At 59.4% G+C, this 132,564-nt stretch overlaps 10 protein-coding genes across 14 annotated transcripts; 5 read left to right on the top strand and 5 right to left on the bottom strand.

Moving 5' to 3' along the window:
- Nucleotides 1-6,647: 6,647 nt before the first annotated feature.
- Nucleotides 6,648-7,624, top strand: ID1 (inhibitor of DNA binding 1). The gene is made up of 2 exons (XM_054392060.1): nt 6,648-6,968; nt 7,369-7,624. The coding sequence occupies exons 1-2, from the start codon at nt 6,648-6,650 to the stop codon at nt 7,408-7,410; spliced, it is 363 nt and encodes a 120-aa protein (XP_054248035.1). The 3' UTR covers nt 7,411-7,624.
- A 3,399-nt stretch (nt 7,625-11,023) lies between these two features.
- LOC128975102 (lipopolysaccharide-binding protein-like) lies at nt 11,024-15,040 on the top strand. Its single transcript, XM_054391897.1, has 15 exons — nt 11,024-11,183; nt 11,356-11,470; nt 11,571-11,699; nt 11,794-11,949; nt 12,069-12,132; nt 12,257-12,317; nt 12,492-12,583; nt 12,684-12,902; nt 13,009-13,068; nt 13,791-13,958; nt 14,173-14,240; nt 14,512-14,554; nt 14,692-14,755; nt 14,844-14,920; nt 14,999-15,040. Exons 1-15 carry the CDS (start codon nt 11,024-11,026, stop codon nt 15,038-15,040), a joined length of 1,518 nt encoding a protein of 505 aa, XP_054247872.1.
- A 2,917-nt stretch (nt 15,041-17,957) lies between these two features.
- Nucleotides 17,958-42,031, bottom strand: BCL2L1 (BCL2 like 1). Of its 5 annotated transcripts, none has more exons than XM_054392013.1 (3): nt 41,987-42,031; nt 40,546-41,211; nt 17,958-18,193 (listed from the first exon to the last, which is right to left on the bottom strand). In XM_054392013.1, the coding sequence occupies exons 2-3, from the start codon at nt 41,098-41,100 to the stop codon at nt 18,056-18,058; spliced, it is 693 nt and encodes a 230-aa protein (XP_054247988.1). In that variant the 5' UTR covers nt 41,101-41,211; nt 41,987-42,031; the 3' UTR covers nt 17,958-18,055. The 5 variants fall into 5 exon arrangements, with proteins under 5 accessions (XP_054247988.1, XP_054247989.1, XP_054247987.1 ...); XM_054392014.1 differs by lacking the exon at nt 41,987-42,031 and adding an exon at nt 41,834-41,861; XM_054392012.1 differs by lacking the exon at nt 41,987-42,031 and adding an exon at nt 41,478-41,519.
- Nucleotides 42,032-50,260: 8,229 nt separating this feature from the next.
- On the top strand, nt 50,261-62,322 carry TPX2 (TPX2 microtubule nucleation factor). The gene is made up of 17 exons (XM_054391818.1): nt 50,261-50,363; nt 50,630-50,749; nt 51,589-51,712; nt 52,204-52,332; nt 52,824-52,868; nt 53,140-53,262; nt 54,537-54,670; nt 55,386-55,543; nt 56,324-56,495; nt 56,616-56,754; nt 57,310-57,526; nt 57,739-57,837; nt 58,554-58,730; nt 58,882-59,028; nt 59,897-60,008; nt 60,669-60,856; nt 62,010-62,322. The coding sequence occupies exons 1-17, from the start codon at nt 50,261-50,263 to the stop codon at nt 62,118-62,120; spliced, it is 2,298 nt and encodes a 765-aa protein (XP_054247793.1). The 3' UTR covers nt 62,121-62,322.
- An 11,404-nt stretch (nt 62,323-73,726) lies between these two features.
- MYLK2 (myosin light chain kinase 2) lies at nt 73,727-80,996 on the top strand. Its single transcript, XM_054391896.1, has 11 exons — nt 73,727-75,129; nt 75,210-75,454; nt 76,459-76,564; nt 76,797-76,890; nt 77,014-77,123; nt 78,119-78,260; nt 79,129-79,199; nt 79,413-79,541; nt 79,817-79,969; nt 80,352-80,484; nt 80,916-80,996. The coding sequence occupies exons 1-11, from the start codon at nt 73,727-73,729 to the stop codon at nt 80,994-80,996; spliced, it is 2,667 nt and encodes an 888-aa protein (XP_054247871.1).
- A 5,206-nt stretch (nt 80,997-86,202) lies between these two features.
- On the bottom strand, nt 86,203-87,546 carry FOXS1 (forkhead box S1). The gene has a single exon (XM_054391815.1). It carries the CDS (start codon nt 87,544-87,546, stop codon nt 86,203-86,205), a length of 1,344 nt encoding a protein of 447 aa, XP_054247790.1.
- A 1,158-nt stretch (nt 87,547-88,704) lies between these two features.
- LOC128975024 (interferon regulatory factor 4-like) lies at nt 88,705-91,665 on the bottom strand. Its single transcript, XM_054391816.1, has 8 exons — nt 91,474-91,665; nt 90,694-90,883; nt 90,421-90,509; nt 90,113-90,215; nt 89,733-89,834; nt 89,244-89,636; nt 88,971-89,089; nt 88,705-88,845 (listed from the first exon to the last, which is right to left on the bottom strand). Exons 1-8 carry the CDS (start codon nt 91,645-91,647, stop codon nt 88,705-88,707), a joined length of 1,311 nt encoding a protein of 436 aa, XP_054247791.1. The 5' UTR covers nt 91,648-91,665.
- Nucleotides 91,666-95,496: 3,831 nt separating this feature from the next.
- Nucleotides 95,497-101,136, bottom strand: DUSP15 (dual specificity phosphatase 15). The gene is made up of 7 exons (XM_054391817.1): nt 101,116-101,136; nt 99,558-99,591; nt 98,119-98,201; nt 97,653-97,702; nt 96,930-97,004; nt 95,975-96,146; nt 95,497-95,809 (listed from the first exon to the last, which is right to left on the bottom strand). The coding sequence occupies exons 1-7, from the start codon at nt 101,134-101,136 to the stop codon at nt 95,597-95,599; spliced, it is 648 nt and encodes a 215-aa protein (XP_054247792.1). The 3' UTR covers nt 95,497-95,596.
- Nucleotides 101,137-113,541: 12,405 nt separating this feature from the next.
- On the bottom strand, nt 113,542-115,283 carry PDRG1 (p53 and DNA damage regulated 1). Its single transcript, XM_054392023.1, has 5 exons — nt 115,200-115,283; nt 115,022-115,097; nt 114,864-114,938; nt 114,218-114,298; nt 113,542-113,910 (listed from the first exon to the last, which is right to left on the bottom strand). Exons 1-5 carry the CDS (start codon nt 115,281-115,283, stop codon nt 113,828-113,830), a joined length of 399 nt encoding a protein of 132 aa, XP_054247998.1. The 3' UTR covers nt 113,542-113,827.
- Nucleotides 115,284-120,235: 4,952 nt separating this feature from the next.
- Nucleotides 120,236-129,207, top strand: XKR7 (XK related 7). The gene is made up of 3 exons (XM_054391987.1): nt 120,236-120,702; nt 126,610-126,809; nt 128,246-129,207. The coding sequence occupies exons 1-3, from the start codon at nt 120,236-120,238 to the stop codon at nt 129,205-129,207; spliced, it is 1,629 nt and encodes a 542-aa protein (XP_054247962.1).
- Nucleotides 129,208-132,564: the final 3,357 nt, after the last annotated feature.

Genomic DNA, 132,564 nt, shown 5'->3' with positions numbered 1-132,564 from the left:
GGGAGGGGGGGGCAGACACAGGCCGGTTTTTAAATTTTGTATTGTGCATTTGCTTTCTCTCATATTAAACCATCTCAAAAGAAGGAGGCACTGGGCTGGCAGTGCCAGGGCTGTTCCCCCCGAGTCCTGGCCAGCACTGGATCACCACTTTCCCCTAGAATCACAAAAATCATTTTGGTTGGAAAAGACTTTTCAGATCATTCTCTAGCTCCCATCACATCCCTCAGCACCACATCTCTGCCCCTTTTGTGGGATTCTTTCCAATACCTCCAGGGATGGGGATTCAGCCACCTCCCCAGGGAGCCTGTGCCGGGCTTTGAGAACCTTTTCAGTGATGAAATTTCTCCTCCTGTCCAACCTAAACCTCCCCTGGGGCAATTTGAGGCCATTCCATCTTATCCTGTCTTTTGTTCCTTGGGAGAAGAATGGGAGGGAAGGAGCTGAGTGACCCTAAAGCCAACCCCAGATTGGGTGATGGCAGCAGGGCTGTTCCCACCCTTACAGCCTAGACCCTCATGCTGGGACAGGCAGGGGAGACTAGGACAGGCAGGGAAAACCAGTACAGGAAGGGAACTGGGACAGCACAGGAACCAGTGCAGGGAGGAGACTGGGAGAGCACAGGGACCAGTGCAGGCAGGGGTTGGGACAGGCAGGGGACACCAATGCAAGCCAGAGACTGGGACAGGCAGGGGACACCAAGGCAGGCAGGGGTTGGGACAGGCAGGGGACACCAAGGCAGGCAGGGGTTGGGACAGGCAGGGGACACCAATGCAGGCAGGGGTTGGGACAGGCAGGGGACACCAATGCAAGCCAGAGACTGGGACAGGCAGGGGACACCAAGGCAGGCAGGGGTTGGGACAGGCAGGGGACACCAATGCAGGCAGTTGGGGCTGGAGCAGCTGCAGGCAGAGACATCTCCAGCAGCCACCTCTGCTCCCACTGGTGCCAGGTGTCCTATGTCCTCCCTTCCCACCTTCAGGACAGGCATGTGGAGGATCGTGCACCCCTCTGGCCGTGCCCACTGCCAGGGTAAGCAGAAGAGTTTGCAGCCCTGGCAGCCCGGCCACAAAAGCCGCATTGACGCCTCCTTGGAGCACTAAAACTGGCGCCTGGTGTTCTGCCATCTCCTGACCCTTCCAGCCTCCTGCAGATGTTTTCTATGACTTGCAGCTCCCTTTCCAGCAGCACCCCCCCCTCCCCCTCCCGCTCAGCAAAAACAAGAGAGGCCACTTTAATTCCAATTAAATGCCTCCAGCTAAGCAAACAGAGTGCAGCGGGGCTCGGGCACGGCGCGGCCGCCGCGGAGTCGCTGAGTCTAGACTCCAGATGTGGTTTCAGCAGCCTCCAGTGGCCCCTGCAAAACGGTGCTGGTCTTGCCACGGTGACAGGGCCCTGCTCACCGCCACCGTGTGACCGGTGTGGGCCTGGCACCGGGTCTGGCACAGGGTCCTGACAGGCTTTGCATCCTCCCCGGTTTTGAGTGCTGAGAGCTTGATGCAGCCATGACCTTGCACCCACCTCTGTGTGGCCTCTCGAGTGTGCAGGAGCAGGCTGGGGCTTGCATATGGTGGCACTGGCACATGGTGGCACCAGTACATGGTACCCCCAGCATATGGTGGCACTGGCACACGGTACCTCCAGCACATGGTACCCCAAGCATGTAGTACCCTCCGCACCAGCACATGATGACACTGGCACATAGTACCCCCAGCACTGGCACACAGGCATTGGCACCATAGTACCCCCAGCACATGGTGGCACCAGCACATGGTGGCAATGGCACCATAGGACTCCCAGCAGATGGTGGCACTGGCACATGGTGGCAGCAGCACATAGTACCCCTGGCAGCAGCGTTGCCCTCCCTGCTGCCCCATGGAACACAGGGCAGCTGTTGCTGGCCCTGCGTGCAGAGGGAGCAGGCAGCGAGCCAGGAGCGCTCCTGGGGCTGCAGGGAGCGGAAGGCCTTGGGAAGGGGCCAGGAGGGTCGCCCCTCAGCCTGCCCTGCCGGGAGGAAGGAAGCACTGCAGGCCCTGCGAGGAGCTGCTGGCGCCGAGGTGGCTCCGGCTCTGCTCGGCCGTTGCTGCACCTGGGCCCTGTGGCACCTCTGCTGCCAGCATCGCCATGGCCACAAGGCTCCTCTCTGTCTGGGTTCACCATGGAGCCACCTTCCCTCACCTCGGGGTCCCTCCAGCTCAGGGGGGCTGTGGAAACCTGAAGGCTCTGGCGTGAAACTTCCATCCACAGAGCTGAGCTCATGCAGGGGTTTGTGGTGTCCCTGCCCTGCCCCCCACCAACCACGGCCCCTCGGGGCAGCAGTGTCGGTGCCCACTGCTTCCATGAGCACCTTCCACTCACGCCAAGCTCCTGCCAGGGATTGCAGCAGGGTGGACTGAGCTGGAGGTGTGCAGTGGGCACCCCTGGGAGCGAATGCCAGGCAGTGGAGTGGTGGTTTCATGGGTGGAGAGTGCTGGTGCCTGGTGTGGGGGATGCAGCAGGGCTGCTTGTCCCCAGAGCCCTGCAAAGCCACCACCACCACCATGGCTACCACCACCCCATGGCTGGGGGGTACAGCTGCTGGGATGGGTGCTGGGTGCTGCAGCTCCCAGTATGGAGGGACAGGGATGTCCAGCTGGGGTGAGGGTACCAGGGTTCTGTGGGGTGGTGGGAGCCAGCAGAGAGCCAAGGTCCTATGGGGTGGTAGGTGCTGGAAGTGGGACCTGAGGTCCTACAGGATCGTGGATGCTGGTGGTGAGAGCTGGGGTCCTGCTGGGTGCTGATGGTGAGAGCTGGGGTCCTGCTGGGAGTTGGGTGCTGGTGGTGAGAGCTGGGGTCCTGCAGGGTGCTGATGGTGAGAGCTGGGGTCCTGCAGGGGGTTGGTGGTGAGAGCTGGGGTCCTGCAGGGAGCTGGGGGCTGATGGTGAGAGCTGGGGTCCTGCAAGGTGCTGGTGGTGAGAGCTGGGGTCCTGCAGGGTGTTGGTGGTGAGAGCTGGGGTCCTGCAGGGAGCTGGTGGTGAGAGCTGGGGTCCTGCAGGGTGTTGGTGGTGAGAGCTGGGGTCCTGCAGGGAGCTGGGGGCTGTTGGTGAGAGCTGGTGTCCTGCAAGCTGCTGGTGGTGAGATCTAGGGTCCTGCAGGGAGCTGGTGGTGAGAGCTGGGGTCCTGCAGGGTGTTGGTGGTGAGAGCTGGGGTCCTGCAAGGTGCTGTTGGTGAGAGCTGGGGTCCTGCAGGGTGTTGGTGGTGAGAGCTGGGGTCCTGCAGGGAGCTGGGGGCTGTTGGTGAGAACCATGAGTCCTGCAGGGCAGGGGGTGCAGGCGGTGGGAACCAGGGCTCTGCAGGGTGATGGGTGCTGGTGATGGCGCCCGGCCGGCGGCTGCAGACTCGGGGAGGAAGCAAAAGGGAGCCCCAGCCCCAAGCCCCGGCCAGGAGGGGCAGGAAGCTGGAATAAATCCCAGGAAGGGCTGCCTGGCTCCAGCTGGTCTGGGCTGCAGCGGATGGAGCTGGGAAGGGGAAGGGAGAAGGCGGGAGGGGATCGTGCTGGGGCTTTCTCAGGGCTCGGCCCCACTCCAGCTGTGCAGTCACATCTGCAGCCCTGGCTCTGCACCATCCAGGGCCGAGGTGTGCATGTCCCCAGGGAACATCCGCAGATGGGGTCATGGCGTGAGGGGTCCTGCATGGAGCCCGACCCCAGGGCAGCAGCAGCCCGGTTTTGGGGGTTCCATGCATTGGGGATCCTCCCAGCCTGATCCGGGGTGTCCAGGCTGCAGTTCCTCTCTGGATGCTGCCGGCCCTGGGTTCTACTGCAGATGGGTGCAGCTGGGTGCTGCAGGGAGCTGGGTGCTGCTGGGGCTGGTGATGCCAAGGCTGGGTGCTTCCCAGGCTGGGTGCTGTGGGGCTGGACGATTCCAGGGCTGGGTGCCAACCCAAGGCTGGATTCTGCTGGGCTGGGTGCTGCTGGGGCTGCGTTCTGTCAGAGCTGGGTGCTGCAGGGGGGGCAGGGAGGGTACTGTCAGGGCTCTGTTCTGTCAGAGCTGGGCACTGCCAAAGCTGGGGCACTGTCCAGCCACCATCCCCATTCCCATCACAGCACAAGCAGCCCCCGGCGGCCCCTCACCAGCCTGGCGTGGCCGTGCCCTGTGTGGTCCCAGCGGAGTGGGGGTGGGGGGGATGGCCGGGGGGCTTTGATGTCCTCGGCTGCCGGGCAACCCCAGCTCAGTGCAAAGCAGCCACCCCCCTGGCCGAGCTGAGCGCCCCCTCCCCGCCCCCCGCCAGCGCCATATGGCCCCGGCCGCTGTTACCGCGCCGCGCGCCCGGTTCCCAGAATTGAGATGGAAATGAAGCGATCTGTCTTGCCGGACACCGCGGCCGCTGCCCAGCCTGGTGTGCTGGGACACAGCCCAGCTGCGGCCACGGCAGCGTCCCAGGGCCACACTGCCAGCCCCTGACACGCAGAGGGCTGAGGTGAGGGTTTCTGGGGACACAGAACTGGAGAATCACAAAATGGTTGTGGTTGGAAGAGTTCTTTAAGATCATGGAGTCCAACCTTCATCCCAGCACTGCCAGGGCACCACCAAACGATGGCCCTCAGAACCACAGCTCCAGGGCTTTCAAACCCCTCCAGGGATGGGGACTCCACCACTGCCCTGGGTGGCCTGGGCCAGGCCTTGACAACCCTCAAGGGCAAGAAATTGTTCCTCATGTCCAACCTAAACCTCCCCTGGGACAACCTGAGGCCATTTCCACTTATTCCTTGGGAGAAGAGACGAACCCCCACCTGGCTCCAGCCTCCTTTCAGGGAGTTGCAGAGAGCCTCAGTCTCCTTTTCTCCAGCCTCCTCTCCAGAATAACCAGCCCCATTTCCTTCAGCTGCTCCTCCCCAGCCCTGTTCTCCTGACCCTTCCCCAGCTTCACTGCCCTTCCCTTGACCCACTCCAACACCTCTATGTCCTTCTTGGAATGAAAGCCCCAAAACTGAACCCAGGATTTGAGGTGCAGCCTCCCCAGTCTCCCCTCAGCCTCCTTTCCTCAACACCCCCAGTTCCCAGAGCAGCCTTGGGGTGTCTGTGCCACGTGTGTCCTGGCACCCACCGTGTGGCAGGCAAGCTCATCCTGGTGCCCATGTCACCCGGGGTGGCCCGGGTGCTGGGGGGCGATGGGCAGTGTGCCCATTGGGGTGTGGGGGCCAGCTCATGGTGGCCGTGGGGTATTGTTGGCGGCACAGCTGGCGACACCGGGCCGGCCAGCAGCGCTGAATGACATTCCTGTGCACAATGTCCCCAGCCTCCCCGCCGCGGCACGGCCACCGCTGCCAGATGGGGGCTAATTAGCAGCTTTGAGAGCCACGGTGGGAACCGGGCAGCGCCAGGCCCTCTGGCGAGCCCTGAATGGAGGAGGTGACCCCGGCGTCGTGCCCACCCTGGGAACCGCCACCGCAGTGGGATGGGGGACACAAGGGGGTGGGACAGAGGGATGGAAGGGCAGAGAGACACAGGAATGGGGGAACGGAGGGACAGAGGGATGGAGAGACAGAGGGATGGAAGGGCAGAGAGACACAGGAATGGGGGAACGGAGGGACAGAGGGATGGGGGGTAGAGAGGAACAGGGTATGGAGGAACAGAAGGATGGAGAGATGGCGTGACAGAGGGATGCAGCTCTCCCCATCCAGGCTGGCAGGGTTAAAGTCCATCTGCAGTCTCCAGGATTGCTGCCGACCCGGAGAGGAGGAGGATGGGGGAGGCCTTTGGCTCCCTGGGTTTGTGCATGTCCTCACCTGTGTGCGGGCACACGTGTGTGCATGGCTCCACGTGTACCCATGCCCTCACATCCATGTGCCTGCTCTCAGTGGGGATGTCTGTCTCCGTGTCCCCGTGGGAGGCCCGGTGCTCCCCCGTATCACCGTATCCCCATGAGCGTCCCAGTGCTCCCTGTGTGCCTATATTGCTGTGGGAATCTCTGTGCCTCCGTATCCCCATGAGGGGTCCCAGTGCCCCCCCGTGCGCCTGTGTGTAATGTCGGTACTCCCCTGGCCGCGCGGAGCTCCCAGTGCCCCCGGTGCCCCCGGTACCCGGGCTGGGTTGCAGGTGTGTCGTATCACCCCCTCAGCCCCGCCCCCGTCGCCATGGGCACCGCCCGCGCGGCGCCGCGCTGACAGCGCGCGGGGTTTATGAATGGGTGACGTCACAGGCCTGGCGTCTGCAGGTCTGAGCCGCCGGAGAGCAGGGAGGGGGCGGGGGGGCAGCGGGAGGCCGAGGGGACTGCACTGAGGGGGAGTAACCGGGAGGCCTACGGGGAGAAAGTATAGGGCGAGCGGAGCTGCGAGGACCCCGCCACCGGATCCTCCGTTAATGTCGGAGTAGTGTCGGGGCAGACGCTGCCCACGACCCCACCACATCCCCCGGTGCGTCCCCCCCACCAAACTCATCTGCCCTCTCCCCGCCGCTGCCCCTTTAAGGCGCTGACCGCCCGGAGCGGTCGAGTGGAGTGGGCGGGGCCGGCCCCACCCCTGCGGTGCCGCCATTGGCAGCGGCCCTTCCGCTGGCCCCGCCCCCCCGCCGGCGGCGCCCTATAATTGGTGCGGCGGGGCGCGTGCTGCGCTGTTCGGTCGCAGGGTCCTACTGCTGCTTGTCTCTCCCTTGCCGCTCTCTTCCCTCACCATGAAGGTTGCCGCCGCCGCTTCTTCGCCGTTACCTGCGGGTCCCGGTGGTTCGTTGAAGGCGGTGAGACCCGGGGAGGCTGCTCGTTGTGGGCCGGGCCCAGGAGTGTCCCCAGGAGCGGCGGAGCAGGCGGCTGCCGCGCTGCTGTACGACATGAAAGGCTGCTACTCGCGGCTGCGGGCGCTGGTGCCGACGCTGCCACGGCACGGGAGGGTCTCCAAAGTGGAGTTGCTGCAACACGTCATTGACTACATTTGGGACCTCCAGCTGGCTCTGCAGCGCGGGCCGTCCCGTCCCGTCCCCGCCAGTGACAACCCTGAGGTGAGTGTGGACCCCCGATACCGGCCTGTTCTTCTCCTGCCGCGCTGCACCGGATTCCCTTCTGCTCTGCACCGCGCTGTCCCCTTCCCGGGGCGTCCCTCCTGCCCCCTTCCATCTCCGGGATGCCCCCGAGGTGGGTGTGAATCTTTCGGCACCGACCACGTCCCGCTCTCACGCCGGCTTCCCCGGACTCCCCCCTCCCCGGCTCCTTCCTGCCTCTTTTAAATCCCCGAGACCCTGTCGAGGTGGGTGTAGACCCCTGTCACCAGCCCGGTCTGGTTCTCCGTCGGGCTGCACCGTGCCCCTCCGCTCCGCACCGAGCTGTCCTTTCCCCGAGGGTGTTCCTTCTTCCATCCCCAGGATCCACTCTGACCAGCCGTTTTCCTTCTGTTTTTTGCAGGCTCCGTGCATCTCGGCTGCTGACCGGATCCTGTGCCGCTGAGACTACTCCGGACCCTTCACCAACAGCCCCAGGACCCCCGGAGCACTGCGGCTTTTCTGTATCCCGGGACCCCCGGGGCACAGCTGGGGCCGGCAGCTCTTCCCTGCCTGGGAGAAGCTGCCGGGGAGCCGCGGGCCGTATCCTTCTCAGATTTCTGAGAGCATTCCCCGTATTGTATATTACAATGATGCTGCCGAATATTGTTCTACAATAGCTGGAGTTTTGTTATTAAACAAGCCCTGATGACCAGCACGGCTCCAATTCCTACCTCCGGGGGGGGCTTTGGGATGGGCTAAGCCCTGGGGACCTTCCTCCAGGAAGCATGAAACTGGAGGAGGGAGCTTGTCTGGACTGCTACAGGCTGTGTGGGTTTACTGTGGGATACTGGGCTTGCATCCCTGTAGTGGTGCCAAGGAGGGAGTGTTCCACAGGTTGGTCCCAGTTGCCCCTGCCAGTGTCCTGTTGTGTTGGGGGGCAAGGTGTGCTGGGTTGTGCAGGTGGCTTGTCACAGCACTGTGTCCCCAGAGAGTCCTGTACTTCTCTCTGGGGCTCAGACCAAGCATATGAGGGGAAGATGGTTTGCACCCCGATTTCTGTAGCATGGGGATGTGTCCTACCTGGGCAGTCACTTGGATGGGACAATGACAAGGAATAGGTAGTACTGAGAGCCTTGTGCCCAGATGGAGTGTGTGGGGATCCTGGCCAGTGGTGACTTTTACCTCTGTGGGCTTGTCTTTGCCCCATTCCTCAGCACAGCTACCTATACCACATGGGGTTCTTGGGGCTCCCACTGTCACCCCTGTGTTAGGGTTGAGGCTTGGGGTGCAGGCAGCTGTGGGGTGAGGGTGATGCCCTTGGGGCTGGTTGTGCTCTGCTGCCCTGAGCAAGAGCAGATGTGAGCTCCGGGGTGGTGCCCCAAGGGAAAGTTGGTGTAAGCCCTGGCATGCCCCGTGCTGTGGTTTGAGCTCACCCCCTGCCAGTGGGGCCAGGGCTGGAGAAGCTTTTTGGGTGGAGGAAATTGCATCAGAGGTTGTGCAATTCATGTGGTCTTGGGGTGCCCCAGGCAGCAGCTGACCTGAGCATGTCCCCAGGGACGCAGTGCCTCCCACAGCACATGTTCATGAGCCTGGTGAGGGCAAACTGGGGGGTGGGAGGGGTCCTGCTGCCCCAGCCACTGGGAATCCTTCCTGTCCTGCAGGGGCTGTAAGGGGTTGGGCAGCCCTGGCTGTGGGGTGTGTCCCTTGGCACAAGCGTTTGCTTGTTTGTTGGCACAGTCACAGCTCGTGTGTGTGTCCGTGCCCATGTGTGCCCACTCGTGGCTTCCCAGCCCAGCAGCTCCCCCTGGCAGAGTGCTGAGAATGGGCAGGTGACTTGGGGAACCAGGACGTGGCCTTGTTCTGGCTGTGACACAGCAGCAGGGGACATCTGGGGGGTCTGTAGGCTCCAGACGTCTATGCATGGATGAAGGTGTCCCACCAGCCCTGGCGGTGCATCTGCCATTGAATCAGTCGCCTCCATCACCCCCTGGTCTCCTCTATTATCCCCACCGGTGTCCCTTCCATCACCCCCTGGTGTCCTTCATTGCCGCGGCAGCTGCCGGCTCCCTCCCGGTCCCGGAGCACGACACTGCCGGTGCCGTGGGTCCCTCTCCCGGTGCCTGCTCGCACTGCATGGACCAGCCTGAACCGCGACCCTGAAGGAGCTCTGCGTGCCCTGGGCACAGGAACAGAGCCTGAGGGCTATTCTGGGGCTGGGAGTGGTAGGGAGGGTCCTGGGGTTCTTCCTTCTTCCCGGTGCAGCAGCCATAGCTGTGCCATGCTTCCAAGTGCCACCCTTGCCTGGTTGTTGCCAAGAGATGTGGAAACTCCAGCTGGAGCTATGGGAAAAGGGGCTCCCTGTGGGTGCCAAGGTGTCCTCAGGTCTCTGCCCTGACTCCCTGCTTGGGCTCCCTGGGTGCCAAAGTGTGTCCCCAAGGCTCTGACCTGTTCCCCTGCCCAAGCCCCGTGTGCCCTGTGGCTGAGCCCTTGTGGTACAGCCCTGGCTACCATCCATCAGGGCATGAGGACGTGATGTGGCATTGCCCCAGGGCCTGGCACTGCCAGGACAGTGGGTAAGCAGGGGAAGGTGTTGTGTGGAGCTGGCCCAGGCGGGGGAGCAGGGCTGGCAGCACCTGGCACGTGCTGGGATGCTCTGGGGAGCCCCAGCAGGGCCCAGCCCTGCGGTCATCTGTGCCCCATCAGCTCTCTCGTGTTTTCCTGGGACCTGATTCATCCCGGAAGGGATTAGGGATCCGGGAGCCAAGTGACATCCTGGTCCGACCAGCCTGGCCACCCTGGGGTGGACAGTGGTGACAAGAGCCAGTCCCTGCTGCTCACTGCTACTGACAGCCCTGGGGACATGGAGGAGATGGCACCCACGGCAGGACCCACAGCTCCCATGGCACAGGGCACTGCTGGCCACGGTGAGGTTTGCTGCAGGGGATGGTGGGGCTGTGGTGGGCACAGGGATGGGGGGCAGGGCTGGCCTTGGGGACACTGGTGGCACTTGGGGTCCCTGGAAAGGGGGCAGCCAGTTGTGAGGAGTCTGTAAGGTCCATTGCATGGGGCTGTGGTCCCTGCAGAGAGGCTGGCTGTGGGCACTGTGTCCCCTCCTTGTGCTGGAATGGGGCCCTGCCTGCCCTGCAAGGGTCCCCAGTGCTGTCCTCAGGCTGGATCCAGGTGGGCAGCTGGATGTCTGGCAGCCACAGCCTATGTCACCACCCAGATGGAGACGTCAACCCACTGGGGACAGTCCCAGTGGCAGTGGGGTTGGGAACATGGGTTGGTCTTCCCCTGCAGCTGGTGCTTTCTTGGGGGGACTGCACAGTTCTGCTCCTGTTCTGACCATCCTGACCTTCCTGTCACCTCATGGCCCTTGGGGCTGCCACTGTGTCCTGGCCATCCTGACCCCCACCGAGGTTCAGGTGGACCCACCCAGGGTCTCCAGAGCCCTTCCCAAAGAGGGGGCAGCTGCTGCTCCCTGGGAGAAGTGGGTCAAGCCCTGTCCTTGCTGTGCAGTCCCTGCCCTGGGACTGACTCATGTGACCCCCAACTCCTCTGTCACCCCCAGGATGGGCACAACCAAAGCCTCTTGGGACCCTGGCTCCTCTCTCATCCCCAGGATGGGTACAGCCAAAGCCTCTTGGGACTCTGGCTTCTCTGTCACCCTCAGCATGGGCACAGCCAAAGCCCTCTGAGGTCCTGGCCCAGCTGGCTCCCTGCTTGTCCCCACATCCAGCCACATGTCCCTGCATGCCAGCCACATTCACCCCCTGGGGAGCCCTGGCCGATGCCCCCAGCTCCCTGAGCCCCCCAGGCAGGGTGCAGTGGTGAGGTGGCATGCGTGGGAACCTGCCTTCCTCTGCTCCCACGATGGCCACGAGTGGGGAAGGCCAGGGGAAGTGGCTTCCCCTTTGAGTCACCCCTTGGGCAAGGCTGGGCTTTCTGTGGCAGGGGCACCGGGGTGGCCCTGGCGTGTGCACAGGGCACTGATGTCACCCCCGGGCTCCCTGTGCCCAATATAAGCCCTGGTGCAGGTGGATGGGGTGCCCATGGTGCCCAGGCATCTCACAGCCATGCCCACTGTGCCAGCCTCCAGGTGCCAACACCGTCCCCAGGGCACACAACCGACGACATGGCTCTGCCTCTTGCTGCTCCTCCTGACTGCCTGTGTGCCCACCGCTGGCACCAACCCTGGCATCAAGGCCTGGCTGACCCGCAGGGCACTGGAATTCGGTGAGTTTTGCAACCCCCAACCATCCCCTGGGGAACTGGGCAGGGGGTGACGGGGGACGATGCCCAGACTGCCAGGGCTGCGGAGTGGAGGGGTGTCCTGGACCTGACTGCTTGCCCCACTGGCACCCCAACCCCTCCCTGGTGCCCGCCTGTGAATCCTGGCTCTGCCCAGGTCGGCGTTTCGGGCTGGAGCTGGTGCAGTCGCTGCTGCAGAAGGAGCATGAGCTGAACCTGACCGGCTCCCACCGCCTCCCGCTGCTGGGGACGCTCTCCTATGATGTGCCCCGGTAAGGTCCCTCCCCATCGCCCATCGCCGCCCCCAGCGCTGCCCCCAGCCCTGCCTTGTGCCAGGCGCAGCCCTGAGCCCAGGCAGCCTGTGCCCTGCAGGATCCACATCCAGGAGCTGCAGCTGAACGACTCCACCTTGGACTTCGTCGAGGACGTGGGGGTGAAGCTGGAGGTGCAGCACGGCCGCGTCCGCCTCAGCGCCGACTGGGGAGCCCGGCTGGGTGCCATGTGAGTCCTCACCCGCAGCGGGCACCGGGACGGGCACACAGGTGCCTCAGGGTGGCTTGAGGCCGTCCCCCGTGCTCAAGCACTCTGTCTCCAGCCAGGACAAGGGCTCCGTGGAGCTGCTCGTTAGTGACCTGGCCATGGTGACCGTGCTGGGGGTGGGTGACGACGGTGATGGCCGCCCCAGGGTGTGGAGTGCCAGCTGCGATGCCCAGGGCACCGACCTGAACATGCAGTTTCGCCATGGGTACAGGTGATGCCAGGACCCCTATTCCCCTCCTGTCTCTGGCACATGGGGACTCTCTGGTGCCCCTGGCCAGGAGAGGCTGTGAGGCACCCCAGGGTGACAAGAGGACCCTGCTGTGCCCACAGCTGGCTCTACAACCTGCTGGCACCGCTGGTGCAGAGAACCCTGCGGCAGGAGCTGAACAAGAAGGTGAGTGCTTGGTCCCTGTGCCATGGGGTGTGGAGGTTTTCTCTGTCCCCTCACCATGGCAGGCTCAGGGAGCAGCTTGGGGACCCCCACCCCCGGGTTTGCTGATGCACTGCTCTGCTTCCAGCTCTGCTCTGAGCTCCACAGAGGTGTCCACAGGCTGGAGGCTGCCCTGAAGCACATGAGTGGTGGGTGAGGAGACCCTGGGGGCCAGGGTTGGGGCAGGAGGGGACAGTATAGGGTAGTCCAGGGAGGTCTGCAGGACCCTGCTGTGGGGGGGTGGGGGGGTCTGTCCCCTCAAATCAGGGCTGCAGGAGGGGCTGGTGCTCCAACTGCCCCCAACCACCTCTGTGTCCCCACAGTGTCCACCCAGCTGGACCCTTTTGCTGTCCTTGACTACTCCCTGCTGGGACCACCGACCATCAGGGCAGAGCACGGGGACGTCGCCCTCAAGGTAAAGTCATCCTGGGCATCCCTGGGCTGGCTCTGGCAAGGTACAGGGCACAGGGGTGCCTGACTGAGCCTTGTGTCCATCTGTCTGTCTGTCTCTGCAGGGGGAGTTCTTCACGGTGGGCAAGTTCCAGTGGAGATCATCCTTGTCCCTGCCCGTGTCCCTGCCCCTGCCTGTGTCCCTGCCCATGGCCTTGCCCACAGCTGGGGCCATGGCACAGGAGCCCATGCTGCTGCTGGCTGTTACTGAGCATGTGGCCAACTCTGCCACCTTCACCTACTTCATGGCTGGGGCCCTGCGCAGGAGGATCTCCAGCCACATGGTAGGGACACAGGGACAGCTCCAGCCATGGCTGTGGGGCCCAACTGCCCCCCCTGGGTGTCCCTGTGCCCGCCTGTGCCCATCCTGACCCCTCTGCTGCCTTCCAGCTCCCACGGCAGTTCCCAATCCAGCTGAAGACCAAGAGCATGAGGCTGTTCTCCCCAGAGGTGGGTGGGGGGTGGGAATGTGACACAGGGAGAAGGGGACACAGGTGGGACATGGGGTAGGCCAGGACACTGGCAGGATGGGTCATGGAATGGGATGCAGGAGGTCCAGAGCTTGGAATACACATAGGTAGGATGGGATGCAGGAGCAGTGCACAGAATGCAGGAGACGTGGGACACAGGAGGGATGTCACATGGAATGGGATGTAGGAGGGACAGGATGCAGGTAGGATGGGACAGGGGGTGCCTCAGAGGTGGAATGGGAAGTAGGAGGGACAGGATGTAGGTGTCATGGGGCATGGGATGCCATGGAAGTGGAATGGGATGCAGGAAGGAGAGGACATGGGATGGGATTCAGGAGGGGCAGAGTATGGGATGGGACATGGGATGGGATGTAGGAGTGACAAGATGCAGGTGGGAGGGACATGGGATGGCATGGAGGTAGACTAGGACAGGACAAGGGATGGAATCAAGCAGGATGGGGCATAGAAGGGCTGGGATGCAGGGGAAATGGGACATGGGCAGGATGGGACTCAGGCAGCACAGGACCACCCTCCCTGCCCCAGGGCAGGGTGCTGATGGGACCTCATCATGCCCATGTTCCATCTCCTCCTCGGATGAGGGCTCTGGAGAGCTGTGGGAACCAGCTGGGAGCTGGGGTTGGTGCCCACGGTGCTGGCAGTGCCAGTGTGGCTCTGTGCCAGCCCAGCCTGTGTGCCCCACAGCTGCAGGAGCGCTACCCAGACCAGCCCATGGAGCTGGAGCTCTGGGCACGCCAGCAGCCCCTGGTCACCTGCCACCCCCATGCCCTGCATGGGACTCTCCTTGGCTCTGCTGAGGCCTTCGTGGTGCTGCCCAATGCCACTCGTGTCCCTGCCTTCCTGCTGAACATCGTGAGTGGCTGCTGCCATGGCATAGGGGCATGCTGGGCAATGCTGGAGTGATGCTGGGTGATGCTGCATGGCACTGGGTGATGCTGGGCAATGCTGGAGTGATGCTGGGTGATGCTGCATGGCACTGGGTGATGCTGGAGTGATGCTGCATGGCACTGGGTGGTGCTGGACAATGCTGGAGTGATGCTCTTCCCAACATCTCTTCTTGCTGCAGGATGCCAATGTGACTGGGAAGCCAAGGATCACCAGAAACAGGCTGGGGGGCACCGTGAAGCTGACTGGGTGAGACCCCAGCACCATGCTGGGTCCAGCCCTCTCTGGGAGGTACCCAGGGACCTGCCCCTGTTCCCCACCTTGGGTCATTTGCCTCCCTGAGTCCCATCCCCCAGCTCAGCCCTTGTCCTGCCCTGGCTCTTGGCTGTGCCTGCTGCCCTGTCACTGGCCACCCAGCCAGGCTTTCAGCTGGCCCCTATTTGCTGGGCTCCCAGCAGTGCCCCGGGAGGGGACAGGCCCTGTGCCCACACCTGGCTCTCATCCTCTTCTCACCCTCCAGGCTCAGTGTGACACAGGTGACATCACACGTGGGCCCGGTGGAGGTGAGTGGCTGTGCTGGGGGCATGGTGAGGCAGCCCTGGGGAGCACTGAGCTCTGCATGGCTCTGGGAGAGTCTGGGGGTGCTGAGGGGGGGGCTCAGCCTGGGCTCAGGGGCTGCCTGTCCTGTCCCGTCCCACAGGTGAAGAGGCTGGAGAACCTCCTGAAGTTTGGGCTGTGGCTTTTTGGGGTCCCCTGGGCAAACAGTGAGTGTTGTCCCCATCCTGTCCCCATGTCCCTAACCTCAGCTGCCCCCCAGGCTGCCCCCTCTCATGCCCTGCTCTCCCCCTCCAGAGCGGCTCCAGGCTGGCATCCCCCTGCCCATCCCACACGGCCTCGGCCTGCTGGACCCCCAGCTCTCACTGCAGGAGGTGAGTGCCACCACTGTCCCCTCACCCTGCTGCCCCCCATGTCCCCCATGTGCCCTCTCTCACCCTGACTCCCCCCAGGGCTTCGTGTTCATCTCCACGGACCTGCAGGACAAGCCATGAGGGATTCACTGCGTGGGACCCCCTCCTGCCACCCCCCCAGCCGTGTCCCTCTCCCTGCCAAGGACAAGCTGATGCCACTGTGGCTGCCATTGTCCCCTCCGTGGGACCTCCTGATCACACCCTCCTGGCTCGGGGAGGGGGGGTTTCCTCAGTGGGATTAAAGCTGGGATCGTGGCTCAGCCACCCGTGGGTGTCTCGGGTTCCCCAGGCAGGGTCCCCCCATGCAGGGGACATCGTGGAGTCCCCCCAGCTGCAGGGGACTTTGGCATGCTGGGGTGGGGGGATCCTGTCCCCTGTGCTGGGGTGCAGAGGAGCAGGTGTCCAGGGGTGGGGAGGGAGGAGGGGGCTCAGGTGAGCGCTGGTGGCTCTTGGGGACCTGGGGTGTCACCCCCAACCCGCCGGTGTGTCCTGGTCATCGTCTGTCCCCTGCCCCCCGCGGCAGTGGACGCTGCAGCCCGGCCGCTTCCCCCGACGCCCACGGGATGGTGCTCGTGTCCGTGGGTCCCACCGTGTCCCGCCGGCCCACGGCTGCGGCCGCTGCCCTCCTGCCCCCGAGGGGGCGAAAGGGACGTGTGGGGGGAGCTGAGCCGCAAGCAGGGAGCGCCGCAAGCTCAGCCCCATCCGGGCGGGGGTCAAACTGGGTCCGATTCAGTCTCCTCCCAAGGGAAAGGGGTGCTGGGAGGGCGTTTCCCCCTTTTCCAGCTCAGTGATGGGCAAAGAACAGCCCCAGGAATACAGGGGGGATGTGGGACCAAGCCCCCTCCCTCCTCACCCCAACGCGGCTGTGGATGGCACCCCGGTGGTGCTGAGCCCCTGGCCCCCAGACCCAGCCCAGGGAGGAGCTCCCTCAGCCCCTTTGCAAGGATACAGGGTGGGCATGGGGAAAAGCAGCAGGGGTGGGCAGGGACCTGCTCAGGATGGAGACTGGCAGTGCCATGCCAAGCCAGCCCTGCCCTTGGCACAACAGCAAACCCACCCTGGAGCTCCACAATACTTTCCTGGGCAGGGAGAGGATCCATCACCATCTGCCCCCCTTCCCCTTCCCCTTCCCCTTCCCCTTCCCCTTCCCCTTCCCCTTCCCCTTCCCCTTCCCCTTCCCCTTCCCCTTCCCCCTTTCACACATTCTTCCACCCACCTCTCCCTCTATCTACCTATTCCTCCACCCCCCACCCCTCCCTCCACATACCCTTTCATCCACCCCTCCCCTCCCCAGCCCCCCCAGCCCCCTCACAAAGCCGACAGCACCAGCAGCAGCTCCATGGAGAAGTTTATTTGTTGATTCACCTGCACCTGCAACCCGAAGCGCTCAAGGGGCTACTGCTAACCCCACCCCCACCTCGAGCAGGACCCCTCGGGAGCAGCCGGTCCGTGCCCGGTGACCAGGTGGGACCCCACCCCCACCCCCATAATCCCCTCCCACCCCCACCCCAAAAACTTTGGAGCCTTCTGGTTGGCCCTCCCCTCCCTTCATCCCACCTTGGCCTCTGCAGGAGCACGGCCCCAGACATAAATAGGGACAGACAAGATAACAAAAATAGCGTTCAGAGTATTCACAGAGGGGTTAAAAACCACTGGGGAGGGGCAGCAGAGCGGGCACGGGGTGGGCACGGCCAGATGGGCACCGGGCAGGGGGCATGGCTGGATGAGCCTGCGGGCACAGCTGGCTCTGCCCTGGGCGGGCTCTGAAGGGACCAGGGGCTCTCCAAGCTCGATTCAGCCCAAAGCCTGCAGCTTTCCTGCCCTGGTGGCAGCAGGAGCAGCGTGGGGAGGAGGCTGGGGGGCAGGAGGCGGGGGGGATGCCAGGCTCCTGTGTCACCTCTGTCACTGTCACTGCATGCACCCGTCACAGCCACGCCGCGGGGACAGGGACCTGCCTGTGCTACAGGGACTGCCAGAGATGTGGGCAGCACAGGAGAGCCCAACAGCTCCTGCTGTCCCTAGGGGGGCTTCCTGGGGGGGCAGGGATGGCACTCAGCCAGTGCCACTCATTGCTCCCACCTCCCCTGGGCTGCTGTCCCCATGGTGGGGCTGCTGCCACCCTGGTGATGGGCAGCAGTTGTGCCCACTGCCCTTTTGACCCCTTCCCAGCTCTGCTCCTTGCCCTGGCTCTCTGCAGAGCCTCCTGTGCCAGGGCAAAGAGTGCCCCCCCTCACCTGCCTCCCTCCTTTGCCAGTAGGCATGGGGGGGGGGGCACACAGTGCCCCACAGCAATCTACATTCAGAGGAAGAGGAGGGGGAAGATCCCTTCACACTGGGCACAGCCCTGGGCCTGCCCATCCTCATCCCCTTCTGCTCTCAGCCCCCAGCAGCTGCTGTCTGGGCATATAGGGTAAGGGGTGGGCCACACACACTGCAAGGGTGCCCCCAGCCTCTGCCTTCCCCCCCCCCCCCCCCCCCCCAGGGATGAGCTCAGGCTGGAGGAAGCAGGGATGGGATGGGGATGCTGCTGGGAAGCTCCATCCCACCCAGCAGCCTGCACCTTCCTGGGGTGGGCTGCAGGGGACCTGAGCACGCTGGGGACAGGGCAGGGGGAGAGGGTTGGGTGGGGGGGCCTGGACCCTCGGTCTGGCTTTTTTGCGGGGGGACCTTATATTAATGCCACAGCTACACACACGCACGCACTCACCCATGCAAAAATAAGTCTGTTTTATTCTCTTCAAAGTGATCTAGAGGACCCTGCAGGGCTGGGACACCTCCTGAACCTTCCCTGCCCAGCACCACTGCTGGACCCCCCCCAGCGCCGGGGGCTGGGGGCTGAAGGGCTGCCTTGGTCTCAGCGCCTCTCAAAGACAAGGGAAGGGGAGATGCGGATGGGCTACGATCAAAGGAGCTGGAGGCAACCAGGGAGAAGCTGCAGGGAGCAGCAGGGGAGGTGGTGGGAAGGGGCTGCTCTGCGCCCCCCTCCCCCCGCCCTCGGCCTCCCCTCCCCCTCCTTGGTGCCGGTGCTCGGGAGCGGAGTGTAGTGGAGGTGGCGGTGAAGGCGTCCCGGGGACGGCAGGGGGACACGGCCGAGGGTCACTTGCGGCTCAGCAGAGATCCCAGCAGCAGGACCCCGGCCACCGTGGCGCCGGTCAGGAGCCATTTGTTGAAGGTCTCCTGCCCCTTCCGCACCTCGGCAGCAGCATCGTTCCCGTAGAGGTCCACAAAGCGCTCCTGGGGGAAGAGAGGAAGCAGTCAGCAGAGGGCTGGGAAGGCTGCAAGGCTCCTGCCAGAGGCTGCACCTCAAATCCTAGGGTCAGTTTTGGGGCCTCTGGCTTCAAGCAGGATGTTGAGGGGTTGGAGCAGGTCCAGAGAAGGGCAGCGAAGCTGGGGAAGGGTCTGGAGAACAAGGAAAAGGGTCTGGAGAACTTCTGAGGAGCAGCTGAGGGAACTGGAGAAAAGGAGACTGAGGGGAGACCTTCTGGCTCTGTACAGCTCCTTGAAAGGAGGTTGGAGCCAGGTGGGAGTTGGTCTCTTCTCCCAAGGAACAAGTGACAGGACAAGAGGAGATGGCCTCAAGTTGCCCCACGGGAGGTTTAGGTTGGCCATGAAGAACAATTTCTTGCCCTTGAAGGGCTGTCAAGGCCTGGCCCAGGCTGCCCAGGGCAGTGATGGAGTCCCCATCCCCAGAGGGCTTTCAAAGCTGTGGTGCTGAGGGCCATGGGTTGGTGGTGCTCTGGCAGTGCTGGGGTAAGGGTTGGACTCCATGATCAGAAGGGTCTCTCCCAACCAAAAGGATTCCCTGATTCCATGCTCCTCTGGAAGCTGGGTGACAGATGCCTGGTGCCTCCTCGCTCTGAATCATGCTCAGAGGGTGAAGCACAGGACCAGTCATGAGAACAGGAGATGCCAGGAAGGATTTGCTGGGAGAAGCCCAGGCGGGCAGGGCAGGAGCTGCATCACGTGCTGGAGGCTCTAAAATTAGCAGTGCAGTGTGATAGGCATCACTGCAGCAGGGGAAGGTTGGGCTCCATCCCACTGCTGGGGCCTGGGGGCGCAGGAGCCCACCCCAGGCACCCCCTTTGCTGCTTTGCCACCCAAAGTGGGGCCTCCGCCTCCCTCTCCTCCCAGCAGGACCAAGCATTCCCATGTCCTGGCCATCACAGCTCATGACCTGCAGGCAGCTTCTCTGAGTCAGCTCCTGCCTTCTGCTGGGGTGCAGGAGAGCAGGGCCAAGCCTGAGGGCTGGCCAGGAATGTGGTCACTCCTGCCTGGCTCGTCCCAGCTGGCCACCTCCAGCCCTGCACCTCCGAGGGAGACGTGTAGCAGGGCTGGGGACAGATGGCCACGGCCTGCAGCGTGGGAGATGGAGGGCAGGGAAGACTCCCCAGAGCTGAACTGCTTCCAAACCCACACTCCCTGACAGCAGATCTCTCTCCTGTGCCCTTGGAGCATGATGCCACCCCTCCTGGGCACCTCAGGCCGCCGTGGGGACAGCTGCTGGGGACGCCCCCAGGCCACGCACGGCAGGGAAGGCTGCAGGGAGCTGCACAGCCAGCAGCTGCCAGGTTTATCAGGGCTGAGCAGGGCTGGAGGGAGCTGGAGCTGTGAGCTCTGGGATCCCCTGCAGCTCGTCTGGTGGCACCTCCAGGCCCTCTTCCCAGCAGAGCCCCCCCAGTTCCTGGTAAGAGGCAGTTCCAGTAACTGGGCTGCTCTGGGAAAGCAGAGATAAGCTTGGCTGACGCTGTGCTTGTGTCACTCCCTGGGGACACAGGCAGTGACATCCCTGCCTGCAAGCTGCCCCCCATGGCTGCCCACAGCCTGCCAGCAGCTGTGCCCTCTGCTGCAGGACCTGGGAGGGCTCAGTGCCCAGATTGTGGCTGGCATCCACAGGCTCTTTAGCCTGCTGCCTTTCCATTGCTCCTGGAAACGTGGTGCCAGTCCCCTGGCTGCCCCAAAACAGCCTCAGCATGGTCACAGCTTGCAGGGCATCTCCTCACTTTGGCACACACACACTACCAAACTCACACAGAGCTTTGCACAGGAAGGTGGGCAGTAGATGGGCACAGTGGCACACAAGGAGCTGGGCTGTGTCCCTCTCCTTGGCCACAGGCTTCTTTCCCATGTGGGATCAGAATCCCAGCATGGTGGGGCTGGAAGGGAGCTCTGGAGCTCATCCAGTCCAAGCCCTGCTCCAGCAGGGCACCCACAGCAGCTTGCCCAGGAGCACAATGGCCAGGGGGGGTTGGAAGCTCTCCAGAGAAGGAGACTCCACAACCTCTCTGGGCAGCCTGCTGCAGGGCTCTGCACCCTCACACTAAACAAGTTTCTCCTCATGGATCCTCCTGGCTTCCACTGTGTGCCCAGTGCCCCTTGTGCTGTCCCTGGGCACCACTGACAAGACTGGCCCCAGCCTCTTGCCCCCCACCCTGATCAGACACTGACCCACCCCCCCCCAGGCCAGCTGTGCACCCCAGCACCCATCTCTGCCCCACCACAGCTCTTCTCTGCCTTCTACCAAACTGTCTCCAGCACCTCCTGACTCTCCCAGCTTCCTTCCCCACCCCCTGGACTGTGAGGTGGCATCAGCAGCCCCAGGCATTGGGTCAGCAGTCATTCTGCCAACTCACCCTGGGGCACACCACTGCTGCCACCTCACTCAGAGTCCTCTTCAGGGATGTGCCAACCGTCCCCATGACTCCTGCCACCTAAACAGAGTAGAAGGCAGCTCCCTTCCCACGGGGCCTGCCAGCTGGCACAGGCTCCATGGAGCTGTGTGTGGCACCTTGGTCCCACAGGGATGGGCAGGATGGTGGCTCCCATGCAGGTGGGAAATTGCCCCACCAAGAGCCCTGCACTTCTCCACAAGGGAGGGGACATCCCCACTGTCCCCAGGGAGGCTGCAGGGCTGGAAGGGACCTCTCTGCAGGGCAGGCACCAGGGAGAGGGCTTCCAGAAAACCCAGGGCAGGGAGTTGGGGAGAGCTGGCAGCTGAGCCTCAGCTGCAACCTTGCTGGTTTGTGCCACCAAGCTGGGGCCAAATCTCTTCCAAGAAGCCTGGTTTGGAGCTGCTGCTTCTCAGAAAAGGAAGTGTTTGCTGCCCCAGAGATAAATGGTGCCCGGAGCTGCCGCAGCTATCAGCTGCCCCAGACAGGGCACTGCCAGGGCCCTGCCTGGGCAGGGAGGGAGGGCACAGATCCCCTCCTCGTCCTCCCCCTCTGCCAGAGCAGCAGCAGCTGCTGGCATGCAGCTGAGGGGCTGCAGGGGAAGAGAGAGTCCTGGGACCCTCCCCAGGAGCTGCCATAACTCAGCCCCTGTACAACTGCCAGCCCAGATGTGTTCCCTGGGAATGGTCACCCCAGATGTGTCCCCTTGGGAATGAAGAGTCCAGATGTGTCCTTTGGGAATGGTCGCCCCAGATGTGTCCCCCTGGGATTGGCAATCCCAGATCTGTCCCCTGGGAATGGTGATCCCAGATGAGGGGGAGTGGGAAGGCAGCAGAAGCATCCTCCCTGCTGGGCTGAAGGGCAGGGAACAGCAGCCTGCTTGGTTCCCACACTGCTGCTTGAGGTGGGGTGGGGGGGAGGCTTGGCTGCTCTGCACCTGAAGCCCAGCACTCCCAGCACTGATTCTGACCTCTCTGGCCTGGTGTTTGGGATCTCAGGCTTGCCCAGACTCGTCCAGATATTTCTGGCCTCCCCCAGTCACCTTTATCTGAGAGGAAATATTTGGAATTCCTGAGGCAATCACACGGACTGTGGTAGCAACAACACAGTCATGTCTCAACAGCCCTCTCCATGGCCTTCTTCCACCCCAGAGAGGACAGAGGACAGAGGACAGGACAGGACAGGACAGGCTGTTCCATCAGCCAGCACCGTCACATCCCCTTCCCCACCCCAGCTGACAGCCACACATCCGAGAGGAAGATGCTCAGGGGCAGGCCATGAGGAAGCAGTGAGGTTGTGCTGATGACAGGCCCCTGGCTTTGCCTCTCCTCCCCCCAAGTGCTGGGGAAGGAACTGCTGGCTTCTTGCTGCAGCCTAAACCAGAGCTTGCTGCTGGAGGAGGACTTCCCTGCAGCTTGCCTCTGCTGCTTGTAGCAGACATAAGTGGACATTTTGCCTCTAGGCTGTCTCCAGACCGTGTCTCCAGTGAGGACCTGGAGATCCAGGTCCCACCACCCCACCCAGAGCTGGGGCAGGGAGGTTCTGTAGTGCCAAAGACTCACAGAGCTCCAAACTGTACCATCAGGGGAGAGGCAGCAGCCATCCCAGTGCTCAGAGATGACACAGGACACTGTGGGAGAGGGAGGAGAGGAGCAGCTCTGACCCAAAGTGGTCTGTCCCAGGTGGGAGAGCAGAGTAACCAGGAAACAGGAAGGGGAAGCTCCAGTTTGGGGCTGTTGCTGGTTTCATTCAGCAGTGTAGCCCAGCAGGAGGGGGGACAGGCAGCAGATTCCATTCAAAGCAGCACAGCAGAGCAGGTTCCTCTTTCAAGATAAGCCTCAGCCCTTGGGGAAAGAGGATTCAGAGCCACCCAGCCACCAGGGCAGGTGAAGGAAGCAGATGTGGGCCATGGATCCCCAGCTGGTCTCTTGTGAGCGGAAAGGGGAGGAGGGGATGGCTGCTGGGGAGGGCAGAGTTTGGGTGTTCAAAGCTTCCCTCAGACTGGAAGGTGAAGGGCTGGAGGTCACTGAGACACTGGCATGAAGCTCTGAAAACCAGCAGAGAAGAGCCAGGCTCTACCAGGATCATTCAGTGGTGAACCAGTGGCCCTTGGTGGGGCTTGGACACAAAGACTCTGAGCCCAGGAGGAGCAGCAGAGCTTCCCCACACCCCTAACCCCACCCAGCACATCTCTGAACCCCCAGCCAGCAGCTCAGCACACACAAAACACTTTCCCACCCAAAGATCTTCACGTGTTGGCTCTCCAAACCTTCCTGCAGGACAAGTCAGCAGTGTCCCCAGACAGTGTGGAGAGGGTGAGGGCTCTGCCTGCCAGCCTGGGCGCCCTCGGCACAGGGCAGTGTTTCACTTGCAAACAAGGCTCTATTTTTGTCACACCTTCCACACAACTACAGCTGTGTTACTGCTGAGAGGTCCAACACCAACCCAGGGCCAGGAGCAGAGTCATCTGGACGACCAGACCTTGCTTAATGAGATGCTGGGAACAGTTTTTGTGCTGAGCACAAGACGAGGACGGAAAAAGAAAGGCGGCGGCGGCAGCACAGCGCAGCCCACAACAAAGCCCTGAGCTGACAACCTGCTCCCGGAGCCCCTCCGGGCTGCCAGCTCACCACAGGGGACTGGCATATGTGAACCTGGGGGTGAAGCAGTGGGGAGGGGTTGTGGGGGCTGGGGAGAAGGCAGCTGAAATCTTGCAGGAGCAAAGAAAACATCAGAATTCCCAGAGGCTGCCGCGGGGATCCTGCAAACGCAGCCCCCTGGGTCCCTGAGTGCTGGGGACGTGGAAGAGACCTCCTGGAGGCTCTCCCTCTGCCCTCACAGGATCACAGAATTGTCAGGGTTGGAAGGGGCCTCAAGGCTCATCCAGTTCCAACCCCCTGCCATGGGCAGGGACACCTCACACTACAGCAAGTTGCTCACAGCCACCTCCAGCCTGGCTGCAAAAACCTCCAGGGATGAGGCTTCCACCACCTCCCTGGGCAACCTGTGCCAGTGTCTCAGCACCCTCATGGGGAAGAATTTCTTCCTGACATCCAATCTGAATCTCCCCACTCCTAGTTTTGCTCCATTCCCCCCAATCCTATCATTACCCGACACCCTAAAAAGTCCTTCCCCAGCTTTCTTGTAGCCCCCTTTCCTCACCACCCCCAGCCCTGTCTGCAGCCCAGGCCCTCAAGGAGGGCAGCAGGGGCACTGAGGGTGCCAGCAGCAACCACACAGCACAGCTCACAGGACAGGGACTGGGGGACAACGTGCCCCTGACTGGGGGGCCAAGGAAAGCTGCCACGCGAGGCAGAGGTCTCAGAGCTTCTCCAGATGCTCAACTTCACCCCACTGGTCCCCTCAGCACCCTGGGCTGGCTCAGAGTGGGGTGGGGAAGCGGCTGTGGGGACGCAGGGAGGGGAAAGTGGCTCTGGGGAGAGCGCAGTCGCAGGTGCCAGAGCTCCAGAGACGCAGCTCTAACTGTTATGCAAATGCTGACCTCCAGGGAAGCAGCTGCTGATCTCCATGACAATGGCAGCGAATGCCACCAGCTCCACAGCCTCTCCTGGCCCGGCAGCAGGTGCTGGGGTGCTGCTGGGGTGCTTCAGGGAGCGCTGGGGTGCTGCCCTTGCCCAAGCTCCAGGGCTCTGCATTCAAAGAAATCCAAGGGATGGAGCCATAAACTCCAAAGGGCTCATTCAAAGAGCACCTCCCCTCCATGCTCTCCTCTTGGCCACCCAAGACACAAGCTGTGGGGTGGTGGGAACGAGCCATGGGGTGATGGGACCCAGCCAGGGGGTGGGGAGAGTGAATTGTGGGGTGGTGGGACCCAGCCAGGGGGTGGTGAGTGAGCCATGGGGTGGTGAGAGTGAATTGTGGGGTGATGGAGTGAGCCATGGGGTGGTGGGACCCAGCCATGGGGTGGTGGGAGTGAATTGTGGGGTGGTGGGAGTGAATCATGGGGTGGTGGGACCCAGACAGGGGGTGGTGGGAGTGAATCATGGGGTGATGGGACACAGCCAGGGGGTGGTGGGAGTGAATCATGGGGTGATGGGACACAGCCAGGGGGTGGTGGGAGTGAATTGTGGGGTGGTGGGACCCAGACAGGGGGTGGTGGGAACCTGTGGAGAGGGTGGTCCTCAGCCCAAAAGCCCAAGCACTCTGTGGGGCTTCACCCCAACCCAGGCCAGAGGCAGCTCTTTCCTGGGCAGGCACATTCCAGCCCTAATCCTCACCACAGCAGCCTCCTGTCAAACTGGTTCCATCAGCAGCTCCAAGGAACCTGCACTAACCCCACACCATTCAGCACAATTTCAGTGTTTCCCAAACAGATGAAAGGGGCTCTGGTGACAGCTGTAACCCCCCTGGTCCCTGCCCCTGCCCCGGGAGGCTGCAGCACGGGAGGCAGGGCTGGGAATTGCTCTCTCTCTCTCTCTCTCCCCCCCTCTCTCCATGCCAGAAATCTGCTGAAACATTCATGTCTGTTAAAGCTGGAGATGGTGAGAATGACTAATCCACTTGCATCCATCTTTCATCAGTAGTTTCTCCCTCAACCATGTGGGCTGAGAGCTCCTGAAGGTGCTGGAGCCAGGGTGGGGTTGGCTGGCAGGGGAGGAGGCACAAAGGGACAGCGCAGAACACATTGGCTGAGCAGGATCCACTCAAGGGATTAGCACCTGCTGGGAATGGGATTGTTTTCCAAAGGGCATTAAGTGGAATAGTGCAAGGGGAGAAGATGGTCTCCCTCTGCTGCTTCTCCCCAGCAGCCAGATGGTGTCTGAGCCGGGCAGCCCAGCAGCCTTTGTGCGAGGGGCTCGCTCGGGGGGCAGGGGGAGGCTCCTGCTGTCACCTTTCCATTATCTGCTGCCCACCCTGGCAGCTTCAGACACTCACAGAAGGGGTTGGATTGGAAGAGACCTTAAAGATCATCTGGTTCCAAGTCCCCTGCCATTGGCAGGGACACCTTCCACTAAACCAGGCTGCTCAGCCAGCCTGCCCTTCAACCCCTCCGGGGAGGAGGCACCCACAGCCTCCCTGGGCAACCTGTGCCAGTGTCTGCCCCACCTCACTGTGAAGAATTTCTTCCTCATCTCCAATCTCAGTCTGCCCTCTCCCAGCTCAAAGCCACTGTCCCTCATCCTGTCACTCCAAGCCCCTGTCAGAACTCCCTCCCCAGCTTTCTTGCAGGCCCTCTTCAGGCCCTGGCAGGCTGGACAAAGCCCCATTTTCACCTTGCCACTGCTGCCTGTCCCAGATGTCACAGCTCCTGTGCCATCCTGCCCTTGTGCAACCCTGGGCAAAGCTGCAGCCAAGGGATGTGTCCTGCTCACGTCTGCCCAGCCCTGCAGCCACCTCCCCCCCTGCTGCCCTCAGCCACTTTGCAGATGGCACCAAACTGGGTGGCAGTGTTGCTCTGCTGGAGGCTAGGGAGGATCTGCAGAGGGATCTGGGAGGTCACTGGGCTGAGGTTCACCCAGGCCAAGGGCTGGGTTCTGCACTTGGGGCACAACAACCCCACGGACACTCCGGGCTGGGGGCAGAGTGTCTGGAAACTGCCTGGTGGGAAAGGACCTTGGGGGGTTGGTTGACAGAGCTGAAGATGAGCCAGGGTGTGGCCAGGTGGCCAAGAAGGCCACCAGCATGCTGGCCTGGATCAGCAGTGGTGTGGCCAGCAGGAGCAGGGCAGGGGTTGTGCCTCCATACTGGGCACTGGGGAGGCCACAGCTGGAATCCTGGGGTGGCTTTTGGGTGCCTCACTGCAAGAAGAACATTGAGGGTCTGGAGCAGGTCCAGAGAAGGGCAACAAAGCTGGGGAAGGGTCTGGAGCACTGATCTCATGGACATGAGGAACAATTTCTTGCCCTTGAGGGTTGTCAAGACCTGCCCCAGGCTGCCCAGGGCAGTGGTGGAGTCCTCATCCCTGGAGGGGTTTCAAATCCATGGAGCTGTGGTGCTGAGGGCCATAGTTTAGTGGTGCCCTGGCAGTGCTGGGGTAAGGGTTGGACTCAACACCCTTAAAAGTCTTTTCCAATCCTTCTGTGGTTCTCAGATTAGCCAGGAGCTGAGCTGTATGATGCCAGCAGCTCTCCCTGCCCCTCAGCTGCACCATGAGCATTGCCTCAAACTCTCCCTGCAGGCAACAGCACCACTGCCAGAGGCCAAGGGAGCGAGGCTGGCTGCAAGGACAGTCCCCAGCTGAGGGGGAAAGGACATCCAGGTCTCTCATCCTCCCCCATTTATCCTCCAGCCTCCCAGAGGAGCAGCAGCCAAGCCTCCCCACTTCCCAGTTCAAGCTCACGAGGCTGCTGGAGCTCTTACATGCCACTTGAATGAAAAAAAAGGGGAAAGGGTGGAGGAGCAGGAAGAGGAGGAAGATGTCCTCATTCTGTTTTCACTTCCTGTTAGCCCACATGAAATCTCAAACGATTCAGGCCACCAAGTCCCTTGTAGCAAAATCCTCATCTGACTTGGGGGCAGGAAGCAGCCAGCAGCTGATGCAGTAAAGGCAAGGAAAGCAGAGCAGAGAGAGGAAAGACCTTGTGCTGTGCCCTGGGCTCCTCCATCCGTGTTGGTGCATGAAATGATCACTGCCTGGTGCTCTGGAAGCTTCTAAACGAGGTCAGTAGCTCTAATCAAAGCTATTAGCTCCCTGGGAAGCTTAAAGCCCTGGTGAGCCATGGCATGATGGGATGGAAGAGCTTGCAAAGCCTCAGCCATGGCTGATATGCAGGGATGGAGAATCCACCACTGCCCTGGGCAGCCTGGGGCAGGTCTTGACAACCCTCAAGGGGAAGAAATTGTTCCTCATGTCCATGAGATCAGTGCTCCAGACCCTTCCCCAGCTTTGTTGCCCTTCTCTGGACCTGCTCCAGACCCTCAATGTTCTTCTTGCAGTGAGGCACCCAAAAGCCACCCCAGGATTCCAGCTGTGGCCTCCCCAGTGCCCAGTATGGAGGCACAACCCCTGCCCTGCTCCTGCTGGCCACACCACTGCTGATCCAGGCCAGCATGCTGGTGGCCTTCTTGGCCACCTGGCCACACCCTGGCCCATCTTCAGCTCTGTCAACCAACCCCCCAAGGTCCTTTCCCACCAGGCAGTTCCCAGACACTCTGCCCCCAGCCCGGAGTGTCCGTGGGGTTGTTGTGCCCCAAGTGCAGGACCCAGCCCTTGGCCTGGGTGAACCTCAGCCCAATGAGCTCAGCCTCTTGATCCAGCCTGGCCAGATCCCTCTGCAGATCCTCCCTAGCCTCCAGGTAGCAACAGGTAGCAACACCCCATTTTCCCCATGCATAAATCATCTGTCACCCAAGGCCACACACGCCCCCAGCTCCCACAGCTCAGCCAAGGGCCTGAGCCAGCTCACCAGGATGTGGAATCTGGAGATCAGGAAAAGAAATTCCTTACTGAAAGAGTGGTCAGTGAGGTGGTGGAGTCCCCATCCCTGGAGGGCTTCACCAAACCTGTGCCCATGGCACTTGGGGCCATGGTTTGGTGGCCATGGGGGTGTTGGGTTGAAGTTGGACTCAGTGATCTCAGAGACCTTTCCCAACCCAAGCCATTCCCTGATCCTATGGCTGGAGCAATGTCCCCTACTGCCAGCTGTGCTCCATGTCCCCAGCCCTGCCCAGCCCCAGCAATGGCAAACCCCAGAGAGCTGCACCAGTGGGACTGGCTCTGCTTGGAGGGCTCCTGAAGGGCTGCAGGCAGACAGCTCCTGCCCCACCTGAGCTGCAGCCACAGCAGCTCCATGCCAGGAGCTCTGCTCTGAGCTTCCCAAGGAACCATGGAGACCACTGAGTCCAACCCTAACCCAGCACAACCCATGGCCCTCAGCACCACAGCTCCAGGGCTTTGAAACCCCTCCAGGGCTGGGGACTCCACCACTGCCCTGGGCAGCCTGGGCCAGGCCTTGATAACCTTCAAGGGAAAAAAAATTGTTCCTCATGTTCAACCTAAACCTCCCTTGGAACAACTTGAGGCCATTTCCATCCACTTGTCCCTCAGCCCCTTGCCCATCTCCTGCTCAAAGCTCTTGCTGCTGCCTGGTTGTCATGTTTTGGAGTGCTTGATTTCAGCAAGCACCTGGCTGGCTGCAGCAGGGGCAGGAGATGCTGCCTGCTCTTCGTTTCTGGCCAGGTGGAGCACAGAGAAGACACCTGCCTCAGTTTCCCCTCAAGCTCAGGACCAGGGCTGCAAGCTGGGGAGCTCTGGGTCCCTCTTACAAATCATTATGGCTGGAAAAGTTCTCTGAGATCATCACATCCAACCTTCCACCCAACACCTCCATGACCACTAAGCCACATCCTGAAGTGCCACATCTGCTTGTTTCTTGAACAGCTCCAGGGATGGGGACTCCACCACCGCCCTGGGCAGCCTGTTCCAATGCCTGACCACTCTTGTAGGACAGAAATTCTTCCTAATACCCAACCTGAACCTCCCCTCTGCAGCTTGAGGCCATTTCCTCATGTCCTGTTGTTAGTTCCTTGGAAGAGGCTAACATCAGCCTCACACCAACCTCCAAGCTGAGGTTGAGCCCAGCCCCACACCACCAAGCCAAGCTCAGGTTGAGCCCAGCCCCACACCACCAAGCCAAGCTTAGGTTGAGCCCAGCCCCACACCACCAAGCCAAGCTGAGGCTGAGCCCAGCCCCACACCACCAAGCCAAGCTCAGGTTGAGCCCAGTCTTGCTCCCATGGGAGGCTCCTCATCTCCAGGGCTCATCTCCCTGAGCAGGATGCTGCTGCCAGAAGCCAACTACTAATTGGATCTACTTAACTCAGAAGCTATGCCTGCAGCCAGAGCTGGAGCAGAAGCTGCAGCAGAAAGGAGGCTAAAATCAAGCAGCCTTCCCTAGGGGAACCACACAGCTCCCTGCCACTGCTCTCCTGGCAGACACAGCTCAGTCCCCTTCCTCTGCACACTGACTGAATGCAGGGGCAAGTGGCAGTGGGGTGAGGAACCAGCCCCCAGCCTCCTGAGAGTGCCACAGGGGCAGAGAAAGCCCCAACAGGATGCATCACAGCTCTGTGACTCCATGATCACAGAATGCCAGGTTGCAAGGGACCTCCAGGATCACCTGCTCCAACCTTTCTGTGATCATCCCCTGCTCACCCTGCTCCCAGCAGCAGAGGGGGGCAGGCAGGCAAACCACTTCCAGTACAAGGCTCCCACACAGTCCCCACGGCCTCCTCTCTGCTGAAGGCTGCTGAATCTTTCCTTCCTTCCTTCCTTCCTTCCTTCCTCCCTCCCTCCCTCCCTCCCTCCCTCCCTCCCTCCCTCCCTCCCTCCCTCCCTTCCTTCCTTCCTTCCTTCCTTCCTTCCTTCCTTCCTTCCTTCCTTCCTTCCTTCCTTCCTTCCTTCCTTCCTTCCTTCCTTCCTTCCTCCCTCCTCCCTCCTTCCTTCCTTCCTTCCTTCCTTCCTTCCTTCCTTCCTTCCTTCCTTCCTTCCTTCCTTCCTCCCTCCCTCCTTCCTTCCTTCCTTCCTTCCTTCCTTCCTTCCTTCCTTCCTTCCTTCCTTCCTTCCTTCCTTCCTTCCTTCCTTCCTTCCTTCCTCCCCTCCCTCTCTACCCTGCAGGCAGGCAGCAGTGCACTTGGGTTTCCCATTAAAGAGGATCCTGAGAGACAGCAGCACTGGGCTGCTCCACGTGAGCACGTGGCCAGGAGAAGACGTGGGCAGCTGGAGCTCTGCTGCTGCAGGCAAGTCCTCCCCAGCACTGCTCAGCCCTTCTCTGATGCTAGGGTTTGGGGACTGTTTGTTTTTTTTCCCCTTTTTTAATTTTTTTTTTTTTCTAACTAAATGAAACACAAGGATAAAATAAGCTAAAAAAAAAAAACAACAAACCCAACAAAACAATGAACCAACAAAACAAACCCAAACCCCCAAAACAAAATATAACAAAACAAAAAATAGCAAAACAAAAAACAACAACAACAAAAAAACCCAAACCAACCTAAAAATAATAGTAATAATTAAAAAAGGAAAAAAAAAGAAAGGAGGAAATCTATCCAGAGCGTGGTGCTGCAGCACAAGTAGGTCACAGCTCCCCAGCTTGCAAGTGGTGGTGGTGGTGGTGGTGGTGGTGGTGGCTCAGCCCCCTCCAGCCCCACGGGCAGCCCCCTGAAACCCACACCTGCTCCTGGTGAGGCAGCTGCAGCCATCTGCTAACGGCTGCCAGCAGCCTCTGCCCCCTGCTCTGCACGGCCCTTCTGCTGCCCTGCCAAAGAGGAAGCCTTCTCCACGCACCCCAACGTGCTGGGGACCACCAGCAGAGCTCCTCACAGCCTTGCTCCATAGGGAAAGCACAGCCCAGAATTGCCTGGACTGGGAAAGATCTTTCAGATGGTTGAGTCTGCTCAGCCCTGACCCCAGCACCCTGACATGCAGAGGGCTGAGGGGCAGAGAACTGGAGAATGACAGAATGGTTTTGGTTGGAAGAGAGCTTTGAGGCCATGGAGTCCAACCCTTACCCCAGCACCACCAACCCATGGCCCTCAGCACCACAGCTCCATGGCTTTGAAACCCCTCCAGGGATGGGGACTCCACCACTGCCCTGGGCAGCCTGGGCCAGGCCTGGACAACTCTCAAAGGGAAGAAATTGTTCCTCATGGCCAACCTAAACCTGCCCTGGGGAGGCAACTTTAGGCCTTTTCCTTTTATCCTGTTGCTTCTCCCTTGGGAGAAGAGAGCAACCCCCACCTGGCTCCAGCCTCCTTTCAGCGAGCTGTACAGAGCCAGAAGGTCTCCCCTCAGCCTCCTTCTCTCCAGGCTGAACACCCCCAGCTCCCTCAGCTGCTCCTCCCCAGCCCTGTTCTCCAGACCCTTCCCCAGCTTCCTTGCCCTCCTCTGGACCTGCTCCAACCCTTCCATCCCCTGAGTTAAGCCTTTGGCATCCCAAGGACGATTCAGAGTGGGACTTCAGAGAGCATTCCCACCAAACACCCTTCAGCACATCCTCCCAGATGGGGAGTGGGAGGAGGAATTGGGTTTCCCCTTGTCCAAGGCCAGGGCAGGAACTAAGGAGTGCCCTGGCACGGAGGGACACCGCTTGCCTTTGATGCCTCCACCGCCGGCGTTAATCTTTACTCACTCCAAACAATGGCGTCTAAAGGTGACAGCCCCGGCAGCAGGGGGAGGAGGGGAAGGTGGCTGCCTTCCTACCCCCAGGGCAGGGCCACCAAGCACAGCTTCATTCTGTCACTGTCCCCTGCTCTCAGGGTCACCAGAGGGGAGAGAGCAGCTGCCCCCAGCCCTTCTCTGGTGCCACAGCAGAAGTCACTGTTACAGAATCCCCCAGTCCCAGCCTGGTGGGTCTGGAAGGGAGCTCTGGAGCTCATCCAGTCCAAGCCCTGCTCCAGCAGGGCACCCACAGCAGCTTGCCCAGGAGCACAATGCCCAGGGGGGGTTGGAAGCTCTGCAGAGAAGGAGACTCCACAACCTCTCTGGGCAGCCTGCTGCAGGGCTCTGCACCCTTACACCAAACAAGTTGCTCCTCATGGAGCCTCCTGGCTTCCAGTTTGTGCCCATTGCCCCTTGGCCTGTCCCTGGGCACCACTGAGCAGAGCCTGGCCCCAGCCTCTTGCCCCTCCTTTAGCTCTTGCTGAGCATTGCTCAGCTCCCCTCTGGGGCTGCTCTTCTGCAGGCTCTCAGCCCTAGGGCTCTCAGCCTTTGCTCCTCACAGAGCTGCTCCAGGCCCCTCAGCAGCTTTGGAGCCTCCATTGGACTCTGCCCAGCAGTTCTCTGTCCCTCTTGACCTGGGGAGCCCAGAACTGGACCCAGGACTCCAGATGTGTTCTCACTAGGGCAGAGCAGAAGCAGAGGAGAACCTGCCTTGCCCTGCTGGCTGTGCTCTTCATGTACCCCAGGACACCATTGGCCCTCCTGGCCACAAGAGCACATTGCTGGCTCCTGGGGAACTTGTTCACCAGCACTTCCAGGTCCCTCTCCTTGGAGCTGCTTTCCAGCAGGTCAGCCTCCAACCCCCAACCTGCAGGAGGTTATTTCTCCCTGGGGGCAGGACCCTACACTTGCCCTGGTTGAACTTCAAGAGGCTCCATTAATCCTTCACCTCTGTGTTCAGCAGGTCTGCAGCCCTTCCACAACCTTCCTCCATTCCTTCCCTTCCCCCAGTTCCATCTGGGAATTCTCTGGCATTACAGCTACTGGGGGAAGAGCTGCTGAGAAATGCTCCTTGTAACATCACAGTGGGACTCTGCTCACAGCTGTCAGCAGCTTGGGGAAAATCAAAGGAGAGAAGCTTAAGCAATGGGCCTGGAACCCTGGTGTCACCATTCAGCCTGTCCCCAGGGTGGGACACAGGCACATCCCTGCTCCCAGGGGTGAATCCTGAACATAAACCACCCAGGAGCTCCATGGAAAACAGGCACAGCAGCCTGGACACCACAGAAAGCTGCAACTTCCAGAGGGGAAAAGACAGCACAGGGCTTCTTCCTGCCCTTCTGCTGCAGTGGGACACCCCCATGGCTGCTGCCATGGGCAGAGGCCACAGGCAGGGCTTTGGGGGACCAGCACCTGCTTCAGAGAGGGGCAGGAGGGGCAGAGACAGCAGCTGTGAGCTCAGAGCAGCAGGTCTGGGTGAGAAGGGACATTTAATGTCATCCAGTCCAGCCCCCTGCAGTCCCCAGGGACATCCCCAGCCAGAGCAGGTTGCTCCCAGCCCCACACAACCTGAGCTGCAATGGTGCCAGGGATGGGGCAGCTCCCACCTCTCTGGGCAACCTGGGCCAGGCTCTCCCCACCCTCACTGTCAAACATTTCTCCCTTCTCTCCAGTCTCAATCTCTCTCCCTGAGTTCAAACCATCACCTCCTGTCCTGCCTCAACAGGCCCTGCTCAGAATTCTGTCCCCAGCTTTCTGCTCAGCCTCTCTGAGCACTGCAAGGCCACCAGAAGGTGTCCCTGGAGCTTTCTCTTCCCCAGGCTGCACAACCCCAACTCTCAGCCTGGCTTCCAGCCCTGCCAGCACTGCTGTGGCCTCCTCTGGCCCTGCTCCAACAGGTCCCTGTCTGTGCTGAGGACTGAGAGGTTTGGGTTTTGGTTTTGTTGATTTTTTTTCCCCTATCAGTTTGTTAATTATTTCACAAGTCTTTTTTTTTATAAACAACTCCTTGAATTAAAGACCCTCAGAGTGCTTTAGGAATCCGAGTTCGTTTCCAATGGCTCCCCTGGGAGGGAAGGAAACCTTATCCCCTTCTGCTGGAAGACCACAGGGTTAAGTGGGTTGCTCTGAGCCACAGGCAGGAGCTTTCCATTCCCAGTGCCTGCTCTGATCACAGAGAGCAGGAATGTTATGGGACTGCACCTCACACCGAGGCAGCAGGGGAAGAGGGGCAGGGGATGAGGGGCAGGGGATGAGGGGCAGGGGATGAGGGGCAGGGGAAGAGGGGCAGGGGAAGAGGGGCAGGGGAAGAGGGGCAGGGGAAGAGGGGCAGGGGATGAGGGGCAGGGGATGAGGGGCAGGGGATGAGGGGCAGGGGATGAGGGGCAGGGGAAGAGGGGCAGGGGATGAGGGGCAGGGGATGAGGGGCAGGGGAAGAGGGGCAGGGGATGAGGGGCAGGGGAAGAGGGGCAGGGGATGAGGGGCAGGGGATGAGGGGCAGGGGATGAGGGGCAGGGGAGAGGGGCAGGGGATGAGGGGCAGGGGATGAGGGGCAGGGGATGAGGGGCAGGGGATGAGGGGCAGGGGAAGAGGGGCAGGGGAAGAGGGGCAGGGGATGAGGGGCAGGGGAAGAGGGGCAGGGGATGAGGGGCAGGGGAAGAGGGGCAGGGGATGAGGGGCAGGGGATGAGGGGCAGGGGATGAGGGGCAGGGGAAGAGGGGCAGGGGATGAGGGGCAGGGGAAGAGGGGCAGGGGAAGAGGGGCAGGGGAAGAGGGGCAGGGGATGAGGGGCAGGGGATGAGGGGCAGGGGATGAGGGGCAGGGGAAGAGGGGCAGGGCCACAAGGAAGGAGAACCAACAAATGGGGTAACAAGGCAAGCTTGGATGGCCTGGAATGGTGCTGGTCTAGCAGCAGGAATGCTGCTGGGGCGGGCAGGAAGCTGCAGTGGAAGTCATTCCAATGGCATTTCCTGGAGAACACTGCAGCAAAGCCTCCCAGGTCGCAGGCAGAGAGAGGAGCTGCCAGGGAGCTGCAGGCTGAGCCTGGCTCTCCAGCCACACAGCTACCTGGGATGGTTGCACCAGGCAGGACAACCTGAGCCAAGACCCTGCCAGCAGCTCCCACAGCCGGGGAGGGTCACCCTGTGAATGGATATGAAGGGACCCAGCTGGCAGCAGCAGCAGATTTTTGTCATCCCAGGCAGGTGATGACAACAGGGACATCATCTCAGCTCCAAGGGATCCACACTGCAAAATAATTACAAAGCAGAGTGGAAAGTGACAGCCCAGGGAAGCTGCCCAGGCCACTGGTGGGGATCCATCTCCAAACAGCAACATGCAGCCTTGGCTGCTCACAGCCTCCTCCTCCATCCAGCTCACAGAATCCCCCAATCCCATCATGGTAGGGCTGGAAGGGACCTCTGGAGCTCATCCAGTCCAACCCACAGCAGCTTGCCCAGGAGCACAATGGCTGAGGGGGGTTGGAAGCTCTCCAGAGAAGGAGACTCCACAACCTCTCTGGGCAGCCTGCTCCAGGGCTCTGCACCCTCACACCAAACAAGTTGCTCCTCATGGAGCCTCCTGGCTTCCACTTTGTGCCCAGTGCCCCTTAGCCTATCCCTGGGCACCACTGAGCAGAGTCTGGCCCCAGCCTCTTGCCCCTCACAGCTCCTTTGGCTCTTGCTGAGCATTGCTCAGATCCCCTCTGGGGTTGCTCTTCTCCAGGCTCTCAGCCCCAGGGCTCTCAGCCTTTGCTCCTCACAGAGCTGCTCCAGGCCCCTCAGCAGCTTTGGAGCCTCTGCTGGACTCTCTCCAGCAATTCCCTGTCTCTCTTGACCTGGGGAGCCCAGAACTGGACCTACTACTCCAGATGTGTCCTCACTAGGGCAGCACAGAGTGGGGCTGGCAAGTGAAACCAGTGGCTGCCATCTCAAAGCGGATCAGCAGCAGCAAAGCTGAGTGTGACAACACTCAGAGCTCTGCCAAAGCTGTGCCTCCTCCACTCTGAGCCTCAGGGCACACCAGCAGCAGAATTCAAACCTGAACTTCACTCACATTGCCCAAAAGCCTCAGAGTGAAAAGGGGTGAGGATTGTGGGGCACCTGGGATCAGCTGGCTAAGGTGGTGGTGGTGGTGGCAGGGCAGCTTTGTGCAGGACACCCAGGTGATGGCAGAAGGCCAAAAAGCATTTCAGAAGAGCTGAGAGTTGGTCTGAGCTCTCAACCTGAAACCATTGAGAAGGTTGGAGGCTGAGCTGGGATGCAATCCCAGCTGTGCTCTGTCATATGACACAGGCTGAGTCATTTCCGATCATTCATGAAAAAAAAAAGGGGAAAAAAAAGAAAGAAATCATTAAAAAGCTTGAAAATGAGGTTGCTAATATTGCCATCATCAAAGGGTTTTCCCCAAACACAACCACAAGCTTCCAGTCCACTGCAGGGAACCGAGGTGGGAAGCAATTCAGCCTCCAGCCCAGCCCAGCTTGCTGGGGTTCAGATGGCACCAGCTGGTGACAAAGGTGCTCTCTGCTTTCAGGCCTGGCCTGACACAGCCCTTTCGTGCTGGGCCCCACCTCACATCCTCCAAGGAGGCAACCTCTGGCCTCTCTGTCCACAGATCTACCCCAAGCCCTACCAGAACACCCTCAAAGCTCAGCCTGGACGGAGCTGTCATGCACTGGAGGGTCAGAGCCAGGCAGGAGCCACTGCTCACTTCCCTCTCTCCAGCAGATTAAGCACGGTCACTACACCTCTGCCTGCCAGGCTCTCTCCCATCACCCTGTGCTTCCCTCCCCTCTTCCCACATTCTCACTCTCCAGATCTCTTCCCTCTCCACGACTCCCAGGGACCAGGGTTTGAACTTGATGGCTAACGGAACCTGCTCCTGGCCAAAACAACTGCCCCAGAAAAGCCTCCTCTGTGGTTCTGCTGGCTCACTGAGGCAGCAGCTTGCTCTTGCCTGGTCATTAAATGCCCCCCACGGGTTGCTCCCATTTGTTTTCTCAGTGCCAGGCTGCAGAGGGGACACACACACACACACACACACAGAGCAAAGCAGGGCCAGGAAACGTGACCAAATCCACCCATGTCAACGCTACGTGGCCACATCTACCATTTCCTCCTTCCTCAAGGAAGGGTTTCTCAAGAAAACTGCTGCAAGCCCAGCAGGCAGCAGCCTCCCCAGGCCCCTCCAAAGGCAGCCTGCCCCCCGCAGCCATCCCACGCTCGCCTTTGTTCCACTGGCAGGGAAGGAAGCAGCTCCCTGCCTGCCACCCGCGCCGCAGCCGCGCTCCTGCCCTCCTTCTGAGGGGCTTTCCAGGAAGAGAAGGGCTGCAGCTCTCCAGGACACGACCCACTCTGCTCCCTGCCAAGCAGACCTGCCAGAACTTGCATCCTTCCCAGCAGGACCCGCCTGCTGCACCTCTGGGGAGAGCTTTTGTTTGCATGGGACAGGCTGGAACAGCTCCGATGCGCCCAAGGGGGCTCCCTGGGCAAAGAGGGTGGCAGGGGAGGGATGGCTCTGTCACAGCCAGGGCAGGCTGGTGGCACTTCCTTCTTGAGGGAGAGCTGGCAGCAGGCCAGCAGTTTTAAAAATCACTGAATGGGTTGGGCTAGAAGGGACCTTTAAATGTCACCCAGTCCAACCCCCTGCAGTCAGCAGGGACGTCCCCAACCAGAGCAGGTTGCTCCCAGCCCCAAACAACCTGAGCTGCAATGGGGCCAGGGATGGGGCAGCTCCCACCTCTCTGGGCAGCCTGGGCCAGGCTCTCCCCATCCTCAGTGTCAAACATTTCTCCCTTCTCTCCAGTATGAATCTCCTTCTTTGAGTTCAAACCATCACCTCCTGTCCTGTCCCAACAGGCCCTGCTCAAAAGTCTGTCCCCAGCTTTCTGCTCAGCCTCTCTGAGCACTGCAAGACCACCAGAAGGTGTCCCTGGAGCCTTCTCTTCTCAAGGCTAAACAAGCACAACTCTCTCAGCCTGGCCTCACAGCAGAGGGCTTCCAGCCCTGCCAGCACTGCTGTGGCCTCCTCTGGCCCTGCTCCAACAGGTCCCTGTCTCTCCTGTGCTCAGGACTCCAGAGCTGGCCCCAGCACTGCAGGAAGCAGAGCAGAGGGGCAGAATTCCCTCTTTCCACCACACTTCTGGGGATGCAACTAAGACACCCAACAAGCTCCAGCTTGGGCTTTACAACAGGCTAGCAGCAGCCCCAGCAGTCAAACCTTTTTGTTTTGGCTGGCTGGCAGGGTGGATTCCCCTCCTTCTCCCTTCCTCCCCACCCCCCACTATGGCCTTCACCATCCTGCCTGCCTCCCCCTCAGCTGCCAGCACAGTCTGAGCAAGGAAGTTTGAAGCCCTGTTCAAGGCTAGAAGAAGAGAGCAAGGCTGTTCCTTGGGTGGAAACCCCAGCTACCGGCGATCTTCAAAGCCCGAGCTGGTGGGTGGGTCAGATCCAGACAGAGTCCTGACCCTTCCGCAAGCTGCTGAACAAATATTTGCTCCAAACAATTAATTTAGAGACAGACAGAAAAGAAAACCACCACCAAACACCAACCCAACAACATATATCTAAATAAAATAATAATAATAATTGAAGAGTCTGATCCATGCTGGCTAAAGGGGGGGGGGGGGGGAGGAGGGGGTGGGGAAGCTGAGGGAACAGAGGGAGGGAGGAGGTTATTTCATTCCCCACAAGCAGGGACCAGTGATTTTCCACCAGTGATTTAATCTAAATCCCCCAGAGAGTTCATTTACAACAACAACAGACAAAAAAAAAAAACAAACCCAAACCCAACCAAAAACCCAGCCTGCATTATTGCCTGGGTCTCCAGGATACAGCCCGATCCGTCACCAACAGCAACAGCCACCCCAGCTCCCAAACCTCCTCCATTTGAGCACTCCATTCCCAGCCTAAGCTGTGGCTTCAAAAGCCAAAGCCAAAGGCAGAGGGAGGAGACGGTGGGGAAAAGGAACTCAGCGTTCCTTCGGCCAGGGTTATCTGCAGGATGAGAGAGCTGAGGAGGCAAGCAGAGCCTGGGGAAGTGGCCAACAGATCCCAATCGAAACCCAGCTCCTCTGCCCCAGCAGCCCCACCCAGGCAGAGCCCCAGGCCGGCTGCATTCTTGGAATTCCAGCACCCTGTGTGAAGCAGCTCCCTCTGCCTGGGTGCACCTTCTACCTTCTGCAGTCCCATCTCACGAGGTGCACCTTCTGCAGGATCCCCTCCTCGCTGGGTACACCTTTCTCAGGGTCCCCTCTCCCCAGGTGCATCTTTCTCAGGGTCCCCTCCCTCCCTGGGTGCATCTTTCTCAGGGTCCCCCCTCCCCAAGTGCACCTTCTCTGGGATTTCATCTCACTGGATACATCTTCTGCAGGATCCCCTCCTCCTTGGGTGGATCTTTCTCTGGGATTCCCTCTCCCTGGTGCAACTCTTCTGCACTCCCATCTCCCTGGGAGCACCTTCTCCAGGGTCTCCTCTCCCTGGGTCCACCTTCACTGGGTTTCCCTCTCCTTTGGGTGCACCTTGTCTGGGTCTTCAGCATCAGGCAATGAGAAGCTGGGAGCTCCTGGGGACTCAGGAGGGTGCAGAGGCACAAAGCAGGTCTCAAAGGTCTCTGCCTCTCCTCAAGACGCAGGGGGGCTGCTGATGGACCATGAGATGATCTTTCTTTGGGGACCTTCCCATTAGGTGGACCTTCCCTAAGGTCCCCAGCATCAGGCATGAGGAGATCCTGTGCCTCTCTTCATCAGGAGGAGCAAAGAGGTTCCTGCCCCCTCCTCAAGATGAAGGAGGTGTTATAGAGCAGGGGATAAAAAGGGCTGAAAGGCCTGAGCTCACCAACACACTGAGAAACCAATTCCCCACCGTTCAGATGCTAACGAGTGCCAGCATGAACTCTTCCCTCTGGGCACCGGTAAAGGTTAGAGCAGCAGGGAATCAACAGAGATGCAGAAGCAGAAGAGGAAACACTCAGCCATCTGCAGGTCACATCCCCACTGCCGGCAGCCCCGCCGAGCCGGACCCGGCATTTCAGGAATGCTTCCTGCAGAAATGCTTATTCATGGTAAAACCTCACACTGCGAGCTCACTGGGGCAGCTGGGAGCACTGCTCCCTGCCAAGAAGCAGCTGCAGGTTTAGCAGCTCCCCAGTGCAGGGGTTACCCCCACACATACCTCAGCACCTGGCTCCCACCACGCCAGCAGCCCACCCACAGCCCACCCAAAGGGATCTGTGGTGGGATTCAAGCAGAAAGTGAAGTCCTGTCTTCAGAATGAAGAAGTAGCTCTTGCCCCCCACCCACAGCCCAGCTTGGAGAGGAGGAAGCTCCACTCCCTGCTGTTAAATGACACCAGGACCATGTCCCAGAGCAAGGGCTCCTGCTTGAAGAAGCAGCTCGGGTGACATTAGGCTCTTGGAAAAGAGCTCTTTTACATAACATCCAGGGAGATGGGGAAGAAACAGAGATGGAGAAGGACCCAGCTGAGCACCATCACGCTGGACTGACCATCTTGGGCAGAGCATGAAGAGCACAGAAGGAAAGGCCACACACCCTTCACCTCCCTGCAAGGTCTAGCACAAACATCACATGGAGCTCCGGTTTGACCAGCCCCACGGCCTGCCTGCAGCAAGGGAGGACACAGAGCAGCCCTCCCCACCAGGGAGCAACCTGGTCTAGTGGAGGGCACCCCTGCCAGCACCAGCAGGATTGAACCTAGATGGATCTTCCAAGGTTCCTTCCAACCTAAAGCATTCTACGACTCTCTGAGGACGCTCTATGAGGCAGGAGGGAGAGGAGCTCTTACCCATCCGCCATTCTCCTGGATCCAGGGGTCTAGGTGGTCGGTCAAGTAGGTGGTCATCCAAGACACAATGCGTCCCACCAATACCCGCATCTCCTTGTCAACGCTCTCCACGCACAGGGCTCCCCCGAAGGAGAAGAAAGCCACGATGCGACCCCAGTTCACTCCATCACGGAAGAGTTCGTTCACCACCTGCTCAAAGCTCTGGTAGGCTGTGCCCAGGGTGATGTGGAGCTGAGAGGTGAGGTCACTGAAAGCCCTCTGGTACCTCAGCTCGAACTCGTCCCCTGCCTCCCTCAGCGCCTGCCTGACGTCGGCTGCTTGGACCATCTCATGGACTTCCAGGCTGCTCCGGTGCACGGTGGCTCCGTTCGGTGCGTGGCTGGCGGGAGGGTGCCAGGAGGGGCTCCCGTTGAGGACGCCGTCCAGCCCGGCCCCCTCGGCTGCAATGTCAGTCCTGTTCTCATCTTCCTCCTCCAGCTGGCTCCAGCTGTATCCCCTCTGCGAGAGCTTGTAGGAAACAAAGTCAATCACTAACTCCCGGTTACTGCTGGACATTTTCACACCTGGGCCACCCTCAATGAGTCCATGGTCCAGAGCAGAAGCAGATCAGCACTTAGCAGCTCCAGGCTCCGCTCTTCTTCCTCACGACTGCTGGGAACATCTGACCTTTGCACGGACAAACGGCAGAGGAGAGAGGCCAGGAAACGGTTAACGCTGCAGCTCTCAAACGCACCCGTGCCATTAACACCGACAACTCATCGCTACACTGAGCTCAGCACGTAGCTTTACGCCCAGACTCGGGACCACCCGATTGAAGCCAGACGAAGAACCGACTGCAACCTCCTCCCCAACCTCCCGGGAAACCAATCCCGAGCCCCAGGGGATCCCCCGCCCTGGGCTCACATCGAGCCACCCCAACCTCGGGGTCTCACCGGGTGCAGCCACCGCCTTGCAGGCCGGCTGCGGGCCAGGCCGGTGCGGAGGCGGCTCTTGCTCTGTTAGAGCTACGAGCCGGGCCAGCCCGGCCGCAGTCCGCCAGTCCCGGAGCGCCGCGGAGGCGGAGGCAGCACCGCCTCCGCCCCGCCCGTTAAAGGGCCCGGCTTCCCCACCCCAATCCCTCTGCCGGCGTTGCCCAACGGCAGCCTGCGGAAGCTAGCAGGCATCGTTGCCCAAGGCTTACGGTAGCCCCATGAGAGGCCCGGTTTGACGGTAACCGCAACGCAGCCCCCCCAACTCCGCAAATCCCGGGGATGAACTAGGCCAAGCGCGCCGCCTTGCACATCCTCACCACGGGCAGCAGCCCGGGACCTCCCGCAGCCCTTGGATCCCCGCTGGCAGAGGAGAACGGAGAGAATAAAAATATGAAAACCGGCAAGTTCTCGCCAGCGGGGCCAGGCTCGGCCGTGCCCGGTGCTGCCGCTGCCCGGCCCTGCGTTCTTACGGGAGCAATGCTGGTCAGAGGCTGCGGTTGCAGGCGGGCCGGTGACGGGCCGAGCCGCAGCGGGAGGGCGGGCGGGCGGCAGGGGGCGGCCTGCCCCGGGGCCACCGAACCGCCCCTCGCGGCCACCGTAGCGGGGCGGGGCGGGGCTGCGGCACGGGGCCCGCACACGAGGGCCGCCACTGCGTCCGCCCCCCACTTTCCAGCCAATCACCCGCCGGCAGAACCCCGAGGAGGCAGGGCCCAAAGGCTAGGTCTCCTATTGGATAAACCGCGCGTCACTCACGGCCTGCCCCACTCCGCCCTTCACCTCAGCGGCCGGTGGATGGTCTGAGTCCTTCCCACCCCTGCCCCGTGGGCCCAGCTGGCAGCGACGCCGGGGGTAGTGGCCGGGAGCCCCGCCGGGCCTCGGCCCGTTCAGCAGTTCCCGGCCTCCTTCCGCATCGCTCGTCAAACGGCAGCCGCGCTGCTGGGCCGCGCCGGGGGGGTGCGGTAGGGTGGGAGGGGGCGGTACGCATGCGCAGGGCAAGGCGAGGCTGGGCGGGGAGCAACAGGGGGCGGAACGGGACGGGCAGGCGCAGAGCCTTCGTCGTTAGTGCGCACGCTCGGAGGAGCCGGCCTCAGTGTGGGACTCTATCGCCCCCTGTCTGCTATGGCACGGTATTCCATGCTCCCTCTAGGGCCCCTTGAGCAAGAGAGGCCGCGGAGGCACCGGAGCACCGGAAACTCCAGCCTCCACCTCTGCTATATTTCGTGAGTTCGGTACAGCCTACAGTCTCTTAGCACGCAGAAATTTGGACTTAACATGTGGTTTTGTATAGAACTGCAGGCAGGCAGGCAGGCAGTCAAGGACACCTGTGGCGAGAGTAAGACAAATCAAGTGCAGCCGTGGTACCGGGCACGACTCATTTGGGCCCTTCCCAGGCCGCGGACGCTGGTCCCGAGCCGTCCTGCCCGGCCCGGCTCGTAGGACCCGCCTACTTGCAGCTGATAGGCCGTCCGCAAAGACATTGGAGGAGTTGCGTCGCCTAATTGGTTGTGCTCGTGGCGCGCAGTGCTTTATGGGGGTTGCGGTTTGCGTTTCGTTTTATTTATGGTAGCGCCGCTCTAAGGGCACTACGCTTCCCGGCAGCCTTTTGCGGGGCGCTCTTAACTGCTCGGGGCGGGCTTTGCTCATCCGGGTCCCTTGGCCTGTTGGCGGCTCGCCCAATTGGTGCACACCGTGGGCGCGCTCTAGGCGTTGATTGGTTAGTTCGGACAGACGAACCCTGTTTGAAATCTGTTAACGGCGGCTGAGAGAGACGCCGCGCGAGGCGGTCGTGGTGCTGAGGTGAGCGGGATCGGGAAGGATTAACGGGCACCGGACGGCCCCTCCGTCCAGGGAAGGCTTTCGGCTTCACCTTACCTACCCCCGCCCTTCCTCGGCAGGCGCCGTCCGGTAACAGCCGCCTGGGCCGCACCCCACTCCCGGGATCCGGTCAGGTCTCTCTAGCTGTGAGGTACGTGGACCGTGGGTATGCGTCCAGCCTAGGTACCGGTAACGGGGTCCCGGCCCCTCGCAGGACAGCGCTGCTGGAAAAGGGAGGCGGAAAAATGTCCGGGGCCCTTCAGCCGTGTCCGGGGCCGTTTTGCCGTGGCCGGACTCGGTGGCTGGAAGGCGGGGTGGCATCTGGAGCCCTGCGGCGTGGGTCTAAACTCCCAAAGGCTGAGTGTAAACTTCTCGTGGCCGTGGGGGCTGAGGGAGCCGGAGGCTGGGGGCAGCCGGAAGGGAAGCTGCCATGTCGTGGAGTTCCTCCCTTAAGGTGGGCTCCCAGGGCTGCAATGAGCCTCAGGACGGGACGGGGCAGCTGCATCCCGAGTCAAAGCTTGAGGTGATGGAATTCCGTCGAATTTGGGGTGAAATAGAAGCTGGAGCGCCCTGCCGATGCCAGGCTGCCGGCTTTGTCCTTAGCCGTCCATCACACCCACTGCTACGAAGTCACTTCCCAAACCAAGTCCTGTTTCCTTGAAAAGGAGGGAAGAAATCCATCAGCAAACTGGCTTTAAGCAACAGAAACCACCATGCCGTTAGCTAATTTTTTTTACAGTTTTTTTTTTTTTCCAATCTAGAGGATCCTCAGCATAGATGAAGTTGAGGTTATACTGGCTAAAAAGACTTTACTTTTCCTTGGCTATCAGTTCTTGGTATGGCCCATCTTCATATCATCCAAAACTCCTGGGATAACAGAGTTATTTATCCTGGGAAGAGGCAGCTTTGGGTCGTTGGCAGAGCAAAGGCTGCTCTAGCCTCACCAGACCCCTTGGGGAAGGGGCTGTGCCAAGGGAACGGTAATCAGCTAGACTGCCAGCCTCAATGTGAGCTCACTGGGCTTATCCTTACAAAACAGGCAGGCAAGTGAGCATCTAGAAAGGTTGCAAACACTCTGTTACTGCTGCATCTGATGGAGCAGAACCATCACAGAACGGCTTAGGTTGGAAGGGACCTTAGAGATCATCTCCTCCAATCTCCCTGCTCTGATGAGGGATGCCTCATCCAACCTGGCCTTGAACACCCTCAGGGAGGAGGCATCAGCAGCCTCCCTGGGCAGCCTTTTCCAGAGTCTCACTACCCTTGTATTGGGGAACTTCCTAAGATCCAGTCTAACCCTGCTCTCTCTCAACTTTGGACTATTCCTGCTTGTCCTAGCACTGCAAGCCCTTTCAGGTACTGGAAGGCTGTTCTAAGTTGCTGGGGGATGTTGTGGATGCCCTGCCCTGGAGGAGTTCAAGGCCGGGTTGGATAAGGCCTCCAGCAACCCGGGCTGGTAGGAGGTGTCCGTGCCCATGGACAGAATTAGATGAGCTTTAAGGTCCTTTCCAACCCAAACCATTGCATGATTCTATCACTTCTCCTCTTGCTGTAGGGTTGGGGTGGTCTGTGGAGTTCTCTGTGTGCTCCTCTCTCTCCTGTGTGGAGTTAAAGGCTTTGTCTCCTGTTGTGAGCATTGCATGGTGGAGTAGCAGCTGTTCTGGATCTGAGTTGATGAATTCAGGGTTGATTCTGTGCTGTGAGCATTGAGTGAGGAGCACCTGACAGGGAGGTGGCAGAAGCTGTAAACCCAGCACTGGTTGAAAGCAAAAGCAAGGATGACTTCTCTTAGTGGTTGCTGGCATTGTGCTGGAGGAGTTCAGTGGTGGAACAGCTTCACTTGAGGCTGCGGTGATAGGACCTGGTGGTTTCCAGCCCTTTGTAATGCTCTAATTTATATATTAACCCCTGAAAAGCATCTGGGAATTTCATCTGGATTGCCTTCTCTATAGAAGGGACAAGAAACTCTGGGCTGTAGGACAATACACTGACTTGCTTGGTTAGTGCAGTGCTCTGTGTGCCCAGAGGGTGTTGGATGCCCAGCAGAAGGCACTGGAATTACTGCAGTGTGTTGTCCTTCAGCTTTCTCAGCCTTGGAGAAGCTTCTGTTCTTATTCCTGATAGCCCTGCTTGGATTTTGAGGTTGTGTGGATTTGGATTTACCTGCTGGTGTGACTTGGAATATCCTCTGTGTCTCTGGTCCTATTTTTTAATTTTTCCCCCCTGCTTTCTGATCCTGTTAGGGTTTGGAGTTCAGTGACACCTGTAGCTCCTGCAGCTGCAGTGGTGGACTGTGATAAGGTGGTGTCTCAAGCTGATTCAGGGCTTATCTAATTCCATGCCAAGGTGGCAAGAACCAGCCGATCTTTGCACCTTCCTCTGTCTCTTGCTGGTCCCTGAACCCCCAAATCCTTCTATTCTTTCTTCTTTCTGACCTCTTGCTTCTCACCTCACTGCTGATCCCCAGCACAAAGCCCTGGGAGAGTCCTTTCTCCTGGGCAGTTGGTGCTGTTTTGGCATTGCCTGGTGGCCATCAGCCCATGCTTGGGCAGCTGCTCTGGGAAAAAAAGGTGAATTTGTAATTCTGGTGCACCCTTGGTGCTGAGTTCCACATAGAGCAGCTGGGCCACTGCTGCTTGGATCTTGTTGGAGTTGCTCCTATCCAGCTTTGTCCACCCTAAATGGTTTTGTTTCTGGTAAGAAATGAGCTACATTGAGGGACAAGGGGCTGAGCACATCCGTGATGGAATCCTGTTGGCATTTGCAAGCTAATTGGGATTAGAATGAGGTGTGAAGTTATTCTGAAATACCTCTTAGGCTTGTGGTTGGATCAGGCTTATTCTGGGATAGGAATGCTTGTGCCAATTTAACTTAATCCTTTTTCAAAGCTAACTAAGCTAAAGCAGGCCAAGGCACTCTCCTGGAACGTGCCGAAGTGTAGTTAATCAAAAGCAACCTCATGTGCAGAGGAACTTCTGCTGTCTGCTCCTCTGCATGGACATGGGAACCCTGTGGGGCATGTTTTGATCAGTGAGAGCAGCAAACCAAGACAGAGGGGGAAGATTTTAGTGAGGGCAGCTGCTTTGTTGGAAGGCATTTGGGCTGTTTTGGAAAGCAAGAGGACCTGATCCCCTCCTCCTCCTCTTTCCCCAGCAGTGGGGTGAGCAGCTCCTAGTGAAGCAGGTGAAAGCTGATCCTGCAGAAAGGGGTGAGGGTTCTCCAGGCTGGCTGGTGTCAACACAGGAGGTGATGGATGTGGGGGAGAGCAGGGATATCCCTGCCATGGGTAGGTAGGATTGCAGCGTGCCTGCAGGCATGCTCATGGTGCCTGCTAATTAGGTAATGTCCTGGTTAACGAGGAGAAATTTCTGCACCTCATTTCAAAGGAAAGAGAAGTGGAGAGAGAGGAGTTTTCCATCCTGCCCTAATAGAAGAGTTTATGGTGGTTCTAGCATCAAAGCCATGCCTGGGTGTTTTGAAATGCCCCAGGGGAGTAGGAGGAGGCTGTGCTCAGCTGTGCCTGGCTTGGTTCCAATGAGCATAGAGTCATAGAATGGTTTGGATTGGAAGGGACCTCAAAGATGATCTACTTCCAATCCCCTGCCAGGAACACCTCCCACCAGCCCAGGTTGCTCAAGGCTTCATCCAGCCTGACCTTGAACACCTCCAGGGAAGGGCATCCATCACCTCCCTGAGCAACCTGTGCCAGTGTCTCATCACCCTCACTGTGAAGAATTTCTTCCTAATCTCCAGTCTAAATCTGCCCTCCTCAAGCATATGAGTGATAAATCACCACGAGGTTCCTGGCTGACGGGTGGGAGCTCAGCTTTGAGTGGAGCTGTGGGTGGAGGAGAAAGATGCTGCTCAGAGAACTCCTTCACAGTAAATCCTGTCCCATGCAAGGCTTGGAGGACACTTAGGGGGCTTGAAAATGAGTAGATGTGGCACTGTTTTAGTGGTCATGGAGGTGCGGAGTTAGAAGGTTGGACCTGATGATCTTGGAGATCTTTTCCAACCTTTAATGATTCTATGACTAAAAGAATTCATCTGACTGAAGCAAATCTTCAGTCTTGTGTCTGCTCTGCTCTCACTGGGTTTGTTCTGGGAGGAAGGAGAGTGAGGGACTTGGTGGGGAGGGACAGCAAAGGGCTGCAAAGATGCTTAGGGGACTGGGACATCTCTGCTGGGGCTTTATCATCTGGAGAAGAGCAACCTGAGGGGGATCTCATCAATGCTGATCAATATTTCAAGGGTGGGTGGCAGGAGGATGGGACCAGGCTTTGTTCAGTGGTGCCCAGCAACAGGACAAGGGGTAATAGGCACACACTTGAACAGGAGAAGTTCCACCTGAACATGAGGAGGAGCTTCAGTAATTTAAGGCTGCTGGAGCCCTGGAGCAGGTTGCCCAGAGAGGTGGTGGAGTCTCCATCTTTGGAGAGATTCCAAACCCACCTAGGTGTGTTCCTGTGTGACCTTCTCTGGGTGACCCTGCCCTAGCAGGGGGAGGTTGGACTCAGTGATCTCCTACCATTCTCTGCTTCTGTGAGCTGCTCATCAGCACTGCACCTCCAAACAAACTCTTTCTAGAGACTTGGAATGTGACCCTGTGCCACTGATGCCATCCCTTTCTTTCCGTGACTGACTGTCTGGGAGGGGGAGAGAAGAAGAGGGGAGGTGAGTGGGTGCTGACTCTAGGAAAGAACATGAACTTCACCCAGCAGGGAGCTGCAGCAGTGGCCAGGAGGAGCTGTGAAACACGATGCCTGGAACTGCAGAGGGTGAGGGGAGAATGCAGATGACGCACTTGATAGTTAAAAAGTGGCTTAGTGTTGACAGAAACTTTATCTTGATTAAGGGGGTAGGAAAGCATTTGATTCCTGCCATGTCTTCCAGCTCAGTTACAGTTGGTTTTGGCTCTGATTCTGCTTTTTGCCTTCTTTGGGTCTTCCCCTGACATCTTCAGCCCTGTCGCTGATGTTTCTCTACTGAGATTCTTCCTCTGAACTGTCTCAGTTCTGTGCCAGGCATCTGAAGGCTTCTTTAGGAGGGCAGATTTAGACTGGAGATTAAGAAGAAATTCTTTCTAGTGGGAACAGGTTGCCCAGGGAGGTTGTGGATGCCCCTTCCCTGGAGGTGTTCAAGGCCAGCTTGGATGAGACCTTGAGCAACCTGGGCTGGTGGGAGACGTCCCTGCCCATGGCAGGGCTTGGAAAGGTCCCTTCCAACCCAAACTGTTCTATGGGCTTCAGAAGGGAGGCCTGGTGGTTGTGAGCAGCTGTGCTACCTCTTCAATGCTGCTTTGATTTCTTCTTATCATAGAATGGTTTGGGTTAGAATGCACCTTAAAGATCATCTAGTTCCAACCCCCTGCCGTGGGCAGGGACACCTCCCCTGGAGCAAGTTGCTCACCCCTGATTATTTCCTCTCTAAACCTGCCTGGGCTGCTCTCTGTGTGGTCTGCCTGGACAGATGATTCATGCCAGAGACTTTTTGTGGGTCAAGACTTTGCTGCTTTCGAGTTGGTTGGACTCCTCAAAACAAAGCTCAGGTGGTTTCCTTGGGGAAGGTTTTGGAGCACATCTCTGGGGGCTTTGCCTCACAGCTGTGCAGGGCATCCTAAACCCACGTTTGCAGAAAGGTTCTGTTATGATTTAAGGGTTTAGAACCTCCTTGCTGGCTCCATTCCTGTTCTGTTTGGTTTAATATCATCTGTTGACACAGGGCCTCCTCCTGCTGTCAGTGCTGCACTAATTAACTGTAGGAGATGTTCGTGACATTGTCACAGCTCTTGGTTTGTTTATAGCTTGGCCAGCCCTGGGTAGTGCCACCATGGAATGCAGCAAGAGCCTTCTGACACTGCCCTTCTTCTTACTTTTTATTTTTCCCCAGTAATGATCCTCTGCTGAAGTCTTCCTGCTTTGAAAATCAATTTCCTCTGTAGCAGAGCACGTTTGTGTCACTGGATCTTATTGTAGCGTGTCAGAAGGAGGAAGGCTGCACTTGGCAGTGCTCTGAAGTCAACCTCAGGCTCTAGCTCCATAAATCTGTGCCCTGGTGAGGTAAGAAGCCCTCTTTGTGCCTGAGGAGAGAGGGAAGGAGAAAAGCAATCACTGTCTGGAAAGGCTTTGTCCTTTATGTCCTTTAACAAAAATCTAATTCCAGCAACTGCAGGTACAAAAGCAGACCTTCAAATCTGGATCTTTTTGATAGTTTTGAACCAGCAGTGGTAAAAATCTCCTTAGCTTTGCTCATCAGCAGTAGAACAAAGACCTGCATTGCTTATGAGATCAGACCTCCTGGGCAAAGGCTGTGAGCTACAGGACAGGAATGTAGAACTAGAGAATTGTTTTGGCTGGAAGAGAACTCTAAGGTTATGGAGTCCAACCACCATGGCCCCAAGTGCCATGGCCACAGGTTTCTTGAACACCTCCAAGGATGGTGATTCCACCTCCTCCCTAGGTAGCCTGTTCCAATCCCTGACCACTCTTGCAGCAATGAAATTTTTCCTCATCTCCAGCCTCAGCCTCCCCTGGCACAATTTCAGGCTGTTTTCTCTATATCACTTGACAGTAGGGAGAACAGACCAACCCCTACCTGCCTCCAGCCTCCTTTCAGGGAGCTGTACAGAGCCAGAAGGTCTCTCCTCAGCCTCCTTTTCTCCAGGCTGAACACCCCCAGCTCCCTCAGCTGCTCTTCCCCAGCCCTGTTCTCCACACCCTTCCCCAGCTTCATTGCCCCACTCCAGAGCTCCTCCAGCCCTCAACGTCCTTCTTGGAGTGAGGAGCCCAAAACTGAACACTGTCCTTAGAGACCCTGCAGAGGAGGGGAGGTGGAGGGTGGTTTGGCTGGTGGGTTGGTGTGCCAATGCTGCTTGCCTGCAGGTGTGCAGGAGGAGGAGGAGGAGGCGTGGGGCCGGCACAGGGGTGAAGATGTCTCGCCCTGAATCTCGCTACTCCTTTGATGTCCCAAACCCTTGCATCAACTTTGCCACTCTGAGTGATGATGATGTACAGAACCCAGACTCCTGGTTTGGTGAGTTGCTCCCAGCTCCTCCATTTGTCTTCTCCTTGGCTGAGGGCTTGGCCTGGTCCTCCTTTTGGTCTGTGCCAGTGCATTAGTGGTGGTGTTAACTGCATCCTTCATTGTGGTGGGGGTTGAGTTGGTTTGGTTCTGTGTTTCAGCTTTGATTGTGATCTGTAACTTGAAAGATGACTTTGTTAACATCATAATGAGATCCTGAGGTGGTGTTAACAAGCCCTAATCTAGTGGGGATAGTGAAAGTCTCTCTTTCCTCCCAGACCAAAAAGCCAATCTGGAGAATGTTCCTCCTGGTGAAAATCTGGCCAAGGTCTCACTGAGCAGCCCTGCTCTTACAAAGCCTGATCTTCTGTCCTCTTGCCCATCACAAGAAATAAAAGGTAAGTTGGGCTGTCATGGGGTGGAGACAACAAATCTTACCCTGCTTTTCACTGGAAAAGCAAAACAGCTCCACTCTGGCTTTGGTGGAACCATCTTCACATGGCCTTGTTTAGCAAGGTCTCATCTCATGTGGTTCCACTTTAGTGTTCATCTCTCTGTACAGTGTGGGCAGCAAGTTGCCTACGAGCCAGCAGTGTGCCCTTGTGACCAAGAAGGCCAAGAGTCTCCTGGGGGGCATGAAGAAGAGTGTGGCCAGCAGGACAAGGGAGGTTCTCCTCCCCATCTACTCTGCCCTAGTGAGGACACATCTGGAGTCCTGGGTCTAGTTCTGGGCTCCCCAGTTCATGAGAGGCAGGGAACTGCTGGAGAGAGTCCAGGGGAGGCTCCAAAGCTGCTGAGGGGCCTGGAGCAGCTCTGTGAGGAGCAAAGGCTGAGAGCCCTGGGGCTGAGAGCCTGCAGAAGAGCAGCCCCAGAGGGGATCTGAGCAATGCTCAGCAAGAGCTAAAGGCTGGGGGAGCAAGTGGCTGGGGCTAGACTCTTGTCAGTGGTGCCAAGGGGCACTGGGCACAAAGTGGAAGCCAGGAGGTTCCATGAGGAGTAACTTGTTTGGTGTGAGGGTGCAGAGCCCTGGAGTAGGCTGTCCAGAGAGGTTGTGGAGTCTCCTTCTCTGGAGAGCTTCCAAACCCCCCTGGGCATTGTGCTGCTGGGCAAGCTGCTGTGGGTGCCCTGCTTTAGGAGAGGGTTGGACTGGATGAGCTCCAGAGCTCCCTTTCAACCCCAGCCATGCTGAGATTCTGGGATGTGTGTGCATACATCTGATGTTTGTCACTGTTCTCAGGTGAAAGCCATGGTGAAGATGATGGCCAGGCAAAGGGTGTGCAGTCCAGCACAGTTCCTCCCAACATTGTTGGATCCCTGACGAGCTGGAGAGCTGCTGCTGCTCCTGCAGAGGCCCCTCAGAGGTGAAATACTTGTGCTCAGTTTGCCTGAAGATTGATGACAGGATAACTAAACAGGTTCTTTTCCTCAGGATCTGCTGTTCTTGGGTCATCCTGTGGCTCTGATGTTCTCTGGTGTATGGGGACAGCTGATCTGCTTGCTAAGCTGAAGGGATGGTCTCTAGGGGTGGAAATGTAATGCAGTGTCTCACATACTTGTCAAATGAGACTTAGTAGCAGTAGGAGCTTCTGGAATGTGAGGATATCTGAAACTGGGATGGCTGATAAAGTTTCTTTGTTTATATCTGCCCAAGTGGAGCAGAAATGGTTCTCGACTTAAATGTAGAGGGCTCTGTGCCCTCCTGCACCAAGGAGGGTTGTGGGTGGCTGAGGTCAAACAACCCCTGCTGCATTGGCACTGCTGTGCTAAGCACACAATCAGTGTGGGGCTTAGAGGGGTGCACAGGTGATGTGTGCTCTCAGAGCTAACCTCCCCTCTCTCTCTCCTACTCCAGAGCAGGCAGAAGGCAGGCTGCAAAGCAGAGGAAATCACAACGCAAGCAGCCAGGCAGAGTGGCCGTGGAGAGGAGTGCTGATGCCTTGGCTAATAAGGAAGATGTCCCACCCCCCAAAAAAATGAGGATGTACGTCATCCCACTCCTCCTGCTTGGGGCTGGGAAGGGGGATACAGCTGGTTCTTTGGAAAGAATTTCCAGATGGCTGAGAAGGTTCTCACAGGAAGGTTAGGGGGTGGTGACTGAAACCTGATTCCCCACCCTGCTTTCATAAACAAGAAGTGGCTGCAAGACCTGAAGGAAAGGCTCTGTTTGGAGGGAGAAAGATGAATGGGATAAGCTTGGGTCTCCTAAGCTGCTTCTTCCATGCGCTGTGGCTGTCAGCTAGCTTTAAAATTGGTTTAATGTGTCCATCAAGAAGCCATCAAGCAGGCAGACAGGAGCTATGAGAGCAGCTAAAATATCTCTCAAATTAGCTTAACCACTAAGATATCCCATGGTGATAAGCTGGAGGTCAGGAAATTGAAGTGTGAGCTTTCAAATACTGCCATGAACCACACCACAGCCTCCCTCCTCCAGAAAAGCCCCAGACCCTCAGTAATTCACCTTCCCTTCTGCAGCCTCAGGGTGCCAGGGAGATCTAGACCATTTCTACCTATGGTGAGGTAAGGACAGTCTGGTGTCCATTAGAACCCACCAGGTGTTGGGATGGTGTGCATGGTGGTGAGAGCTGGGGGGCATCTGTCACTTAATCATTGAATGTTCTGGGTTGGAAGGGACCTCCAAAGGTGGTCAAATCCAAGCCCCCCTGCAGTCAGCAGGGACATCCTCCACTAGATCACGTTGCCCAGAGCCCTGTCAAGCCTCACCTTGAATATCTCCAGGGTGGGAGCACAGTGAAGTACAGTGCTTTGTCCTAACAAGTCCTCACCTCAGTTCTAGCAGCAGAGAGAAGCTGACAGAAGGCTCCATGAAGAAAGAGCCCCTGCAGAATGCTGAGCTCTCACCAGGGAGGGGGAAGAGCAAGCTGACCATGCCCTCCACACCAAGGATGCTGAAGTATGTGGCTTTCTTGTGACTTGTCTCTGCTAATCACACTTGCTTTAGGTGACAGCCCTGCCTGGAGAGTTTTCAGCCTCATCTTGGCATGGGCTGGTATCACATTTAGTAAACACAAGGATCCTGACAACAATATCAGGATGAAATATACTTTGCCAGCTGAACCTTTGCAAAGGAAAGCTTTTGCTTTTCATAGAATCCCAGCATGGAGGGGCTGGAAGAGACTTCTGGAGCTCATCCAGTCCAACCCCCTGCTCCAGCAGGGCACCCACAGCAGCTTGCCCAGCAGCACAATGGCCAGGGGGGTTGGAAGCTCTCCAGAGAAGGAGACTCCACAACCTCTCTGGGCAGCCTGCTCCAGGGCTCTGCACCCTCACACCAAACAAGTTTCTCTTCATGGAACCTCCTGGCTTCCAGTTTGTGCCCATTGCCCCTTGGCACCACTGACAAGAGTCTGACCCCAACATTTTGCTGCCCCACAGCTCCTTTAGCTCTTGCTGAGCATTGCTCAGATCCCCTCTGGGGCTGCTCTTCTCCAGGCTCTCAGCCCCAGGGCTCTCAGCCTTTGCTTCTCACAGAGCTGCTCCAGGCCCCTCAGCAGCTTTGGAGCCTCTGCTGGATTCTCTCCAGCAGTTCCCTGTCTCTTGTAAACTGGGGAGCTCAGAACTGGACCCAGGACTCCAGATGTGTTCTCACTAGGGCAGAATAGATAGGGAAGGGAACCTCCCTTGCCCTTCTTGCCTCCCAGGAGACCCTTGGCCTTCTTGGCCATAGGGATACATTGCTGGTTCATGGACAGCTCCAATAGTACTCTCAGGTCCTTCTCCTTGGAGCTGCTTCCCAGCAGGTCAAACCCTTGTCTGTACTGATGCCCTACACTTGCCTTGGTAGAACTTGACGAGGTTCCTCTGCCCCTGCTCTCCAGCCTGTCCAGGGCTTGTGAAAGGCAGCACAGCCTGTTGTGTGTCAGCCTCTCCTCCCAGTGCTGTACCATCAGAGAGTACACTCTGCCCTTTCATCCAGGATCTTTTCACTTGAGGAAGGCATTTGCTTTGTTGGTGGATGAAGCATGCCCACAGCAGCTGGGCTCACCCAGCAGGCTGCTGTTAGCTGCAGGCTTTCTTGACAAAGCCCAAGCAGATCTTTTGTGAGGACTGTGTGCCACTGAGGAGTGCTCCTTCTGCAGCAGCACCAGAGATCAGCCTGTTCCTTTGCACTAACCTGCTAAGAGGGAAGCAGGAAAACACAGCTCAGTGTTTCCTGTGCTTCTGCAGGAGGACCAATCTCTCTGAGAAGCCAAAGAGCACAGAGGAGCAGGAGCTGGAGAAGATGCAGCAGCTGCAACGGGAGGTGATGGAGCTGCGGAAGAAGAATGAGGAATCTCTGAAGGCAGCAATTGCTGGAGCAGGTGGGGTCTGGCTGAACTGCAGCTTGAACCTGGGCTGGACTCCACTGGAGGGTGCTGCACAGAACTGGTCCTTTGAAACCAAACACTCCAGATTAAGTAGCATTGGGGTTTAGGTGGCTTTTAAGGTAGATCAGCTCCTAAACTGCCTGGGAACTGGTTGGGTTTTGTCATGTTTTGGAAGCCCTCATGGATTAGCTCTCCAAAAACTATTGAAGTGATGAGAAATGTCATGGGTTTTTTTTGTCTCAAATCCTTATTCCAGAAGGCTTCACAGATTGCATCAAGTTGGGAGGGACCCTCAAAGGTCATCTTGTCCAACCCCCCTCCAGATCAGGCTGCTCAGGGCCACATCAAGTCTGATCTTGAATGTCTCCAGGGATGGGGTTTCAGCCACATCCCTGGGCAACCTGTTCCAGTATTGCGCCACCCTCACTGTGAAGAACCTGCCCTGCTCCAGTTTCAAACCACTGTCCCTTGTCCTGTCCCCACAGACCCTTCTGAACAGCCACTTCCTGTAGCTTCCCTTCAGGTACTGGGAGGCTTCTCTAAGGTCTCTCTGAAGCCTTCTCCATGCTGAACAGCCCAAACTCTCCCAGCTTGTTCTCACAGAAGAGATGCCCTAGCCCTCTTGATCATCTTCATGGCCTCCTCTGGACCCACTCCAGCAGGTCTAGACCCTGCCAGCTTCCAGACCTTACCTGCTCTTTCTCTTTAGGACAACCCCTGAAGAGATCTGGTGGTCAAGTAACAAAACCACTTGATTTCCACTTCCGCACGGAGGACAGAATTAAGCAGCATGGGGAGAGCCAGCCTGGGAACCAGTACAAGGAAGTGGATTTTGCAGCAGTGCTGAGGAAACATCCTCCTTCCCCGGTGAGAGCCAGAGTGCCTGCCTCCTGCTGTCCCCTTCTCTCTGCTTCTGTCACCCAGTGCTGCTGGGAGCACACACAGAGGGGCTGCGTGGGAGTGATGTGTCCTGCACTCGTGGCTGTTAGCTCACTGTGTGGTCATGAGTCTCTAAAGGGACCTTTTTATTTATAGAATGGGTTGGGTTGGAAGGGACCTTAAAGATCATCCAGTTCTAACCCCTCTGCCATGGGCAGGGACACCTCCCTCCAGTCCAGGTTGCTCAAGGCATCCACATCCTCCCTGGGCAGCCTGTTCCAGTGCCTCACTGGAGAGATGTCCCTGCCTGCTGCAGGGGAGTTGGAGCAGATGACCTCCAGAGAGAGATCCCTTCCAACCCAGGGCATTCTGTGACTCTCTTCCTGAATCACAGAAACATTCAGGTTGGAGAAGCCCCTCAGGATCACCAAGTCCAATCCTTGAACACCTCCAGGGAAGGGTCATCCACAGCCTTCCAGGGCAACCTGTTCCAGTGTCTCCCCACCCTCACTGGAAAGAATTTCTTCCTAATCTCCAGTCTCAATCTGCCTTCCTCAAGCTTCAATCCATTTCCTCTTGTCCTGTCACTACAAGCCCTTGTAAAATTTCCCCTTCACACAGTTCCCAGTATGCCCAGTTTGTCTTCAGCCAGCTGATCTTTACCCTCAGTGTTGCCTTCCTTGCCACAAAGGGCAGGATCTGATGCACGTAATGGAATGCCATCAAATCACCCTGTGTTAAACCATGACTCTGGTCTTTTGTCTCCAGGCAAGACTGCCAAAGGGACCCACTGTCCCCAAACCATTCAATTTGTCCCAAGGAAGCAAAAGGAAACTGGAAGAAGCCACCCCAGAGTACATGTCCCTTGCTGAGCAGGTAGAAGCCTTCCAGAAACGCACTCCCCCACGCTACCACTTGAGGAGCAGGAAATCTGATGAGGGTGAGAGCTGCTGGCTGTGTCCAGGAGAGCAGGAATGATGCTGTGACTGCTTGAGCAGACAGCCAGTGTCTGCCCCAGGCCTTGCCATGACCTGCTGCTCTCTGTGGCTTCCCCTTGCAGGCCCAGCTCCACGGAAGGTGGCCAAGGCTCGGCTTACAAACCCCAAGACCCCACTGCTGCTGACCAAGCAGCGCTTCAGACCTGCCACCTGCAAGACAGCAGCAGAGCTAGAAGCAGAGGAACTAGAAAAAATTCAACAGTAAGTAAAGCTTGCTCCAGTCCTCACAGAGAGAGTGGTCTCACACCTAGAGCCATGGATCACAGCATGCTTTGGGTTGGAGGAGACCTTAAAGATCGAGTCCAACCCAGCGCTGCCAGGGCGCTGCCAACCCATGGCCCCCAGCACCACAGCTCCAGGGCTTTGAAACCCCTCCAGGGATGGGGACTCCACCATTGCCCTGGGCAGCCTGGGCCAGGCCTGGACAACCCTTTTCATGAAACTGTTCCTGATGTCCAACCTAACCCTCCCCTGGGGCAACTTGAGGTCATTTCCTCTTATCTTCTTGCTTGTCCCTTAGGAGAAGAGAGCAATACCCACCTGGTTTCAGCCTTCTTTCAGGGAGCTGTAGAGAGCCAGAAGGTTTCCCCTCAGTCTCCTTTTCTCCAGGCTGAACACCCTCAGTTCCCTCAGCTGCTCCTCCCCAGCCCTGTTCTCCAGACCCTTCCCCAGCTTTTGTGCCCTGAGAAGCTGTTTGCAGGAGGCTCCATCTTGCCATGCCCATGGTGTTGACTTGTCTCTGCCTTTCCTCTGCAGGCACAAATTCAAAGCACGAGAACTTGATCACAAAATCTTTGAGGGTGCACCACTCCTGCCCAAGAAACCCCCTGTGAAGGAGCTCACCCAGCCTGTTGGCTTTGAGTTGGAGATAGAGAAAAGGATCCAGGGGCGTGAGAGTAAGAAGCAGCAGGAGGAAGAGCACTTTGAGTTCCATTCCAGGCCCTGCCCAACAAAAATCCTGGAGGACGTTGTGGTGAGAAGTGAAGGAATACCCAGCCCTGGGAATTAGGATTGAGGTGGCAAGTGGCTTCAAAATGTCTGTAGCTGTGCTGCATTCTGTATTTAGTGATCAGGTTAATGAAGAGCTGCAATGAGTAGATCTAGTGCTGTGTTGGGTTGTTTCTCTGTGGCTTTTCTGCCTGGCACTTAGGCTTGAGTTAACTCTTCCTTGGCTCTTCCTAACAGGGTGTTCCAGAGAAGAAGCCTCTTCCTGTGACAGTCCCCAAGTCTCCAGCCTTCACCTTGAGAAGCAGAACCCGGGCCCCTGTCAAAGAGGAAGTGAAGGTAACTGCTGTCCCCCCACTCTCTGGTTTAGGGTAGCTCCTTCCCTCCTGCCAGGCAGCTCCTTCAGTGATCATCTCTCTTGGTCATTCCCTTCTAACAGTCTAGTTGCTGCTTCTCATCTTAGAGACCAAATTCACATACAAAATGAAATTATTCAAACCTAAGGGCACCGAGTATGCTGAGGGGTTGGTGCTGTGAATGAGGATGTCAGCTCCTAACACTGCATGCAGTCCTCAGCACAGGAAGGACATGGTCTTGGTGGAGAGGGTCCAGAGGAGGGCTACAAAAATGATCAGGGGGCTGGAACATCTCTGCTACAAGGACAGGCTGAGGGAGCTGGAGGTGTTCCGCCTGGAGAAGAGAAGGCTCCAGGCACACCTCAGAGCAGCCTCCCAGTACCTGCAGGGGCTGCAGGAAGGCTGCAGAGGGACTGTGTGCAAAGGCCTGCAGGGACAGGAGCAGGGGCAAGGGTTTGAAATGAGAGCAGAGCAGATTGACATTGGATGTGAGGAACAAGTTGTGCAGCAGGAGGCTGCTGGAACACTGCCACAGGTTGCCCAGGGAGGGAGTTGAGGCCCCATGCCTGAAGCTGTTCAAGGAGAGGCTGGAGAAGGCTGTGAGCAAGCTGCTGTGGTGGAGATGTCCCTGCTGACTGCAGGGGGTTGGACTGGGTGGCCTTTGGAGGTCCCTTCCATCCCAGCCCTTTTTCCCTTCAGGAAAAAGAAGTGGTGCCTGTGATCAAAGCTAACCCCATGCCATACTATGGAGTGCCCTTCAAACCCAAGCTGCCAGAGGCAAGGCACGTGGAAGTTTGCCCCTTCTCTTTTGATGCCCGTGACAAAGAGAGGCAGATCCAAAAAGAGAGAAAAATAGAACAACTGCAGAAGGAAGAGGTAAGGCCAAAAATATCTCCCTTGCATTTCCACTCCTCAAGTACAACAAGCATAGCAGGACTTGCCTCTTGCTGTTGGCAGTTAAACTTCTGAAGCTTCGAGGCTGTGGGGGGAAAAAGGGGCAAGAAATATTTGATGTTGTTTCTTTCAGGTGCCAAAGTTCAAAGCACTGCTTCTGCCTTACTTTGACCAAGTCAAGCTCCCAGAAAAGAAGGTGAAAAACCCAACTCAGCCTGAGCCCTTCAATCTGCAGGTTGATGAGAGGGGAGCTGCCAAGATGCAGAGCTGGAAACAGCAGGTAGGGTTGGAAGGGTGACAGGTTTGGCCAGGCTTAGAGCAGCTCAGTGGAGTTGGGATGGACTTCAGAGAGTGTCCTGTTTGAGCACTAAATTATCCTGACCTTGGCATGAGACTTGTGCCATGGGTTAAGGGTTGGTGGATTTGTTGTTGTGGGTGGGGTTTTTTTCTCTCACTTTATGAGAAGTGAGGGAATTTACCCAGAAGTGCATGAATGCTGTGAGGTACTTTGTGGTGAAGGGGAGGAGCAGCTGAGGGAGTTGAGCCTGGAGAAAAGGAGGCTGAGGGGAGACCTTCTGGCTTTGTACAATTCCCTGAAAGAAGGCTGGAGCTAGGTGGGGATTGGTCTGTTCTCCCAAGGAACAAGTGATAGGACAAGAAGAAATGGCCTTAAGTTGCCCCAGGTTGGCCACAAGGAACAATTTCTTCCCCTTGAGGGTTGTCAAGGCCTGGCCCAGGCTGCCCAGGGCAGTGGTGGAGTCCCCACCCCTGGAGGGGTTTGAAAGCCCTGGAGGTGCTGGGTTAAGGGTTGGACTTGATGATCTTCAAGGTCTCTTCCAACCAAACCAGTTCCATGATCCTAAGCAGCAGCAGGATCCATTTGCCCATCCCTGTGCCCAAGGATTTACTGCCATAAAGTAATCCTCTGCTTCTCTCATGTGAGGTCAGCAGTGGACACCTGAAACTTCCTTCAGGCTATTTTTGGCAGAAGTCACTGGCAGGCAACAAGTGCCCCAACTTTTTGGCTTCAGCATAGTTCTGTATGCAAATCATTTGATCTAACCCACCCTCAGTTTTCAAGCCTGGGGTGGGAGGAGATCTTTTTCTCCTTTGTCTTTCCTGACACTCTCTGCACTCTTCTCTGACAGCTTAAAGAAGACTTGAAAAGGCAGAAGGAGGCAGCCTGTTTTAAAGCTCGTCCCAACACAGTGGTGTACCAGGAGCCTTTTGTGCCCAAAAAGGAAAGCAAGCAGTTATCAGGTGGGGTTCCAAGTGCTTCCTGCCCTGGCTTGGCTGGGAACTCACAACTGATGCCATGAGGTGATGCTCAGCCTGGCTGCTGCCCCTTCTTTATCAGCACAGCCAGTAGTGCCCTGTGCTTAATCAACTAATTCCCTAACAGCTTGTGTCCTGAGGGAGCCAGGGGGGTTTCCTCTCCACTGCCCCCCTCTCCAGCCCTGCCATGACAGCTGTATTTAACAGCCATGCCACAACAGGCAGATGATTGATGTATGGTAACTGGGCCTGAGGGCAGGGAGCATGCCCAGAGCTCCCTGCAGTGACAGCTGGCAGCTCTGCAGCCACTCTCACTCCCTGCTTCCCCTTTCTAATGAGATGGAGGTACCTACACCGAGGGGAGGCAACTCCAGGGAGTGCAGAACCACTCCAAAGCTGATTGTACTAACCCTTGTGTGCTTGCTCCCTCCTGTGAGGACACCCAGGAGGGGCTACCACCACCTGCATTAACACTGCTCATGCCTTGGCATGAAGGTTTTTCTCTTGTCCTGAAGCCTTTGGAGGTACCTACTAACCACCCCTGCGAGCTGAAGCCTCCTGAGGGAGGCTTCTGTTGAACACTAGTGCTGCTCTTCTTCACCTGACTGTCTGCACCAACCTTCTCTCCTCTATTTCTAAACTTAGAGAGCCTTTCTGGTTCTGTAGTTCCTGAAAGCTTTGAGCTGGCAACAGAGAAAAGAGCTAAAGAGAGACAGGAGTTTGAAAAGCTCCTGGCAGACCTCGAAGCCTCAAAGGAGAGGCGCCAGGAGTGGCTCAGGCAGCGGAAAGAGGAGCGTGAAAAGGAAGAGGTTGCTAAGCTAAGGCAAGAACTGGTAAGTGAACAGGGCTGCAAGGTAACCCAAAGGGATGTGTGAAGGGCCTGCGGGAGCTGAAGTCAGTGCTGAGCTGTGGTCAGGCTTGGCCTTTCCAGTTGCCTTCTTGCAAACTGGCTCCTGGTGAACTCCCCAGCTGGTTCTCAAGCAAGGAGCAGGCAGCTCTGCTGCAGGTGGCTGAGTTTTGGAGCTGCACTTGTGGTAGTGCTTGGGGCAGAATGGCTTTGGTAAAATCCACAACCCCAAAGTGCACCAAGTGTGTTCCTGGAGCTCACCCCCACTCCCCAGGCAGTGTGGTGGTCTCGTAGGCACACACCAGCCTTCAGCCCACCACCTGCAGGTTTTCAGCTTCAGTATCACTGCAGCCATTTGTTTCATTTTAGGGGGCTTAGGAGAACCTCCTGAGGTTCAATAAGGCAAAGTGCAAGGTCCTGCACCTGGGTTGGAATAATCCTCATTATCAGTCCAGGCTGGGAGATGATGAGCTTGAGAGCAGCCCTGTGGAAAAGGATTTGGGAGTTGCTGGTGGATGAGAAGCTGAACATGAGCCAGCAGTGAGCTCTTACAGCCCAGAAGGCCAATGGCAGCAGATGGAGGGAGGGGATCCTGCCCCTCTGCTCTGCTGAGACCTTGCCTGCAGGGCTGTGTCCAGCTCTGGAGCCCTCAACACAGGAAGGACATGGACCTGATGGGGAGGGTTCAGAGGAGAGCCTTAAAGATGTTCAGGGGCCTGGACCACCTCTGCTACAAGGACAGGCTGAGGGAGCTGGGATTGTTCAGCCTGGAAAAGAGAAGGCTCTTGGGAGACCTTGGAGCTACAATTCAGTATCTGAAGGGGACCTACAGGCAGGCTGGGGAGGGACTGTTCAGAAGGGGCTGTGGGGATAGGACCAGGGGCAAGGGAGGTTTGGATGGGACACCAGGAGGAAGCTCTGCAGAGTGAAGATGGTGGAACACTGGAACAGGCTGCCCAGAGATGTGGTTGAGACCTGGAATCGTTCCCAAGCAGCCTTGCTGCGGCCCTGGGCAGCCTGAGCCTAGATGGAGGTGTCCCTACTGACCGCAGTAGGGTCAGAGATGATGACCTTGGAGGGTCCCTTCCAACCCTTGCTGATGATTCTGTGTTTTGCCCTTTTTTCTGTGTCTCAAACAGGTCCACAAAGCAAACCCCATCCGCAGGTACCGCAGCCTGGAGGTGAAGCCCAGTGAGCAGCCTCTCACCACGCCCAAGTCTCCCAACTTCTCCGACCGATTCCGCTGCTGACAGAGCAGCAGCAGCCCCCTGCTCATAACAGCAAGGAGGGATCCCATCCCTCTCCATTCCCTCAGCAGGCACAGAGGGAAGAGTTTTTATGTCACTGCTCAGTCTTGGTGCCTGTTCTTGGTTCCTTGTTTTTGTTTTTTTTTTCATTCCTGGGAGTAGTTTTGTCTCTACCTGAGGCAGGTGGCTGAGGAACAGATGGGCAGGCAGTGCCCTCTGGTCTCCATGGCCTTGCTCCACATCTGGGCATCCTGCTCCCTAAAGAAAAAAGCAGGTTTTGATATTGTATGCAGCTATTGTGTACCTGAACTAAATAAACATTCTTAATCTGATGCCTGTCTCCTGCTGGTGGGAGCAAGCCCTGGCTGGCAGAAGGGGTCTTGGTGAACAGACCAAGGTGTTGGTGAACATCCAGACTGTGTCTGGAAGAGCTGGGTTGGCTTGGTGCATTTTAGAATCATAGGAGTGTCAGGCTTGGAAGGGACCTCAAGGATGATCCAGTTCCAATCTCCCTGCCATGGGCAGGGCCACCTCACACTAGAACAGGTTGCTCAGAGCCACATCCAGCCTGGCCTTAAACACCTCCAGAGATGAGGCTTCCACCACCTCCCTGGGCAACCTGTTCCATGGTGAAGAACTTCTTCCTAACATCAAATCTGAATCTACCCATTTCTAGTTTTGCTCCATCTTGGAACCCAGAGCCCATTTCCTGGCAGTAGTGTGGTCAGCAGGAGCAGGGCAGGGCTCATCCTGCTGTACTTGAGCACTGGTGAAGTCACACCTTGAATCCTAGGTTCACTTTGGGGCCCCTCACTCCAAGAAGGACACTGAGGGGATGAAGCAAGTCCAGAGAAGGGCAACCAAGCTGGGGAAGGGTCTGGAGAGCAGGGCTGGGGAGGAGCAGCTGAGGGAGCTGGGGGTGTTCAGCCTGGAGAAAAGGAGGCTGAGGAGAGACCTTCTGGCTCTCTACAGCTCCCTGAAAGGAGGCTGGAGCCAGGTAGGGGTTGGGCTCTTTTTTTGTCAACAGGACAAGAGGAAATGACCTCAAGCTGCCCTAGGGGAGGTTTAGGTTGGACATGAGGAGCAAATTCTTCCCCTTGAGGGTTGCCCAGTCTGCCCAGGGCAGTGATGGAGTCCCCATCCCTGGAAGGCTTTGAGATCCATGGAGCTGTGGTGCTGGGGTCTGTGGTTTGGTGGTGCCCTGGCAGTGCTGGGTTACGGGCTGGGTTTGGATGATCTTGGAGATCTTTTCCAGATGTTCCAATTCTGTGGTTTTAATGCTTGATTTCAAGTCTGTTTCGTAGGCTCTTCGCTCCTGAAGCTCGACTTGTGTGAAGTGCTGCAGCTTCTGCAAGCCAGCCCTGGTTGATGTTTGGATGAGTGGTGGTGTGAATCTTGCCCACACTTGAAAGCAGCTCCCTGTGTCTGTGAGCCCATCCAAGCTGCTGTTTATAGCTGAGCTCATTCTATTTGGGGAACCACTTAACTGGGAAATGACTCTCTGGGAGCTGGCTCCTGCCAGCACCCTCCTCTTGCCCAAAGGCACCAGCTCCCTGTCAGATCAGCAGAGCTAAGAATAGACCCAGGGCTCCAAGGTGCTGGGGGACAAAGCCCTCAGTGCTGTGACAAAGGTGATCTCATCAGGTTTAGATGGAAATTTGGCAGGAATGATTTGATGTGATTTTTTTTTTTTTTTTTCCTTGAGTCTTGGTGTGATTTCTCACCTTGGAAGACTTCTAAGGCCTTTCTTTGGGCTTTGAATAAGAAGTAATTCCAAGGGGTCTGTGTGAGGGGAAGAAGGGAGGAGGGAGACAACCTGCTGACATCTCTGTGTTGCTGTTACCTGCTCTCCTAACTCAGGGGACTCTGTGGTGCTGTCCCAGTAAGGGACCTGCAAGCAGAGGCTGGTGTGGGGTCACCAGAGCTGAGCCAGAAGGAATGAGCAAATCTCCGGTCCAGGCTTGGTGGTGCATGAAGCTGTCTGAGCTGACTTGGCTTCTTCATGGCTGTGATGCCACAGAGCCTTTGGGTCTCCTGCCTTTGTGGCTTTGCTGGAACTGGTGTGAACTGGGCTGCTCCCTGGTGCTGGGGTATTTTGAGCAGATGGGACACAGCATCAATGTGTGCAGACAGGGCCCAGGGTGGCTTGTTTGGGGGTTGTGTTTGCTGGCAGTGCTGAATTTGGATACCACTGGAGGAGTGTTCCTGGAGTGTTCCTGGACTTTTCTACTCAGATCCTCACCTGGGTGGAGGAAAGAAGGGAGCTCAGACTTGTTGGGGTATGGTCGGAGGAACTTGCCGAAGTATCAAGTGATGAGGGGTCAGACAGCAGCCACCTGAGAGACAAAGTCCTCAGAGCCCTGAATTCCAAGGCAAGCAGGAGGGTACCTGAGGATGCAGCTTCTGCAGGACTGCTCAAGCATGCAGTGCTGCAGGGATGTCACTGCAGGACAAGCAGCTGCAGCCCAGCAAGGAGAGGTTTGTGTGGGTGTGCTGAGCTCAGTGCTCCAAGAACTCCAGGCTCTGCCTGCTGGGATTGACAGGAGAAGTCACCCCAGGTAAAATCAGGACTCTAGAGAACCACCCAAGTGAAGGTGTTGTGCAGGTGGCAACTGAGGTGCTGGTGAGCCAGGGGACTGGGGAAGGGTTGTTGGTGGGAAGGGTGAAGAGAGCTCAGAGAATAGGCTCCCTCCTGCCCAAACTGCAGCTTTTCCTTCATCCTTTCTTCATCTTCAGAGGGATGTGGCAGAAGCATGCCCCAGAGGTTGGCTCACTCATGCAGGATGGCTTCAGCTGTGCTTTGGCAGCACTCAGCTGAGGGTGACAGAGCACTCAGCAGCAACAACCTGGCCAAAAATGCTGCTCAGAGGTGATGGTGACAGCCCTGAGGTACAGCTTACAGGGGTGACTGGGAACAGTGGGTGAGTGCTTGAACCTGAGGATCTCAAAGCTCTCTTCCAACCTCAACAGTTCTATGACTGCAGCAGGAGGAGCTGCTAAGCATCCTCAACCTGATCTAGTTGAGGGTTCATAGATTCAAAGAATGGGTTGGGTTGGAAGGGACCTTAAAGATCATCCAGTTCCAACCCCCTGCCATGGGCAGGGACACCTCCCTCCAGTCCAGGTTGCTCAAGGCATCCACATCCTCCCTGGGCAGCCTGTTCCAGTGCCTCACTGGAGAGATGTCCCTGCCTGCTGCAAGGGAGTTGGAGCAGATGACCTCCAGAGAGAGATCCCTTCCAACCCAGGGCCTTCTGTGACTCTCTTCCTGAATCACAGAAACATTCAGATTGGAGAAGCCCCTCAGGATCACCAAGTCCAGCCCAGAACCCTACTCTACAAGGATCACCTCTAAACCATATCCCCAAGCACCACATCCAAACCACCTTCAAACATCTCCAGGGCTGGTGAAAACCAAGCCCTGCATGGACCTCCTTTCCCCTCAGCCTGCCTTCACCCAGCCCCTGTCTCAGTGGAGCTGTTCCCTGTGATCCTCTGGAGGGGGCCATGGCAGGACCCTGAGTGTTTGTGGTCAAGGAACCTTCTGTCACAGCCTGGGGCAGGCAGGGTGTGGGCAGCAGGAGCAGCAAACCTCAAGGGTGAGTCAGGGGAAAGCCTTGAAGGATGATGAGCTGGGGGAGGAATGTGAAGGCCAGCAAGACGAGGAGGCTGCTGAGCTGGGGCAGCTATGGATCCCTGAAGGCTGGATTTCCTTGGCAGCCCTAGAAGGCCTCTGCTGCAGACCCCAGGAAGGGCTCCTGTGCCTCACACCTTATCAGTTCCTTCCCAGTGGTGTCAGTGGCTCTAATAAAAGCTAATTACCTCTGCCCACAGCCTCCCCTGCTCCTCACACACTGCAGAGAGTGCAAGGGAGCTCAGCCTGCCCTGTCCTAGGGGATATCACGGGTTTGGAGATCCTGGGAGTCATCCAGGGCTTCTCTCAGGCTGCTGGGTGGTTACATGTGACCTGGCCTCTTAACGAGGGGGCAAATGATGATGTGCTGGAAAGTGCTTTCCTCTCTAGGAGAAAATGTGTCAAGACAGGTGTCCTGAAGGAGCTGAATGGGGGGGGTGGGGGTGGGGTGTGGGGCAGGCTCCAGTTGAGGTTTCAACAAGGAGATGGTGGCAGGTGGTTTTCCCCAGGCCTAGAAGTGAGAGAATGAGGGTGCAGGAGTGAAGCAGGAGGTTGGGATTTAGCACAGTGCTGTCTGGACACCTGCCTTTAGAGGCAGGGTAGGTTGGCAGTGCAGTAAAATCCATCCTTGCTCAGGAATTGGCAGCATGTTGATGAGTTTTGACTTCTCCACTAGAAGAACTTGATGAGTGTGGGGCTGGAAGGAGAGGGCTGGGGCTGGGCACTAAATCCTCCTCTGGTGCACTTCTGCTGAGCTCAGGCTTGGGCTCATGTGCAGGAGCTGAGCAGGAGAAGTTCCATCTAAACATGAGGAGAAGCTGCTTTAATTTAGGGGTGCTGGAGCAGGCTGCCCAGAGAGGTGATAGAGTCTCCACCTCTAGAGACATTCCAACCACCTGGGGGGGTTCCTGTGTGACCTTCTCAAGGTGACCCTGCCCTGGCAGGGGGGTTAGACTCTATCTTCAGAGGTCCCTTCCAACCCTTACCTTTCTGTGATGTTTTTATGTTGGAGGGCAGCTGAGAGCTACAAGATCTTTTGAGCTGGTGACTGGGATTCTTCTGCAAAGGCTTGAGGATGCTCTCAGAACCAGAGCTTTGGTTCTTGCTGGCCTCTCTGTGGGACGTCTTGCTGGCTACCACCATGGCAAGGGCAGCCTGGGCAGGTCCTTCAACTCCAGTCACAGCTCAGTGCTCCCTGCTGCTGGCAGCCAAATTGCTGTCCTTGAGCTGCTCTGTGGCTCTGGGAGCTCTTTGGGTGGCGGTGCTGGGCTCTGGGAGCTCTTTGGGTGGCGGTGCTGGGGTCTGGGAGCTCTTTGGGTGGCAGTGCTGGGGTCTGGGAGCTCTTTGGGTGGCAGTGCTGGGGTCTGGGAGCTCTTTGGGTGGCGGTGCTGGGGTCTGGGAGCTCTTTGGGTGGCGGTGCTGGGGTCTGGGAGCTCTTTGGGTGGCAGTGCTGGGCTCTGGGAGCTCTTTGGGTGGCAGTGCTGGGGTCTGGGAGCTCTTTGGGTGGCGGTGCTGGGCTCTGGGAGCTCCTTGGGTGGCGGTGCTGGGGTCTGGGAGCTCTTTGGGTGGCGGTGCTGGGGTCTGGGAGCTCTTTGGGTGGCGGTGCTGGGCTCTGGGAGCTCTTTGGGTGGCGGTGCTGGGGTCTGGGAGCTCCTTGGGTGGCAGTGCTGGGGTCTGGGAGCTCTTTGGGTGGCAGTGCTGGGCTCTGGGAGCTCTTTGGGTGGCGGTGCTGGGGTCTGGGAGCTCTTTGGGTGGCGGTGCTGGGCTCTGGGAGCTCTTTGGGTGGCGGTGCTGGGCTCTGGGAGCTCCTTGGGTGGCGGTGCTGGGCTCTGGGAGCTCCTTGGGTGGCGGTGCTGGGCTCTGGGAGCTCCTTGGGTGGCGGTGCTGGGGTCTGGGAGCTCTTTGGGTGGTGGTGCTGGGCTCTGGGAGCTCTTTGGGTGGCGGTGCTGGGCTCTGGGAGCTCTTTGGGTGGCAGTGCTGGGGTCTGGGAGCTCTTTGGGTGGCAGTGCTGGGCTCTGGGAGCTCTTTGGGTGGCGGTGCTGGGCTCTGGGAGCTCTTTGGGTGGCGGTGCTGGGCTCTGGGAGCTCTTTGGGTGGCGGTGCTGGGCTCTGGGAGCTCTTTGGGTGGCGGTGCTGGGCTCTGGGAGCTCCTTGGGTGGCGGTGCTGGGCTCTGGGAGCTCCTTGGGTGGCGGTGCTGGGCTCTGGGAGCTCCTTGGGTGGCGGTGCTGGGGTCTGGGAGCTCTTTGGGTGGCGGTGCTGGGGTCTGGGAGCTCTTTGGGTGGCGGTGCTGGGGTCTGGGAGCTCTTTGGGTGGCGGTGCTGGGGTCTTTCCCCACCTCCTTGATGGGCCTGCTCATGACATGACAGAGCTCATCCAGGGAAGTCCTGGGCACTGCTGGAAGTGGTGAAGCTGCTGCTTGCATGCCTGGGTGGGTCCCCTCAGGGCTGGCTGGTTTGTGTTACAGCAGCATAGCCAGGATTCAGCTGGGGGTGGGGGGAGCTGCTCTGTCCTGCTCCCTGCTCGATTTAGAGAGGTGTAGAGTTCCCTGGGAATCTGGCAGGGCTTGGCTTGTGGTCAGCAGAAAGGTTAAAGTGTGCTGCTAAGTTGTGCCACCCCTGTAGCTAGGGAACAGCGTGCTTGAGCCTGTGCAAGCTGTGCCCAGGACAGGCTGTTTTCCAGCTGCAGCCACTGTAGCCTCTGGCTTCAGTTCCTGAATGGGGAGGAGAAAAAAATAAAACAAAACCCTCACAGCATCAAGAGTATGGTCAGCAGGAGGAGGGAGATTCTCCTTCCCCTCTCCTTTGCACTGGTGAGGCCACAGCTGGAGCACTGTGTGCAGTTCTGGGCTCCCCAGCAGAAGAAGGACCTCAGGGACTTGCTGGAGAGGGGACAGCAAAGGGCTACAGAGATGCTGAGGGGCCTGGAACATCCCTGAGGAGGAAAGGCTGAGAGAATTTGGGCTGTTTAGTGTGGGGAAGAGCAGCCTGAGGGGGATCTCCTCAATGCTGATCAATACTCCAAGGGTGGGTGGCAGGAGGATGGCACCAGGCCTGGTCACTGGACACTGACCCTGACCTTCACTTGAGGGTGTAAGGTTGCAAGTGTCCTGGGAAGGTTGGCTGGGGTCCAGCCTCCTGCTCTCCATGGGGAATTTTATCCCAGCTTCCAGTGGAAGGGGCATGGCAGCAGCACGTAGGCTCCTGCTCCTGGCTCCTTCCACCTGGGGCTTGCTGGGAGTGTGCAGAGCTGCTGGTGGCATGTGCCTGAAGTGGCATTGGTGGCCTCTAGATGCCTGGCAGCTCTCTGCCCTTGGAGGGTGAGGCAATTCCAGACTGTCTGTGGCGATGACAGTTGGTGGGCAGAGTCCCCACTGCCCCAGGCACGTAGTCTGCCTGGGCACTGCTGCCAGCGTGCCCTGCCAGGCTGGGCTGGGGGAGCTCCTGCTTGCCACAGGACTGGTGGCTGGGCTGGCAGTGGTTGACCCGTGTGTGTCATTGTCCCTGGGAGCTGGGGCTGCTGGTGATGCTCCAATGTCTGTGTGCACAGAGGCAGAGATTGGAGCCAGGTGCCTGCCCCTGTGCCACCCCTCTTGGTTCTCATCCCATTCCAGATCCTGCCCCTGCTCTTGGGAGGAGGGAGGCTCTCCAGGATGGAGCTGGTCCTGCTCAAGCTACAGGTCTCAGCTGTGTGGGGCAGAGGAGCTGCTGTTTGCTCAGGAGCTCTCAGCTGAGTCCTGCAGAGCCAATGTTGCTCTTGCATTGAAGTGATGATGGTGCTGGGTGCCTGAGGTGCTTCTGCCACTCTGCTGCTGCTGAAGGGTCACTGCTTTGGCTCTCAGGACTAGCTGGGCTCTGGAGCAGGCAGCTCCAGCCATGAGTTTCGCTTTCTCCTCACCTTGCCCCTTGGCTGTGTGGCAGGGCTGGGAGTCAAGGCTGGAGGCTGTAGCAGCAAAGGAGGGGTGGGAAGGTTCCCTTGGCCAGCCCTGACCCCAGCCCATGGTGCACAGCAGCTGGTGGCTCCCTGGGAGCTGGAACTTGGCCACGTGGAGCAGCTCTGTTCCTCCTGCTGCCTGGACATGGTGCATCTTCCTGGGAGGTGCTGCAGGCAAGGTGAGCACCACTGCTGCTGCCTCTGCTGGTGAGCCTCGGGGGGGATCAGTCTGGTGGTTGTCTGGCAGGGCTTGAGCTCCACAGGGCCATGGGATGGAGGGTGCTGGAGGAAGGACTCAGCCTCCCTGGGGACACCCAGCTCAGCTCCCCCAGCAAGCACCAGCCCTTGGTCCTTCAGTGCCCCATCCTGCCAAGGAGCAAAGTGGGGAGTGGGGCCTGGAGGAAGCTGGTGTGGGGCAGCTCTGGGGACAGCTCCCTGACCCTCCTCCCCCCCCCAAGCAGCTTCTCTGTTTTTCTCTCACTGGAAGTTCCTCTCATAGAGGAACTGTCAGGGCTGGAAGGGACCTCAAGGATCAGCCAGTTCCAACCCCCCTGCCATGGGCAGGGACACCTCACACCACAGCAGGTTGCTCACAGCCACATCCAGCCTGGCCTTAAACACCTCCAGGGATGAGGCTTCCACCACCTCCCTGTGCAACCTGTGTCAGTGTCTCACCACTCTCATAAGGAAGAATTTCTTCCTGACATCCAATCTGGATCTGCTCATTTCTATTTCTCAGTGCTTTATGTCCTGTCACTGAGCCCCAGCCTTCCCTGTCCCCCTAAAAGGAACATCAGCACCAGACTGGGTAGTTGGAGAGTGGTTGGGACTTGATCCTTCAGGGTCTTTTCCAACCCAAATGATTCTCAGATTCCTCCACCCTGCCCTGGCACTGCTGCTGCCCTGCCCTGCCCTGCTAGATGGCTGTTCTGGGTTTTTAATAGCTGGTCTTACTCAGAGTGCTTTGGCCTGGCTGGGTCTGGTTACTGGGGGTTCCTCCTGCAAAACCCCCCCTGCCCCAGCAGAAACCTGAGCAGCAGGAGCCTGTGCCCTGAGTGAGAGGCTTTCCTCACCTTACAGCTCAGAGGGCTGGACTGGGTTGGGGAACCAGGTGGGAAGCTGTGTGTAGCCCTTGGGAACCCCTTTGCTTCAGGACCCCACTTGCCCATGCTCTTGCCCAGCTCCACTTGTGGTCTCTGCAGCCCCTGGCATGGCATAGCTCATGGTGCTCCTGGTGCTCCTCATGGAGGCCCCAAGGGTTCTTTGTGCCCAGGTTCAGCTCTGCACAGTCCCTGAGGCCTGGGGTGCAGCACCCCAGCAGCCCACACTGCACCTTCAGCAGGGGCTGGTGATGCCCACGTGGTGCCCCCACACCTCCCTCGGGGAGCCCCCAGCTCCTTCGGTTCTTTCCCTGACCCCCAGACACTTCGTTTTGCAGCAAACTGGAATGTTCCCAGCTGGTTCCTAGAGGAGCAGCAGCCCCTGGCCGGTGCCTGGCTTCTGGCTGCTGTCAGCTTTCTCCGGGGACCAGCAGCACAGCTCAGAGCCCGAGCTGCCCTCAGGAGCCAGGCTGGTGGAGTGCAGAGCCCTTGAGAGCTGCGGGTACCAGAGCTGCAGCTCAGTGCCACAGGGGCTGGCACCATCCCTGCCTGCTCTTGGCCACCATCCTTTCTGGGGGTGGCCACCTCGTGTAACCTGTGGCCACTCCTGGGGGATGCTGTTGGGCTGCTACCGTGGCAGTGCTGTGCCCAGCCCCTGCCCCATGCCTGCGTGTCCCCAGCCCGTGGGGGCCAGGGCAGAGTGGCGTGTCCTTTGAACGGGCTCCAGCAGTGACAGGTGCTGGGGCAGGCAGAGTGGGGCCGGCTCCTGCTGCTGCTGTAAAGGATCCTCCTCTGCCCGCACTAATCCGGCTCCGTTACAGCCGGGCTAGAAGAGGCTGCTCCCCGCCGGGCACTGCCCCAGTGCCCATGCTGCCTCCTCACCACCTTCGCCACCGGACCCAGGTAAAAGGGGACGGGAGGGGGCGTTGGGGGGGGGGGGGGGGGGGCACACGGAGGTCCCCATGGCTGCTCGTTCACTGGGGGGGACTTGCAGAGAGCAGAGCCCCCAGCCCCAGGGAGGAAACCTTCATCCCTATGGACTCCCCAGACTGATGTGGGGCTGCAGCTGGGAACCAGCTGCTTGGAGCTCCTGTCCCAGTAAACCCAGCAAGCGGCTGCCCTGTTACTGGGATGGTTGCTGGTGAGTTTAGACCAGGGCTAGGCTGTCCCAGTAAGACCAGCAAAGAGCTGCCCTCTTACTGGGATGGTTGCTGGTGAGTTTAGACCAGGGCTAGGCTGTCCCAGTAAGACCAGCAAGCAGCTGCCCTGTTACTGGGATGGTTGCTGGTGAGTTTAGACCAGGGCTAGGCTGTCCCAAGTAAGCCCAGCAAGCAGCTGCCCTGTTACTGGGATGGTTGCTGGTGAGTTTAGACCAGGGCTAGGCTGTCCCAGTAAGCCCAGCAAGCAGCTGCCCTGTTACTGGGATGGTTGCTGGTGAGTTTAGACCAGGGCTAGGCTGTCCCAGTAAGACCAGCAAGCAGCTGCCCTGTTACTGGGATGGTTGCTGGTGAGTTTAGACCAGGGCTAGGCTGTCCCAGTAAGCCCAGCAAAGAGCTGCCCTCTTACTGGGATGGTTGCTGGTGAGTTTAGACCAGGGCTAGGCTGTCCCAAGTAAGCCCAGCAAGCAGCTGCCCTGTTACTGGGATGGTTGCTGGTGAGTTTAGACCAGGGCTAGGCTGTCCCAAGTAAGCCCAGCAAGCAGCTGCCCTGTTACTGGGATGGTTGCTGGTGAGTTTAGACCAGGGCTAGGCTGTCCCAAGTAAGCCCAGCAAGCAGCTGCCCTGTTACTGGGATGGTTGCTGGTGAGTTTAGACCAGGGCTAGGCTGTCCCAGTAAGCCCAGCAAGCAGCTGCCCTCTTACTGGGATGATTGCTGGAGGGTTATTCTAGGGCAGGACTGTTCCAGGCTCTGGGCAGTTGCTCAGGGGAGGGTTTGGGACAGGGTGAGGGGAGGTGGCTGGGCAGGGATGGGTGATGGGGAGCAAGGTGGCAGCCTATTCTGGTACCCTCATGCAGGTGGGGACCCTTGGGGCAGAGGCTGTGGTCACCCCCAGGTGGGGAGCTGGGCAGCACTGATGGCTGCCAGGGCTGGGGGTCAGCTGGTGAGCAGTTATGAGGGGCTGGGACCTGCCTGTGTGGTTCGAGGGTGGGCAGTGCTGGGGCTATGCCAGGGATGCTCACCGTGCCAGTTGCCCACTGGGGCTGCAGCCGCTGTCTGCTGCCCTGCCATGGAGGGATGTGGCCTGAACTTGGCACCCAGGCCATGCTGTGCTGCCTGTCCTGGCTCTGCGGGCACCATGGCAGCGACAGGTGCCAGCATCAGCCATGGGTCAGTCACCACCGAGCAGATACCAGGGCATGATGGGGTGGTGCAAGGGACCAGTGGCAGTGTGGAACCCCCAGCTGGGTGGCAGCAGCTTGTCCCTCTTCTGCAGGAGCAGAGCTGCTGCCCATCTCCCACCGTGCCCATCTGCCTGGCATCAGGTCTGGCAGCCCTCATCTTCTGTCTTCTTTCCCACAGGAGCCTCACTGAGCAGGAGCACCACAGGGCAGCCACCTCCTGCCTGGACAACCCTCATGGAGCAGGGTGGTGGCACTGGGGGCGGTGGTGCCATGCCCACCCCTGAAGCAGAGGGCAACACAACCCAGCCAGACCCAGGAGCTCCACAGGCTGCCCAGCCCCAAGGGGACAAGGCAGCCCCCAGGGAGGAGACCCTGCCAGCTGCCCCTGGGAAGGATGAGCCTGGGCAGGAGAAGGATCCTGCTGCTTCCATGGCTTGGGATGGAGAGGGGTCAGAGCCTGGGAAGGAGAAAGCTGTGGAAGAGACTGGAGAAGGGAAGGCAGAGCTGGCCCCAGCCACTGCAGAGCCCTGGGGTGCAAGGAAGGCAGAGGAGGAGGCTTCAGTTGCACAGCACCATGGAGGGGAAGGAGCATCCCCAGAGGAGATGCCAGCTGCTGCCAAGGCCCAGGATGGAGGGAAGAATGAGCCTGGGAAGGGGCAAACCCCAGCTGCAGGAGAGTCCAGAGGAGGGGAGGGAGCAGCCGTGGAAAGGAAGGCTCCAGCTGGTGCCAAGGCTCAGCATGGAGGGAAGGAGAAGCCCAAGGAGGAGAAGGCTTTGTCTGCAGGAGAGCATAAAGGAGAACAGGCAGTGCCTGCAGGAGGGAAGGATCCAGATGCTGCCAGGGCTCAGGATGGAGGAAAAGATGAGCCCAGGAAGGAGCAAACCCTGGAGAGTGGTGGGAAAGCAAAGCCCATGGAGAAGAAAACTCTGGCTGCAGAGGAGGCTGAAGAAGGGAAGACAAAGTCCATAGAGGAAGAGGCAGCCTTGGCTGTAGCACAGGCTGGAGATGGAGGCAACAAAGAGCCCCCAAAGGAGAAGGTTCCAGCTGCTGAAAAAGCTCAGGATGCAGGGAAGAAAACTGTAGAGGCAGAAAAAGCTCCAGCTGATAAAAGACCTGCAAAGGAGAAGGGCCCAGGTGCTGCCAAGGCTCATCATGGAGAGCAGACAGCAGCCAAGACAGAAAAAGTCCCAGCTACAAAGAAAGCTCAAGACAGAAGCAAAGAAGAGCCTGCAAAGGAGAAGGCTTCAGCTCCTGCCAAGGCTAAGGATGAAGAAAATCAAGAGGCAAAGGCAGAAAAAGCTCCAGCTGCCAAAAAGGCTGAAGGTGGAAGCAAAGAAGAACCTTCAAATGAGAAGACCCCAGCTCCTGCAAGGGACGAGGCCCTAGATTCTGCCAGGGCTCAGGATGGAGAGAAGGCAGCAGCCAAGGCAGAGAAAAGCCCAGCTGCAAGGGTGCCTCAAGATGGAAGCAAAGAGCCTGCAAAGGAGAAGCTCCCAGCTCCTGCCAAGGCTCAGGTTGGAGAAAATAAAGTGGCCAAGGCAGAAAAAGCCTGCAAAGAAGCTGCAAAGAAGCCTCCAAATGGAGGCAAAGAAGAACCTGCAAAGGAGAAGACCCTGGCTGCTGCCAAGGCTCAGGATGGAGAGAAGGCAGCAGACAAAGCCCCAGCTGCAAGGAAGCCTCAAGATGGAAGCAAAGAATCTGCAAAGGAGAAGGTCCCAGCAGCTGCCAAGGTGGCAAAATCCACGGTGGCAAAAAAGGCTGAGGGGCAAAGCAAAGAAGAGCCTGCAGAGAAGGTTCCAGCAGCTGCCAAGGAGAAGGCCCTGGCTGCTGAGGGTGAAGGGAAGGAAGGGACAGAGGTGGAGCCTCCCTTGGCTGCAGCAGAGGCTGGGGATGGAGGCCAGGAGGCCACAGAGGCAGCAAAGATGGAGAAGCAGCAGCCAAGGGGCACTGAGCCCCCTCACCCGGTTCTGCAGCAGAGCCTGAGCTGCCCAGCCGCCTGCCAAAGGTACCCCTAACCCCCTGGCATGGGGTTCCTCTTGGGGGGCTGCTGGCAGGGCTTTGCTGACATCCTGCTCCTGCTTCCAGGGAGGAGCAGCCCTGGCGGGAGGCGATGGAGATGATTCCAGAGGAGAGCACAGCGGCGGAGCCTGGCCCTGCCCCACCAGCCCTGGGGGACCTGCAGCCCCCCAGCACCCTCCAGGAGAGGACATTGCCCAGTACCACAGGGCAGTCTGGCCCTGAGGGACAACCACCCTCAGTGGAGGCACAGCCATCACCCAGCCCCTACCTCACCCCCGACTTTAGGAAGGAAGACCCCTCAGAGATACTGGGTAAGGCTGGGGGTGCCAGCCTTGTCCTTGCACCCCAACACCATCTGTAGGGTGGCACCCTGGGGTCCCCTGCCACCCTTCTGTGCTGCCAGCTCATGCTCTTGGCTTGGCACTTGGTGGCCTTCAAGCTCCTGCTTCATCACAAAGAGGGCTCCAAGTGCCACGTCCCCTCCATGGGCTGCTCCAGCCTGGCACAGTCCCCGAGGCTGGGGCTGCCCGGGAGGAAGAGGAGCCCCAGGAGTGACAGCCACCGGCTGGCTGGTGACAGGGGACACCGTGTCCCGGCGTCCTGTGCTGCTGTCCTTGCAGGGGTGGCGGGGCTGGGGCTGCACCCAGTTCGGGCACAGTGGGTACTCGTGGGGCTCCGGGAAGGGGAGCCCAGGAGTGGGTATGGGGGGTCTGCCCTGGAGGGGGGCGAGCTTGGTGACCTGGAGAGGGTGACAGGCACCAGCGTGGCCTGGAGAGGGCGATCGTGACACGCGGGATGGTGAGGAGGGGGTGCCAGGCGGTGGGGTGGCATGTAGCACAGTGGGTGCCGTGTGGTGAAGCGGGTGCTGGGTAGCTAAGTACCCTGTGGCAGGGTGGATTCCATGGGATGGGTGCTGTGTGCCAGGGTGCCTTCCAGTGGGGTGGGTGCCATGGGATGGGTGCTGTGTGCTGGGGTACCTTCCAGTAGGGTGGGTGTCATGGGATGGGTGCTGTGTGCCAGGGTGCCTTCCAGTGGGGTGGGTGCCATGGGACGGGTGCTGTGTGCCAGGGTGCCTTCCAGTGGGGGAGGTGCCATGCAGCAGTAAGGGCACCCACTGGGCGATGCGGTGTGTGCCACTGTAGTGGGCAGCCAGGAGACCCTGATTTGCAGCCTGGCACTCAGGCCACATCCTGCACTCGCAGGCTAGACTGGGTGCCTGCTTCACCCTGAGTGTGCTTCCCAGCCTGGGGTGCCTGGCAGTGGGGTCCCCAGGTGGGCAGCTGCCCGTCTCAGCCCAGCTCTCCTCCCTGGGCAGATGATGTCCCTCCTCCACCAGCGCCCTTTGCTCACCGTGTTGTCACCCTGCGCTCTGCCACTGTCAGCTCCCAGTTCAACCTTGACTCCAAGGACATCCTGGGAGGGTAAGGAGAGGCCCTAGGTGGGCTGAGATGTCTGACTTTCCCCTGGCACCGCCCTGGGCTGCTGTCCAGCCTTGGGCAATGGTCCTGGGACTTCTCTGGCCATGGTGGGTTGGTGCCTCGGGCAGGATGGGCGCACAGGGGAGCGGTGGGCAATACCCCAGAGGAGCGTGGGGGTGCCCAGCAAGCTGGACAGCTGGTGGTGTTGGCACCTCTCCCGCTTTCCCTCCCCCAGGGGCAAGTTTGGTGAGGTCCACACCTGCACGGAGAAGCAGACGGGGCTGAAGCTGGCAGCCAAAGTGATCCGGAAGCAGGGTGCCAAGGACAAGGTCTGACCCGGGGTGGCTCCTCCTGGCCTCGGTGCCACCAGCGAGTGGCAGGGCCAAGGCAGCGGGTGGCAGCGTCCCCAGCACTGTGACACAGCCTGTGTGCCCCTGGGGCTCCTTCTGCAGGAGATGGTGCTGCTGGAGATCGACGTCATGAACCAGCTGAACCACCACAACCTCATCCAGCTCTACGACGCCATCGAGACTCCCAGGGAGATCATCCTCTTCATGGAGTTGTGAGTGCTTGGGAGGGCACCGTCTGGGGCCTGGCTGAGGGGCACCCCTGTGGGGGATGCTCCAGAGAGAGGGATGCTCCAGCCCCTCACCCAGCAGAAGAGGATGGCCTCAGGGAATGTTCCTCACCTTGCCTGTTCCCTCTTGGCCGCTTCCTCATCTCATGATGCTGCTGCTCAGAGGCTCTGCCTGGTGGGGACAACATCTTCCATCACAGCTGTATGGAGGCTGGAGCTGACCCAAGGCTTTCCCACACTGCTCTTTTTCTTTTCCCCTCTGCCCACTTGCTCCAACGAGGTTGGGACTGTGCTGGGACTGCTCTGCTCTATGAATCCCAGGGGATGGCCTGGGGTAACCCTCATCCCTCTGCACACCTTGAGGGGTGCATGTGGAACCCCAACATACACACCCCCCACCATGGCTGTGCTTAGCCTCTACACCAGCATCTTCATGGTGGGTCTGGGTCAGGGTTCAGAGGGATCACAGGATGTTAGGTTTGGAAGGGACCTGTGGAGATCTTTGAGTCCAACCCCCCCTGCCAGAGCAGGACCATAGAATCCAGCACAGGTCACACAGGAACACATCCAGATGGGGCTTGAAAGTCTCCAGAGAAGGAGACTCCACAAACTCTCTGGGCAGCCTGTTCCAGTGCTCTGTGACCCTCACAGTGAAGAAGTTCCTCCTCATGCTGAGGTAGAACCTCCTGTGTTGGAGCTTCTATCCCCTACCCCTTGTCCTATCCCAGGGTGCAGCTGAGCAGAGCCTGTCCCCTCCCTCCTGTCCCCCAGCCCTCAGCTATTGATAGACATTGACCAGATCCCTCTCAGCCTTCTCCTCTCCAGCCTGAACTGCCCCAGGGCTCAGCCTCTCCTCACAGGGCTGCGCTCCAGTCCCTTCACCATCCTCATAGGGTGGGCAGGGGGCTTGGGCAGGGGGCAGGGAGCCCCCGGGTGACACCCCCCACACACACCACTCCCCGTGGTCCATCCCCACGCAGCATTGAGGGCGGGGAGCTGTTCGAGCGGATCATCGACGACGACTATCACCTGACGGAGGTGGACTGCATGGTCTTCGTGCGGCAGATCTGCGAAGGCATCCGCTTCATGCACCACATGCGCGTCCTCCACCTCGACCTCAAGGTGACAGCAGAGTCCTGCTGCTGCTTGCAGCGAAGGGAGGAGGCCGGGGGAGAGGGGAGGGCGAGGGACAGCATGTCCCTGACGCTGGCCAGCTGTGGAAGCAGCACTCACAAGTTTGGAGAATAAATCTTCTGAGGAGTGACTGAAGGAGCTGGGGATGGTTAGTTTGGAACAGAGGAGGCTGAGGGGAGACCTCCTGGCTCTCTATGACTACCTGAAAGAAGGTTGTGGAGAGGTTGGTGCTGGTCTCTTCTCACAGGTCATTAGTGATAGAACAAGAGGGAATGGCCTCAAGCTACGACTGGGGAGGGTTAGGCTGGGCAGTAGGAGAATTTTTCCCAGCAAGAGTGGTCAGGGATTGGAATGTGCTGCCCAGGGAGGTGGTGGAGTCACCAGCCCTGGAGGTGTTTAAAGGAGGTTTGGATGTGGTGCTTGGGGATATGGTTTAGGGGTGGCCCTTGTAGAGTAGGGTTTCGAGTTGGACTTGGTGGTCCTGAGGCTCTTTTCCAACCTGAATGTTTCTGTGATTCTGTGAAGTTGGTTAGCTCTAGCCTGGGTCAGCCATGGGCTACCAGACCCATGCACCAGGGATGTCACCTCTTGGTGGTGAGCTGTGCCAGGGGAGGTTTAGGTTGGATATTAGGAAGCACTTCCTCACAGAAAGGCTGATTGGGCACTGGGATGGACTGCCCAGGGAGATGGTGGAGTCGCTATCACTGGGGGTCCTTAAGGAAAGCTTGGATGTGGCATTTGGTGGCATGGTTCAGCTGATGTGGTGGTGTTAGGTCAAAGGCTGGACTTGCTGGTCTCAGAGGTCTTTTCCAGCCTCAACAATTCTGATTCTGTAATGGTCTCCTTGTCCTCACAGCCTGAGAACATCCTCTGCGTGGCTGCTGTCGGGCACATGGTGAAGATCATTGATTTTGGGCTGGCTCGAAGGTGGCATCTTCCCCCCTCAGCTCCATCCCTCATCTCCAGCCCCATCCCAACCTTTGTCCCTACATTCCTGCAGGGTGCTGGGAGCGCTGGATCCCACTCTGGGCTGTAGCTTTGTCCATGGCACTCCTTGGCTGGAGTGGGAGGGGGGCAGTGGTATTGGGGAGCACCCTGTCCCCCTCCTGCTGATTGACGCCTTCCTCCCATTGGCTGCAGGTACAACCCCCAGGAGAAGCTGAAGGTGAACTTTGGCACCCCTGAATTCCTCTCCCCAGAGGTGGTCAACTATGAGCAAGTCTCCTACTCCACAGACATGTGGAGCCTGGGCGTCATCACCTACATGCTGTACGTCAGGGCTGGGCAGGGGCTGCCAGCTCCGTGCCAGGGGCACAGAGCTGTCCCCATCCCTGTGTGTGCCCTGCTGGGTTGGTGGAGAGGGCTGGGTGGGAGGTGGACAGACTGGGCTGAGGCTGCCTGTGCCCACATCTGCAAGCAGGACCCCCGTACCTCCCTTCTCAGAGTCACCCTGGGGCATCTCTGGCCAGATCAGCTCTGTTCTGGGGAGGTTTGGGGGCACCACAGCCCGAGGGTGTGTGACTCCTCACCCCTCTGTACCCCAGGCTCAGTGGCCTCTCCCCGTTCCTGGGTGACAATGACACCGAGACGCTCAACAATGTCCTGGCTGCCAACTGGTACTTCGATGAGGAGACCTTTGAGAGTGTCTCTGATGAGGCCAAGGACTTCGTCTCAAACCTCATCATCAAGGAGAAGAGGTGAGAGGGTGGCACTAACCATGGGGGTCGTGGGATGGCATCCCTAAAGCGACACACCTGGCTCCTGAGTGCCATGGGCTACGCTCCCTGCTGGCACCAGCAGCACCCCCTGATGTCCTCCACCAAATGAGCCCCATGGAGCCTTGCCCTGGCTGCAGGCTGTCTCCAGTGGGAACAGGGGAGGGGATGTCCTTCCAGGGTCACCTGCCCCAGCTGGGATGTGCTGGACCACCCAAGCTCCTGCCCAGACCCTGGACACCTTCCTTTATCTGGTTCCTCCCTGCATCTTCCTGGGGGCTGGGGGCTCTTGGGTGGCTGGAGAAGGAGGTGGTTGGGGCAGAGGGGCTTGAGCAGGGGTGACTCCATCCCCTCTCACCCCCAGTGCCCGGATGAGTGCTGCCCAGTGCCTGGAGCACCCCTGGCTCAACAACCTGGCAGAAAAGGCGAAACGCTGCAACCGCCGCCTCAAGTCCCAGGTGCTGCTCAAGAAATATGTCATGAGGCGGCGCTGGAAGGTGAGGGGAGTGCCAGGGGCTCAGCACCGGGTGGGGGCGCTGCCAGCCTCTGTCTGTCCTAGTAGATGGCATTTGGGACCTGGAGGGTGGCTCTGTTTCTCGCTCTGCTGCTGACAGCTGGGGCAAAAAGACTTGGAGATGCCTGAGCCTGGAGGAAGGGCTCCCCAGCACCAAGGTCCTTCTGTGCGTGCCCTCAAAGTGAGGACCCCCACCAAGTATAGGTCCACTTGTGGTGGTCTCCCCTGAGCTGATCCCTAGAGGACATTTTAGGGACAAGAATGGTGTTAGGATAGCTCACACGGCCCAGCTCAGTGGTTGCCTGGGGGGTTGTCCACTCCTCAGCCCAGCCCCTCACCAGCCCCAGGAGCTGGAGCTGACTCAGCTCTGAAGCCCTCCCAGCACCATGAGCATCCCTCCTCTTCCTCCCACAGAAAAACTTCATCGGGGTGTGCGCTGCCAACCGCTTCAGGAAGATCACCAGCTCGGGGTCACTGACGGCACTGGATGTCTGAGGGGGGGGTCTCCTGGGGGAGTCGAGGCCAGAAAGGAGATGCCTGAGAGGGTCCCCACATTCCTCTTGCTTCTGGATGGCAGCAGGACCTTGCTGGGGTCCTCCCTTCCCACCATGGGGGCTAGGTGCTGAAGCTGTGCAGACCCCTCCCTGCCCCTGCTGCTGCCAGATGGATGCTCTGGATCTGTGCTTCATGCCCCGTGGCAGCATGGGTGACCTGTGCCCCATGCCAACGTGGGTGCCTCTCTGCTGCATCCCCTGAGACTGTGCACCCTACAGCTCCAGGACCGCTTGGGGCGGGTTTGAGACTTATTTGGGCTCATTGCCCAAAGCTGCTCTGCTGAGCTTGTGTCTACCCTGGGACCTGAGGCTACCTGCAGCATCCTCCCAAGGCTCCAGCCCTTCCCATTCCCATTGAGCCAATGATCCAGTCTGGAGTTCCTGACTGTGAGGTTGCTCCTGGGCTTTGCTTTCCCTGGCTGTGTGATGCCTGACATGCAGCATCCCTGCTCTGCTCCTTCTTCCTTCCCATGGCCTCTGAGAAGGGACATCCCTGTGTGCCTCCACTCCTGGGCCACCCTCTGCACTTGTGCCACCACCTTGGCCCCAGGACTTGTACCCTCTGCTCTGTTTAGAAAGGTCTGCAGTGATAGGATGGGGGGCAATGGTCTGAAACTGGAGCAGAGGAGATTCAGGATGGACGTCAGGAGGAAGTTCTGCACAGGGAGGGTGGTGGAACACTGGAACAGGTTCCCCAGAGATGCAGTTTTGGTCCCATCCCTGGAGCCATTCAAGATCAGACTTGATATGTCTCTGGGCAGCCCGATCTAGCTGGAGATGTCCCTGCTCGTGCAGAAGGTTTGGACAAGACGACAGTTGGGGGTCCCTTCCAACCCAATGCCATCTCTCGTCCTGTGTGAATGCCGCAGCCTCGTCCTGCCTTTGCTGCCCCTCCCGTCCCAGCTGAGGCTCGGTGGGAGGATGCTGGAGGGCACCTGTGGACCCTCAGCCTGCCCCCTTGGCACCAGAGTGGGGGCCAAATCGCCTCCTCCCAGGCTGGCCGAGCGGGAGCGGAGCTGGCCCCGAGCTGCTGCTCGCACAGGAAGGGAGGAAGCAGCGAGAACTCTTCCAGCAGCATCCCCAGCTGGGAGGCAGCGAGGGAAAGAAGGAGGCTTTGTCTTCCTCCTGCCCTCCCTGCCCTTCGGCTCTGCCAGCGGGGGAAAAACACAACCTCTGCCTGCCCCGGCCCTGCCGGAGCGGGGGGAGCCGGCGGTCTAATGCGGAGCAGCTGCACCGCGCTCCCCCGAGCACCGGCACCGACCACCAACGCGCCGGAACTGCCGGGCTGTGGCCGCCAGCTCCCCCGCACCGCCTGCGGGGGCTTCCCGGCACCGTCCGGCATGGGGGAGCCTCCTCATCCTCCTCATCCCGACCCCCATCCTTTCTGCCTGCACCCCTCGGAGCTGCTGGAGGATGGGCATTTGCTTCCAGCCTTGCCTGCAGTGGGAGGGGATGGGAGACTGGTGTGGGGTCCGAGGCTCCCCTTGGCTCTCCCTGGTTTGGCTTTTACCACGGCTAACCCCCGCCCCTGGCCAGGTCTGTCTGTTTGCTGCCTGGTGGAAAATCTCTGGGGAGAGATGGGGGGAGGCAGTGACCCCCAAGCCCCAGGTGAAGGGGCTTTGGGCTTGTCCCTATTGGACAGGGGACACGGCTCCTGGGGCCCTTCCCAGCTCTCACCCTCTTGTAAATAAATGTACAGGTCTGTCTGCAGCTGCCCTCTGTCCCTGAGGGGATGCTCCCGGCCCTCTCCCCAGGTTACTGTCTTGGCCCCAGGCTAGAAGAGACAGAGAAGAGCCCCAGCTGAGCTGGGGTTGGGGACCACCTGGTGCATCCCTAGTGCTGCGCAGTGCTGAGGGGTTCTGGACTCTGCACTCTGTGACTGCAACAGCAACTAGCTCTGAGTACTCCAAAGAGGGGAGGGAGGGAGGGATGGTCAGAGGCATCACTTCAAGAAAGACATTGAGGGCTCCAGAGAAGGGCAAAGAAGCTGGTGAAGGATCTGGAGAACCCCCTGAAAGGAGGCTGGAGCCAGGTGAGGGTTGGTCTCTTCTCCCAGAGACAAGAGGAAATAGCCTCGAGTTTCCCCAGGGGAGGTTTAGGTTGGACATGAAGAAAAATTTCTTCCCCTTGAGGGCTGTCAAGGACTGGTCCAGGCTGCCCAGGGCAGTGGCAGAGGGGTTTGAAAGCCATGGAGATATGGTGCTGAGGACCATGGTTTGGTGGTGCCCTGGCAGTGCTGGGTTAAGGGTTGAACTCCATGATTTTGAAGTTCGCTTCCAACCCCTCCCCATGGCCGCAGCCGGCCCTGAAGCAGTTAACGCTGCCCGAGCTCTGGCCGCAGCTCCCGCCATGGGCGTCTCTCCCAGCCGCTTCCTGCCGGCAGCCTTTGACCGGTTCCTGTCGGTGACCACCCTGCGGGCCTGGCCGCCAGCGCAGCCCCATCTGGTTTGAGTTACGCTCATGGTGGTGACGCCTCCTTCCTGGCTGGCCCCAGGAGCTGTGCGTTGCCCCAGTCCCGGCAGGACACGGGGGCTGCAGGGCCCTGCCATGGGGTGGCCTATGGGGGTCTCAGCCAGGCTGTAAGCCCTGGCCACTCCTGGCACCCCAAGCTGCTCCGGGGGAATTGTTCCTGGGCACAGCCTCGGGCGTGCATGGCTGTGGCACAGAGATACACCAGTACATCCCAGTATCCCAAGCCCAGAGTGGGAAACATCAACCCCACAGCCCAGTTCGGATTCTCTGACCTCATCCTTGCCCCACTCAGGGCCCCAGAGGGGCACCCATTGCCCATCTACCTGGGCCACAGGGCTGACACCTATGGAAGCAGCCATGACCCCATCCTGTGCTCCTGGCTGAGGGGCAGGACAGGGCTTGGGAGCTCAACAAGTCCTGGGATGGGGGAACTGATCCTGCCAGGGCTGATGGGTGCAACGGCAAAGATGGCCCTGGTCCCATCCCTTGTTTAAGGATCCTCATTCCCCCCACAGGCAGGTGGCGCAGTCTGCAGTGTCTATGGCATCCATCCAGAGCTTTGAGCACCTGTACAGGGCAGCACCCTGTCACCATCCCTAGCTGCACCCTGCCCCTGTGGCACCCACCCTACCTTCACCTCATCCCTCTGGCACCCACCCTACCTGCACCCCATCCCCATGGCATCCACTCAGCATGAGCAATGGGCACCTCAGGGAAGGAAAGGCAGGCCCCTCCTGCACTGGCACCTGGCAGCAGGGTCACCCCAAGACGAGGTGCAGCCTAGTTCCCAGCCACCCATGCTGGGAGCGGGCGAGTGGGCTGGGAGCCAGGCCACCCACCAGGAGCTGGGGAGGAGGCAGGACAGGGAGAGCAACCGGGCCATGGCCAGGAACTGGGGTGGAGAAGGAGAGCACTGGGAGCCCTCCTCCACGTGTCCAGGGTGATGCTGGCAACTGAGGGTCCCCATCCCTGGGGGCTGCAATTTGGCTGCGGGGGTAGGGGCAATGGGATGATTCTCCAGGAGATGCCACCCTCCTCCCAGCTCTGGGACTCCGTTCCAGGGCACCGTGTGGAACTGGGACCACGTGTTCCCAGCTGGAGTGGGCGATGGGCCTGGCTGAGCTCCGTGGGAACCAGACGGCCCCTGGGCACGGCTGCGGCCATCGCTTCCTCCCGCGCCCCCGGGGACCGCGTGAAGGAGGGGGCTGAGGTCAGCCATGCTCGGGCCGGAGCAGCCAGCATGATGTAGCTGCTCAAATATTGTTTTCCACTGGGAAGGAAAAACAAAATGTAGAGGAAAAAAAAAAAAAAGAGAGGCCCGGGGCTGAGCGGTTGTCCCTGTCCTCTATGACCAAGGGTGGCCCCCGCCCCTTGCCCTGCCCTGCCCAGGGCTGGGCCGTGGCCATGGCCCGGCAGCGGCTGTCTGGGGGCTGATAACGGAGCTGACGCTGCCGCTCTACTCCCAGTCCCTGAGTGACGCCAGTGCTGTCCCCACAGAGACCCCCCCCCAGGACTGCCCAAGCTGGGGTCCTGCTCGTTTTGGGGGGGGGCTTTGCCATGAACCTGTTCCACAGCAGTGTGAAGCCCCTCTGCCAGCCTGGGGTTCTTCCCCCCATGCCTACCCTGGGCTGTGCCATGGGATTTGGGCATTGCTGCTCCTGCGGCTTCCCCCTCTCCCAGTCTGGGGTGGGCAGGATGGGGGCACTGGCATAGGCTCAGGCCCCCAGTTTGCCAGCATTGTTCTGGTCCTACTCCAGTGCTGTAGAGATGCTGGTCTGGGTGTCCCAGAGATGCAGGGCCAAGGGGCTGGTGACCAGGAGCTGTGTGGGGATGCCTTCCCTGGTTCCCCCTAGCCTGGCATGAGTGAGCCCCAGTGCCCAGCCCAGTGCTGGCAGCAATGACTCAGCCAGTGCCTCCTCACCGGCAGCCACCCACCGTGATTCAGGATTAAGGAATCCACTTTCCCCGGTTCCCACCACAGCCCTGGAACAGCCTGGCCCTGGGGATGCCCTGGCCTCAGGGTGTCTGCAGGGACCTGGTGGGATTCCAGCCAGGCACCATCATGGCCCTGAGGAGGGACTGAGAGGGGAGGGAGCCCCATCCCCACCAGAGCAGAGCCCCCACACTGTGCCACTCCTCCCTGGCATCTCTCTGGGGCCATGCACTGAGGCTGGTGCCAGTTATGCCATGTATGGCACTTGGGGCAAAGCCAGGCACTTTGAGCTGTTCCAGGCACAGGGAGGTGGCAGTAGGGCTTCAGAGGGTCTCGCTCCTTCCACAGCATGTGCCCCTGCCCCTCATGGATGAGGTCCCCTCCTGGGGATGGGGCTTTGGGGGGCTCCTGGCCCTGTGCTGTGGCAGCCCCTGGTCCCCAGCATCTCCCAAGATCACAGGACCAGAGCATGGGTGCCCCAGCACAGGCCATGCCCCATCCCCCATGCCCCCACAGTCCAGCTGGTGACTACCAATGGGGGAGGCCAACAAGGGTGAGGGTGGCACTGGGTGGCCTTGGGGACACAGATGCCCCTGTCAGCACCCAGGCTGGGACAGAGGGTCCCCAACGTGCCCTTGCCCACTGCCCACCCCAAGTGGGGCGCAGAGACCACAGAAGCAGCGTTGGGCAACGTGCTTTATTTGGTGCCAGGGCTGGGAGGCTCCCTAGGCATGGGAGTTCCTCACTCGAAGAAGAACATTCCAGGTGTGTGGTAGAGGCAGGGGGGCAGCCCCAGGGGGTACCCATTGCCCCCCTGCAATGGGATCGTGGCCCCCGGTCCCCACGGCTCCTTCTGCTCGCCCACCCGTGGACCCACAGCCCCGAAGGGTGGCTGTCGGGGGGCAGCAGGGGCCGGAGGGGCCGTGGCCAGGAGATGCTCCAGGGTGGTGCCACACGGCCGCTCCTTCACACAGAACCTCAGCGCCTGCACCCGGCACTGGTAGCTGCCACCCAGTGCCTCGGGCCCTGAGCGGCCGAAAGAGCCAAAAACAGGCAGCGGGGGCTGCGTGTAGCCTTCTCCCTCCAGGAAGCACGGTGGAGGTGGCTTGCCTGTGCCCAAAAGGGTGCCAGGGAATGTGGGTGGCACCTGCCCAAAGGGCTGGCCTGGCCCTAGCGCAGGGATGGGTGGCTCCTCGCCCTCCAGCTGCACTGGGGGAGTCCCTGGGGGGGCTGAGGAGTCTTGTGGTGGGTCCCTGGGCTGGGCGGGCAGCAAGGTGGGCAGCAGGGCCGGGTGCGGTGCTGGGTGCTCGCTGGGCAGTGGGTACTGACCTGGCCGGGGCAGCTGCAGCGCTGCCGGGAGCCCCCCGCAGACAGTCTCCTTGGGGGGGCGGCCGTCCGGGGGCGCGAAGAACGGCCCCTTGGGCTGCGACGTGTCTGGCAGGTACAGGCAGGGCTGCCTGGCCTTGGGCGGCTGCCGCCGGGCACAGAGCTTGGCACAGCCTGGCACCCCATCACACTCGGGCGGCGTGGCGGGGCTCTGCTCTGTGGCCACCGGTGATGTGTAGCCCCCCTCCTCTTTCCCTTCCTCAGGCAGCGGGGCAGTGGGTGGTCCCCGTGCCCGGTGCCTGGGGGGCTTCCCACTTCCCTCATCCCCCTCGGTGGCGGCCGGCGTGTCCCGGGGGCTCCTCTTCTTGGTGAAGCGGCGGCGGCGCCTCAGGAAGCTGCCGTTCTCGAACATGTTGTAGCAGTCGGGGTCGAGGGTCCAGTAGTTGCCCTTGCCAGGCTTCTTGTGGTCCCGGGGCACCTTGACGAAGCACTCGTTGAGGGAGAGGTTGTGGCGGATGCTGTTCTGCCAGCCCTGCTTGTTGTCCCGGTAGAAGGTGAAGCGTGCCGTGATGTACCGGTAGATGCCACTCAGCGTCAGGCGCTTCTCGGGGGCGCTCTGGATGGCCATGGTGATGAGGGCGATGTAGCTGTAGGGTGGCTTGGTGGCCTCGGTGCTGGGGAAAGTGCCACCACCAGCTGTTGCCTCGGGGGCCGGAGGGCTGCGCAGAGCCGAGTCCCCAACAGGAAGGTCCTGCTGCATCGTCCTGGCCGGTGGCCGCCGCCTGGTCTGCCGCACGGCCCCGCCACGGCCCGTTAAAACCCGCCAGTGACCGGTGAGGGGGCGGTGGGGGAGAGCCCCTCCTCTCCGGGGCCGCCCAGGGCGGAGCGGGGCTCCGGCGTCCAGCTCTGGTCCCTGCGGACAGACGGACGGATGGACGGACGCGCCGCCAAGGCTTGCGGCCAGCAGCCAGCGGCCTCGGGGCTGGCACGGTTGTGGCTTCCCTGGGGCAGAGGTGGGCAGTGTTGGCCTTGGCTGAACTCCGGGCACAGTCCCCAGCCCCTCTTCCCACGGGAGGTTCCCACAGCCTAGGTTTCATCCTGCCCTGCCCGTGGGTCCTGTCTGGGGATGGTGGGAGGCTGAGTGAAGCAGGGCTGGGGCTGGGGCTGGGGCTGCTGCGCTCACCCCAGTTGTGCCCCCAGCCTGGGGTTGTGCTGCATCCTGTGCACGGTGCCAGCTCTCTGCTCTGTGCCAAGTCCCCATGCCATGCTCATCATCACCTCCAGGCTGCAGCACAGCTCCCACCTCACTCTGCTCATCAGGGGAAACTGAGGCACAGGAAGCAAGTGCATTTGGGACAGGGTTGTGAGCTACCAGGTTGGCAGAGCAGCTAATGGCCACCTCACCACTGCCTGCACCCCCTACCAAGGGGCTGGGGACCAGGGCAGAATGAGACCTGAGCCAGTGCAGGAGCAGGGAGGTCAGACAGTGGTGATGGCTTAGCAGCAGTGGTGAGATCATGAGCTCTGGGTGAGTGCTTGGACTTGGGGATGCTCCTCATGGATGGATGGTCTATGATGTTCCCCCCTGGTGTGTGAGGCTCTTCCCAGTCTCAGTTTCTCCAGCTGCCTGTGCCCCCATCCCCACACCGGCGCCAGCGGTACCCAGACACAACCTTTATTTCTGTTTGTGACCAGTGAGTCCCCACAGTGCAAGGACAGAGCTGCTGTGCCTCAGCTCACCAGACAAGCACACAGCAAATCCCACCTGGGCAATAAATACAGCATGGGGGTGGCAGCTGCCTGCCCACCTGCCCACATCTGGGCTCCGTGCCTGCCATTTCCACAGGGCACTGGGGCTGGCAGAGCATACCTGCTCCCAGGCTACGTCACCACTGGGCTCTCTTCTGCCTGCTCAGGCTCAGGGCTGGCAGAGCTGACTGAGGACACATGTGACGTGGCTGGAGGTGCCAGGGGTGCAGGGCTGGGGCATGCCGCGGTGCAGTGTCGGCCCCATGTGCTGGGCATGATGGAAGAGCTCCCGGGCAAACACCGGCTCCACCTGAAGAGGCACTGAGCTGATGGGAGTGTGGGTGCAGGCAGGATCCTGTGCCCCCTCCCCTGACCACCATGGCCCTGGCACACAGCTTGGGCGTCCCACCAACACCAGCCCCGGTGCATACTCACGTGGGCCATGATGAGCTTCTGGAAGTGGTGCCCGGTGCTGGTGGGGTACTCCTCCCCGAAGCAGAGGTGGATCTGGTACTGAGGTGTGGGCTGCCCGTGGCTCAGGTACCCCTGCAGCTCTGCAAGACACCAGCTCTGTCAGGGGGCAGGGTGCTCCCAGGGTCCCACAGCCCGGAGCATGACCTATTGCCATGCCCAAGCAGACTGGGGTCTCCTGGGGCAGGGGCAGGTGGATCCCACAGCCAGGTGGATCCTGTGCCTCCAGGCACTTACGCTGCAGGAACTGCTGCGTGTCCAGCAGCTTGTAGGTCTTCTCCCTCTCCAGCTTGTTAGGCCAGTCCCTGTGTGGGGCCAGCGGCCCGTGCCAGTACACCCTGCCCTGGCACTGCCGCTTCATGAAAACCCCCTCGGGCGCCACCCACAGCAGCACGCCGCGTTCCAGGTGGGGCAGGAGCCTCTCCAGCACGTTGGTCATGCCAGCCACCCTGCCACTGCTCCCCAGGGCCCGTGGTGGGGGGAACTCGATCTGCTCCATGCAGGAGGGGCCGTAGGGCTGGTGGGCGCCGGGCACAGGGCAGGAGGTGATACGGCAGCCCTCGGCCGTGCGTGTCGTCACCTCCTTCACCAACACGTCGCAGTAGTAGAGGCGGACGTGGAGCCAGCAGTCTGGGGAGAGGGGAGGCGAGGGGCAGCTCATGGGCAGCTCAGTCTGGGGGAAGGGAGGTCACCCAGGGCATTGCCCACAGCCAGCATGGCTCCTACCTGAGTGGTTGATGGCCTCCACGGGGAGGTAGGATGGGGGTCCAGGGAGGAGGTGGCCATGGGTTGGATTCCAGCCATAGAAGACTCCCCTCACATGGTACCCTGGGACGGAGGTGGTAAAGGAACGTGGGCAGCTGTCCCCAAGGACTCTCAGGTGCTCTCCTGGCCCCAGCCCCTGGGTCAGGTGGGCAGCATGATCTTCCCCCCCACTGCTGCTCGTTACTGGGCCTCATTAAAGCCCCTTGGTGCATGATTCAGTGGCTTTGCCAGGGCAGGGCGCGACCACAGTCCTGGTCTCCATTCTGCACAAGGGACTGGGCATGGGGCTGCAGACAGCAGGGTTACTCCTGCCCCATCCTGCTACCAGGGGCCCTCCTCACCTCGCTCAGCTGGGTGGGCAGGGAGCAGGGGTATCGGAGATGCATGGCACGGTTCCACCATGCCCTTCTGGTTCTCCTCCTCTGGATTCCCCACAGAGCTGCCCTGTGGAGGAGAATGGCTGTGGTGAGGGCCTTGGGCTGCCTCCTGCCTTCACCACGGACCCCATCTGCCAGCAGATCTCTGGTCTGAGTCTGGTAGCCACATGGCAAAGGGGACCCTCAGTGATGCCTGAAGGAGCTGACTGCCCAATGGGATGGATACTGGAGGTGTGCAGGCAGGAGAGCAAGGTGGGATTCAGGGCTCCCACCTTCTTCAGCCCATGCAGCAGATGGCAAGGGGGTAAGTTCTGGCTCACCTGCTCATCCTCACCAGCTGGGGACTGTGTGCCACTGTCCTCTGTGGAGAGCAAGGAAAAACCCGGTGAGCCCCTGGCCAACAGCAGGAACAGCCTCCAGAAGGCTGCCTGGGGACAGCCGGAAAGGCTGAGGAGATGGGAGGGAGGGGGATGTCTGTGGGGCATGGAGCTTGCACAGGCATCAGCCCTGAATCTGGTGCAGGAGGTGGGGGGGCAGGGACGTGCCTGTGTCCCGGGTGCCATCAGAGACGATCTGGTAGACCTTGTAGGGCTCGGAGATGTCCAGCTGGCTCCGCTCGGGAACCTCCTGGAAGTCAGTGCTCTTGTTGAGGGCACAGCGCAGCCTCGTCTTCCAGGTAGAGGGGTCAGCCTTGTCTGTCCCCTCGTGGTACTTCCCCTTGTAGATGGCCCAAGCCTGTGGGCAGAGTGTGCCCTGTGCTGAGAGGGAGCTGTCCAAGGGGCCCCACTGTGGTGTGAGTCCGCTGGGGCTGGCTGGGTGATAGTGGGGGGATAGGGCTGGATGTGCTGGGGGGCTGCAGAGAGCTCAGTGGTGGTGGGATCCCAGAGGAGGAGGACATGGAATTGGCAAGAGAGCCCTGGGGGTGCACATGGAGCCAAGTTGGGTGGTCCTAGGAGTGTGCACAAGGCTGGGCAGGCTCAGGCATGAGAACGAAGCCAGGCGGGGGATCCTGGGGGTGTCCGTGGAGCTCGGTGGGGATTGGGGGTTCATATGGAGCCAAGTGGGAGGTCTTAGGGGTGTGCATGGACCCAGGTGGGGGGTTCTGGGGGAGTGTCCAGAGTAGGGCAAGGAGGAGCTGGGAAGAGGTTCTCAGGGGTGCACACAGAGCCGGGTGGGGGGATTCTGGGGGTGTGGAGACAGCTGGACAATGGGTATCCCCAGGAGTGTGCATGGAGCCGGGTGGCAGTTCCCGGGGATGCTCCCGGAGCCGGGAGGTGTCTCGGGGTGCTACTGGAGCCGGGAAGGTGGGGAGGGTCCCGGGGTACCTTGAAGAGCGCGGCGTCCTGCTGCTGCCGGTAGTCCTGCTTGGCCGCGTGTTTCCAGGGGATGCGGAACAGGGTCCGGTGCCGGTTCTCCCAGCGCAGCCCCGGGTACCGGCCGCTGTCGATCTGGGCGATCAGCCATTCCTTCAGCCGCATCGGCCCCCCCGGCTCCGCCATCTCGGCCCCGCGATCCCCCGGGCCCGCTTCGGCCTCGCCGGCCCCCTGGGAACGAACGTGCCGGGGCGGTGAAAGCGAAAGAGCGGCCCCGGGTTTCACTTTCCCTTTCCCATCACCGGACTGGATCCGCTGCCAGCTCGGGGAGGGGACACACGCGGGGCAGCCCAGGGAACAAGGTCATCCATGGGAGGGAGGACATCCACTTTGCAACCACGGGAGAAGGAAAAAGGCCTCCCACGGCAAGGAGGACAAGGAAAAGCACAGAAGAGAGAGGATAGGGCCATCCACGGGAGAGGGGACAGGGAAACCCACAGGAGAGAGCACACGGCCACCCGGGGAAGAGGGGACACCCACGGGAGGAGAGGTGCCTCTCTGCCATGGGAGGAGGTAACACAGTGACCCACGGGACAGGGGACTGCTCTGCACCCCTCCCTGGTGCCTCCCCTCAGATATTCATGATCCTCACACTCTCCCACGGGGGACAGGGGACTCTGCTCCCTGTCCTGCTTTGGGGAGCAGCACACCTCCGTGCCCTGGGGACTGTGTCCTCCCATGGGACCAGCCTCCCAGCCCGGGGGTGTGGGGAGCTGTGGACAGAGGCTCAGGGTTTCCAGGCTGCTCTGGGCAGAGGCATTGTCCCACCACTCAAACTCATACCCTGCAGGGCTCCGGGTGCTGAGTCGAATGGGAACCTGGTGGGAAGAGCTGAGATGAGCTGTGCCAGGAGTGGTGAAGGGGCCTGACTCATCCCACACCCACACGGGCTGCCCGCTGGCCCCAGTTCCCGGTAGAAGCCACCCCTGCAGAGGAGACACAGGACTTGTGGGCACAGAGCTTCTGGGCATCAGCCTTCCTGCCCCTGTGCTGTGCTGCAGGCAGGTGGGTGCATGTGGTGGTGGGCACATGGGTGAGATGGGCACCAGCAGAGGGGCCCAGAGAGCCCTTTGGCTCCCAGCTGGCTCCTGGGCATCCTTCCTTAATGCCATGGCTATCAGGAGGGTCTGTCCCTCTCTCCTTCCAGGGACAGAGGGATTTCACCCTGTGCTGGGCAGGGATAGAGCTGGCACCAAGCACCACCCAGCTGCCTCTGCCAAGGGCTGTGCTCCTGATGTGACACCCCCCCCCCCCCCATCCACCCCAGCAGCAGGGCATGGGCTGGGTGGTCTTTGGGCTCATTGGGCTGCCCTGGGGTGACACTGGGGTCAGCTCCATCACCACTGCAGAGCTCTGTGTCACTGGATGGGGAAGCCCAGCTCATGTACACAGACCTGGAATGAATAATCAGCAACACAGCTCCAGCCCTGGACCTGCCTGAAGGTTGTGGGGATAGGAGCACAGCAGCATGGCACAGCTGGCAGGGGTTTGCTGTCCTTCCTGACCCCATCTGTGGCCCCTTTTCCAGCACTGCTTGTGCCTGCTCAGCATGAAAGGCTGTGGCAAACCCTGTGGCATGGCTCTCCCTGCAGGGAGGAGGAGGAGGAAGAGAATGAAGGGGTTGTGATGCCACCAGTGTGGTTCTGAGCACTGGAGAGTCCTGGTTTGGGGAAGGGCAGAAGGGCAGCAAGTTAAGACCCTCCCCAGACTCCCTCCATTGATAGGCCATGCTTGACCTGGCAGCCCATTGCCATCCCCCTTGGTGGTGCTGTGACCAGGCTGGCACATTGCTGACACAGGAAGCCTCTCTGCATTGTGCCAGCAAGGAGGGGATTTCCAGCCAGCTTCGCCTCTGCTGGGGCAGCCTCCTGCCAGCCCTTGCACTCCTTACCCAGGCAAACCAGGGGCATGTGCCAGGAAAAGGGCCTTGGAGTGACCAATGGAGGATACACATCTTCCCTTTCTGCCTGAGGAAGGGAGGTGGTGGCAGGAGGACTTTGCACAGCCCCTCTCAGTGGCTTGCACAGATTATACCCAAGGCCAGGAGATAATGGTAGCCATTAGCTCATTAGCCAGCCCCAGCCAGCCAGGAGAAGGCTTTGTCAGCTGGGGATTTCCTCTCAAGTGACGTTCAGAACCCGTGGGATCTCATTACCCCAGCACCAGCCAAGATGCTCAGGACCTGTTCCCCTGCCATGGTGAAGGTGAAGCTGCTCAAACCTTAGGCTTTGCCTGCCAAAATGAGCTTCAAAAGGGGTCAAACATTAACTCACAGCTAACCTTGCCCTTGCCTGGGGTTTTCCAGTTGTGCAAACCCAGACCTGCCAAGATAAACACTGATTGCTGTGGTGGAGCTGGGCTGGAGGTGCCACTGCTCTGTGTTGGGCTCCTCAGGGGGTTATGGTGGGAACAGGGCTGTAAATTCCTTGGCACAGCCTGCACTGGCCGGGGCTGAGGAGAGGGTGCATCTGTGCAGGAGGTTTGCATCCATCCTGACTGCTGTACTGGGGTGCAGGGCCACCATCCTGCTGGTTGCTGGGGGGCAAAGGGTGCTAGAGAGCCCTGGGTGAGGGAGCAGGGACAGCAGGAGATGGGAGGAGAGGGGGACTCCTTGGCAAGGGGTGCTCACATTCAGCCAGAGCTGCCATGCAGGGGTAAACAAGCAAATATTAATCACTGCTGGGCTTGTTAATTAGTGATGAGCACATCCTGTCCCATGCTGATATCTCTTGGAAGCAGCCAGGACAGAGGCAGTTCCTGCTTCCTGGGAAGTTCATTTGCTCTGGGACCCCATTCCTGGGCACTTCCTCACATGCTGAGCTGGAAACTTCCCTGCAGGTGCCTGTCCCTGTCCCTCTCTGGCTCCTGGGGGACACTATCCCATGTGGGAGAGAAGTGGCAGGGCCAAAGGGGACCCCAGAAACATGCTCTGGCAGCAAGGATTGTGCTGACGACCCAGCTGGGCATTCCCAGCACTTTCCCCACCTGGGCCTCTGCCCCGGGAAGACGTGTAAATAGGACAGGTCTGGGGAGGAGCTGGGGATGATGATGCTCAGCTGGTGCCAAGCTCCCAGAGCCAGCAGGCTCCTGAACCTGGTGAGTGAAACAGGCTGCCTGTGGGTGTCCAACCAGTCCTGGCCAGAGACTGTTCTCACAGGGATCCCCTGCCATGGCACCCAGGGTCTGGCCTCTTCTGTAACCTTCCCCCAAGACAGTGGGGTGGTCCCCTGACTGGGTGTCCCAGTGTCCCCAGTCCATTCCTTCCCCATCCCTGTCTGGGCTGCAGAGAGCTGCCAGCAGCCTCCAGACCTGCCACAGATCAGGATCTTCTTCAGCATTCCCCTGAGCCCCCTTCAGGAGTCAGACCATGGAGAAAAGGTTTTATTACTGGGGGGGGCATAGAAAGTCTTTGAGCAAAATGGCTTTAAGGCTCTGCTGAGGTGGGTGGGTAAAGGCTGAGCTCCCACCCTTTGGAGATTGTGCCCTGGGATGGGTGGGAATGGGTTGCAATGGGCCCCTGAAGCTGCAGTGCTCGCTCAGGGCTTGTGCTTGGCTGGGCTGGAGCTGGGCCCTCGCCTGGGAGCTGCTGTGGTGGCATCACCTGCAAACGTGGCTGCATGTCCCTGGCTCTGTGTCCACCACGGCTCTGGGAGCTTGTGCTGCTGGTGGGAAAACTGCTCCAAGGGGCCTGCTGGTTCTCCTGTGTGCCCCAAGGCCCCTGCAGCGGGCACCCCAGGGATGAAGTTGCTGCTGGCATCGCCCAGGTGCTGCTTAGCCCCCATCTGTCATCCTGCCCCAAGCAGGAGTCTGCAGTGACCTGGGGACACCATTCACCAGTGTCCCCAGGATGCTGGATGAGAAGAGGCTGAGCCCACCACAGGCTGCAGAGCCTGGCAGTGCCCATGAATCCCTCCCTAGCAGCTGAGAGCCAGGACAGGGGGTGGCACGGAGAAGAGAAGAAGGAGCTGGGCTGACGTGGCTCCCCTGCAGCCTGCTGCCCTGGCCTGCTGTGCTGTGGCTCCTTCGTCTCTCCCAGGCTGCTGGGTGACTCTGGCCACTCTCCCTTGCCTGGGGGTCACTTCAGACAGGCTGGGATGCAGGAGAATGTCCTCTTCACCCGTAGCAGGAAGGGAGTCGTGCTCCTGATGTCTCTGCCTCTCGGTACCAGTCCTTGCCGGGCTCCCTCTGCCCTGGCTGCTCCTCCCCTCCCTGCTGGCAGCAAGGCTTTGATTTCTTCCTCGTCGTTGAAAGGGGATGGCCCAAACCTCTGCTTCAGGTGCCTGCGGACCTGGGGGAGGAAGGAACAAAGGAGACGCAAACTAAGGTGCAGCCTGAGGGCAAGTCCAAGCTTGCCAGCTAGGGAAGCAGCCTGGGGAGCCATTCTCACTGTGTGACCCGTGGGCACGCTCAGCTCAGGGGCAGAGCACGGGGAGGGGGCAGAGGCTGGTCTCACCTTGCGAGCTGAGCCTCCACCAAACTCAGCCAGCTGCTGCCTGAAGCCAGGGTTGGGGTTGGCCACTGGCCGGATCGTCCTGATGGCATCCAGCACCTCCTGGCAGCTCAGCTCCGTCACGGCCATGACGTAGGCGACCACCACGGTGGTGCTGCGGGAGATGCCAGCCAGGCTGCCAAGGGAAAGGGCAGAAGGCTGCTGTGGGTGGCACAGCCTGGCCCCACGCTCGACCCTTCTCCACCCCTGTCCTTCAGCTATTTCAGTTCCTCTTCTCTGAGAACTTGCCCTCTGGAGGCCTGAGCACATCCAAGGTCCTCCCCACCAGTGACTATAAATACCCAGCCCCCCGCCAGGAAGCAAGAGCAGCAGGCACTGCCTGGCCACCAGCCCCCTGCCCTGCAGCAGGCACTGCCTGGCCACCAGCCCCCTGCCCTGCAGCAGGCACTGCCTGGCCACCAGCCCCTCGCCCTGCAGTGGGCACTGCCACACTGCCAGCTCCACACCATCCCCAGGGCTGGATCCCACTGGATTTGGGTCACACACCATAGCCCAGGGCAGATCCATGGGCATGGAGCCTTCTGGCACAGACTGCATTTGATCAGAGGGCTGCAGGCAAAGCAGGGGGCTGGAGGCTCCTGGAGCATCAGGTACAGGTAAAGGAATAGGGCAAGAGGAAATGGCCCCAAGCTGCCCCGGGGGAGGTTCAGGTTGGACATGAGGAACAATTTCTTCCCCCAAAGGGTTCTGCAGGCCTGGCTCAGGCTGCTCAGGACAGTAGTGGAGTCCCCATCCCTGGAGGGGTTTCAGAGCTGTGGAGCTGTGGTGCTGAGGGCCATGGTTTGGTGGTGCCCTGGCACTCCTGGGGTAAGGGTTGGACTCCATGGCCTCAAAGATCTCTTCCAACCATAACCATGCATTGGTTGTGTGACTCCCAGCAGAGCAGTGAACCAGGTACCAGTGGACGAGGCAGTTCCCTCCGTGCAGCCGACACTGGTGGATAAAGCTGATACACTCCTTGAAGTGCCTCTTGCTGGGGGGGAAACCAAACCAGTCAGAACAGAGGCTCCAGGGATGGGACAGGGCTTAAGGGTGCAGCAGGGCTGCCCTGCACACAAACACAAACTGCCCAGGGGCTTCCCAGGCAGCTGCTGAGACCTGAACAGCTCAGCTGTTTCCCAAGGGAAGGTGGCTGGGCCAGCTTGTGCTGTGCTGGGAATGGGAGCAGGTCCCACTGTGCTGAGGACACATGGGGCTGCCCTGGGACCTGGGCTGGGACAGCAGGAGCTTGGCTGCTCCACGCCAGCATCCTTGGCTGCTCCACATTCCTGATCTGCTCTCACTGCTCCAAGCACCTCTCCTGGGGATGCTCCTGGAGCAGATGGGAGCTTCCCAGAGGGATGCTCACTGCTCCTCTCTGTTGCTGTTTCCATAGGGGCTGTCCCTCACCTCACCCCACCCCACATCTGGGACCTGCTCCCCAGTGGTTACTGAGCTGGGATGCTGTTGGGATGCAGAGGTGGTCCCCAGCACCAGGGCACTGTGCCTCCAGCCTGTGGGTGGCTGCAATGGAGAGCTGGAATCAGCACCTTGAGGGCTCAGGGTGCCAGATGACCTCACCCCAAATCACCCAGCCCTCCTGTGTGCCCCAAGACAGCTCCAGGCTCCATTGGATACTCACATGTTGGCCTCAGGGGTGTCTGGCAGGGGGATCCGGAGGTAGGTGATGTCCTGGAAGACACAAAGGGAAGAGGAGGAACTTGGGTGCTGTGGTTGAGGTGTCCTGGAGGCTTGCAGCCCTTCTGCTCCTCACCCCAGTGCTGCCTGTGGGGCTTCCTCCCCCAGCACAGCATCCTCTGCCTGGGACGGTGGGGAGGGCAGTGAAGGACAGACAGCTGGTGGGAATGGGTGGGAAACGAGGAGTTTGGAGAGCTGAGAATTGTTTGCCCTTAGCGTTCAAGGCCAGGTTATGGTCACCAGATGACCAGTTTCCCATGCTGGGAGGGCTGCCCAGCTCCTCTGGGACCAGTGCCTGGGCAGAGAGGAGAGGTGCACGTGCTGTGGGATGCTCACAGTGGGAAGGGAGATGCTGCAGCATGGAAGGAGCTGCAGGGATCTCCATGGTGGTGTTGGGCACAGAGCCCTACCTGCAGCAAGGGCTGGGGAGACTCATGGATGGAAACGATGTGGGTGATCTTGTTCCTGCTCAGCTGCTCCAGGTCTTTGGCATCTAAAGGAGGAAGCCAGATCTCAGCACGTGGCCCTGGCCCACACTTCTCTGCCCACAAGCACTCACCATGCTCCTACAGACAGGCAGCAGGCAAAGCATCACCCCCCTGCATGCAGTGAGCTGCACAGGCAAGTCATGGAACTATCAAATGGTTTGGGGGGGAAAGGACCTTAGAAATCATCCAGACCAACCCCTCTGCAGCCAGCAGGGACATCTGCAACCAGAGCAGGTTGCTCCCAGCCCCAGACAACCTGACCTGCAATGGGGCCAGGGATGGGGCAGCTCCCACCTCTCTGGGCAGCCTGGCCCAGGCTCTCCCCACCCTCAAACATTTCTCCCTTCTCTCCAGTCTCAATCTCCCTCTTTGAGTTCCAGCCATGACCCCTTGTCCTGTCACAAGGCCCTGCTCAAAAGTCTGTCCCCTGAGCCCCTTCAAGCACTGCAAGGCCACTAGAAGGTCTCCCTGAATCCTTCTCCAGGCTGAACAACCCCAGCTCTCTCAGCCTGGCCTCACAGCAGAGGGCTTCCAGCCCTCTCATCATTGCTGTTGCCTTTAGCAAGGGACTTGATGCAGTGTGAGGAATCTGCTGCAGCCTGAGGGACCTGCTGCAGCTCCCCTCAGCCCACCCCAAGGTGCTCCATGGAGTGCAGGGCTGCAGTTGAGCATCAAGGACATTTTCTTAGCACCTCACAGCAGTGGTTTTAAACCTTCTCAGAACTTCCAGCAGGAAGGAGGCTGCCAAAAGAGCCCTTGGGGAGCAGGAGCTCTAATAAATGCTGCTTGTCAGGGCAGAGGACAATTCTGGGTCATGAATTGTCCCCTGAGAACACACCCCCCCTGCTAAAACAGTGAACTGGTGTGAGAAGGGGGGGCTCTGTCTCTGGAATTTTCCCCTCCTGCATTTCCTACAGCTGCAAAACTCTGGTGCATCAACCCAAGTGCCATGTTCCTGCTCCCTCATGCTGGTGCTGCACCACCAGATCCTCTGCTTCCAGCATGGGATCCATGCCAGCCTGAGCACATGGCACAGACAAGTGCAGTGGGTGAACTCCCATGGGCATGGGGAGGGGGATTGAAAGCAAAGCCCAGCATGCCCTGTGCCACCCCTATCTGCCCCTTTCCCCCCCAGCCTGCCCAGATTGGTGGGTGCTGCAGGGTGGTGCGTGCTGGTAGGCAGTGGGCACTGGCAGGGCAGTGGACAACAGCAGGGTTGTGGGTGCTGGCAGGGCGCTGGGTGCTGGCAGGGCAGTGAGCGCTGGCAGGGCACTGGGCAGCATTAGCAGGCAGGGAGGCACAACTCAAGCAAGCCCAGCTCCCTGTCTGCAGGACATCTCTGGTGGCCACGCTCTGCTTACCAATGAAGTTCCCAAGGTAGAGGCCGGGGAGGATCTGTGAGACACAAGGAGAAGTGGCAGCATGAGCAGTGACCTTGTGCCGTGCTACCCACCGTGCCAGGGCACCCCAAGGAACAGCAACCTCGTCCAGAAAGGCCAAAACTCTGCCATGAAGGTGCCCCTCTGCAGCCCCAGGGCAGGAGCAGTGCTGGTGCAACCGAACCTGTGCCGCTGCCCTGGCATCCAGCACCCAGCACCAGATGCAGCCCTGGCACCCCAACGTCCCCAGCCTGATGGGTGCTGGGAGCTGGCCACAGCTTTTTAGTTGCTCCTCTTGCTCGTTATCAATCAGCTCTTTGTTGGGGGTCACCGCTGAGCTGAGCGAGCTGCCAACGCCTCCATACAGCCTCGGGCTGCACCCGTGACCAGCACAAGTCCTGCTGCCGAGGGACAGGGGAGCAACAGGCACAGTCTTGGGGGGGGGACGAATGTGGTGGTACCCATCCCAGCCCCAAGCTCTGCTCCTCATGCTCTGTGCTGCAGGGAACCCTTTTCTATCAGCTCAGGAATAAATCGCTCTGGACACTGTCTTCAGCCTCGTTTTCCTGTGCAATTGCACCTCTCATGATGAGAAGATAATTAACTTGATGGCTCTGTTAATAGCACTGCTGATCAGAAGCAGGACACCTTGCAGACCTTCTTACCCTGAGCTCATTTAGCTTCCTCTTTTCTCCCAGCCTGGGCAGTAGGCTCCCTGGATTGGCCACCCCCATACCCAGCCATTTCCCCTCCAGCTTCTGCCTGCTGCAGTTTGGTGCCCAGGACCTGGCCAGGGGGAGGTGATTTCCACACTCACCTGACTGCCCACGTTTGGAAATGGTTCTCCTGTTTGAGCAGCTTAAAGAGGTTGGATTTTTTTTTCCTTTTTTTTTTCTTCTTTTCTTTTTCTTTTCATAGAATCATAGAATCATAAAGGTTGGAAGAGACCTCAAGGATCATCGAGTCCAACCTGTGATTCCCAAGATTTTAGATCAGTTTTCTCTTCATAAGGTGCCTTTAACATGCAGTTGCAGCACGGGCAGGAGAATGCCCGTTGGCAAGGGCAGCTCCCAAGGGCAGGACACTGAGCCAGGACTAAGGGGCACGTTCCTGTCCCCACTGGCAGTGGCGGTGGGGGGGATATGTTTAAAGCTTAGGAGCTGGGGAGTCTGTCAGGAGGATTTTTCTGCTCAGCTGAGACACGGAGAAGCTCAAACGACCATTAAACAGAGCCCGTCCCCTCTGCCCAGCAGTGCTGAGGCTCAGGGGCACAACGAACTCCCAATCCGTGCCCAGAATTTGGGTTTAAAAGTGCTGGGAAGGGCTCCACCGTCCTTCAAAGAGGGGGATCGCTGTCTGCAGCCGCCGGCCTCGGTCCGTACCTGCTTCTCCTCCGATTTTGCCCCGCCGGAGGTAAACAAGCTGCCTGCCAGCCGAGCCCCGCACCGGGCACCACGAGCCACCAGGCAAGTGTCTGCCACCTCCAGCGCTGGCACAAGCCACTCTGGCATGGCCACCCGCCCCCAGTGCTCCCCAGTACCTGGCTCATGCCGTTTCCCATGGCCGGCGGCCGACGCCGCGGTGGGTGCCGAGCGTGGCTGTCCTTGTCCCCAATGCTGTCGCCGTCCTCCGCGTCCCCAGGCACGGCCGCGGCTGTCCCCGCTCCGCACGCTCCCTGCTGGGGTTTCCGTCATGAAGAGCTCAGCTCCTCCGGGTTCGCTGCCCGAGGCAGCGAGGCTGAGCCGGTGGCGGCTGTGCCAGGGGACACGGGGTACTCGGTCCCGCCGTCCTCCGCCGCTCCCGCCGGGGCACTGCCGGGGCACTGCCGCGCTCGGCTGCGGGCCGAGACAAAGGAGCAGGAGCTCCCCCTCCGCGCGTGGCGTGGGAGCCGCTGCTGCCTGGCGCCGCTGCCCGCGCAAGGCCCCAGTGTGGGCAGAAGAACAAAACCTTTGTCCTGCGGCAGCAGGGAAGGGCGGTGTGGCCACGCAGCTCGCTGCCCGGTGGCATGGCCACCCCTGCCTGTGCCATGTTCACCTCTGCCTGGGCCATACCTGCTCCCGGCCGGGCTATATCCACTCCTGCCTGCGCCATACCCACCCCTGTCTGCACCATGCCTACCTGTGCCCGTGCCATGCCCACCTTAGCCTGCACTACACCCACCCTGGACTGCAGCATGCCCACGTCTGCCTGTGTCATGCTCACCCATGCCTGCACCATGCCCACCAGTGCCTGAACCAATGCCCACCTCTGCACCATGGCCACCTCCGCTTGTGCCATGCCCTCCTTAGCCTGCACCACATTCACCCCTGCCTGCACCATGCCCACCCCTGCCGGTTACCCACTACAGGGTGTGTGGGAACTCGGTACTGCACACTTCTGGGCTGCCTGAGGGGGTCTCTCAGGGGCTTTCCAGGGCAGTGCCAGGGGGTGCCATAAGCCGACCATAGGGGCTTGGTGGGCGATGGCTCACCCTCTGGTTGGTACCTACCACCCAGCCTCCTCACTCCCCTCCAAAGCAACATCCTGGTCCAGATTTTAAAGTTTTTTTAATGTGTGCCCCTTTGCCACCGGCCCCAGCAGCTGCTCTGGGCTGTTGCTGGGCTCTGGGAGCGCTGGTGCCAGTCCCTGCTTGTCAGTAGGATAGAGCTAGAACCAGAGGGCAGGGAGACTCCCAAGACCCCGCACCTTGTGGGGTGACACAGCACAGCCCCTCGGAGGGCAGGCGAGCTCTGGGGGTGCAGGGTTAGGAGTCACAGGGGACAGGGCTCGGGGGCCTGGAGTCACAGGCGGGGAGCACAGTGGGGGACACCTGAGGACCCACAGCAGGATGAGAGGGGATAGGGGGAGGACCGAACTGGGTGGGGGGAGCTGAGGGGATCCCCTGGACCCTGTCAGGACGCGGAGCGGGGTGGAGGGAGCTGCGGTGAGCAGGCGGAGGATCAGGTTGGGGGGAGGGGGGTGGTGTCGCTCCCAGAGGACACCCGGGGCGGCGGGGCGCAGGGGCGGGGCGGGGCGGGGCGGGGGCGGGGCCAGTTACGTACTTCCGGTTGGGAGTGCGCCCCCTGCTGCCCAGCGGCGCCGTTGCCATGGCGACCGGCGAGGCCTACAGGGCGCAGCCGTCGGCGAGGCCTTAAATTCAGGCTCGGGCTTGTGCCTGAGTGGGAGGGGGTGGTTTGGAGTGGGGTTTTTGCCTGTTTCTGAGGTCGCACGGTCAGTTTGGGCCCTTCCTGTGCAGCTGAGGGTCGGCACAGCATCTCCTGTCCCATCTGCCCTGCAAAGGGAGCTTCTGCCTTAGGCCACCTGGGGCTGGAGCGTTTCTGACAAGGCCGCGGCACAGCTGCGTTTTGGGGAGTCCTGTTTGTATCCGCGGGCTGGTTTAGGTGTGGCAGGTAGAACTTGCTGCCCTGTCCTCTCCAGGGTGGTGTTTGCACTGCAGCGTGGTGGCTGAGCAGGATGCGGCCCTGTCCTTGAGCCTTTCCCCGTGCCAGTGTGGTGTGAACAGGGGCTGGGTGGGGGCTGTGACTGGGCTATAACCTGGGGTGGTTCAGGAGGGATGTGGCTGGGCTGTAGGGCTAAGCCTGCTTATGTAGGCAGTGCTGCCTGTCCTGGAGAGGAAGGTGCTGGCTGCTGCCTACAGGAGAGAGGGTAGAATGTGGACTGTAAAACCTGCTCTGGCTCCCTGTGTTCATCCAGAGATACAGAAAATTGAAAGCAAACCTTCATGAAGGGGAAGCAGCTCTCGATGGTTTCTTTTTTTTCTCCTCAGAAGATGTGGTGCAGCTGATCCCCAGAAACTTCTCAAGGGCAATTATAGTGAGTCAGACTGTGGGAGCATTGACAAGCTGAACCTTGTATTTGTCTTTCTATCCAGCTGAGTCAGAAGAGCAGCTTAGGAAAGGATCCAAAGAGGTTTTGGAAACAGAGACAGAGGAAAGTCTGAGGCAACAAAATGTGCTTTCATCCTGAAGAGCTTCAAAATGCCTTCAGTTTGTTTGTGGAAGAATTTTGCAAGGATCCTGGCACTGCTTGGGTTATGAAACTGGTAAGTAGGTGTTCTCCCAAGGAAAGTGAGACAGGGATGAATGGATGCAGAGGGAGAGGGAAACATGCAGGAAAGCTACTGGAAGAACTGGGCAGAGGAAGGTGGCCAGGAGTGGCCATGCCCCTGGCCAGTCCTCTGGTCAACACCTACTACCAAAACACTTCTTCTTATGTAACCATTTAAATGATTTCAGCTGTTTATTTCAGCTTAGTTTATTTGTAGAGCCCAAGTTAGCTCAGTGGTGAAGGTATCAGGTGCAGAGTTCTGGTGTGGAGGCACAGACTGTGCTCCCAGGAGCTTGCTGTGGGGTTATGGCCATGTTTGTGCCATGAAGGGTTCCAGTTCAGCTGCAGGTGTGGGAGAAGGTGTGGGGCTGTGTGTGCAGGGCAGCTGTTTAATTTGGTTTCTGGTTAATCACTATTCCAGGGCAGCCCTTACAGATGGGGCTATGAAAACATCTGCTTGGGTTTAGGGAAATCCCTGTGTGAGTCCAGCCAAGACAGTGAGCAGCTTCCATCCTGAGAACATGGAAGTGATCACAGGAGAATCTGTGAGCAGCTGCTTCCCAGGGGAAGTCTAGGACAGGAGGATTCCCCCTGCCCTGTGTGTCCTGCAAGGCCACACTTGTGAGAAGGGAATGGAAGGTAATGACACAAATTGAGATGTGAATTGAAGCCAGGAGGGTAGCAGCTAGAGATTGGCTAACTCTACAAATGGCAGCATGGTGGCTGGCAACAAAACCTCTTTATATGGAGCTGATTTTTATGCCCAGAACCTCAGTAAATCACCAAAGCCCAGGAAGGGGCAGAGGTTACACCAACAACTGAAATGCTTTGTGCCCAACCTCAAAACTCATGGCCAAGTACAAACAACTCAGTGCTGCTCCCTCCCTGGGTCTGTGCTGGCCAGCAGCCCTGTGTTGTGATGTCTCAGGTTGTCCCCTCCCATGCCTGGGTGCTGTAGCAGGCCAGGATGTGCTGAGTGCTGCATCCTGAGGCTGCAGGAGTCTGGATCTCCTTGGGAAGTTGCACCTGGGGGTGCTGATCTGGGCTACTCAGGACCCACTTTTCATGCATGGTGCAACCTTGGCTGCCTCAAGGCTGCTCTGCTCTTCCTCACTGTAGTTCCCTGACCATCTTTCCTGACTTTCTTGTTTCATTAAGCAATGTGCAGAGGCTTAAAATGGGGCTGACCAGAATTCCCCACAACATATGTTGTGTTGCTGAGGGTTGGTGTAAGCATGTGGCAGCTTTTGTTCAGTCAGCACAGTGGAACTTCCCCACAGCCTGCCTGCCTGCTCTGCCCTTTCCCCCTGGAATCCTCCTAGTACCTGCAGATGGGAGCTGTTTGTGCTGGAGAGCTGGTTTTGGGGCCTCTTCCCCAGCAGAATGTCAAATAAAGGTGGGAAATGGGTGATGAGTGAGGCTGTGCAGCACTGTGGCACACTGCAGGAAGTGGCAATGTTGAGCACTGGAACAGGCTGCCCAGAGAGCCTGTTGTGGAGCCTCCCTCTCTGGAGGCTGTCAAGAGCCATCTGGATGCATCCCTGTGTGAGCTGTGCTGGATTCTATGGCCCTGCTCTGGCAGGGGGCTTGGACTTGTAGCCAGGTTGGGGTTGGTCTCTTCTCTCCTTCTGTAACTGAGGAGGACATAGTCTCAAGCTGTGCCAGGGGAGGTTTGGGCTGGATGGCAGGAAGAAATTCTTCCCAGAGAGATTGGCTGTTGGGATGAGCTGCCCAGGGAGGTGGTGGAGTCACTGTCCCTGGAAGTGTTTAAAATAAGGCTGGATGAGGACCTTAGTGCCATGGTTTAGTTGATCAGATGGTGCTGGGTGAGAGGTTGGACTGGATGATCTCAAAGCTCTTTTCCAACCTGCTTAATTCTGGGATCCTGTGACTTGATGATCTCCTGAAGTCCCTCCCAACCCATCCTGTGAGCTTGTGCAAGGTCTGCCCAGTTCTGCTGCTCAGTATTTGATGTGCCAGACAGACCTTGCCACTTCCAGCTGCTGCAGACACCCCCAGGATCCAGCTCTCCTGCCACTGCCACCCTCACCCTCCCTCTCTCCAGTCTTTTTTTTTTTCTTTCTTTCTATTCCCCCCCCCCCCCCCCCACTGGAGACTGGTGTCAGCAGTTCACTGGAAATGTCACTTTGAGAAATCAGCCAGGACCAAAGCTGAGATGTCAGCCCTGCTTTGATTGCCAGTGGTTGAATTTTGGCAGCCTTTTCTTTTCTGCCTCAGAAGAATGTCAGGTGATGGGGAGAGAGAAGAGAGAAAGCTCTTTGATTTCCTCCATGTCAAGCTTGCTGCTGGATTGAGTTTGAGAGCTTTCATTTGATTAACACATCCTCCCCAAAGCTATCCCATCACAATCTGATGGCTCAGGAGACAGGGGGGGAAAAAAAAAAAATCCATCACTTCTCTCTGCAAAGTTCAGCAGAGTTCATCTTTGCTCTGAATGATCAAAAAGCCTCTCCAGAGTGGAACAGTGAACTGCTGTGGGTGAAGGTTGTGTGGAGGCTTGGAGACATGGGGACCTGAAGAGCTTTGTGCCAGCCATGAGGCACAGCACTGGCTCAGGGCTGTGATTCTTTGATTTTCTACATCTCCTGCTTGATTCCTTCTGATTTTGACTTGTTCCTGCCATTTTTAGCAAGACATCATAGGGCAGTGTCAGATTTAAGCTCAAGTAGCTGAAGCCTGTGGTGGGAGAATCCCCCATGGAGGGGCTGGAAGGGAGCTCTGGAGCTCATCCAGTCCAACCCCCTGCTCCAGCAGGACACCCACAGCAGCCTGCCCAGGAGCACAATGCCCAGGGGGGGTTGGAAGCTCTCCAGAGAAGGAGACTCCACAACCTCTCTGGGCAGCCTGCTCCAGGGCTCTGCACCCTCACACCAAACAAGTTTCTGCTCCTGTTCAGATGGAAGGTGGGAGCCATGCCAGGCAGGGAGGGTAATGAGTTGGCACAGAGGCACAGGAGGGCTGTTCAGAGGGAGAATTCCATATCTGCTTCTTCAGTGCCTGCCTGCCTTTGATCCTTGTCCCCACTTCCCTCCAGATGTTCATCTGACAGATGTGGCAGTGCAAAAGTCTCTTCCTGATGGTGATCCCAGGGAGCTGAGGGATCACAAGCATCTGCAGCCTGGTCTCCCTGCTGCCAGCCACTGGGGCTCTGCTGGCAGATGGGATCTGACCTCCCCCTGCCAGCTGCCAGGCTGTGGACATCTGCCACAGCCACTGAAGGGGGCTGCAGTCTCCTGACACCCTGCAGTGGGATGCCACTGAGAGGCTGGGGGGAGGCTTCTGCTGCAGCCTTGCTTTGCAGCTGCCTGCAGATCCAGAAGGTTGCTCCTTTTGACTCTAAACCAAATCAGCCCCTGGTTAGCACCCCCTGAGCTGCAGCCACCTTAGAGCTTTGCTTCCCAGGTGGTAGAGTGAGGCTGACATTGCTGTGCACAACTGTCACTGTCAAGCTTCCTCTCTCAGAAGTGGCAGCTGAGAGAAGGAGAGAGGAGGGGGGGGGAAAAACCCATCAAATGGGCTGTCAGGTGGCTTGAGACTCTGAGATGAGGGCCAGTGACTGTGAGTAATGGAGGATGCTGCTCAGTGTCTCATGGTATGGGCAGCTGCCCTGTCTGCAGGGAAAGGAGGGCCCTGGGGAGACCTCCTGGTGGCCTTGCAGTGCTTAAAGGGCCAGTCAGAAAGCTGGGGACAGTCTTTTCAGCAGGGTCTGTTGGGACAGGACAGGAGGTGATGGTTTGAACTCAAAGAGGGAGATTGGGGCTGGAGAGAAGGGAGAAATGTTTGACACTGAGGGTGGGGAGAGCCTGGCCCAGGCTGCCCAGAGAGGGGGGAGCTGCCCCATCCCTGGCACCACTGCAGGTCAGGCTGGTTGGGGCTGGGAGCAACCTGCTCTATGTCCCTGGGGACTGTATGACTTTTAGAGGTCCCCTTGCCATCCCAACCAGGCTGTGGTGACAGCATCAGGCCAGCTGCTCCTCCTGGGCCAGGGCTGCCTCGTGATGCTTCTGCCTCATGTCAGTGGGTGCCTGCAGGCTGCTGAGAGTGAGCCAGGCTGGGACTGAGTGAGGAGAGGTTGGAGCTGCTGTACAGGCAGGGAGCTGCCATCTGGAAGGATTCATCTGCTTTTGCTCAGAGCATGGCTGCTTTATTAGCTGGGTGCAGCACCCTGTGCTGTTGTCTGGAGGATCTCTAGCCCTGTGTGGTGAAAGCCTGCCAGGATGGCTCCTTCTGGAGTGTGCTCCCCCACGAGGGTCACAGCACTTGCCAGGGGTGGAGGGTAGCTGGCAGCCTTCCAGTACCTGCAGGGGGCTACAAGGAAGCTGGGGAGGGAATTTTGACAAGGGCTTGGAGTGACAGGATGAGAGGCATTGGCTTTGAGCTGGAAGAGGGGAGACAGACTGGAGAGTAGGAGGAAATTCTTGACAGTGAGGGTGGGGAGACACTGGCACAGGCTGCTCAGGGAGGCTGTGGATGTCCTCCCTGGAGGTGTTCAAGGCCAGGCTGGATGAGGCCCTGAGCAACCTGGGCTGGTGGGAGGTGTCCCTGCCCATGGCAGGGGGTTGGAAGTAGATCTTTAATGTCCCTTCCAACCCAAACCATTTTCTGATTCTTCTTCTTGTGGATCTTTCAAGAGAGCCTTGGCAGCACCAACAAACCTCCAGCCAGTGCTGTTTGGCTGCCAGCACTGACCACAACCCCCTGGCCAAAACTCAGACCTGCCAGCTGGAAGATCCCTCCTGGAGAAGAGGACTCCACAGGAGCAGAGGGTAATTGACATAAACCAAGGGTATTTAAAACCAAACAGCAACAACAGAAACCTCCCCCAAACATTAAACCATGATCTGCCTCTAGATTCTGTTTGCACACACAGCTTTTCTTGCTGGCTAAGGGAAAAAATATGTCAGTAAAGTTCAGCTGAACTTCTGGGAACTTTATCTGCTCCACTTGCAACCCAAGGATTGCAACAACAGGAACCTGAGAGTGCAACTGACCTCTCATTACAGGAGCTGAGTGAAACAGAAACAGCAGAGAGCACTGCAGAAATGACAGGCTGATGGGATCAGTGTCCTCTCAGCCTGGATCATGTGGAGTGAGAGCAGAGCCACAGCTGAGGAGGTTTCCCTCAGGTGTGATTTATGCTGATGGTGCTCTCCTGGGAAGCTCACCATGAGCTGTCACTGTGCACTCCCAGCCCAGAGCCAGCTGTGCCCTGGGCTGATCCCCTGCAGAGTGGGCAGCAGGGGCAGGGAGGGGATTCTGCCCCTCTGCTCTGCTCTGCTGAGACCTAACCTGCAGGGCTGGGGCAGCTCTGGAGTCCTCAGCACAGACAGGGACCTGTTGGAGCAGGGCCAGAGGAGGCCACAGCAGTGCTGGCAGGGCTGGAGCACCTCTGCTGTGAGGCCAGGCTGAGAGTTGGGGTTGTTCAGCCTGGAGAAGAGAAGGTTCCAGGGAGACCTCAGAGCAGCCTTCCAGGATTTGAAGGAGGCTCCAAGAGAGCTGGAAAGGAACTTTGTCCAAAGGCATGGAGTGACAGGGTGAGGAGTGATGGCTTCAAACTGGAAGGAGCTGGATTCAGATCAGGCAGTGGGGAGAAACTCTTCCCCAGGAGGGTGGGGAGGCACTGGAACAGGTTGTGCAGAGAAGCTGTGGAAGCTCCAAGCCTGGCACTGTTCTAAGTCAGGTTGGATGAGGCCTTGAGCAAGCTGCTCCAGTGGGAGGTGTCCCTGCCCATGGCAGGGGGTTGGGACTGGATGATCTTTGAGCTCCCTTCTAACCCAAACCAGTCTGGGATTCCTACAAAGCATCTTCCCTAATTTCTGGCTTTACCTCCTTCCTATGTCCCTGTTGCAGCCCTGTGTCCTGTCAGCTCCAACCCAATATTGCACAGGGTGCCCCTGGGGCCTGGTTTATTTCAAATGAGCAAACACCTGCAGCTCTGCTGTGGTCCTGAGCACTTGGATTTGCACCTTCTGTTTGTGGCCTCAACCTGCATCCCTGTGCAGCCAACCTGCCCACACCTGCAGCTGGAGCAACTTCAGGTGGTCAGAAAACAAATGGAGTCCAGGTCCTTGCTGTGGCCAGGTCCAGGTGACTGCTGGGCTCTCCTAGGATTGCTCCTGGGACACCCTGGGAAACTGTTGCCAGGAAACACCCACATCCTGGTGCTCCAGAAGGGTTAATGCTTGTTCCTGTGAATCCTCCTCAGCCTTCCCTGCTGCAGCCAGACTTTGGTTCTCACTTGGGTGTCTTGCTGGAAGCTGGAGGGGGTTATTTTGTTTTGGATTTTTTTTTTTTCTCTCTAGTACCATGGAGAACAGGAATAGAAACTTTGCAACAGGCTCAGAATGTTCTTTGGCTCAGTGCATGGGAAAGAGATTTAGGGTTGGATTTCCTCTTGCTTCACACTTAGCCCTGCTTGTAATGGTTTTGGGGAGAGACATTTCTCTTGGAGGAACCCTTGGCAAAACAGCCTCATTCTGCCTGATTTGCTGTTGATGTGTCTGCTCAGCTGGCTTCTGGAGGTGAATGTTTCACCTTCCCTCCCTGCCAGCAGCAAGAAGCCTCTGAACTCAGTGTCCTCTTCTGAGACACACTTCACATTGTGGGCAGGGAGGGCAGGCAGAGATGTTTATTACCTTCTAAGGGGCTCTGTTTGGGAACATGTTTGGGCTGGAGGGGCTGGTTCCATGTCCTGCTTGGCAACTGAGCATGAACTTGAACCTTTAGAGTGATGAATTTCCAGAAGCAGTGGAGTGAGCAGGCTGCCACTTGGGAGTGGGAGCAGAGAGCAGAGGGGGATGGGGGCTGTGGCTGAGCTGGGGCTTGCACAAGAGCTCTTTCAGAGGCCCTTCTGCATCATGCCTCCCATGCTGGCCACTTCTGGAGCTCCCTGCTCCCAGCAGCTCAGTGTGCAGCAGGTCTGTGATTGACTTTTACCAGCTGTGCTGACCTCAGGAATTGGAGGATGATGTCCACTGCTCCCAGCTTGGTCCCTGGGAGTTTACTCCTCTGTGCAGACAGATAATTGCCATGGCTCAGGTGCTGCACTGAGGGCTTTGGGTGGTGTGAGCTGATGGGGAAGAAGCTTTGCCCTGATGTGGCCTGACAGGGGAGGCCTGGGTCCTCCAGAGAATGAGGACACCCTGGCCAACAGCCAGCTGGGTATGAACTCATCCAGCTCTGGCAGGGTGCCCTGAGCACACCAGAGAGCCCAGCACACACCTTTCCTTCCAGGCCAAGAACAGGCCAGGGAGCTCCAAGGAGCAAACACCTTCCAGAGGTGGATGGAAGCAGCCAGGCTGCAGCAGCACCCTGGAAAACAAACATCTAAATGCCAGGGGAGCAGTTTTGATCCTGGTCCTGCTTTTCAAGAGGGAAATCCCAGCAAGAGTTGTTCTTTGCTTCCCTGCACTCAGTGAGGTGACCTTTTCCTGGGCACTTCCCTGAAGCTTTTGTGTGTTTTCCTGTTGGGAAGTGGTGCTGTGATTCCAAAGCTACACTTCCAAGAGGCTGAGGTGCAGTGCAGATCTGAGTGTGCCACAACCATCTCTGGCTGTGGTTTCTAACTGCCACAAGGTGAGCTCAGCTTCACCTGAAGGTGGTGGTGGGACATGGCCTCAGCTCTGCAGAGAGGAAGAGTAAGGTGATGCTAACTCCTTGTTTCATATCTTCACTGTGGGCTGCTACATGAAGTTAGCTGATGAGGATCCATCATTAGCTGCTCCCAGGCTTGGGACAGGAGACATCCCCATGGATAATCCCTTTCTCTTCCTCACAGTTCCTGCCTCCCTGTGGACACTGCTGGCTCAGCACAAGATGCTGCTGCCCCTCTTGCTCCTGAACCAACCTGGAAGCTGCAGTGGGCTTGAATGGGCACAAACTTGACCACAGGAAGTTCCATCTAAACATGAGGAGGAACTTTGAGCCCTGGAGCAGGTTGTGGAGTCTCCTTCTCTGGAGAGATTCCAACCCCCTCTGGCCATTGTGCTCCTGGGCAAGCTGCTGTGGGTGTCCTGCTGGAGCAAGGGTTGGACTGGATGAGCTCCAGAGCTCCCTTCCAGCCTTTCCTCTGTGATTCCATAGTGGCTGACAGAGGGCTGCTTGCTTCTCACTGTCCATCTGCACTTGCTTAGTTCTGCACTGTGCCAGAAAATAAAGGAAGGAGCTAAACACCCTGCAGGGCAAAGCCAAGCTTTTGGGGAAGGCAGCTCCTCATCCTCCTCCTGCTGCTACTACTATGGAAACCTGTCAGAGCAGCAGACCTGTTGCCATGCTACTGCAGAGACAACTCCACCATCACAGCCTGGAGACTTGAGTGGCTGTGCTGCAGGTTATGTAAGAGAGGCTGTGACACAGGGACCTGGCTCCCTGTGCTGCTGCTGGCTCCCAGGGGATGCAGCTTCCTGCAAAAGCTACAGGGGAGGCAATTCAGATCATAAATTTGAGGATGGGTTTGGTTTCTTTATCCAAAGCTTCATCCTGGAGAACCTTGCTTCTGGCAGTTGTACATTTAGGGGAGGTGGTGGGAGCTACAGGGTTAACAAACTCAGGTCAGGCAGCAGTGGTTGGCTTTATGGAGCTAAGGAAGTGAACCCTCACTTCGAAGCAGGCTAAACCAGGGTGTTTGGGGAATTCTGCATCATTGGAAGTATTTGTGGAGCTGGCCAAGGCAGTGTGGGGCTGATGGAGGTGACCCTGCTGCCTAGTGAAGCTGGAAGGGGGCAGAGAGGCAGAGAAATGGTGGTGTGGGGGTGAAGGTCTGCAGAGGACGAGGGGCTGGGCTCAGCTCTCAGCTATGCTGTGAGGTTTCGTGGGATTGTAGAATTCCAGACTGCTTTGGGTGGGCAAAGGGACCTCAGAAATCATCCAGTCCAACCCCCTGCAGTCCCCAGGGACATCCCCAACCAGAGCAGGTTGCTCCCAGCCCCAAACCTGACCTACAGTGATGCCAGAGATGGGGCAGCTCCCACCTCTCTGGGCAGCCTGGGCCAGGCTCTCCCCACCCTCACTGTCAAACATTTCTCCCTTCTCTCCAGTCTGAATCTCCCTCTTTGAGTTCAAACCATCACCTCTTGTCCCCAGCTTTCTGATTGGCCCTTTAAGCACTGAAAGGCCTCCAGAAGGTGGTGACAGGAGACAGGACAGGTTTGCTACCTTGATTGGCAGGATCCAGACACTTTCCTGTACACAGGAAAAAAAAAAATACATGAATCATAGAATGGTTTGGTTGGAAGGGACCTTCAAGATCATCCAGTTCCAGCCCCCTGCCATGGGCAGGGACCCCTCCCACTAGAGCAGCTTGCTCAAGGCCTCATCCAGCCTGGCCTTGAACACCTCCAGGCAGGGGGCAAATCTCCATTACTAATTATGATTAAGTTTTCATCATCTTAGGGCCTTAAGCAAGTGGTGCTGGGGTGGCAAGTTCAGCCTAAACGGGGGAGTGTAGGAGACAAAAGTTCAAACCATTTGTGGTTGGTTAATTGTCTTCTCCCTACAAGCCAGGCTCAGAGCCTGCTCCTCCTCAGGCCTCCTCAGGTTGCTTTTTGCACTACACAAACATTTTTTTTATCCCCTCCCTCGAATTTGGGAGCCTCTTTCTGTGGTCTCCTGCCTCAGACTTAGCAGGAGCAGATGTTTTCCCCATGAGACTGGAAGGATCCTGCCCATCCCTACAGAGCTTTAGGGATTCCTGACACGTTTCAGATATTTCTGGCCTGGCTCTGTGTGAATACCACAGGGTGCACAACTCCTCTGCTGTGCTCCAGCCACGCTCTGGATTCCCAGTTCCTCCCACTCCTGTTCCCAACAGCACAATGAACCAGCTCTGAGGCCAAACTCCCCAAGCACTCACATAAAAGCCCAACAAGGAGCAGGCACACAGAGCTGGGAGTGCCCCAGAGCTGGGAATGCCCCACTGCTCTGATTTTAATGATCACACTTCCACCCTGGGCATGGGCACCATGCCTCAGCCCCTGGCTTTGCCACCCAGGCTGCAGCAAGGAGCAGGGAAGGGTTTGTGGGTACAGGAGGCTGCAGCGTGGTGGCTGAGGAGCATCCCAGCACTTGCCAAGGACCTCACCCAAGGTGGGCTCTGGGCACACCAATGTCCTGCAGCCCCTGCAGCTGTTGCAGTGTGAGCTCCACAGGTGACAACTGTCACTGGCTGGGACAATGGCACAGCCACCTCAGCCCTCCAGGATGCGATTGATGAGCTTCATCTCCTCGGCAGTCATGGGGTTCAGGTCGAATCCCTTCAGCTCAGGTTTGCCTGAAAGAGAATGTGGGAAAATTCAGATTTTGCTCCAGAATGAGTAAAGCAGAGGGAGATGAGCTGCAGAGGGGCTGTGGGACAGCCCTAGAAGCTGCTGTGGGGTCACCCCAACATGGTGGGGATGACCTACATGCTGGGTGGTGGCAGCTCCACACCAGGAGCCTCCAATCCTGCTGGAGCAGGGCAGGAACTGCAGAGCCGGTGGGGAAGCAGCTGCAGGAACACACCAGGGAGCTTCTGGACCCTTCCAACACAGGATGTCTGCTCCCAGAGACAGAAGAGCTTCCAGAAGGGAAGGTTTTACCTTGAGCTTCGAGGAGGCGGTTGACCTTCCCACGCAGCTCCTTCCGGAGGTTGTTTATCTCCTCATCCAGACTTTCCTGGTCTGAGACAAGTGGGACAGAAGTGAGGAGGACTTTGGGCTCTGGGGTGCAAGCAGAACCTCCTGTGAGACATCCCATGCAGAAACCCACATCTGAGGAGCAGAAGAGGACTTTTCCCCCATTGCCTTGGGGTCCCACCGTGTCCTCTGATGCCCGCAGGGCTGAGCTCGAGGTTGCTTCATGACCCAATGTGCACTGCTCAGGACAGCTGAGAAGCTGCCTGTGGCTGCTGTTGAGAGGTGTGGGACACTTCATGGAATCATTTTGGTTGGGAAAGACCTCCAAGATCATCAAGCCCAACCATTAACCCAGGGCACCACTAAACCACAGCCCTCAGCACCACATCTTCATGGCTTTAAAACCCCTCCAGGGGTGGGGACTCCACCACTGGGCAGCCTGGATCACACCTTGACAATCCTTTGGGGGAAGAAATTGTTCCTCACGTCCAACCTAAATCTCCCTGGGGCAACTTGAGGCTGTTTCCTCTCATTCCTTGGGAGAAGAGACCAACTCCCGCCTGGCTGCAGCCTCCTTTATTGTCTCACACCTCAGAGCAGAGCCCCTCACCTTTCTGCAGCATCTCCTTCGTCTTCGCTTTGGGCAGCTCGATGAACATGTTGCCGAAGCAGACCATGGCCTTGCCTGGGGGAAGAGAAGGGGACAGGAAAGGCTTTGTCAGCGGAGCTCTTTCTGCCCGGGCACGCCGCCGCTCTGCGGGGCCTCACCGTCGGGCTCCGGGTCCTTGTGCAGCGCCCTCAGGGCCTCACGGTTCCGGTTCCGCTTCACGTCCAGGTCCACGATCTGCAGCGGGAGAGAAGCAGCTGCGGCCGGGGCTCGGGGCTGCCGGCGGCAGCGGGACAAGGGTGGGGAGGCTCCCCAGGGCCACAGGGGCCTAGGCCGTACCTGCTGCCGCGCCGCCAGCACGTCCTCGGCCAGCTCCTCCACTTCGGCCAGGTAGCGTAGCACAAAGGCTGGGTCCCGCGCCATGGCGCTGCCGGGGTCGGGCCGGAGCCGGAGCCGGGACTGGGGCCGCGGCTGCTCGGTGTCGCCCTCCCCCCCGAGTCCGTCCCGGGTCCGTCCGGGCCGCAGCCACAGCCGCGCGGGAAGGTTCCGCGGCGGGAGGGGGTCCAGGAGGAGGGCGCCCTCTTGCGGCCACCCTGCGCGCTGTCCGCGGGGTGAGCCGGAGCACCGGCAACGGCCCCGGAACATCGGGGACTGCCCCAGAACACCGGCAACAGCCCCGGAGCACCGGCAACGGCCCCGGAACACCGGCAACTGCCCCGGAACATCGGGAACTGCCCCGGGACGGGGAGAGCTCCGTGCCCCCGGCACCAGCTTTGTGTCCCCAGGACTGGCTCCGTGCCCTCGGTGTACGTTCCGTAACCCCCGGGACTGGGCCCCGTGGCCCCTGCACGTATTGCTCGACAGAGAGAGGGGCCCCGGGTGCTCTCCCCATGCCGGGGGAGCTCACGTTTCGGAGCTAGCCCCAACCCCCGGCCCAGTCCCCGCAGCCTGGGGGAGACCGAGCAGTGCCAGCAAAGACTGGCAGACCCCCTCCCTGTGAGGAGAGAGGTCACAGGAGCCCACCCAGGACTGGCAGGTAACGGAGGATGTGGGCGTTTGTGTCCCTGCTCCGGCCAGAGCCAGGCAGTGCGGCACGGTGACGGCGACACCATTGCTCCGCTGTTGGCGGTGGAGGAACATCCAGTCTGTGTTGTGCATTTCTGGGAGGTGACATCCCCGAGACACCGAGAAAAGAGGCATGGAGCAAACCTGAGCTGTAGGCTTGTCCCCTCTGCAGGACAAACCTGCTGGCTTGTGCTCTTCTGGGCAAGAAGAGTCCCGAAGGTGCCTGCTGATCCCCAGTGCTGCCGCTGGAGATGGTGGGGGCCAGACAGGGACCCCAGGGATGGAGGGAGCGAGGCAATGGCCAGCCCGGAGTCATCACACTTCTTAAGACAACTAATCCCTTCAGGGGGACGCCAGCTCAGAGGATTTCTGGCCCTACTCCCATCAGGTCATTTGTGGCAGTTAACTGGGGAGAGCTCCAGCAATGTGGGCTAAATTCAGGCACTTCCAGGGGAGCGCTGAGGAGCAGCATCCTGGCCGGGCTGTGAGTGATTCACACGGCTTGGAATCCTTCCTGACATCCACCAAAAGAGGCAGCAGGATTGGGGCTGGATGCCAACGCTAGGAAATGCTCCTTTTTCAGTGGGGGTGGCTGGCTGGAGAGCTCCAGAACGGAGCAGGGGCCAGCTGCTTCCCAGCCACTGTCTTAGGGTTGGGTCCTGAGCATCCCAGTGGAACAGGGGCACTGGGGTTGGCTGCAAAGTGGGATGCAGGATATGGGATCTGCTTTGGGGTGGGTCTGCTCTGCTCCTGCAGCCTCCCACTGCAGCATTCACCATGGAATGATTGGCTTCAGCTGTCTGCCAGGCGTGAAGGCATCATCTGAGCCTTGTTGCTTTGATGGGATCAGAAGGGAAAAGCACCTGGTCCTCGTGGTGTGTGCTGAGAGCTGGAGCTCCAGTCGCCTCCCAGTGACAGCCCTGCCCATCTGTCCTGCTGCAGGCACGTGGACACAGCCTCTTGGGTCCAGGGTTTGGCTGCAGAGCTGGAAGCTGGGGGTGGTGCTTGGGAAGCATGGCCTGGCTGGGGGGTGACTGTGCCCTTCAGGGGGCTAGAAACCTTCTCCCACCACCTCCACCAGCAGGACCTGCACTGCCCAGTGAGAAGAGGAGGAGGGAGAGCTTTCAGAGTCTCTGAGGGATGGATGGGGATGGAAATGGGGTGGAGATGAGGATGTGGATGGGAACAGGGTGGGGGCAGAGATAGGGATGGGAATGGGGCGGGGATGGAGAGAGGAACAGAGTGGTGATGGAGATGGGAACAGGGTGGGGATGGGGATAGGGTGGAGAAGGGAACAGACATAGGGACAGGGCAGGGCTGGCTGTGTCCCAGCAGCAGGACAACGTTTGCAGGGCAGCACACAGTGGCTGGAGCTGTGCTCTGCAGGCCTCCCCAGCCAAGCTCTGAGCCAGCCACAAACCATCACAGATTTCTCCTCCTGGGGCCAGGGGCAGCCCTTTCTCTTGGAGCCTGGCCTCAGCCCAGGGACCAGAGGCCCATTTGGGCCACTTGCAAATTTTTGTGCCCTGCTGGGCAGTCAGAGGGACTGAGCCCCACCCCTGCTGCTGAGGGCTGCTTTGCTTTGCTGTGTGGTGAAAGGAGCAAGGTTTGGTTCCAGCTTCTTCCTTTTCCTCGCTTGCAACACTTTTCTGTATGCAGCCAGAGCCCTCCCTGCCTGCTGCCAGCTGCACAGGGAGGCTTCAGGGATGGGTGTGTGTGGGGGTTCTCTTTCATTTTCCCCTCTGGCTGCTGGGGGCTGTTGTTCAGATAAATTCTGCTTCCCACACCCCCCACCCCGTTCTCAGGCTGTGGATGTTTAACTCTGCTTTTGGAGAGGGTGTTTCAGGGTCTGTGAGGGAAGGTGGGTCTGCCTCTCCTTGGTCTCCAGGTCCCTTCTCCCTAGTGCTGTGCCCACCATTGTGGCAGCACTAGCTCTATTCCTTTGCCCAGCCGGGACAGAGTGTCCTTGGGGATAGGCTCAGAGAGGACTGGGGCTGGCCAGGCACTGGTAGAGATTTTGGCCAGTGGAGCTCTTTCCCTGAAGAGGCCCTGGCCCTGAGAGCACCAGATAAAAAGCTCCTTTCTTCAATCTTTGGGATGCTGGGAGCATCCCCTCCCCCAGGCAGGCATTTGTGGAGGGGATCTGTCAGGAGCATCTCAAGGTGAGGTGTTTCAGTTGCATTTCCCATGCTAATCCATGCAGCACTGGGAGAGCCTCACCAGGGGCCTGACTCTGCTTCCTTTTGCTGACTAATGACCCTCCCCCCCACCTCGGTTTTGTGCTCCAGGAACCCAAACTCACCCCCAGTTTGAGCAGATCCCCCTTCTTGCTCTGTGAGCTGGGGTCAGCTGGGAAGCTGGCAGTGTTTCCTGGGATAAACTCCCCTCCCTCTGCTGCCTGCTCACTGCTCCAGGCTCCAGCCCTGGGGCTGAGCAGGGTGGCTAAAATCCAGAGGACATCCAGAGGTCCTGAGCTGCCTTCATCAGGCAGCTGCCTGCTTGTGATCATCACCTGCTCCTGAGGCCACACTGCAAGGGAGCAAAGAGCCTTCTCCTCCAGGCAGTGCCAGGGGTGCCTGCTCAGGGCAGCTGCTCCTCCAGTGAGTGTGTGTCCCATGGTGTGCCAGCTGCTGGCACTGCCAGACACACTCCATCCAAACATGGGACATGCTCCATCTGAACATGGGATGTGATCCCATGCACAGATTGTGCCTCTGTACTGGGCACTGGGCAGGCCACACCTTAAGTACTGCATTCAGTTTTGGGCTCCTCACTCCAAGAAGGACATTGAGGAGTTGGAGAAGGGCCAGAGAAGGGCAATGAAGCTGGGGAAAGGTCTGGAGAACAGGTCTGGGAGCACTGAAGGAGTTGGGGGTATTTAGCCTGGAGAAAAGGAAGCTGAGGGGAGACCTTCTGGCTCTCTACAGCTCCCTGAAAGGAGGCTGGAGCCAAGTGGGGATTGGGATCTTCTCTCTAGTATCAGATGATAGGACAAGAGGAAATGGTTTAGAATGGTGCCAGGGGTGGTTTAGGGTGGATTTAAAAAAAAAAAAATTCTTTCCTGAAAGTGGTCAGGCACTGGAACAGGCTGCCCAGGGAGGTGGTGGAGTCACCATCCCTGGAGGTGTTCAGGAAAGGTGTGGCCATGGCACTTGGGGCCATGGTTTGGTGGCCCTGGTGGTGCTGGGTTGATGGTTGGACTGGGTGATCTCAGAGGGGTTTTCCAACCCAAAGAATTCTGTGGTTCTTCTCTCTGAAACGTGGGACATGCTCCATTCAAACCTGGGACATGCTCCCTCTGAACATAGGCACCAAACAGAGGAGAGATTGAGGAGCAGGGCAGAACCTGGGCACCCAAGCATCAGTGCCTCAGGTCCACCTGCAGATTTTTCTTGGCACTTCATCAGAGGTTGTGCAGCTCTTCGGGTCCATATGGACACCTTGGCAATGGTTGTGTGGCTCCTCAGGGACTGCCCCAAGGCTGGGGCTCTCCCTCCAAAACTGGGCTCAGGTCCAGCCTGGCAGGTCCTTGCTAGGACTTCCTCGGGCAGGAGCCTGGTGGCTCTTGGGAAGCTGGGCTCGGAGGGGTCGCACTGCCTGTGGCCCAGGAGCAGGGTCTCGCCTGGGCTGAGACTCGGGGCTGGGGGAGCTCCGGTCCTAGGCGAGCTGCCCCGGGAGTGTCTGTCGGGACCCGGGTGGGCTGCAGGGAGGCGTCGGCTGGCAGCGGGCGGGGATCAGACGGGGAAGGCGTCGGTTGATCCTCCCGGTGGAGTGAGGCGCCCACCGGCACCGTGTGCTTCCCTGGGACCCCGCGGCGGCTGCTTGGGTGGGAGCTGCCCTTACTGGAAGGGGAGCAGCGTCGAGCGGGGCGGGGGCTAACGGGACCGGCCGAGGTGGAGGTCTGCCGGCGGGCGCCGGCCGGGGAGCGGCGGGGGCGTGTTGGAGGCTCTCGGTATCGGTCGGAGGGGCGAGTCTCGGAGGGTGCCGGGCCGGAGAGCGTCAGGGGCGGGCCGGGAGCTCCCGGTGCCGGCCGGGAGTGTGTGTGTCTGTGGAGGGGGACGGGCTAAGGGCTCCCGGGGCCGGCTAGCGGGAGGCGGGGGGATTTAGGTGGGTGCCGAGCCGGGGTGCGGCAGGGGCGGGCCGGGAGCTCCCGTAGCCGGCTCAGAGGGTGGGGGTCTCGTCCGGTGGCGACCGGCGGGCGGCGGGGCGAGGCCGACAGGGGCGGGCGCTGCCGGGGCGGTCTCGTCGGCTCCGTCCTCCCTCCGGAAGTCTCTCCCGCTCCCTCCTTTCTCCTCCTCTCCCCCGACAACATGGCCGCGAAGTCGGACGGCGGCGGCGGAGGCGGCGGCCCGGCCGTACTGCTGGAGAGCCCGGAGGGGGGCGGCGGCGGCGGCAGCGGCGGCGGAGGAGGAGGGAGGCGGGCGGGCGGCGCTTCCCCCCCAGCTCGGCGTTACCGGTTGCGGGACGGTTGTTGGGTGCTCTGCGCCCTCCTGGTTTGTTTCGCGGACGGTGCCTCGGACCTGTGGCTGGCGGCCCATTACTACGTGCGGGGGCAGCGCTGGTGGTTCGGGCTGACGCTGCTCTTCGTGCTGCTGCCCTCGCTCGTGGTGCAGCTGCTCAGCTTCAGGTGGTTCGTCTACGACTTCGCCGCCGCCGGCACCAAGGACAGCGCCGGCAGCACCAAGGACAGCGCCCGAGGGCCCCGCGGCTGCTGCCGCCTCTGCGTCTGGCTGCTGCAGGGCCTGATCCACCTCCTGCAGCTGGGGCAGGTCTGGAGGTACGGGGACGTGGGGTATGGGGTCGGGGGGGTCAGAATGGGGCTGCAGGGCCTGATCCACCTCCTGCAGCTAGAGTAGGTCTGGAGGTATGAGGAAATGGGGGGACAGAGGGCAGGATGGGGCTGCAGGGCCTGATCCACCTCCTGCAGCTAGAGTAGGTCTGGAGGTATGAGGAAATGGGGGGACAGGAGGCAGGATGGGGCTGCAGGGCCTGATCCACCTCCTGCAGCTGGGGTAGGTCTGGAGGTGCAGAGACACTGGGATATGGGGGGACCAAGAGTCAGAAAGGGGATGCAGGGCCTGATCCACCTCCTGCAGCTAGAGTAGGTCTAGAGGTAAAAGGGAATGGGGGGACCAAGGGTCAGGATGGGGTGCAGGGCCTCAACTGCCTCCTCTGGCTGGGGCAGGTCTGGGGACACAGGGGCTGTGGGGCCAGGCTGGGGCTGGTGACAGGGTTCAGCAGGGACATGGGGTGGGATAGCTGAGTGCAGCACAGAGGGCACGTGTAGGGATGGCAAGGGGGGCCTGGGTGGGATGGACAGAGGCATCAGTTCCTCTGGAACCACAGCAGGATGGGTGCTGGGGGGAGAGTCCCCAGCAGAGCCCAGCTGTGGGAGTGGGTGGGTGTGGGCTAGAGATGTGGGTGTGGGCAGAAGCTGGCATGAGGATCCTGCAGCCCAAATGGGTGGCACAGGACTGCTGCGTGGCACAGACCTGCTGTCCCCACGGTCAGGCAGTGCCAGGAGTCCTGCCTGGCTGCAGCAGCCAGGTCCTGGGTGTGTGAAATGTGTCTGCCAGGCCTCAAATATCTTGGTCTCAGATCCTCCTCCCTTGCACCTCCCTGTGGTCCTGCTTGGAGCTCGCTGTAGACTGCAGGGTGGCAGATGAAGAGGTGCCAGTTGTCCCCAGCCTGGCCAGGCTCTGCTGCCTGTCCCTTTCTGGGCTGGGTACAGGCAGGCTGTGCAGACAGGGCGGGTGGCAGCTTGGCAGACTCAAGTTCAAGGCCCCTTTCAGGGTCTCTGCAGACCCTCCAGGAGCCTCAGCTGATGGTTTACCAGCACCTTCCCACCCTGTGCTGTGGAACCAGCCCCACTCCCTCCCTGCTCCACTGAGATCCATCCTTGGGATGAAGAGGGAGGACCCCGGCGCCGACACCGAGCCGGTGCTGGGAAGGGAGTGGAGACAATGGCAAATTCCGGGAACAATGCAGGGAGCAGGCAGCGTCTCGGGTTTCGGGGCTGTTTCCCTTCCTGTGCTGCTGGGTCCAGAGGCTCCTCCACTCCCTGGTGTTGTCTGCAAGCCTCGGTTCTGCTGCTGCATTTCCCGGGATGCTCCCGGGATGTCCAACTTTGTTTCCTCGTGCTGGGGGGGCCCTCTTGCTTCTCCTCTGACTGGCACAGCCATCACCTGGCCCTCCCCATGGCAGCTTTTGGGGTATGCTGGCTGCAGGGGGGTGGGTGCAAACCCTGCCTTAGTGTGCTGGGGGAGCTGATGAGGGAGAGGATGACAGCTCTGGCCTGGTGGCTGCTGAGCCTTGGCCTCGGTGCCCAGTGGGCAATTACCTGATCCTAGGCTGAGCCTGGGCCGGGCTGTGACTGGGAGCTTTGCTCTGGGTGGTGTCAGCCACGTTCTGAGCTGCTGCACCAGAGATGCTCTTAAGCCAATTAAAGCTGTAACTGCCAGCACTGACCCTCCAGGACATGCTGGGCTCAGGCTGCAGCTGAGGCTCTGTCTAATCTCGGGATTTGGGATTAACTGGGGCGGCCACTTTAATGCAGTTTGCTAAACCCATTAGCGCCTTGGATCTGCTGCAGGTGGATGTGGCACTTAAAGAAGGGTGGAAGAGATGAAGGGAAGGTTTTTCCTTGGCCAGGGCAAACATCTGCTCCTTCCCCCCATTCCCTGGCATTCCACCTCTGGAGGTCTCTGCCCCACCAAACCCAGCCCCCAGCTGTGGCCATGACCCCGGATCACAGGAACACAGCCACCTCCCAGCTGTGGGGCAGCTCCCAGCTCTGCCTCTGGGATGATCCCAAATTACAGCTGCTGAAGCTTGTTCCCATCAGCACACTGAGGGATGTGCAAACCTGCTGGAAATGGTGCCCAGGGGTATGGCCACGTGCTGGTGAGCAGCAGTGACACAGACCTGTCCCCCAGCCAGGACCATGCCACTGCTGTGCTCAGGGGCTGCTGCCCAGGTGCGCTTGCAGCTCAGAGGTTGTTACCCACTCTGCTAGCAAAGAGTCACCCCCATGGGCTGGCAGCTGCTGGCATGTCTCTGCAGGTCCCATTTTGCTGGGGACAGCCCTGTCCCATGCCCATTGTATCAGTTTTAGCCTGGGGCCTCCCCTGGTTTGGCTGCCTGGGGGTCACTGGGGCCAGACCTGAGGTTCTCTCTCCACCCCCAAAAGTCCCCCATCAGACCATGTCCCCCCATCTCTGTTGGCTTAGGGACCCAGTGCCACCTTTCAGCCCTGATGCCAGTCTCTGCGTGGGTTCAGAAGGTTGGGGAAGAGTTGGGACCCACAAATGTTGAGCCCCTTGTGCCCCTCTGCTTTTCTCTCTGTGCCCTGGGAGCACCCAGATCTGGGCTGTCAGCTCATCCCACCCAAGTGCAGGGGTCCCTGCCTGGTCCTGGGGTGCAGGACAAGGAGCCAAGGCCAGACCAAGCCTTTACTAAGCACAATGGCCTTGGCTGCTCCTGGCCACCTTGGGGACACAGGGCCTGCCACGGTGTGGGGACAGGGAGGTGCAGCTCTCCTGGTGACCTGATGTGGCAGGATGTGTAAGGGATTAAAAAGGCTGCACCAGGGAAGTGATTTCCCTTTGCTTAACAAAGGGATTAGGGGATGAGAGCCCCAGTCACACCCCTGGCACTTGCACTTGGACCAGGAGGGCCTCATCCCTCTCCAGCTGAGGGCAACAATGAGCAGGTTTGGTTATAACCAAATTATGCTGCTGCTGTTCCGTCACATAAAAAACTGGGGTCAGTAGTTGGGATCTGGGGACAGATGGTGACCCTGGTGATGAATCTGACTGTGGCAGGACTCTGGCAAACCCAGCTGTGGTGGGGCTGGCCTCTGGCAAACTTGACCATGGTGAGTCTCTTGCAAACCCAGCTATGGCTGAGCCTTGGCAAACCCATCCATGGTGGGAATCTGGCAAAGCTGGATGTGCAAGGCTCCAACCAACCCATCTGTGGTGGGGATCTGGCAGAACTGACTTGTCAGAGCTCTGGTAAATCCATCCATGGTGGAGATCTGGCAGAACTGACTTGGCAGAGCTCTGGTAAATCCATCCATGGTGGAGATCTGGCAGAACTGACTTGGCAGAGCTCTGGTAAATCCATCCATGGTGGAGATCTGGCAGAACTGACTTGGCAGAGCTCTGGTAAACCCATCCATGGTGGAGATCTGGCAAACTTGGCTTGGCAGGGCTTTAGCAAACCCATCCAGGCTTGAGCTGTGGCACCACCTTCCTGCTGCAGGGCTTTCGTTAGCTGGCTCTGTGTAACACACCAGCAGCAGCAATTAGCATGAAGAGCTCTCGCTGGCAGCTTCTGCCTCATCATCAGGGGGTTTTGTTTGTTTGTTTTGTTGTGTTTTGTTTTTTTTTAATTTTTAATTAAGTTATTCCCCCCCTCCCCAGTGATTGATTTGGTGCTCTCCCTGCAGCCTCGGTGGCGCTGGGTCGGTAGATGCCAGCCACACTCTGCCAGCTCTGGGATGGTTCCCAGGGCTGGAACCACCACAGGATGATCAAATGCAGAACACATAAGAACCAACCTCTCATTCTGGCAAGCTGATGGGAGATGAGATCTTGGTTTTAATGAGATCTGTGGAGCTGATGAGGAGACAGGAGGGGAGCTGTGTCCTGCTGAAAGCTGGGGCAGGCTGCAGGTTGCTCGAGCAGCCGAGGAGCTGGGGGCGGTTTGGGGTCACTGCTGGCTGTGCCGTGGGGATGGGGAGCTCTGGGAGTGGGGTGGGGGGTGGGGGGCTGCTGTGTGCTGATCCAGTACCTGAAGGGGCTCCAGGAAAGCTGGGGAGGGACTTTTGACAAGGGCTTGGAATGACAGCATGTGGGGCAATGGCTTTGAGCTGGGAGAGGGGAGATTGAAACTGGAGATGAGGAAGAAATTCTTCACAGTGAGGCTGGGGAGACACTGGCACAGGTTGCCCAGGGAGGTTGTGGATGCCCCCTCCCTGGTGGTGTTCAAGGCCAGGCTGGATGAGGCCTTGAGCAACCTGGGCTGATGGGGGACAGTGGCTGAGACAGTACCACGATGGCAGTGGTAGCCTGGCTGGTGCCACAATGGCAGTGGTATCCTGGCTGGTGCCACAGTGGCAGTGGTAGCCTGGCTGGTCACTAGCAGATGACACCAGAGTGTGAATCTGTGGCAGGAGCTGGGTGGCAGCAGCCTCTTCTCCCCAGCAGCAAGGGATGTGCCACAGAAAAGGTTAAAATTAGCTGCTCTCTGCCCCAAGGTGGGCATTAAGGTGACATTTTGACACCAGCACAAAGGAGCTGTTGGGGGCTGGGAGCTGGGCTGGCCATGGGCTGGTCCCCACAGCCACCAGCACCCACTGAAACTGAGGCAGAACTTCTCCACTGGTGGTGTTTGCTGACAGCAGTGTCTTACCCAGCCACCAGCTCTTGGGCTGGGGAGGGCTCTTGGGGGTTCCCAGCAGGGTGGTGGGAGGGGATAGGCAGGTGGCAGTGGGGCTGCCTGAGGTGGGAGCAGATGGCAGCAGGATGGCACGGGGGCCACAGTTGCTCCAGCTGATGGCCCCCACCGTGGTCTTGGGGCTGTGCAGCCCAGAGGTGGGAGCAGCCAGATGTCCCCGCAGTGGCAGCAGGGCTGGCTCCTGCCTCCTTCTCCTGATGGATGAGCTGAAAGTGCTGGGATCAGAGCTATCTGCAGCGCTCCCGGCTGATGGGGCCGGCTGGCAGCGCCGGCTGGAGCTGAGAGAGAGGCCACAGCTTAGCTTGGCAGTGCTGGGAGGAAGCTTCGTGGCCCAACATCCTCTTGTTTCATCTCCGTGTTCTCCTCCTGGGGATCTCCTGCCCGTCTGGCCCCGAATCTCCTCCCATTGTGGCCGGATCTGGCCCCGCGCCGCGGGGAAGGGTCTCTGGTGGGGGTGACTCAGCTGCCGCCTGCGTTGGTGCTACGCACACCTCCGCTGACCCCCGGCCGACCGCCAGATGGCTAGGGCCAGCCTGTGCCTGTGCCCACAGCTCTGCCAAGAGCCGAGGCAGCACCGGCACGAGCACCCGAGAGCTGCCCGCGGGCACCGCGGCACGACCAGCTGGTGCCTCTCTTCTGGCCGGGCAGGGGCAGGCAGGGTGGGCTCTGTGCCATCTGCGGCCAAAATATCCCCTCTGAGAAGGGGCTGGGGGCTGGGGACCCCAAATCCCTGAGTGGCCAGAGAGTGAAGCTGTGGAATGAGATCCCTGGCATGGGGGGAGCGAGCCAGGGGCAACACTGGGTGCTGGAGGGATGGGGTTGATGGCTGGGTGAGCACCATGGTTGCCAGGTGGACGCTGTGATGGCCAAGTGAGCATCATCATGGCTGGGTGGGCACCGTGATGGCCAGGTGAGCACCGTGATGGCCAGGTGAGCACCATGATGGCCAGGTGGGCTCCAGAGCAGCAGAGGGCTGAAGTGGCTTTGCACAAAGCTGCCCCTTCCTGGTGTCTTGTGGCCCTGGGGTGGGACAGGGATGTGCTCAGCATCACCACTGCCCTCCGCTCCCAGCCTGAGAGGCTTCCTGCAGCCCCAGATCATTGGGTAACTGCTGGCCTGGAGTGGGGTGGCCATGGGACATGCCAGGGATGGACAGAGAGAGGTGAGCTCAGCTGCTGGGGTCGGTGGGGGCTGCTCTCACCCTGCCATCCCACCCCTGCAGGTACCTCCGCACGCTGTACCTGGGGCTGCAGAGCCGCTGGCAGGCTGAGCACCGCCAGCGCCACTTCTACTGGAGGATGATGTTTGAGAGTGCAGACATCAGCATGCTGAGGCTGCTGGAGACCTTCCTGAAGAGTGCCCCCCAGCTCGTGCTGCAGCTCAGCATCATGGTGCAGCAGAACAGCATTGAGCCCCTGCAGGGTAAGGCAGGGAATGCCCCAGTCCCAGCCTGGTGGGTCTGGAAGGGACCTCTGGTGATCACCCAGTCCCAACCCCCTGCTAAAGGAGGACACCCACAGCAGCTTGCCCAGGAGCACAATGCCCAGGGGGGGTTGGAAGCTCTCCAGAGAAGGAGACTCCACAACCTCTCTGGGCAGCCTGCTCCAGGGCTCTGCACCCTCACACCAAACAAGTTTCTCCTCATGGAACCTCCTGGCTTCTAGTCTGTGCCCATTGCCCCTTGGCCTGTCCCTGGGCACCACTGAGCAGAGCCTGGCCCCAGCCTCTTGTTCCCCACAGCTCCTTTAGCTCTTGCTGAGCATTGCTCAGATCCCCTCTGGGGCTGCTCTTCTCCAGGCTCTCAGCCCCAGGGCTCTCAGCCTTTGTTCCTCACAGAGCTGCCCCAGGCCCCTCAGCAGCTTTGTAGCCTCTGCTGGACTCTCTCCAGTAGTTCCCTCTCCCTTTTGAACTGTGTGGGCCCAGAACTGGACCCACTACTCCAGATGTGTCCCCATCTGGGCCACATCTAGAGGGGGAGGAGACCCTCCCTTGCTCTGCTGGCCACATTCTTCTTCATGCACCCCAGGAGACCATTTGCCTTCTTGACCAGAAGAGCACATTGCTGGCTCATGGGGAACTTGTCGCCCAGCACTCTCAGGTCCTTGTCCACAGAGCTGCTCCCCTCACCTGTACTGCTGCAGGACCCTGCACTTGCCCTGGTTGAACCTCATGAGTTTCCTCTGCCCCAGCTCTCCAGCCTGGCCAGGTCTTGTGAACATCTGAGACATGAAGGGAGGGAACACAACTAGAGGGGCCATGGGACAAGGGTGGCAGAATCCCAGAATCACAGAAACATTCAGGTTGGAAAAGAGCCTCAGGATCACCAAGTCCAACCCAGAACCCTACTCTACAAGGGTCACCCCTAAAGCATATCCCCAAGCACCACATCAAACCTCCTTTAAACACATCCAGGCTTGGGGACTCCACCACCTCCCTGGGCAGCACATTCCAATCCCTGACCACTCTTGCTGGGAAAATGTTTTTCCTGATGTCCAGTCTGAACCTCCCCAGTCATAGCTTGAGGCCATTCCTTCTTGTTCTATCACTAACTACCTGTGGGAAGGGAGGACCTTTGGATTGAACATCAGGAAGAAGTTCTTCACTATGAGGGTGGTGGAACAATGGAGCAGGTTGCCCAGGGAGGTGGTTGAGGCCCCATCCTTGGAGATATTCAAGGTGAGGCTTGTTGAGGCCCTGGGCAACCTGATCTAGTTGGGGATGTCCCTGCTGACTGCAGGGAGGTCAGACTGGATGACTTTTGGAGGTCCCTTCCAGCCTGGACCATTCTGTGATTCTGTGATGCTGTGACCCCAGCCTGTCACAGGCTCTCACTGCCCCTCCCTGCTTCGCCCCTGCAGGGCTCTCAGCCTCGGCCTCGCTGGTGTCCCTGGCCTGGATGATCGCCTCCTACCAGAAGGTGCTGCGGGACTCTCGTGAGGACAAGCTGCCCATGTCCTACAAGGGTGCTGTGGTGCAGATCCTCTGGCACCTCTTCACCATCGCTGCCCGCGCCATCGCCTTCGCCCTCTTCGCTTCCGTGTTCCAGCTCTACTTCGGCATCTTCATCGTCACCCACTGGTGCGTCATGACCTTCTGGATCATCCAGGGCGAGACGGACTTCTGCATGTCCAAGTGGGAGGAGATCATCTACAACATGGTGGTGGGCATCATCTACATCTTCTGCTGGTTCAACGTCAAGGAGGGCCGGAGCCGCTACCGCATGTGCATCTACTACGTCATCACGCTGGGGGAGAACGCAGCCCTCACCGCCCTCTGGTTCCTCTACTACGACCGCCAGACCACCTCCGACTTCCACGCCTTAATCCTCGTCTGCCTGCTCAGCTCCAGCTTCGCCCTCGGCATCTTCTTCATGTTCATCTACTACTGCCTCTTGCACCCCAACGGCCCCATCTTCAGCCCTCTCACCGGGGGCTGCATTTTCCGCCAGCAGCCTCCCCCCCAACACCCCGTGCCGGGGTCTCCCGCGGACGCCGTCACCAGCCCTCCCCGCTCGCTGCCGCGGACTACAGGCGGGGAGCGGGAGGGGGCGCCGGGGGAGCGGGACAGCTGCGTGCCGGTCTTCCAGGTGAGACCCTGCGCCCCGCCGGCCCCAGCCGCCCGCGCCCCCCGGACAGAGGGCCCCGTCATCCGCATTGACCTGCCCAGGAAGAAGTACCCGGCCTGGGATGCTCACTTCATCGACCGGCGCCTGCGGAAAACCATCCTGGCGCTGGAGTACGCCTCGCCCACCACCCCGCGCCTGCAGTACCGCACCCCCGGGGCCCCCCAAGAGGTGCTGGAGTACGAGACCACCGTGTAGGGTAGCGGGGTGGGGGGACACAGCCACGGTGGGGCTTCTCCCGCCCGGTGCCATCCCGGCGTCTTCGCAGCTGTTTGCCTTTCTGTTGGGTTTGCCGGCGCCGCCGCCGGGCCGCCCCGCGGGCGGGGGACGGGGAGGTCTCTTGGTGCTATCCCCCCCTCCACCCTGCGCCACCCTCCCGCAGCCGAGACCTCCCCGTCCCACCCCAGGGTGCTCACCGCGGCTCCCCCCCTTCCCGGGGCTTGTCCTTGCCAAAATACCTCACGGTGCCTGAGCCTGCAGCGGGGGTTGCTGTGGCCCGACCATGCCAGTGGGGCAAGGGTGGGGACCAGGGACACCCCAGGCTGGGGGCTGGCAGATGTGAGGCGCACGGCAGGCAGCACACTGGGACATGGGTGCCTGTGCCATGGCAGGGCGGTGGGGCTGGAGTGTGGCTGCACCGGGGGTGTGTGTGTGGGGCTTGTCACTCCTGGGCAGGGGACAGCAGGGGTCCAGCCAGCCCCTCCATATCTCCTGCTTACCCCATACCCTGCCGTGCTGGTCCCAGGGGAGCCCCTTCATCTCCACCCTCAGTCCCCCTGCCTCAGGGTCAAGCCATGTCCCCAGCCTCACGGGGTCCCTGCTCACCTGTGGGGTGAGGACCCTGTCCGGGGGGGTGCCACTTGTGGGTGGGCACAGACTCTGTTCCCCCTAGCTCAGAGCTGAGCCCCGAGTCTGGCTGAGCCCCCATCCCCCCCATCCCCATGGGAGCTGTTCCATCACATCGGGGTTGTTTTCACCTGTGACATTTTGTGTGACATTTTCTACCTCCACTGTAGCCGGGGGGTGCAGGGCAGGGCCTTGGCTGGCACTGTTGAAGCGGGGTCATGTGAGGTCACCAGTGTTCCCAGGGCCTTCCAAAGCGGGATTCACCCCCCACCCCTTCTCCCCTTCTTGGTCGGGGATCTCTTCCCACCCAGGAGCGTTTCCATTCACCCCACCATGGGCATCATCCCCTTCCAGCTCCCCACTATGAACCTGACTGGGATCCTGCCCTGCCTCCCTGCTGCCAGTCCCTGCCTGTCCCTGCCTGCTCCTGCCTGCCCAGAGGAGTGGGGGGTCCCCGGGCTTCGGGTCTGAATGTGTCCCTGGTCCTGCCTGGACAGTTGGGGTGTCCTCACCCAAAGGGCTGTGCTGAATGTATTCCATGTCCCCTGGTGCCAGGCGTGTCCCGTAGGGGGTCCCTCTGTGTGTGTGTGTGTGTGTAGGGGGCTGGCAGGGCTCTGTGGGGCAGGGGAGCTGCGGGCCCCCCCAGCCATGCACCCATGGCCCCTGTGCCTTCCCTGCACCCCCTGTGCCCCCCCAAAGTCACCCCACAGGGTGCTTTGGTGCCAAGTCCCACCCGGGGTTGAAGAGCCTGGGCAGAACCACCAGCCCTGGGTGCCATGGGACATCACATGAGGCATGGCACAAGGCACTGTGCCAGCTGTGAGAAGAGCTCACACTTGGGGGCTGCCCCTGGGAATGGCTCCAGCTGCTGCCCACTGTGACAAGGTGGGTGCCCAGCCCCATGGCATGTCTGGGGTGGGCAGTGGGTGTGGTGTTGGTGGCATCACGTTGGGCTTTTTCTTTCCCATTTCTCTGTAGCTAGAACGCTGTGGTGACAGCAGGCTGGGGTGGGCTGTTGCTGGGGTCACTGGTGCTAACTGGTGCTAACTGGAAGCCTCAGAAAGCCTTCTGGAGGAGGGTGCAGGGTGTGACTGGGGCTGGGCAGGGGCCGGGGCCCCACACTCCCAACTCTTTCACTGCCAGTAACGGGCAGACACTGGTGGTGGGTGCCAACCGTGCTGGGGGCAGTGCCAGGTGTGGGGTGGCTCTGGGGGAGGTCTCGGCTTTGCAAGGGGGAATCTTTTCCTCAGGGAAGGTCGGGGGCAGCTGTTGGGGGAGCTGGGCTGGGCCTTCACTGAGCCCCACTCATGGAGCTCTGAAGCCACTAGGGATGGGGACAGGTCGTGCGGGGACCAGGCGCCAGCATGAGGTGGCTGCTCTGGGCTCCCCCTGTGTGCCCTCCCCGAGGGCAGGGAGGAGCCATCAGCTGCGGTGATCTGCACTCCTCCTGCTGCCCTTCACCGCTGGGGCTGGCGTGGGGACCCCGGGGACATGCCAGTGGGACAGAGGGACACTTTTCTATGCACTCAAGCCACGGTACCCTCAGCCCTGGGCTGCTCCGGGCAGGGGTCTCCACACCAGCCCCTGTCCCGCGGTGCTGCCCTGCTCGGTGTGGGGACCCCAGCCATGTGTGGGGCTGGGTGACAGCCATGAGCTCCCCCTCCCGCCCCGTCCTGAGCACAGGCTCGGCCACCCTGCTGCCACCCACCCAGCCTGTGCCACAGGGGAAGCCAAACCCAGTGGCCCGATGCCAGCGGCAGCACCAGGATGGCGGCACCTGACCACGAGGACCACGGTGAAGGGGGCACGGCCGGGGGCCAAGCCGGGCACTATGGCATGGGGAGCTCTGGAGGTGCTCTGCCTCCCAGGGCGGGAGGAGGGCCCTGGCCTCTGTGGATGCCATGCCTGGGGTGGCAGCAGGGCTGCCCTGGCTTCAGGGAGTGAGGAGCGGTTTGGGCTGGGACTGTTCCTTCCCGGTGGGGGGAAGGCTGCGTGGGGGAGGGCGGGGGGCGGTGCCAGCGACGTCCCTGTCCTCCCCTCCCCCCCCTCCCTCTTGGCGCCGAGAGCTGGCAGCCGCTGTCACGTACTGTAAATACTCTGTGTGCCACCTTCTTCTCTGGGACCCTCGGCGTGGGCGGGGGGCGAGCGGGGGGCCGGGGTCCGGACCGAGACTTTTTTGTATACCACAAACTTTTTGTATATTTTTAATTTTGCTGCAACATGAGATAATTAATTATTAAATTCATTTCAATAAGCTCTGCCCGCGGGGGCCCCTCCTTGCCCGCACCTCCGGCTCACGTCCCGGACTCTGTCCTCTCCTCTCCCTTGTCCCTCTCTTCCTGTCCTGGTGGGATTGGAGGTGCTGGGAGATGGAGCAGGATGGCTGCAGCAGTGTGGTGTTGGTGGTCCTCGCTGGTGCTGGCCCGGGTGTTGGTGGCCCTGGCAAGGAAAGGGTGTGTGAGCAGGATCCGTGCCAAGGAGGAAGCCGCTGGCCACGGCCGGACATGGCCACTGCCGGGCCAGCCCCCACCCTCCCAGAAGCCTTGATTCATCCCCAGGCCCTTGTGGGGCTTGGACCCCTTGGGTGGCTGTGGGGATAGGGTGCTTGGGTGCTGCTGCATGAGGTCCTGCCAGTGTCACTGCCCATGCCAGGGCCTCAAGTGGGCAGGATAGGGGCAGTGAGGGTTGGAGACCCCAGTGCTGCTCCAG

The sequence above is a fragment of the Indicator indicator genome, chromosome 24 (assembly GCF_027791375.1).
Source record: "Indicator indicator isolate 239-I01 chromosome 24, UM_Iind_1.1, whole genome shotgun sequence".
NCBI lineage: Eukaryota > Metazoa > Chordata > Aves > Piciformes > Indicatoridae > Indicator > Indicator indicator.
Note: the sequence above shows the minus strand (reverse complement) of the source record. Positions and strands in the feature narration are given on the sequence as shown.

What these genes read in the sequence shown, in the direction of transcription:
- ID1 (XM_054392060.1), top strand. Translation starts at nt 6,648, where the DNA reads ATGAAGGTTGCCGCCGCCGCTTCTTCGCCGTTACCTGCGGGTCCCGGT. An exon ending in CCGCCAGTGACAACCCTGAG is followed by an intron (nt 6,969 to 7,368) that starts GTGAGTGTGGAC and finishes TGTTTTTTGCAG; the next exon opens with GCTCCGTGCATCTCGGCTGC.
- LOC128975102 (XM_054391897.1), top strand. Translation starts at nt 11,024, where the DNA reads ATGCCCACTGTGCCAGCCTCCAGGTGCCAACACCGTCCCCAGGGCACA. An exon ending in CCGCAGGGCACTGGAATTCG is followed by an intron (nt 11,184 to 11,355) that starts GTGAGTTTTGCA and finishes GGCTCTGCCCAG; the next exon opens with GTCGGCGTTTCGGGCTGGAG. An exon ending in CACACGTGGGCCCGGTGGAG is followed by an intron (nt 14,555 to 14,691) that starts GTGAGTGGCTGT and finishes CCCGTCCCACAG; the next exon opens with GTGAAGAGGCTGGAGAACCT.
- BCL2L1 (XM_054392013.1), bottom strand. Translation starts at nt 41,100, where the DNA reads ATGTCCAGCAGTAACCGGGAGTTAGTGATTGACTTTGTTTCCTACAAG. An exon ending in TCCAGGAGAATGGCGGATGG is followed by an intron (nt 18,194 to 40,545) that starts GTAAGAGCTCCT and finishes CTCTTCCCCCAG; the next exon opens with GAGCGCTTTGTGGACCTCTA.
- TPX2 (XM_054391818.1), top strand. Translation starts at nt 50,261, where the DNA reads ATGTCTCGCCCTGAATCTCGCTACTCCTTTGATGTCCCAAACCCTTGC. An exon ending in CCTGCAGAGGCCCCTCAGAG is followed by an intron (nt 51,713 to 52,203) that starts GTGAAATACTTG and finishes CTCCTACTCCAG; the next exon opens with AGCAGGCAGAAGGCAGGCTG. An exon ending in CTGTCAAAGAGGAAGTGAAG is followed by an intron (nt 57,838 to 58,553) that starts GTAACTGCTGTC and finishes TTTTCCCTTCAG; the next exon opens with GAAAAAGAAGTGGTGCCTGT.
- MYLK2 (XM_054391896.1), top strand. Translation starts at nt 73,727, where the DNA reads ATGCCAGCTGCTGCCAAGGCCCAGGATGGAGGGAAGAATGAGCCTGGG. An exon ending in TCCTCCACCTCGACCTCAAG is followed by an intron (nt 78,261 to 79,128) that starts GTGACAGCAGAG and finishes TTGTCCTCACAG; the next exon opens with CCTGAGAACATCCTCTGCGT. An exon ending in TCATGAGGCGGCGCTGGAAG is followed by an intron (nt 80,485 to 80,915) that starts GTGAGGGGAGTG and finishes TTCCTCCCACAG; the next exon opens with AAAAACTTCATCGGGGTGTG.
- FOXS1 (XM_054391815.1), bottom strand. Translation starts at nt 87,546, where the DNA reads ATGCAGCAGGACCTTCCTGTTGGGGACTCGGCTCTGCGCAGCCCTCCG.
- LOC128975024 (XM_054391816.1), bottom strand. Translation starts at nt 91,647, where the DNA reads ATGGCGGAGCCGGGGGGGCCGATGCGGCTGAAGGAATGGCTGATCGCC. An exon ending in AGGACGCCGCGCTCTTCAAG is followed by an intron (nt 90,884 to 91,473) that starts GTACCCCGGGAC and finishes CTCTGCCCACAG; the next exon opens with GCTTGGGCCATCTACAAGGG. An exon ending in TGCCCACCCAGCTGAGCGAG is followed by an intron (nt 89,835 to 90,112) that starts GTGAGGAGGGCC and finishes CCTCCGTCCCAG; the next exon opens with GGTACCATGTGAGGGGAGTC.
- DUSP15 (XM_054391817.1), bottom strand. Translation starts at nt 101,136, where the DNA reads ATGGGAAACGGCATGAGCCAG. An exon ending in CTACCTTGGGAACTTCATTG is followed by an intron (nt 98,202 to 99,557) that starts GTAAGCAGAGCG and finishes TTCCTCCTTTAG; the next exon opens with ATGCCAAAGACCTGGAGCAG. An exon ending in CTCCCCAGCCCTTGCTGCAG is followed by an intron (nt 97,703 to 98,118) that starts GTAGGGCTCTGT and finishes TGTGTCTTCCAG; the next exon opens with GACATCACCTACCTCCGGAT.
- PDRG1 (XM_054392023.1), bottom strand. Translation starts at nt 115,283, where the DNA reads ATGGCGCGGGACCCAGCCTTTGTGCTACGCTACCTGGCCGAAGTGGAG. An exon ending in TGCTGGCGGCGCGGCAGCAG is followed by an intron (nt 115,098 to 115,199) that starts GTACGGCCTAGG and finishes CTCCCGCTGCAG; the next exon opens with ATCGTGGACCTGGACGTGAA. An exon ending in GAAGGAGATGCTGCAGAAAG is followed by an intron (nt 114,299 to 114,863) that starts GTGAGGGGCTCT and finishes CACTTGTCTCAG; the next exon opens with ACCAGGAAAGTCTGGATGAG.
- XKR7 (XM_054391987.1), top strand. Translation starts at nt 120,236, where the DNA reads ATGGCCGCGAAGTCGGACGGCGGCGGCGGAGGCGGCGGCCCGGCCGTA. An exon ending in CAGCTGGGGCAGGTCTGGAG is followed by an intron (nt 120,703 to 126,609) that starts GTACGGGGACGT and finishes CCACCCCTGCAG; the next exon opens with GTACCTCCGCACGCTGTACC. An exon ending in CAGCATTGAGCCCCTGCAGG is followed by an intron (nt 126,810 to 128,245) that starts GTAAGGCAGGGA and finishes TCGCCCCTGCAG; the next exon opens with GGCTCTCAGCCTCGGCCTCG.